At 38.8% G+C, this 121,896-nt stretch overlaps 1 protein-coding gene across 4 annotated transcripts; it reads right to left on the reverse strand.

The window, feature by feature from the left end:
- Positions 1-41,471: 41,471 nt before the first annotated feature.
- Positions 41,472-121,568, reverse strand: UBE3D (ubiquitin protein ligase E3D). 4 transcript variants are annotated; one of them, XM_066315080.1, is made up of 10 exons: positions 121,482-121,568; positions 120,945-121,147; positions 118,822-118,912; positions 113,670-113,901; positions 109,430-109,499; positions 106,582-106,651; positions 105,638-105,746; positions 100,410-100,579; positions 75,133-75,271; positions 41,472-42,417 (listed from the first exon to the last, which is right to left on the reverse strand). In XM_066315080.1, the coding sequence occupies exons 1-10, from the start codon at positions 121,541-121,543 to the stop codon at positions 42,397-42,399; spliced, it is 1,167 nt and encodes a 388-aa protein (XP_066171177.1). In that variant the 5' UTR covers positions 121,544-121,568; the 3' UTR covers positions 41,472-42,396. The 4 variants fall into 4 exon arrangements, with proteins under 4 accessions (XP_066171177.1, XP_066171176.1, XP_066171175.1 ...); XM_066315079.1 differs by lacking the exon at positions 41,472-42,417 and adding an exon at positions 69,399-69,502; XM_066315078.1 differs by lacking the exon at positions 41,472-42,417 and adding an exon at positions 70,894-71,150.
- Between the last annotated feature and the right edge of the window lie 328 nt (positions 121,569-121,896).

A 121,896-nucleotide genomic window follows, 5' to 3' on the forward strand; every position in this document is an offset into this window, starting at 1 on the left:
CAGAGACTGTGTCACTCATCATACAAACTACTGAGTCTGGAAGAAGCCATGAAATGGGTGTAACAGGGACTGCCTCTGCCACAGAATGACAATGATGCACTAAATGGTTTAGCTAAAGTAGTAGAAATCCAGATCTCCTTACCCACCAGCCTGAAACAATAAGAAATCCTCCAGTAAGTCAGACACATGGAGAGAAAGGTGTTAGCTCTAAAACAAAGGTGTTTTCATTGGTGTGAGTAGAGAAGGAGGAATAGGGAAATGGAGACAGGGCAACTACAGTTTTCTGCTAACTCACATAAACCTTGTCTAAAAATTCAGCTGGTTTCGATACTTTTTTTCCTAACATCTCATTTAGATATTAGGGGCAGAAAGAAATCTTGACAGCAACACTGAAACTACTTGCTTTGATTTCTCAGAAAAGGATTTGTAACACTGAATTTTAGAGGCAATTCCAAAAGAAAAAAAAAAAAAAAACCAAAGAGGAGATACATTAATACAATGCATTTTAAAAGCCTCATGTCATGTTGCATTTACTCTTGAAACATGACAGATGAATTTCTGACAGCAGAAGATGATATGTACGCATTCATGTATTTCCTAAGGAGAATAAGTACAAAAAAAATCCCTCAAAGGGAGAAAAGCATTCTAAAACACTTCAGCATCAAGAGAGAGGAGGTATTCTGGGAGATAATTTTGTGATAGCACACCAAAAAATGCCATTGATGAGACTAAGTGACTTCTCTCAATCATGAAAAACAAATTCTGGTTTAATGAAAAACAGGGCACAGAGGAATCATGTTAGAGATTTGTCTGTTTGTTTTTTGGTTTGTTTGTTAAGCAATCACTTTTAAATTAGCTTTGAAAATTCTGATCCTCTAATACTTATTGAGATTGTCTGCTTTCTCTGCTTATTGTTATATGTGTGATAACCACAAAGGCTGAGGGGCCTGGGGCTTGGCACACTAAGCTTAGACTGGAGATACAAGATTCCTGCCCGTGTCTGATCTCTCCAGGACCCACTGCCTTGGCCCAGCAGCTGGCTGTGCACAAAGCACATGCTGCTAACAAGCCACCAGACAAGGGCACGGGAAGAGGGACATCTCGTTTGGGGGACATCACAGTCAGACCACAAAAAGCCCTGACCAGCACAGCAGACAACTCCTTAAACGGTGGGCAAGAGGCAGAAGTCATGCAGGAGGGCGCTGCTCCTCATCAGAGATTTGAGAGGTCATGAGAGCCTGCATCTGCCAAAAGGGCTTGGTAGAGCATCACAGGTGCTGGTGGCTGTTGTGGATCCTCACACCTTGTTGGAAAGCCCTGTCAACCCCCAGGACCCCAGCTGGATGGCACGGCGGGAGCAGAACTAATTACTGTTCAGGGAGAAACATGATGGAAATATCTGCACAACACAGTGCTTAGCTTCCTTTTCTTAACAGAGGGGCTATTGAAAAAGATGCTTTTTACCTCACTGAGAGTTCCAACTCAAGATCTGAGTTTCAGCTCAGTTTTCCATTCAGCTGAGGCTATTAAAGTCATCTTGACATTTGAGAAGTTAAAATGATTTACAGAATATATAAGCTTGAGCTCAGTAGATAAAGGAAGCTGTTTTTTCATTGTGAGCCTTATGGATTTGATACTAAAAAAAGGCATCATGTCCTACTCAAATACTCCCTGTTACAATGCCAGATGGGAATCTGGCATTAGGAGCTGGAGCTGGCAATATGCAGGAGTCTTGATTTGTGATGTGAAAGGCTAAATAATGCTCAGAAATAACTGTCAATCATTGATAGAGATGGAACCATTTTGGTAAAATGAAGTCTAAGTAACCCATCTGAATAATTTATTGCTGCAGCATAATCTGCAGATTTCAGCTGTGATTACAACAGAAGATTCTATTAAAGACTAAAAAGTACACAGAATAAAGCTCAGAATAAATGAGAATTGTAAAGCCATTGTCAGCAAGAGGAGAGTAAAGGTCTCAGCTCCACGTGCTGAAGACGTCATTTTGGGAGTTTCTGAGTGTTTGGTGCCTGAGTTCAGATGACAATTAAATATCTAAGGAACGTTCTTTGTTTTTTTTCCAGAAAGATGTTGAAGTTCATCTTCAAGTTAATGCAAATTCTGGGCATCAACATTTCTGATAATTCAAGAACTTATGAATAGGGCTTTCAATTTGGATTCAAAAAAATTCAGCTCTTGGACACTGCCACAAGAAAAATGGGCATTTCTGAGGAATTTTCTGTCTCTGCAGATTATTAGGTTTTTGATAGAGAAACTAACTTGGTAAGCCCTATTATTCAATTCTGCCTCTAAACTCTATTATTAGTATTAAATTCTTAGATAGACAAATAAATAAAATACTGAAAACACTTTGTAAATAGACCTTAAATCAGATAGTTGGACTTAACCCCTTTTCCTATGAAAAGAGACTGCTGTATTTTCACCTGAGTAACCACTCTATGGGACGAGCCCTAACTTACCCTGAAATGCTTTTTATGACTTGGACAGCTGTATATGACACATTGTTTTTATTCTTAGGGTTTTGAAGGCACGAGTGCTTTCAAGTCCACCCCCAAAACAGCTTTGGAGACTGCAGCTGTCTCCTTCCTCTCACACAACGGGGTCTCAGTCACTGACAACAGCTTCTGGGCAGTTTATGATGAGCAGAAATAAAGAAATCAGAGCTTGCTGCACAGGCTCTGAGAAGCACAGGAATGAAGGAAAAAAAAATGAAAAATGCAGTGGTCCAGATTAAAACTTGATGGATAGAAAGGCAGCAGTAATGTTTGCACAGATGTCTCCCAGTGGAACCTGTCTTCAGTCTCCCTGTTAAGGCTGTGATGAATGACATGGAGGGAACAAAGACTGTGCTTTCAATTCAGCAAGGAAAGGATGCAAACTTACTTTAAAATTAAAGCAAAACCTACAAATGTGCTTTTCTCAGCAAAAAGTGATATCTAGATTAAACCTCCCACTGAGACAAGTCTAAGCAGAGGGAAGAGAGCTGTAAAAAAGGATTTCTTGCAATTATATTTGTGTCTTCTGGCCATTGCTGGATCCCCAAAGACTTCTAAGAAAGGGAAGAGAAAGAAACAGACCCTGATACAGATGAAGGCAACTGAAAGGTGTTGCAGGCAGATTTGGACACCTAAGTTCAGTATGCCTCACTGGGTTTCTTCACCAGCCCTATTCCCTAAATATATGAAGATACAGGCAAAATGAAAACAGCAACAACAAAAATTTAAGAAAGTAACTCTATGCTGTAAAAACATATGCGTACAAATAGTGCATACAGGTAAACAGCTGAATTTCAGTGATCCTGTACATTTTTGAGAGTGGTCTTCTTTCTACCTTGTGTACTTTCAGGCTTTTTAAAAAGGTCATCCCTAATGCTGGTTGTCCCATTCCCACCCCCCTCCACTCCAGGGGAACATACTGAAGCTCTCTATGCTGGCATCTATGGCAGAAGCAGCAGTTTTGTGATTTCCAGTTTTTAAGGACAATAATGTATTGCTGGGTTAGACCAACAGAAAATCCCACCCAATACTCATCTCAGTGGTGACAGTGAAAGAGGTTATTTATGAGAGCACATGCTCAAAAGTAACACTTTTTCATTCTTTACTTTTACTAGATTAACTGCATATTCCTGCCAGTTTCTGTTTATGTACTGGTTGGACATAGATGTGTTTAATCCCTTTTTCAAGCTGCTGACATGTCCTCATTCATGCCCAGTGGTGCCAAGGTCCAGAAACTCATCACCTCTTTTCGCAGCAGCCTTTCCTGCATCTGTTTTAAACCATTCTGCTTGTTTCAATCAGTGCCCCTTTTTGGGATATTCGATGACACAGGCAGCACACCTGGGATCTCCACAGTTTTGAAAAACCCCACTGGAATTCCCCTTCATGCTTTTTCCCCTACCAAGGAGGTGACTTCTCAGGAGGTATTGTTGATTTAGAAATATTGTTTTCATTAATCAGTTGTAATTTGTCAAAACTGGCAATGATTGTATAGTAACGAGAGTCCTTGGAAAGTGCAGTAGTCAGCAGTGTGAAATGGCATTTACCAGCAGTAATTACTGGATTTCTATCCCTCTGCTTAGGTAAAGAAAATAGCTGTGACAACAGTTGGCAAACCAAATCTTCATGATAAATTCCATCCTACCAGCCACCCTGTGCTTATTTTGGTTAGCTCCCTTGCCCTTCACTGCACAGCACATGTAAAACCCGCTCTAGTGTGTGGCAGTTTGTAATTTATCTATCAAAGGTATTTATAGAGCACTGATCCCTGGAGAATTCATACTCTAAACCCACTGATGTGTTAGAAGAAAGGGAATAGAGCTTATTACAAGGGACTTCTTAAGCATTTTTCTTGGCAAGAGGCTTGATGAAGCTGTTTGTATAGACCTTCCTTTGAAAAGCCAAAGGTTTTATGAAAATATAATTAAAGGAAATTTTGCTGAATGCAAGAAAGGTGAAGAAAATGAGATAGCCCAAGCTGTACAAAAACATCTCTTTGAAGAATACATGTAAATAAAGTTCAGGAATCAAGAATTTTTTTCATATAGTGAGAAAATTATTTCAGTTCATTTATTTCAGGTAGTTCCATTCCTGCCCAAAGCACCAAGATTCTGAGCACCCAACTGAAATGAAAGGTAATCCTGGTCAATCAGAATCATGTTGTCATCAGCAACACTGGTTGTATGGTGAGGTCTCCTTCCTGGTGAGACAACCATGGCACAGGGAAAGTTGTGGGGATTGAGGTCTAGTGAGGGACATGAGCTTTTAGGATTTTCCCCTTTGATAGTGCGTTGTGCCTGTCATCCCAAGATTCATTTCCTCTGAAAGAGCTGAGAAAGAAACACACCTACTGAACCACATAGGCTGGAAAACCTCTGGTTCTAGGCTTCTCATCTCCAACCACAAGAAAAATTGAAAAGCTTATATCTCCGTGTCTCACAGTGTGATTTATGCCCTGCTCAACACCACCCTGGGTCCAAACTGACACTGGCAAAATCGGCTCGATGGGAGTCAGAGTCTAACCCAGACATGAGGTTTATGCTGCAGATCAGCTCCATAAACACTTGGAAATATTGTGTGCAAGAAAGATGAATGAAGGCTGTTAGCTGGACCACGGGGGCTGGGTCTACACATGGCAGGTTTGAGCACTATCTCAGCACAGGGTGAAGAGCTGCAGCCTGCCAGCCCCACATTACTCCTCCTAGCACATCCAGCCCACCCAAATGTCACAGACGTTGCCAACAGCCCCCTTCCCTCTTCCCTCTGTCTGCAGAGGGCATCGTCAAGGAGTCTTCCTGGCAGCATTTTTAAAGCAGATGAGATCAAGCATGTATTTAAGAATAAATATATTTAAAACAACCAAGCCCTAAAACCCCATCTGTTGCTGCAGAACATAAATTCAAATACTATTCATACTCACTTTAACTCAGTGTTGATGAGAAAGAGAAAAAAAGAAGAAGCTATTTGCTGATTTCCTTGACAATATTCATATGACATGCTCCTCTTTGGGACTAAAAACTGGCTATTTTTCATGGCTGTTCAGCACAGAGTGGTTCATCTTAAGGCAGGTTCTCCTACAGCCACTGGGCTGGAAAAAGTGAAGGGTTTGAAAACTGCAGGTTGAGAGATATTAGGGAATGAGACCTAAACACTCTGCCACTAACAATGGGTGAAGAGGAGACAAAAAGTTGGAGTGGGATAGAAAAAAGTGAACTTCCCACAGAGGGAAACTGGAGAGCCTTTAGTGAAAATAACATCCTTTAAATAATGAGACCCTTTTCCAATGTCCAGGAGTGGGACAGTGGATTCATATAATCCTTCCTCAGCCTTGCTGGAAGAGGCAAGCAGAGTTTTACCTCCCACAGGAGAGAAGTGGACAGTGGGCATGGCCAGCACAGGCACTACACAAGAAGAGGAAGAAAAAGTACACCAACTTTCCCTTGGAGGGAGAGTTGTTCCCTGGGAGGCATGCAGCTGGCAGTTTGGCAATCCAAATTACTTTGTTGCAGCAAAGGCTTTTCATCTGTCATGACCACAGGAGCCCATGTTTTTTTCCTTTGTAAGACAGGAGCTGGCCATCCAGGTAACCTCACCGTGGTAAGAGAGGGTCTTCTCACAGCAAACCAGACTGGCTTCTCCATCCTTCACAGCCACACAAGGAGGGAGGGCTTTGGGGGCAGGTCTCAGGTCAGATGGGCAGAAATCAAAGCTACTGGCTTTGCTTTTGCCTGCCCTATTCTTGGCTTCCCCCCTCCTGGTGAGGCTGGAGGCAGCAGTAGCACTCTGATGCTGAGGACTCTCTTATCAATTTGATGTGGTGCCAAGGCTTTCCAGCAGAGCACAGTGAAAGGACGGAACAGCAATTTAACAGCCTGTATCTCAGCTAGGTATAAATGAATTTTCATGGGCAGGAGTGGAGAGGAAAAAGCATTATCTACCCCAAGCACTTGTCTTCAGCTGAAAATCTCAAAAGCCTGACACAAGCAATGCTGTTAGACTTTCTTATAAAAGAGCTCCAAGAATTCTTATAATAGCACATCATACCCTAAATATAGGGTTGGTACTGACTTTCCTAAAAAGAGAAAACTATAACATAAGTGGTATTTGTTCAAAAAAATATTCTAAACTGCATGTTCTAAAGTTTTCTCATCCAGGATATTTCTGTTCTGTTAATAGAAAGCAAAATATGAACGGACAGTATGCTGGGCATTACTTTTGATCAAACCAATGGCTTCCTTTTCTTTCTTACATATGTTTTATCGGGGGGGTGGGAGGGGGGGAAGCCAAAAAGGACAGCAGTAATCCTAAGACTAAAAATATAAGTTATGAAAACAAGTTAGAAAACTATGTTTATAAGTAGAGATTTAATAGAAGTGACCAAAATCACAAATGACTGAGATAAGAGAAGCTTCTTTTTTAGCTTCAGTGCAGAAGGCTGAATAAGAAAAACACAATTGGAAGTTAAAGAAAAATAAATTCAAAGTAACCTTTAAACACATCACTTTACATCTGTCATAGCTGTAAGCAGGTTAGATGACCTGCTACTTCAAGCTGTGAGGTGATGACCTGGGGGTTGCTCAGGAAGAGGACTGGACTAGAAAGTGTTGTAAAATAAGGAAACTGCACCAAGTGAAATAGCTGCTACTTCCTGGTTCCCATGTGTTTTGCTTTTATAAATGCTTCTGCTTTAAATATCATCTCCCCATGCTGGTAAATCCAGCATTCTGTCCCAAGATTTTTGAAGCTTGTAAAAATATTAAGTATTTATTAGACAAAGAAAGTGATTAATTTCTGTAAGAGCTGGAGATTTAAGTAACTTGATCTTTATGATGCAACAGATAACCATCATCCTGATGTTTTAGATACATGAGAAAACAAACACTGCTGATCTCTGTACCCATAACAAATGTAATCATGCTAAGGATAGAAACCATAACCCAACATAGGTGTGAGAAATAGACCTGTCATGTATATTCTATTACACTTGTGCTAAAAGGGAGGTTTTCTTCAACACGAAAACACTGAAATGAGCTCTTCTCTACCATCATCAGAACATGACAGCCTGGAAAGATCGTTGTGAATCAGTATCTCTGGCGCCCTGGTAACCACCCACAACCTTCATGAAGCAGGATTGTCTCTGCTTAGGTTTCCCAAAGAGTGGTTCTGCATGGCAGCTGTGAGGCACCAAAGGCAAGGCTGTTTTTATTTAGCACTTCCACTTGCTTGCCTGCCATATTAATTTAAGCATGGATTCAGAAAGCTGCTCTGGCTCATGAATTCAACAAGGCATGCAGCAAGGCACATTTGAAATCCTTCTGAAACAGAGTCTGAGTCACTGCTCCAGGGCCAATAAAATCAATGTCTTCCTTGCATTTTGGATCAAAGCAAAAGCTGGTGTGCTCCACCTGCTGCATCCAGGCGTCCTGATGCTCCCCATGCAGATTAGGCAAGTCACTTCCCCTTTTGAGCCGTGTCTTGATGGTACAGAAGCTAAAGCATCCTTTAGCTGTGAGGGCTCATGTGCACTAATGGATTAAAGCATGGCAAGGGTTTGATTGCAGGCACCAGCATGAACCATTCTGCTAAAGAGAAAGTGAACAAATACTGGTAATTGAAATTTGGCTGTTATAATGCAATTCCTCAAGTAGAATAATTTTAAATGTGGGAAGTTAATCAGATTTGCTAGTTGGGATTTTTTTCCCTTTTTTTTTGGTTTTTGTTTTTGTTTTTGTTTTTTGTGGTTTTTTGTTGGTTTTTTGTTTGTTTGTTTGTTTGTTTTTGTTTCGTTTTTTGTTGTTGGTTTTTGGTTTTTTTTTTTTCTTTTTTCTAGATATATCTTTTTAGGGTTTTTTGTGGGTCTTTTTGTTTGTTTTGGATTTTCTGTTTGGTTTTGGGTTTTTTGAGGGGATTTGTATATGTTCTATAATAGACATGATTCAATTGAACCCAGTTTCCTCTATCACACATAATTGCAATAATAGATACATATGAGTAGGAGTTTAGATCATAACTACAGAGGTGACAGTGGCAAACAGGACTCAAATAGAAACTCATGTTGTGGACATTAGCAAACATAACCTAAGTTTTTATTTTCAGTTGGTTTCTTTCCCAACAACCTTTAAAATTTGGAATGCATTTAGTCAAAGTCATCACACTGACTGAGAAGAAGCAAGGTTTTTAAAGCTAGATTTAATTAGCTATCTCCTAAACACAAGACAGAATTTTACTTAAGAGTTGGGGTAATTTTACATTCTTTTCTAACTGCACATCCCAGAAAGATAGTTTTTTTCTAAAAACTTCTGTCCTCTGTTTGCAACCTTGATTTAGTTATGCAGATAATAAATAGTTTCAAAGTAATTATTCTGCACTCTCTTTGATCCACTATTAGAGATGTCATTATTTACATGACTTTGATCACACATGTGAGAGTAAATTTAGGACAAACAACATTTAAAACAAAAAGATATGTTCAAAGATAGCCCACTGCATTTTCTTGAAAGAGTGAAGATATCATCTATTAGATTTTCTGGTCTATGAAAAGTTCTCCAGACCCATTTACTGAAGGTAACTCAGATGGTTTCAGCAGTTAGTATCAAGGAGAGGGTAAGGTATCTGGATCAAGGTGCTGGCTCAGCACTTGTTCAAATTCTTTGAATGACTCCTCAGAGATGTCTGCATCTCTTCCCATGCTGAAATGCTGATGAATTTGCACTGCTGGTGTCTGCTCTTATCATTCTCTGGCAGCAATGTGTAAAGGAGAAAAACTGCTGGCCCATGGATATGGCCTTACACATAGGAAGGATGGCAGGGCAGTGTCACCCTCTTTATATTGCACTCCTCACAAACTTATTCCACTAATTCTGTGTTTAAAGGGAATTTGGCTGGTAGAGGTGTGCAAGACTGAGCACTGCTCTTTTATGTGGCTCACTTGACATGTGTCTCCATCTCAAGATTTATGAAAGTCCCCCTTGTCCAAGAGCTGTCACTCTCCTATTTTAAATAGGAAAATATTAGTTTAAAGAGTGACATATGAGTAGTCCATGATTTTTTTCATTGTTTCAAGTGTTTTTCCATAATTTCTTAAGAAATAATTACTGGTCCATAATTTCCAAGGCCATTACTATGGGGATCTTCTGTTTGGGCCCTGGTTTTCTATGAATAAATGCTTGGCATTTGCCAGTCCTCTAAGGGGTAATTTTAAACTCTGTACCAAGTTGATAGAAAAACTCTTAGAGCACAGTTTAGAAAATGGTCAGAAAGTGTATGTCATGTTAAATGGTTTGACAAGTATCTTCTCTTGTACCTTTAACCTTCAACAGTGAGTCAGTTCCCTTTCCTTAAGGAAAAAGGCTGGGCAAGCCTTTTTTGGCATTTTCTGGTGAAAATGCAGGTGAGGAAATGGCTGGCTGCTGTGCTGTGTTCACATTACCTTTGACTATCCCACTTGTTCCGAGACTCTCCAGCTAATATCATATTTGATTCAGCTTCCAGTTTGCAGAAAAACCTTGTCCACTGAGGTAAAGAGGAGAGACTGTAGCAAACTCAACACAGCTCTTAAAACCTGCATTTTGCAGAACTGGAATGGATCCCTTTGGATCTGCTCTTTGTCCCCTTTCTGAAGAACAAGAGCACAGATTTGTTTCAAAAACAAGTCTTAGGAAAGGGAAGGGAAATTGTTCTCTTTTATTATTATGTGATTTTGTTAAAACTTCTCACCCGAAGAGAGAGGGAGAAGGGCTGTGTGTCTCCAGACTCATCTGTGCCCTCAATACAATTCAACATTTGAACTAAAACGGTGAAAAGAGCATTGGGTCATACTGTACCATTTCTATTTTATTCATGTTTTCAATTACAAGTTTAAATGAGAAACATCAAATATAAATCTTGACAGATGCTTACTAATGTTTTCTTTATTCATCTGTATGAAAATGTAACAAACACTTCAGTCTGACAGCTTATTTCTTTTTTATTCCTGAAAAATTAAGAACTCTTCCTGTTTGTTCACAGCAATAAAGAAATTATGTATATATACATAATTAGCTGAATTTAAATATAGAAACATATGGATACATGGAGGAAAAATATTCCCAAATGTGCCTATTTCTGTATTTCAGTGGGTGTTTAGGTTATTTTGATAGAAATTGCATTAGAATGAGAGCACATATATAGAATTTTGTTAATTCTAATGCAGTTACTTGACTTGTATAATGGTGCATAATTATGTAATTTGGGTAAATATACTTAGTACTTGCAATATGGAACTTTCTGGGAAAATGCTATTCAGAAATGCCAGCAAATTGTGGTGGCATGTAGGGGGTAGTTGACATAAGGCAATCACAAAAGTTCCTCCCTGTCCCATTTCTCACAGGAATTCCCACTTGCTCACTGCACTGCACAGTCACCCTTGCCTTGCTGCCTTGCTTACATTCATGTTAACATTTCTTACATATCCAGTGGCATTTTCATATGTGTTTCACTTCTGATTATTTTCCTCTGTTGGGAATTAAGATACTGCTGGAACTTCTGATCACATCTAACTATGCACCACTTCTTATCTAACAATGCACAGTGAGCCTTTCATTTTCCAAGGGTTTCCATTCATTTTCTGGGTGGCCATTCAGCTTGAGAAAAGAGACCAAAACCAGCAGTGACTTCTGACCTTGCCTCAATCCAATGAAGCACCAAACCTGCCCTTTCACTGCAAAGGCACCACACTGGGTGCAGGCCATGGGCTGCCCTGTGCCATGCACAGACATTTCCAGGCAAAGGGAGGAGCAGCAGAGGGGAGCAAACCTCCATTCCTTGCTCCCCTGCACTTCTTGGGGGGTAAAAGATCAGGAGTGAAGTAGTGAAGCTGAGCATGAAAAACAGGGAAGGAAAGGTGCTGGTTTAATGTTTTTAGTTTTGTGTGTCCTGATTCTAATCTATCTAATTGGCAGTAAATTAAAAGTAATTTTCCCCTAGTCAAGCCCTATTTTCTTCCCCCATCCCACTGGAGGAGGTGAAGTGAGCAGCTGGTTGGGAGTTTGGCTGAGCCTTGGCAGAATTTAGGCATTAATGATTAGAAACCTTCCTCATTTTCACATCTGAAATACTGCCAGTTCCTGGGAGGCCTCCAGAAGTGTGCCACATTATTCTTACTTAACTTGCTTTCTCAGTATACTGAACTGGCCTGTATTTCCAACTAATGCATAGTTTAACAGACCTTCTCTGGGTATCTCCAAAGAGAGGAGGAAGGTAGGCACTCACACACACAGAAACAGGAGAAATCTACACTGAGGCATAACTAACCATGGAACAGCTGCTAATGGGACCATTTGCTGGAAGATGTAAGACTACCTTTCATGAGTAAGAAATGTTTCTGATGCACTTCCAGGGACTGCTGCTGTTCTTGGGGGGAAGATGGTCTGGGTTCCCAGATCTCCAGTTTGTGGTTCCAGGCTCCTTTAGCTCTAAAAAAGATACAAGTTTTAGTTTGATACAGTGCTCTGCAATTAATTACAGATCTCACTAAGGGAAGAAAGACTTCGCTACTTCATATCATTTTGAAGGGGATATGCAGTGTGACAGGCAGTGACCTCTTAAAGTGAACACAATCACCCTTGCTCTGAAACTCTTGAACATTGCAGGCATATAGGGAGAGAGAGCTACAATCTGTATTTTCTTACCTGTTTCTGCTGGGGACAGTTCTGCACCCACAGATATTCACAATGTATTATATGAATTTGCTTAGTATTCTCCCAACTCAGATGCCCCAGTGTCCTTTTAAGGTCTGCAGATATTCTTGGAAAGGATGTCATTACCCAATCTGACAAGTTCATGCAGCAAGCACACACAGAGTATACTTTAATACAAACATTGTTAATTGAACTTTGTCAAATACCAGTCATCATTAGAAAGAAACTGCCATTTTAAATCAGCTTCATATTTTAGTTGTATGTTTCTAATACATCTTTAATAACAGTGATTACAAGCCTTTATAAATTATCAGCTAAGTCTTTGCCTTCATCTCCCTCTGCTTTAATTTATTGTTCCTAAAAAGAGGATAATTATCATTTGCAGCCAGCTGCTCCTTAAACACACTCAAGAAACGGGATTTGTTTCTGAAGCTCTTTCCCAGTTGTTTCTCCCTTTATATTTTTTTACACAAACACATTTCATGTGCTTTCTCCTTCTGACCAGCAGACAGACCAGTCTTACAAACTCTCTAACTGGCTATCACAAGTTTCTGAGTTTAGAAGGACTTTCAGTGGATGCCAGCAACATGCTCATGAGGACCCAGGTGGCCACCCATGCCCTGGCCTCTGTCTGTACAACTGAGTCAAGGTCTGCCAAGGACAGCAGGTGCAGTGTCCCTGCCCCAGAATGTGTGAGAGAGCCTTGTGTTCATCCAGTCAAGCAGAAGAGTCCCTGCAACTGCAAGAAGGAAACTGTGAGCAAGAATTAAATGAAATGGCAACATGTCAGAGAGAGTAAGAAGGAGATGTTTCCTTGTCTTTCATTTTGGGGGACTTTTTTGTCAGTCTTCAGGTCTGTTCTGTTGAAATACAACAGCCAGTAATGACATGCACACTCTGTGTGTGTGTGTGTGTGTGTGTATGTGTTCATCAGTTCTGTATTTAATCAAAAAGGAGGGACTTGGGCCGAGGGTCCCAAAAGATGCAAAGCTTAACTGAAGGTTAAGCTCCTCTCCACAAGTTTAGGTGACATGGGAGTATCATGTTCTCACACAGGCCAAGAGCTGAAACAAGCAGGCTGACTGTGGTGGCCCACAAATGACAGGCTCATTTGCATGAGCCTTAAGTGGGCCATGGACCAACACCTGATGGGACAACACATCTGGAATAATCACAGAGGGATAGCAGAATATCAGCACGTCCAGAGGGAGTGGTGGCCAGTGCTGGCCCATGGCTATAATGGCCCTCAGGGCTGGTGACAAGGGCTCCACTGTCACATAGAGGTCTGACATCTGAGCTGGCACCATCATGAGCTGGAGGCAAGCCAGTGCCCACAGTGCACTAGGAACAGCTGGAAGGAGCATCACTAAGTCATGGAATAGATGAGGGGGGTAGGTCTCAGCTCATGGGGGTGCCTGAGGATGTGAAAAGCTGCTTTTCTCAGACCTTGTCTCTTGCTTGCTCTGCTAAATTAGGCTCAGCTTTGCAGCATCACGTCATCTGGTGTTCCTTTTCCTCCCATTATCATTAGGTAAATCACGTCATAATGAATTGCAAACTTGGAATATTCATTAGAAAAAGACCCAGGAATATTTTATCTTTGTCCTACTAACAACCCTAACAGAAAAAGCTACTGGAAAATTCCTATTAAATTTTGAACTTATATCAGCACAAAGGAACCAAGAGAAGGCTGAAATAGCTGTAGATAAAATCCTCCTTAGAAAAGCATGGTACAAGGAACTGAGCCATCAGTCCCCTTCAGGGTAACAGGCAACACTTCTCATGAAGTTTTGTTGACACAAACAGGACTGCTGTGAGTGAACCAAGGAGGCTAGTAATGAATCAAGCTTAATGTAACATTCTAAATTTCAGTGCTCTGTAAGAATTAGAGGAAGGTAACAGCAGGACTGTAACACAGATTTGGCAGAGGACAGATAAAATAGCACCGTAAAATACTGCACTTTCAACAATGGATTAAAATCCATGGTTGCTTTTGAGCAGAACATTGTTGCTGCCTTTGGCTTGCAGCTGACATTGGGCAGCAAACTCACAGATGCTTGATTGAATTTATCCCTTTGTTAAATTCATAGGAAATCGTGCAGACAACCTAGATGGCCTTTGTTAGCAGTCTTAATGATTCATCCGTGTATCAAGGAAGGTACAAGGCATCATTTTCTCACAAACATGCAAGATAATCACACAGAAGAAAGCTGTGTTGACTCTTTCCCTTTGGTTTTTGATGCTCCCCCACCCTTTTTCAAGTGGATATCTGAAACAATATGAGTCAAGCTAGCGCTAAGGGAAATATTTAACTATTTCAAGATGTTTTTTTATCTCAGCCTCATACCTCTGAGATCAGTAGTGCTTATCAATGTGCTATCAAGTTACTCAGCAGTACAAAGAAGATCCAGAGCAGACATAAGCAGATGGTCATATTTCTGTTGAATAACCTCCACAAACAGCAAGGGATTTATTCTAATTTTATGGAATCAGCAGCAGTGGCTGCAGAGGACAGCTGAAACCTGATCTTGTGTAAAGATTCTCAGTACAAAGTTAGCCCATCCAACTTTTCTGGAACAAATCTGAACCCACAGGGTGACTTCATATCGTGTCCACCCACTGTATCATTTTGAGTCCAGTATTAGGAGCTCAGAGCCAGACATACTGCGCCATGACCCAAATTCCAAGGAGAATCAGAGAGGTTAATTCACTTCTGAATTCATCTGAAGTCATTACAGAGAGTGTTTTCTGTTGACTCCAGGAGAGTTATAATAACATCAACCAAGGTTTGGTCAAAAGTTAAAGAAGTTTCTGATATTTTAAAACTAAAAAAACCCAAGATTTCTGATGTGCACTAGGCAGTATGAGTACTGCTGCAGCAGCAACAGCAAGGACTTAATAGCCTGGACAGAAATGTGAGCCATAATGTCCTCAGCATCCTCACACTGTGACAGCAGGCTGGAAGCACTGAACTACACAGCTCAGGGTGGCATCTTGCAAGTCTCCACTATGGTGTCCTTGCACGCTCACTTGTGCATGCTGCTACATGTGTCACTGCGCTCATGCAGGACTGGTGGCAAAAAAAGAACACGCTGGAGTCACTCAAGCGTAGAACATGACTTTTAATATTTAATTACAATGTTGTAGGTGAACACCATTCTTGCTTTCAGTGGCCTTTCATATGCCGCTGCCTTTAGATTGGTAGTGCAAACCTTTTCATCACTGAACGATGCAAGTTTGCTCGAGGGATATATTCCCTTAAACTTGTACACATTTGGGGAGAAATTCAGTTAGCACAGTGCCTCAGAATCTCATGTTTCTCTATAATCCAAATTTGTTCATTTTATGAGGAAAAGCACAGACATAACTGTTGCATAACGCCTATGCCAGTGAGATTTTCATCACCCCTGCAGATGATCCAAGCTGCACAGCAAGCATTTTGCAGTGCTCTTTAACAGCAAACATAAGTCAGTTCTTTAGGTTTTGCCTTACTTTTCTCATTACCTTCTTGCAGGAGGCTTTTTTCCTGGCTCCAGGGAGAGCAGAGATCAATAACACAAATCTAATATTAGAAACGTCTGCAGAAGAGCAGGATCCACGGGCGTGCTCCTCGCATGCCATGTCCTCCCTGCAGCAGCACTGGGACATGACCCTGGACCACCCCCAGCCACACACCAGGGAATATGAACACCCCAGCACCCACTCCCTGCTTGCAATAACTGTATCCCTTGCAAGTAATTTGAAGAAGGAAGGGCGTATAATGTTTACGTGATTAGTTTCAGCCGCTGGTATCTTAAGGGTAGATTAAAATTATTCTCAGAGTTGAGATTAATATTGTTGCAAGGCCTAAGGAGCTACAGGAGTTTGAAAATAAGCTGGATATTACTTTTCCTTTAGTACTGGGCTCCTCTGGAAGACACTCAGCAAGTCTGACAATAGGAGACTTCAGTTTGCTACACAGCCCTGAAACTGTATGATTCTCAGAGAGTGTATTTTGAGCGGCATCATTACCAGCACTCTCATCCTACAGTACATGGCCAGGTAGGCTTAGAATTTCATGGGTTTAATATCCATCCACACAGATCTTCTAGAGGAGACTTATGCTCCTGCCTACAGGCATCTCACTGCTGCCAAGATCTAGAGAACTGCATATTCAAGTAAAACTATTTGTTAATGAAATGCAAAAATAGCTAAAAATTTGCTTCTTTTAATTCTCATTTCCCAGCGGGAAAGACAGCATAGAGTTCTGTAATAACTATCTAATGCCATGAAAAACTCAGTATCCAGATGTAGCAAGGTTATTTTTTTAGTCTATCCAGTTTTCTATAAGACATTATCTTCCATCAACACCCTTCCTAAATTTTTAGCAACATAATATTCTCTTTGTAGCTTATTCAGCTCTCTTTCCAATGCTTAAATATGATTTTAAAAAAACTCCTTCAGAAATCACACAACAACATTTCAAGTCAGGTAATCAGAGTTTGACTTAAGGCAAAATGGGTAATGAAATTATATCCAGTATTGTACAGTAACCAAAAATAAACTGAGAAGAGAGTCCTCTTGTAGGCTGTGGCTCAGCACCAAATATTGCTGCTCCCAGAGGAGGGTGGGGGGGATGGAAAACAAAATCTTGCCCTTCTCATACACCAATTTCATCCCAGAATGCTGAGGTTTTTCCATAGGGACCACCTCAATGCCTCCTACAGTAGGCTTCTGGGGAGCGGTGAGGGAGAGGATTTGACCTCAAGTGCCACTTTCAAGTTAAAATGGACACATAACTTACAGATATAATTAGACCTGAAGTTGCTTCTAGAAATAAAGCCTCCAATTAGTGAAAACTTATGGACTGGAAAGAAATTTTCTAAAAAAACGGAAGCCAGGACTGTCAGGGAGTCTAAAAGGAAGCTGTGTAATGACAGTAGCCAGTTCAGCAGAGAAAGAGAGACCAGCTCCTCCCTTCCCATGCTCTTTTTAATTTGAAGTCATGAATGACAGACAAGTTCAAAGGACTAAGGTGCAATTGGAACAATCTCAAGGAAGACTGTATAGGAAATAAACCTACCATCCCATTATCAGCACCCAGCATGAGACTGGAGCAGTAAAGATTAAAGAAAACAAATAATATGCTTCAACCTTACATAAGGAAGGAGTAAAGAGCTCTATGAGACTAAAACCTGCATCTTCCTTATATCCATCCACATGCACAAGGAATGAATATATTAATCTCAATTTACTGTATTTTTCCATCAGATACAGAGAGAGTAGGGCGAATATTACCTTCTTTTCATAAATCTGGTATCACCCAGTAGCATAGGAAGAGCCTTGAAATACAGTGAAGTTCATTCAATTTCCATATCTCTATTATAGTGGCAATAAAATTACAGAAAGTAGAGGCAGAAGTACCTGTATGCAAATACATGCCTTGTAAAATTGGAAGTTTTTAAAATGTATTTCTAAAATGCAGAGCAATAAACCCATACTCACATTATCATCACCGCTCAGGCATTTAAAGATTTGCTAGACACATTCACCGTGCCTGCATCCCGCTCCTTTTTTCCCCAGTACAATCTCATTAAAAGAACAGCAGGATAACCCTTCTGAAGTGTTCATCTAACAACACAGGCAAATAGGTTACTTTGGATTCTCAGGTTGTTTTTCTTAGCGTAAGTATTGTCCATCTTTACTTTCTCATCTGTATTTTTAAGAGCGTGGATAAGAAGACAACATATACAATGGATCTCTTTCCGTTTGTAAAACTAAAATTATCATCTCAGGAAGTCACAGTATAAAACGTATGTCAGTACTGGAGCACAGTCAAGATGGAGGCTGAGGGACTCTTCCAGTCCAGACAACACCTTTGGAACGGGCTGAAGAGTAAACCATGGCCTTGCCCAAAAAATTGTCAGACTTGCCAAGAAGGAGAAAAGGCTGAGGAGCAAATGCTGAGGAGGAAGCTGGAAGCGGATGATGGCACTGTTAATAGCCCTTACCTGTGTTCCTGCTTTACAAAGGCTGTGCCTCTGCCAGGCTGAAGGAACTGGTGGGTGCTGGCCCATTCTTGAGGTGGGTTCTTGGATCTGGATGATTGATTTATTGACCCATATGTCAATAAATGAAGATGATTGTTAACTGATGATTTGTTACTGTGTTGATGGGCGTCTGAGAGAATCAGGTGAGGGATGAGAGGCAGACTAAGCTTTGTGCCTTGGGATGGTTGACAGGTAGCTGTAGGGAGAGAGTATTCCCTAAGCCTGCCAGCAGAGCCAGGCAGCATCTGGAGGCCAGAGCACATTTCTCAGGTGGTGGTCTGCCTACTAGGTTGATCATTTTTGGCCAGTGCACGTGGGGACAGACACCTCTGCCAGACAGATGGGCTTGGATGGACATAAACATGACCTCAGCTGCAGAAGGGGGGCCATTTAAATTTCCTTCATGTTGTTGTTACACCTTAGCAAATGGATTCTCCCTCTGTCAACTTCTGACTAGGGAGCCATGCCTGGAACACTCAGAGGCTCTGTGAGCACCACATTCCTGACATACAGCATATTCCAATGGATTCAGAAAGCCTTCCAAGGGGACAGACAGTGCTTTTGTTTTACAAACAGGATGCAGAGGCATGGGCAAATGGTAGTCACATAGAAGTCCCCAGTTCTCCTGATTTCTAATGTGCAACTTTTTCCAACTCACTATCTTCAGGAAGTTGTTGCTTTTAGTCTGCACTCTGCTAGAGCCACCAAGCCTTAAGGTCTTGGATCCCCAGCAAAAAAAAGTAATCTGCAGCCCAGAGATGCCCCAGAGCTTTAAGCTATTCAAGCCGAGCTCCTGATTCACCTGCTGGGCAACATGCCAGTAATTGGTCTGCAGCACTTCATCTTGGTGCAAGATGATATCCCTGTCAGCTTGGGATATTACTGAATTCTTAATGATATTAAAGAATTTATGTGACCAGAGCTATAATTTTTTTAATTTTTCTTTAAATTTCAGAAAAATCACTTCTGCTACAGAGAACTTCATCATAACTGCCACAGGAAGGGAAATGAAAAGGAGGATTAGCCAGCAGATAGTGTCTGTAGGTCATATCTGTGGACGAGGAAGAGAGCAGGGTCATTTTAATTCTAGAAGCAATTTGGTTGCTGAAGCTTGTCTTCATTTACATTTAAGTGGTTATTGCATCCTGCTTATGTACTTATGTGCATTGTGTAAGTTCATAGACAACTTTTACGCTTTTTTTAATCAACCCTTCTAGAACCCTTTCTCTCTGTTCTCTGTCCTATAACTTAAGCTTCAGCACTGCACACTAGTTCAGGAGACCTATTTTCTGCTGACTAGATTTTTTTCCAAGTCTTTCTGCCACATCTTTTTTCAGCTTTTCAAGAAAATGGTCAGCTTCCTTTTTAAAGGAATCTGAAATCTTTCATGGGCATCCAAAAAAGAAGGAGATTCTCTCTTCTAATTTTCCATGGGCATCCAAAAAAGGAGAGTTTTTCTCTTCTTTGCAGTACAAAAGCATTAAAGGTTGGTTGTTTGTTTTTTTGTTGTTGTTGTTGGTTTTTTTGGGTTTTTTTGGTTTTGGGGTTTTTTTCCGTTTTTCTACAGGGTGAAGGTCTCAAAACAAATATAAAGTTATTTTCCTTAACGGTCTTACAAGCTTAACATCAATACTTTCCGTGTAACAGCTCTCACCAGAACAGATTTATATAATCCCTGCACCTCAAAAAGATACCTTGCAATTACACCAAACCTTTTTGTGAGAAACTTGGTAAGTTTTAGTGCATTGCTGAGAAGTTAACATCTGTGATTTCCTACTGAGTTCTGAGATTTAAATCAATTAGCAGTAATTGGGACTGTTTACAGAGGCTTTCCAAGTGGAACAAGCATATGTTGGAATTTGAAACTAAATATTTAAGTCCTTGCACCAAGTGATTATCCTACAAATTTAGAAAATATTTTGACTTAATGTGTTCGTTTTTTTAGTAACTTGTTGTTCTTAACAGAAATTATTTTTAGTCTTTTAAACAAAACTAAAATCATAAGGTTTGGAGGAAAAAAGTTATTTCCATTTTATTTTTATGTTCTCCACTTCTCAACATGTAAATGATTGTGCTGCACTACAATCACATGAACCTGAAAGAACATTAATTAATTTATTAATTGTAACAAAACAACTAAACATGCATGGAGTAGTCTTGAGAATTGTCACCTGCATATTAGTGTAATACACCTACCACATCAAATTACATTCAGAAGTGCCGTGTGCAGTTTGCTTAAGTTATAAAAGGGATCGCTGACAGCAGTAGTTAATTGTGCAGAATTGTACCATGCAGTTTTAAACAAACCTGCTGATTTTTCAGTATGGTGAGGGTACTAATTCAAGACGTTAACTGGGAATTTGCTTTACCATTTCCCCAGAAGTGAATTCCTCAATTTCTCCCAAGCTACTGCACCACGATGAGAGAAGGGACAATACGCTCCCAGGCTTTTCATGGTTTGGGAGCTTTCCAAATCTTCAAACGACAGAGGAATGGATGGAGTAGTGTCTGCAAGTTCTCAGTGTCCTTAAGTGGATTTAATAGTGCTAAAAGCTATTTGAGGAAGAGACCTAAAGTAGGTGCCAACCTATTGCAGATGCCTCAGCCCCTTCCCCCTTATGGGACAAGGAGATCTGAGAAACTGTGACACAGAGAAGCTGAGATGCACTAGTGATGCTGAGGAACAGTTTCACCTCTACACTGAAGGGAATGCAAGACTGCGACTGTTGATGTAAAAATGACTATTGCATATTCCTTCTGAAGTAGAAAGGATTAGCACAACTGCTTATTTCCATACTGTTATGTCAGGGAAATCTATAACAAACACGAGCACTATTGGAGAAAGCAAATTCAATGGAGAAATGCTTTTAAAAAGTTGAAAAGCGATGGGAGACACAATTATATTTTATTCAGGTCAATAGGCACTTTCACTGAAGAGGACAATTATTGAATAGCAAACAAGAAGATGCAAAGCCATAATTACTTGGTAATGAACCAAGCCTGGAGGTGGCTTAGCAACTATAACCTGGGAACAACCTCATCAGCCATCTGCCAGTAACTTTTTTAAGCTAACTAAATGTTTAAATGAAGAAAAGTGAGAGCAGTGGGGGGAGGGGGAGGGGTGGAGTTGGGGGTGAGGGTGGAAGTGCACACCACACAACTTCTTTGTGGATATACACCTGAATTTTCAAAGAGTGCTTTATGTCCCCACTGCTCCCTCTGCTATCTTTCCCAGGGGCCAGGGGCGTGGGGGCTGAGAAAGTCACTGACCCCCATAATGCCTTTGCAAAAGATACAGGGGTGACCACTGACAGGCTATAGCAGGGCCACCATCCAGGCCTTTCTTTGCTGTTGCCACCCAAGACATTTTCACAGCTTCTTCTCACATTCATGTTTACTCCTCTTCCAAAGGCAGCAGCCTGCTAGTTGCTTTTCCCCCAAATCTGCAGCCAGGTGCCCTTCCTCAGCTCGATGTTATGAATCCTGTTTCTCCCATCCTCTTCAGCTCTCTGTGTCCTTTGGCCATCCCACCAGCACCTGTGCCTCGCCACCCAGGACTTTGCACTTTCCTGTGCTGAACCTCAAAATGTTTCCATCAGCCCATTTCTGCAGCCTGTCCAGGTCCTTCCAAATGGTGGCACCAACATCTGGCATATCATCCACTCTACCCAATTTTGTGTCGTCTTCATCCCCCTGACCCACCTCACCTGCAGGGGAAGCCAAAGCTGGGGTCCAGCCTGGAGTCCCACTCCCAGCTCTGCCCTGGGGAGCAGCCAGGTTCCAGCATCCCCATTGTCTCTACTGCTCAGGCTCTCTTCAAGCAGCACCCCCAATGCAGAGATCCATGAAGGAGACTGTGTTCCAGAAGGCCACGTTCCTGGCCCTCCAGGGACCTGAGAGCCACTATTTATTTTGCCTTGTGTAACCTGAGTCATTTTAATCCTGCCTGCACAGCATATGGATGAAGGCTGTTTGTGCAATTACCTTTCTATAACCTAATTCTGCACAACGTGGTTCTAATCTACATCTGTGTCTCCTCTCCATCGCTCTGACATTGCAAAAAGGGACAGACACTTAAATACACTTCAAAAACCTTTGATCCAGAAAATATAGTAAAGCAAGTGAAAATGACTCTTGCAGCCTTCCAGAAGTCTGTATTTATTTTAATTGTAGTTGTTACTTGTTCTTTCTTCTCACACATTATTTTTGTGACTTATTTTCATCCTAGCCAATCTCATATCATCACTCTCTACAAGCTTTCTGCATATAAGGAAGGTGATGCAAATTTAGAAATGCATCCTTCCAAAATTTGTTACAGTCAAATTATTTCACTATGTTTTCCATTCCAAGCCCAAAATACCTCCAATTTGAGGAGCTAGGTCTGTGATGATTATGGTGATGATGGACCAGAAAAACTGATGTATTTTTTTTGTCCTGACATCTCATTCCATTCCGATTTAAGAAAGACATTCAGATTGCCTTGAAATATATACTTTGATATTCTACTTCACTTTACATTAATACTGAAATGCTTTAGAGTAATTTCTAAGTCTTTATTTTCTATTGAACAACATGGGTCTCATATTAAACAGTTTCAAGTGTATTTGAGAGACGAAAGGTGACAGAACTGGTAATTACCTCATTTCTCATTAAAGATGACTTAGTACCCCAGGGACCTATATTAGAATAAATATTCTATCTCCTGTTTATTAACCTTTGTTCTTGAAAATGGTGAATGAGTGCTGATAAAACTGTTGTTATTATGACTGCCTCAGGAGCTGCCACCCAGTCTCTAATATGATTTGGAGTCACCTTACCAAGAACAAAAAGAACTTGAGTATATTATGCTCCAGACTATCTTTATTTCTGACAAGTCCTTTGAACCTAAATATACAAACAGTATCACATGATGTTTCACTATCTGAGTGGAATCTACTGACTCTTGCATGGTTTTATATATGCTAAGATAGCATATATAAAATACAGCACATAGAACTTATATAGCACATATATATATATACATATATATGGCATATATAAGATTTATCATATAAAAGATATATATATATATGCAGTAGGGAATCAAATGTGGAAATACATGGAATCCCTAAGTTACCTTGGATAATATTCATTTCAGAGGGTAAACTCTCTTTTGCTAAGAAACACAAACTTTCCTATGCTGTATGAGAATTGTCATCTGTCTTTTTTTCTAACAAAAGCCTGAACATGTTGCTTCAAAAGGAAGTTCCTAAAATCCTTAATTTGGCTGTTATAGTGCAACTTATTTATTCATATACAAGACCTGTGTCCTGAAACAGAGTTGGTACTGGTTCAGTAACTGATTATTTAAAATCTGGCAGTTTTCCTTTAATGCCAGCACTAATGAAGTAGTATTGTTTCAACTGTACAACCTTTAAAGAAACAGAATAAACAATGAGGAAATAAAATAAGCATTGATTTAATAACAAATCAGGACTGTGCCTTGATGGAGAACAGTCAGTTGTGGAGTATCAGAGTGTAGCCATGTAATTTTGGTCAAGTTTGGAAGGACTCAATTGAGTAAGTATAAGAAACAAGGTAGCTGAAATCAAGAAGACTAAGCTTTTAATGACTCAATTACCATTTTCAAAGTAAAATAACCCAGTAGGATTTATTACCCTTGTGCATATTAATATTTTCAGGCTCAGTGACTAGACTAGCTAGTCCTTCATAGCTCTACCATATCCTACATTACATAAAACTTTAAATTTTTTTTTCCAACCAAAAAAAAGTAACAAATTTGGTGTCCTGTAAGGATTTCAAAACCATCAAAAAATATTTAGGGCTGAATTTAGACATCCTGCTATGGATGCCTGTCATGGACACCGAAATTATTTTAGTCATTGCCTGTCTAATATGCCATGACCATGGACACCAGACAGTGGATGTTCTGAATCACTCAAATTTCTAAAAAGTGCATGGAGGTGGGGATAGAATATGGTTCTCTAATGCTCAGCCTCTACCAAAACTAATGGATCTGGACAACAGCAAGTTTTCACTGGCATTAAAAAATCTCTGGAGAAAAAAAATCTGGCATTTATATAGCCTCTTTATTTTTTGCTATTAAGATTCCCAAGAATGATGACAACCATTTTTGATAAAAACTGGAAGATATACTTAAAAGTCAGCTACACTGATTGCTTTTATACCTTTTAACTTCCCTGTCTGATGGTCACAGTGACAAGTTTGACACTTTATTTAGTGGGGATTGGTATTAATATCGTCTTGGCTAGACATTTGACACCCACTTCACCTTTTTATTTTCCTATGCATCTCCTCCAAGGGCTGATACATTTCCAATAACATTTATTGCTAGTAGAAGCCACTGGAGCACAAAATAACAGATGAGAATATGAACACTTCTAGCTATCTGTTACCAAGCTTAGTACTCATGAGTGATGTGGGAAGCCACGCCACGGGCAGGCAACCAGGACATTTGCTGAAGTCCCTCAAAATTATACATGTTATTGAGTTTGGTAGGGAGTGCCCAGCGGCCCTGAATTACTTACTACTAACTGAAGATTACACAGTGTGGATCAAAACACAGTCAATCCTACATTTCTCTACTTGAGAGCCCTGGCCAGTTATTTAAGACTGCGGAATTTCAGTTTTACTGTATATGACAGGTATGCAACTGAAATGTGCCCAGTATGATTTCAAGTGAAAAAAACCAAACAAACCCAGTAGGAAATACATGGCAAGAGAAGAAAGTCCATTTCCCACCTTTTATAGATGAGCATTTCAGCTTTGGGCTAGAGAGTCTTTATGAAATTCAGGGTACATTTTACAGTTCTGTGAGATGTTGAGTGAGCAGCTTTGACAGGTGAGATCATAAGTGGTGCAACTGGATCAGTCCAATTGATACTCAAGGCACAATGTCCTGCTTTTTAGCACCTTTGTCTTCCTTTTTTCTCCTCTCCCAGGAGAAACTAAAGCAACAAAACTGAGGTGAATGTCTCCTGCTTTGTGAATTGCAGCAGTGTGCTGTGTGGTCAGAAAGACATCCCAGCCGGCATGGAGCAGAGGGCAGAACTACACAGCTGGCACTGAGTTTTTAGATGACACCACTAGGCAGACTCTTGTCTTAAATATCCCCTCCTGGTGATAGGATATTCTTGACAACTGATGGTCAGATCTCCTCAGGCAAAAGTAGGATCTAAATCCGTGCTTCTTGCAGCCCAGGTAACCGCCCTGCCCTTGGTCAGCAATTAAAACTGGGCCTTCCAGTTCTTCACTTCTGTTAAATAAGCCTAATGTTCACTACCACTTTCTTTAAAAAAAAAAAAAAAAAAAAAAAAAAGGCATCACAGGACTTAACTCTGGGAAAGGATTCCGAGTTGCTAAGACACAGGAGCCTGTCTCCTAAGCACCTCCTGCTCACCAGATTAGGTGGCTGCTTGCATTTTTCCCATCCCTGTGACCCCCAGGGATGCAGCCCAGTGGGGCTATGCACAATGTGGGCTTGAGAATTCCACAGGGCAGCTCCACCAGTCCCACATGCCGCAGCATTTCACTTTCATTTGTCAAGCTTGCTTTCAAGTGTGCTCTCAGCCTTAAAATGGTTGCTAGGGAGTACTGGTTTTTGCTTGGGAAAACAAAAAGAGGAATGTGGAAAAAAACTGGGTAAATACCTAGGTGCATGCGTTATTACATCTACGCCTTTGTTGCCTTGCTTTGGGGATGGCAACAATAATTCCCTTAGCTGCTTTACGATTTAGAAGTCAGAGTAAAATGCTTGCAAACATGTATAATTGCTGGTAAACATTTTGTACCCCCAGCAAACCAGGAGCTGTTGATGAAGAAGAAAGAAATGGAGAAAGATAAGCTCATTCTTATAATGGGTGTTCACTCTTTCAAAGAGGACCAAAACCAGCATGACTCAAGTGCACAGGTGACAAATTCACTGGGATTCAGGTATGCTCACCAGCGTCCTGCTAAGAGCCCTCATTATGAGAAGAGCTGACTTCACCTCCTCACCTCTAGGTGACCACATCTCCAGTTGCCTATTCAGGCTGTGGAAGCCTTCAGCAAGGAACATCTTGTTTTTAACCAAGTACTTTAACTCCATCTGAGTTAAAGCAAAATCCAAGTGGGAACATTTATCTATAGTATCCAAAATGGACACAGCAGTAGCAAGGGTTTTAAGGCATAATAAAAAGGCCTAATAAAATCAGCCTACTTACAAGAAAAAATATAAAAGATCCTTTTCACTCCATCTCCTTATTTGCTGCAGGTAGTCTTCAGACATGTCAGGGACACTGTTTGCCTGCATGCCATGTGTCACAGGCTGCACTTGTAAGAGAAAAACCTTTCCTCCACACCACCATCTGTAACTAATCTTCTTTCCATGGGCTCAGAGAAGATTTATTTTTTTCTTTAGAAACTTTCTGTCTTTCCATCTGAAACTTGCCTCCTTTTAACTTACTCAGCAGATGATCTTGACACTTTTCCAGTTAAATTAAGAAATCTCACTTCTCTGGAGATGCAAGTGTCACTTTGTCAGAGCAGCTGTCATCCCCTGTACTTTACTAGCCAACAAGCACCTTCTTGACGGAGTGCCACTTTACCTGCTGAACTTTTCCTACCCTGCTATGGTGACTCAATTGCTTTTCATACAGAAGTGTCTCCAGGCACTGAAGTTTGAATTTAAAATGAGCTAAAACATTCATAAATACCCTTGGCACAAACATCCAATGCAACAAGTGAACACAGTCATTACCATCTCTTGAATGAGATGGTAATGCTGGGCTTAAGGCAAATGAAGGAGACAGAGAGGAAAGCCTTTCTTCCAAACATGCCATGAAAATATCTCAATGCATTGACAACAGAACAGCCTTTGGCGCCTGTAACAGATATTTTCTGGCAAATGTCATATTTTCAATCCACATTAACTCTCTGTGGAACAAGAGGCAAGTACAAATTGCAATTGAAGGGAAAAGTCCAAGCTTTTTTGTATGTACACTTGAATAAGGGTCAATTTTATTTCAAGAGTCAGTCTCAGGATGACCTGCTTCCTTTAAGGCATTCTATATGTTTCTGGATGGGATGACAAGGAATGACAGAGGAGCTGACAGCTCTATTAGCTGCAGAAATAGCACAGGCAAAAGCTGTTGTATCACCTCTGAATAATGAGCTGGGTTTCAGAATGCAGCCCAAATTCTTGCAGGACAAACCATGATGTGACAAGTTAGTGGTAGATGACACAACACAACCAGAGGACTTCTTTTATATACAGGGCCTTTACTAACACACCTACTACAGATAGTGCAAAAAAGGCAGGACAAGTCCTGCATAAGAGCTGCAGGGTCAGGATAAAGCAGATTTCAGTGATCTGCAAAAGGCTTCCTGGGCAAACCTTTAAGCAAGATGCTGTGGGTGTAGTCCTCTCAGTGTTTTTCCAGGCAGCACTCCAGACTAATCTACAGGTCAAGCTGTTTATTTCTCATCCTTCCCTCTTGCAGCACAGCTATTGTGTCTGGAGTTAGTGGCCCTAAAGGTGCAGTGAGAAATTTTGTCCCAGGTTCTTTGCCAGAATCCATTCTTTGTCTTATTACAATCAAGGAAGTCAAGACAGGAGTTTTAGGGAGGAGCCAGGCTGTGTTCCTACATCCTGCCTTGGATGGGGGCATTAGAGTGTGATGATCAAACACAGTTATACCAGAGTCCAAGCCAAGGCTGGTGTTTGCCCACAGCCAAGAAGCCTTCTGTTTGGGAATTACTGGTATTCAGTGTATTCAAACCAATGGGGTTTTACTCCCATTAAAACATGCTCTTCACTTATAGCAAGCAATCTAGGCATGGGCTGCTGCTAGGCTTGGCTAAAACATTGGAAGTTGCTCTTTTTTGTTTCTTCTTGCTCAGTTAGCTATTGTAGAAATGTGCTTCTTCCAATTTATTCCAGAGAAATGCTTAACTGAAGAAATTCCTTCCCTCATCTTCCATTCCTTGCCTGGGAAAAAAAGAAAATTGTAAATAAAGATTGAAGATAAAGGGGAAAAAATTAAAAGTAACAAAACACCAATTTTTTTTATTTCCATCCTGAGGCGGTACTGAAAACATGTTTTACTGGGGGGGGGGGGGGGAAATAGAAAAAAAGTAAAAATTGCCAAGATAATTAACATATTTCAATAGATACTTAGGCTACTGGTTTTGTGGAAAACTGGGAGGTTTTGGGGGAAAGGTTTTAAACCTCTTTTTATTATGTATTTAATAGATGGCAGAAGTCAAGAAGGGATCAGAAAAAGGCTCCCTGTTATGTGCGAGCACAGAGGCAGACACACAATAGACATGGGGACAATATTGTCTGCCATATTCCTAACTCAGACCCTTGTCAGTGCCGCAAGAGAGTGAAAATCCTCGTAGGATTCTTTACATTCTTTCATGTAACATCTCTCAGCAGCTGTTCTCTCCCTGCATTAACACAATTCTCAACACATTAAATAATAATAAAACAAGTTATTTCCATTGTTTAGCTTATAACTTAAGTCCAAAAGATGCAGAAGGGTCTTCATCTGTGAAATGGTGAAAATAAATTTAATGAGGAAGCAGGAGGTGCAACTGGTTACCTTTTAACTATTCCCTTATTGGATGTACTAAATATACTTCTCAAACTTACTTTCAGATGGATAGTACTGGAATTGCTGTATCTCTGCAGAGAAAGAAGCACAAAAAAAAAAAAATACATGTCTGCCTGAGAAGAGCAGATATGGAAAGTATTCCATGGGACTAGAGAGTGACAAGAAATTCAGAAGCTGCAAGGCATTAATGAGGTGCATTGATTTAATTAGCCAGTGTAACATCATTCATCATGGCAACCACAAGAGACATGCCCGTAACAGCGACTGCCTGAAGGTCACACTCACACATAACATTTCTCCTGTGCCACACAAATATCCAGCTGTAAAGACCTGTTCTACCCAGGCTTCGAAAGAAGTCCCTGAAAGATAGTTTTGAAAAGCTTCCACACGAAGAACAGAGTGATATATGCTGTAATCAGGTCCATTCAACGCCTTAATAATGTGAAGTTTTTGAATTCCCAATGTTTATTGGACTTAAACGTGGGAAGTAAACAGTAAGGACTAATTTTAAGAGTGCTATCTGTAATAGAGCCAGAATCATCAATTTTTAGGACATTTCATGATTTTATACCAGCACATCTTTGACTGTCAGCCTTTTCTGCCTGCTGTGTCTTCTTGCCTGTTCATTATTCAGGAAAGAACTTAAATAATGATGAGGCTTGAAAGAACTCTCAGTAGCAAAAAGGTTCATAACGGCCCATTTATGGTCTCAGCTACATAGGTGTGAGACTCAAGTACACTGATGAAGTGAAGAGATCCTGGGGACACATGCTGGCATAAATGGGTGTTGCATATAAGTAAAGCCTTATAAAATAAGGGCCTTGCTGCCCTTGTAAAATCATGGCTCAGGGCTGCTACTTCAGCTAAGTAGGACTGTGGGAAAGTGGCTCAGCTGAATTAGAGGTAGAAAAACAAGTTAAATAATAATTATATGTTGACATCATGGTGTATGGTGGTTGGTTGGATGATGTTTGTTATGATTTAAAACTATGTAACAGATAAAGGCCTAACTGCTTTTAAGGGCCTGGTTTTTGCAATAAAGGCCTCTCCTTTGCATCTGCCTGGGGACCTTGTGTCGTTTTGCTTCATACAAATGGGGTCTTAATTTGGCCTTAAATTAGAAACCATTTGTCAGCTGGCAGCTCAGATATCCAACACCATTCAGTGCTGCCTCTCTGACACTCGATAGTTTTCCAATTGGAATTTCCTTACATTAGTAAGGAAATTACTAATATTTTAAATTAAGATTTTCATGTAATTTTCTTCTTCATTTTCTGACTTACAAAGCATTTTACAAATACTTACAAAGTGGTTTCCAAGTGTTTATATTTGTTTCAGTTTTTAAGCAGCACATGGGTCCATTAACCCTTCCTAAGTGTGTGTTTCTTAAATTGAAACTCCTATTTTTAAAAAGGCATAATAGGATCCATGTTGATTAATTTCCTCATCTACTTTCCTACCAACCAGAAAGGCATCCCAGGAGCATATACCTTCCATACCTTCTATGTGCTGGCCTGGAAGCTCAGCTTCACCCCTGACTGCATGAACCCTTGACCAGAGGAATTTCAGGTGGAGCACCACAACTCAAAACTTTGCAAAGCAAAAGCCCTCCTTCATTTCATGGGGTGGGAAAGTGTTCAACACTGATACCTACACAGCTGACAGTCTGTGGGGTTGGATTTGGCTGTAGGAACTTCTGTTTGTGCATCTTTTGGATGCCTGAGTTGAACAAGGATGTTGGAAATTAGAACCTGCTCACAACTTTCTTAGTGAGACTATTTCTGCTGTATTTAAACTGCTTTTGCATTGGTTGCAGAGGAGAGCCAGACTGAGGGATTTTTTTCTGTTGCAGAGAGAAAGGGGTGTTAGGTTGTTCTGACTCTGTCATGTGCTGTATAGGAGAAGGGAATACAGGTGACCTCACCTCTGATACATAGCAGCTTTGTTAATTAACCAATACAGCCTCACACTTGATAAGTAACAGCTATATCCAATAAGGATGAGTGAGATAAGAGAGGGGGTGAGCTGGTAAGGGGAGGATCATCATGGAGGAGGAACCTTGAGGCACATGAAGGAGAGAATTGTGAAGCAGGATCCTGGGGAGGGAGAATCATTGCTGTGAGGTCAGTCTGGGTCTGCAGTTAGAGCCTGTTGTTGGAACCTGCAGTCACAGTCTAGCCAGGTAAAATCCTGCTTCAGAGTCTACAAACCAATACCTGCATTCATAGTTTAGCAGGCAATAACCAGCAGTCAGAAGCTGCAAGGGAAACCTACAGGAGCTTGCTGCAGCCAGAGCCAGTGAATAGTTGGAGTCAGGATGGCTGAGCTGTAAAGAGGAATAAACTAGGACCCTTCTTGTGCTGTGTTAAACAAGAAGTCTGTGCCTCAGGTCATTTATACTCTCTAATAAGAGGGCTACTGCAACCATGTGCGGAACATCTCCTGACTTCTAGTTCTTCTCCCTTCATCTCCTTCCATCCCTTGCTTGTTAACTTTTAAAGTTTCCTTCTGGGTAATTTAAAACAGATTATTTTTAAATTTAGCACAGTACTAAAGGACCATTTCTAGCACAAAATGGCCAAAGTAATTGCCCAGAGAAGCTGGTGTCACTTTCAGAGGTTAGAGGGCTGTGTTTCTGCTGACAAAAGAGATGCAGGTCGCAGACATCAGAGTATTTGCATGGCACATGAACAACGTGAAAGGAAAAAGCCTGGATAGGAGGGGTTTAGAGAGAATGAAGGCAGTCATCAGGGCTCACTGGAAGAGTTCAGCTTTTAGCTTTCTACCCTATTTCATGTTGTGTTTGCTGTTGGACCCTGCCTTATTCTTCAGGTGCTATTCTCTCATGAGGTACCAAGCAACAAGGCAACATCAGCAAATAAGTGAAATTCTGTCTGATACCATCAATATGAGGGACAGGACATTTCTCTGCCTGCACCTCTGTTAAACCTTCCCATATTACATGCCCTTCCTAATGACCTGTAGGATGTTCAGCTCAGCTAATATGATGAAACTCAGATTATACAAAAATAGCACATACTTGAGAAGTCACCTCTTTATGCTTGTCGATGGCAACAAGGGTAGACAGCATCCCTCCTAGGTCTTAGCAGCTGCCTGTAAAAGAAGGGGCACCCCTGACAATTTATCTGAACATCTGAAGTGCAGCTTTTCCACTTTGGACAAAGGGTCTCCTAGAATACAACAAATTGCAAATACAGAACTGTCCCCACTTTTTCCAGGCAAATGTTAGATCTGGGTGTCAGACTGGAGTTACATCTAATCCATGCTCCTTTATATGAGGCAGGAAATTCCAAATCTGTGATCAAAGCAACACATACTGTGTAACTCTTTTGATTTTTGTTTTTCAAACAGATGGATTTATTGCAAAACAAGCAGCATATGTTTTAAGAAGACTGGATATTACATTAATAAAAACTCTGTGAGAGTGTAACTGTAATTGTGCTGTTGCAGTTTAACAAAAAGCAGAATTCCCTAGACTTGCATGAACTGTTGGCTCATTGGCTAACATAAACCTGCAGTCTGTTTGCAAGTCCAGCCACTCTGCTGATCTCAGTGAAAGACCAACTGCACCTACAGTAAACACCCTGGAATCTTGAAAAACATGGGAAGATATCAGCTGCTGTTAAACAGCACTAAAATAAAACAGTAGTGAAACTAATAAATACATACAAACAGATTTAAGGTGTCCTCTTTAGAAACACTATCCTGTGAGTTAAAGGTGTGAAAATTTAGTTTTTAAGAGCTCTGGCATACAAGGAACCAATACAAGTACTTACCTATCTCCCCTGTGTAAGTGCTTCACTTCTTGTTTCTGGCTACATAAATCAAAGGCATGGTAAATGCATTACAAGTTAAGAGAAGGAAATAATATGATCTCCTTGCAGACACTGGGAGCAACAGCTTTGCACTTATGTGCCAAAATGCCACACAACTATTAGTCTGGAACAAGATATGTCTTCTTTTAGAAGCAATCTGTAGCAAATCCATATTTCATCTACTAAATCCTTGACTGCTTAGCCTAAAACTCACAGTGTTTTAACATGTTTCTCCTCGTAATATCTCTTTCAAGACTAGACTGTGCTCTTCTCTTATTTTGTAGGCACAGATGAAAGACAGAGCTATAGACAGGTACAGATGCACAAAGAAGAACAAAGTGTCCAAATCCCATAGTGCCAGCCACAAAGCCCTAGGATATCCAGTTACACTGGTCAAAAGCCATAGTGCTAAGAGAGGGAAAAAATCTCTATTCTGATACCATTTGGCAGTGAAGAAGGGTAGACAGAGTCCATATAGATTCTCCTGATACTGAAAAACTACCTCAGAATACTGGATATACCTGAAGGTGGGAGACAAATGGATAACACAACATTGACCATGTTGTCCACATTTTGTGCTCACAAATCAGTTTTCTTTTGACAAGACTCATTTTTCATAGCAGTATCTTTGTCTCCAAACCTTTGCCAAACAGTTATAACTTCATCAGTGCATTTGGGGATACATTTAACAAAATTGCCTTTTGCAGAAGTGAGATGGTACCAAAGAAATGCAATTCTGAAAAACAAAAACACAGAGGAAAGGAAAAAAGCTATCTTGAAAAACTAGTGAATATGGCTCTCAATTTCCTAATAAAATGCCCCAGTGCATTATTGCTTGCCTATTATTCTCTTTATGAATTACAAGAAAATAAAATTACCATAATTTTGCAATGTGTGCAACATAATTTCATTACAAGGAAAAGAAGCTAAAATTGTGCTTTATTATAAAGAAATTATGTCAGTAATAAGACCACTCTAATGTGACCTTTGATCTTGAATTCTTCATGAAGTCAGATGGACAAGGTACAGTTAGTGACATAGCAAGCCTGGTCTCTGAAGTTGTTTCAGAGGCTGTGCCTAAACACACGACAATCTCAGAATTCCTTAATGCTTTCCTCTAAGTAAGTGAAAACATTTTCATATACATCATCAAACAGTTAGACCCATGCTGAGATTATGTGACTAAAACTTCAAGGCAGAAAATATCAAATGTAAATGTGCATGTGTACTTTTGTCCATTACTATATCATCTTTGATTAAAGGATCATAATGAATTAATAACTATTAATAGCTTGGCTTACCTTCTGCAGCTGTACATACTGCATTGCTGCATACTTGTTGTGCATGTGTTAGGGTAATAGAGAATGTGATATAATATAGAAATCATAGTACTAACCTACAAGAACTCTGCTCATTCATCTATCCTTCCCCTCAAAAAGCCAATTCATTAGCTCTAGCAGGTTTCTGTTTGAACAAGGCTAAGTTGACATGGATTGCTACTCGAAATAAGCTTAAGCAAGATAAAACATTTCTAGCTGGGGATGGTAGGCAGAGGAATGCAGAATATCCTGAAGATAGAGCAACCAGCCTTTGGCTGAAGAGTGTAGCCTGCATTTGAGAGACACTATAAGTGACAGGGCAAAAACTGTGTGGTGTTTATTAACCATTTTTAAACACAGCTTGTAGATTTAAAAGTTCCTTCCAACTAGACTTCAATGAAACTTGTAAGTGACCAAACACCTGCTGTCTGTGCTGCTGTCTCATGGAGCTTTGAATCAAATCCATGATCTCAAAGTCCTCTCTTCAAGACACCTGAAAACCGGGACTCAGAATAGCTATTGCACTTCCCACAACAGAAAAACTTTCCACAGTGGCCTCTTTGCTTATGGAGGGATATCACACAGGAACTCTGGACCATGGCAAATCCAAACACCTTCCACTCCTAGGCACACTTCTGTCACTCACCTCTTCTAACAGAGTCACCAAGAAGGTCATATGCTTAAATCAAGCAAGCAATCATTCCATGCTCACCCCCACAAGATCACAAAATCAGGCACTTTTCACCTCCTTTCTGCAGAGAGTAAGGGTGGGTCACACTTGCTAGGTGCTACCAGAGTTACAGAAGGCACAAAGCTGCTCCGACACGGCAGCGCTGACAAACTCCCACCACACAGAGTGACGGATTGGGAGAGTTGGCAGTTAAAAAAAGCTTACACAGGATATAGTGCATTATTATTAGCCTGCGATGTAAATAACCTTACATATGGAAAAACCAGAGCACAGATCTGTCTATGGTCTGTCAAATATCTCTTTGAAAGTTTATACACTCAGGCAGGAAAAGTCTGAATTGCCCTATGCCCTGTCTATAGGCATGCTATGGACACAGCTACCAAAGTTGTAACATCAAGCATCCAAGCTCAGGCCAGCAATATTTTCCATTAACAACATTGGAATATGACCCTTATCTTACTCCCACTCCCATAACTTGGTCTCAGTATATCATCAGATTGTGTTTTGTACTCACAGCAGAAGGATGGAGTGTAACACAGAGTTTTTTAAAGAGCATTTGCTCATTAGAATCTCAATCATTTTCTGTACCAAAACTTAAAACTAACAAACCCCTCTGGAACAAAACAACATAGAACAAAACAATCCCAAATTGACCAGCAACCCAGTGATAAATAAGAATGAGATAATCTGCAATTTTTCCCTAATAGTTCAAGTGTATAATACTCCAACACCTCTCTACCACAGTGGGACAGACTCCATTCACTTAGAGCATTTGTCTTTCATGCATGGCCAAGAACAAATACTGCCCAGTGAGTGTCAATAACAGCTGAAGGGCTGATTCTGCTTAGCAGATCAGTCCTGGCACAGGGCTCAGGAGGACAGCATCAAGATCCTGATTCCTGCTGAGGTCTGAAATGAACTTCCAAGGTTGAAATCTTCAGCAGAAACCCAAAAGAGAAGTAAATGGCTTGAGGCGATTGTAGTTCTGCCCATAAGCTGATCTTATTAAACATTTTCACTAGTGACCATAACACAGTGACATGGTTCACCAGAAATGTTATAAGAACACTTGCTGATGTGACAGTCAGAAGCATCATAAATAAAGATGAGGATCATGAAAACTAAGGAAAGGACCAACACACAAAGCATGAGGTCATGCACTTATTAAATAATCGGATTCTTCTGCCAGAGAATAATGGCATTCTTTGGGTCTCCACAGTAGGAAATGGAAGGGAAGAGCTGGAGTGAGCCAGCCTCCAGCAGACTTGAGAAAAAAGAGAAGCACTCACAAATACATGAAGTGAGGCATTCCCAAAAGAAACAAGAAAGTATTAATGTCTCTTTGCTAAGATGCACACCTCATGCACAATTTGCTCACTCCCACACAACAGAGATTAATTCAAGTGGGCACAGACACAGAATTTGGTAGAATGCCAAGTTTATCTTTGGGAATGAAACCATTAATAAAATTAACATTGAGGAGATAGAATTGTTCCCTAAATACAGAATAAGGTTTAAGAACCCAGGAAGGAAACTGCCTATATTAAAGAATGCTGTTGGCACAACAACAAACAGGTGCAGTACACCTGGGAATACACTTACTTCAGAAATCAGAAGATTAGTATTGGAAGAATGAGACTCTGGGTCAGGTTTTCAGTAAGGATAGTAGGTCAGAAAAAACCAAAATCAAACTAACTGATCAATTTTGATATGAAAGTAGTCATATCAAAGAGAACCATATAGAAGAATGCCATCTATAAGAGTAGATTAGATTTAAGGTTTGGAAAAGTCTCTCAGGTTCCGAATTCCAGGTCTTCCAAAAATGCTTTAAAATTACATTCTATGCCCAAAATAAAAATTGTTAATTCTAATAATGTAACATCTGCCTAGTAGAGTAGAAGACAAAAATCCACTTTAAAATGTGAAATGATACATTAAAAAACAAATAGCCCATGTGAGGTCTTCTTCACTTCTGGCAACTGTAACAACAAATTGCAATTAGTTTCTACCTAATATATTTTGTGTAAATGGTCACTCTTGCTAAGCAAGTGCCAAAATCTGAAAGCAGAGGAAGATACAGATTGTAATGCATTCACTAATAAATCCACAGGTAACTAGAAATATTTGCAAAATAAATCAGCGTTACTACATGACAAGATGTTCTTTTGCATTCATGTGATCATCGAAAAAAAATAACAGCCTAGGAAATATGTTTTCATTTGCAAATTATGATGCCAATTCCAAAACCCCCAGGTTACTGAGATGTTTCTTTATATGCCTGTTGCAATCTAAAAAGCACTTTTAAGGACAGAATAAATGTCTCTTTTGGGCAGGCTGTTAATATATTTTGCTTCTCAGCATCTCAGAGCCCTCTGCCGCGTGATGTTCTCTGTGGGGCTCGCTCATGCCTTGTTTACCTGCACAGAACTGCCTGAGTACCAGAGCTGTGTTTGCTGGATCGCAACAGACACTGCTCTTTGTTCTCCTGAGATAAGAGGTTGAAACAGTCAAGCTGTTTTCGTGCATCTCAACCACAAAATATGATCTTAATAATTACTGTGAATCAACTCAAACAGCAACTCATATCTTCTTCCCAACAGCCGTAAATCTAAAAGGCGCTCTTAATTTAGTGCATTTTCATCTTGCTTCACATGTTTGAGAATATTTATTCCAACAAATTCACAAAACCTCCTTTCAACAACAAAGCACAAGCTGTAAATTGTCCCATACCTCAGCTTTCTTTCAAAGCTCAGACAAAGGACTGTTCTTGCCCTTTTCATATTATGTCCACATAAATCAAAGCCCAGTAAAGGACAAGTCAAGTAATCTAAGCAAACAGCCTACACTAACTACACAACTGGATTATTGCATGTCATGCTTCCCATTAGTCACAGATAGAAACTGGAAACTTCTGACAAGGTTGACAAAGAAGTTGAGAGTAGAGCCATTGCATCATGGATATGCTCAATAAGCCTGTTAACCTAGGACTCTGTCATGCAGAGCTGATAGAGCACTGACTGAATTTCTTTCTTCCCTCTTCTTGTTTTACAGCCAATGTCCTCTCTGGCAGGAACAACACTTGTGAGCTGTGCAGAGCCCTCTCATTATGATGGTTTAGTGATGGAACTGACTCCGTGTCTGTCCAGATGTTTTCTCATGCCTTTCTCAGACACAATCAGCCCTGTTTCCATCTATGTGCCAACTCAATTTTATATTCGGAAACGGGACTGACGGGGGAAGACAAGAGACTTCATCTCCCTCCTGTTACACTGAACATTGTTGGCTGATATAAATTGGCAATGACTCCATTGAAATCAGGACAGCTACATCAGCTTTATCGCGTTTGATGGTCTGCCCTTCATCTGTGTAACTCAGCTGATGGCCACACAGGGACTTTTTTCCCAGCTGCACTGTTGAGAAAATGACTTTGTTGCTGATGGGAAAGTTGAGTCTTTGATACAGTCAGAGATTTAGAAGTGAGGACACACATGTAGTAAAAGACAAGATGCCCAGTCCATTGGGGTTGTAATAACATGGTGTCAGCAATGAAAGTGGGAAATCTGTTTCACAAGCCCCTGGCTGGTGGTACTGCCACAAGCACATAGTAGAACCCATCGGCTGCTGTGCCATCCTGCCTGCACTACAAAAGACCCAGTTATCACAAAAGAAGGCAAATAATTAAATGCTTTGCAATCTTGAAGAAGTGATTAAAAGCACATAATATAGAGTTAGAGACGTTTCATATTTTGAAATAAACAGTTTACTATTTACACTGACAAATTGATACATACTTATATCATCATTGAATATAAGAAGGTAGAATAGGCATCTATCACTAAGAACAAAGAACTGACCTGCACAATCCATGTGTAAGACAACTTGATGGGAATAAAGCCTGTGGCAGTGAGACAATAGCATTACTGCCCTGTTAAGAGAACAGCCAGACACATTGAACCATAGAACCATGGTACCTGGACGCAGCAATTGCTATCCACAGTAAGAAAAATGTCATGCCATTCAACACTTAGGGTCACACTCAGGTATTAGAAGATACAGATGTTGCCACTGAGCCATTTTCATGTGGACCTGCAAAGTTCCTGATAGTCTGTGAATGTTGCCAAATGCTCCCTGGCATTTGCTATGGGGCAATCCAGCCCGCTCTGTAGGAATAAACTGAAGCTGTTTCAAAAGACAAGACTTTCTCAACGTCTATAATTTGTTCATCTGCAGATTTTGCAGTGCTTCTATGACAGTGATTCAATGGTAGCAAAAAAATCCATGGAGGTAAACCAAAAGGAATGAGGTTGATGAGCTAAAGCAGTACCTCAAACAAGTTACCTGTCATTTATAATGGAGCACAGTCAGCTAGGAGAGGAATGATAGGACACAAAGTGTAAAATTGAAACCACAAAGTGATGCGCTGGAGGAACGAAGATGAAGGCAGCAAAACAAAAAGAAAATTACTGGAAAACATTTGTATTTAAATCTGGAATGCTTGAGAGAAGAATCATCTATCGGAAATTTTAATTAAAGCTGTTCCTTATATAAAAAGTTTCTCTACACAGAAAAGTAAAACGGAGGTAAACCAGAACTTGCCCTCCAACTCACAGGGTAAGGTTAGTACAGCTCTCCGATTAACCCATTTGTTATTATTCGGTCTATCCTAATCTACTCTAGCAGGGATTTTAAAAAAGCTAGAAAGCCACAATAATTTTGGAATTAAAAGAACCCCACTGGGACTCAATCTGGTATGCCAATTTACTATTCCAGTTAAATGGTCACTCTTCCTATTCTTTGTAAGAATAGGAAGCCCTACACAAATGTAACTGCCCTGAGACCCATTAATGACAGCTATAATACTGTTGTCTGTTGTTGCTAATGGCAAATACAGTATGGTCTGACAGACAGGCATGTTTTCTGCTACAGCAATAGCAAGCTTTATAATCCAACAACACACTAGAACTAAAGCTAACATTTTTAATATCTTCTTGGTGCCATGCAGTATTTGGTAAAGGCATTAGGAAAGGATGCACGTCAGTTAACGCAGGTTGGGATCATGAATAAATTATTATTACTTCAGGACTAACATCGTGCTTGGCACCACAGAAAGCAAAAATTAAAACAGCTTCTGCAGTGAGAAATGCAGACTGAAAGAGATAAAAATGTTGGGGAGAGAGGACAAATGATAAGAAGGACCAAATGTTTTGTAAGGGCACAGCTTCTAGGCCAGCCCCTATCTTGGTGCTTGCTTTTCCATCTTCATGGAGCTATTTTCTGCACACTTCAAAATGAAAAAAGCTTTCTGTTATGGTTGTATCCAAACATGGTATTTAAGCTAGACTATGTAAAATGTACTACTAACTCTGGATGCAAAGCAAATAACACAGTAACTAATTGTACTTTGCAATTACACTACTTCTCAAAATGCTGATGTTAATAAGCAAACAACAAAATAAAATGTCATGCTATTCAATAGAGAGAGAAATGGAGGCAAGAGCAGTGGTAGGCAAGGGTCAAGGAAAAAGTTGTGAGGGGAACTCAACAGTCTTTCTGAACCTAAGTCCATTTTTTGTAAGAGCCCATGGTTCACTGCAAAGATAACAAAGGCCAAGTTTTGCTTTTATAAAGCAGAGAGATTTCAAGAAAGTGTCAAATGAAGCTGTCAAACCTCAAATCCACTACTGGTTCAATAGGAAAGGTGACTTAAGAAATATGAGGGGAGAAAAAAGACCCAGTAAAGTTGTCTTCAGAAGCAGGAGTTCTGAATAACATATTGCCTGGTACCTGGGAGAGCATATAATCATTTATTTTCTGAACATGACCAAATCAATCTATTTTCAAATGGAAAGACATCTGAGACAATTATGTATTATCATATGTGGTCTGATATTTTTCCCGTAATTTCAGTAGCTAAATGTCAGTAGAGGTCTCAGAACTAGAATCAAATAAAGGGAAAAATTACACTAAATGTGTCAAATTGCCCTGCTGCTGGTACAGACACAGACAGGCAACTATGGCCCTTGAGAACATGGGGAAGGAAAATGTTCGCAAATGGGAGGACAGCTAAAACAGAGAGATTTATTCTTTTTCTTTCAGGAATTTCACAGCTTTACTTCCAATTGTAAAGAGTCAATCCTGGCCAGCAGGTAAGCACACATCTGGCTACTCACTCATGCCCTCATTCCTTTACCAGCATTATGAAGCAGAGAAGAGGAAGAAAAAAGTGAAAAACCTGTGACTTGAAAGACAGTTTAATAAATGAAGAGGGAAAAAAAAAATCAAATAGAAATGAAACCAAGCAATGCAAAGGCAGCAACTCATCACCTCCCACAAGCAGACCAATGCTTAGGTATTCTCTGAGCAACCACAAACCTGGAAGACACCTCTCTCCTCCTTTTTTCCTCTACCACCACTTTCATTACTGTGTTTGATGCTGCATGGTACAGAATATCCCCTTGGCTAATTCAGATCAGCTGTCCCTGCTGTGTCCACCCCATCAATTTCTTGCCTCTCTTTATTGGGGAAAGTGGGTACAGAGTGGGAAATAAGAGAAAGCGCAGTTATAGTCAAAACACTGATATTGGAACCACAAACCACAGCACCATAGGGGCTGTTAGGAAGAAGGTTGTTCCATACATGCAAAGTAAAAGCAGGTGTCATTTAAAGAGGCTGAAAAAGATTTTAAAACAGGAATATTTTGGTGCAGTATGAATGATTTCCTTCTGCAAATTGCTCAGCCATACTCTGGGAAGCTGAAACTGCCACAGAAATTAGGGAGAACAAATGGTAAACTAATTTAGAAAAAATATTTTATTCATAAAATGATTCAACATTGGTGCATAGACAAAATATCTTGGAGCTAGATAATTTAGTCCCTGAATACAAAAGTAAGAATAATTTTGTTCTTCCTTCAATACTGAAAAATAAAATAATAACAGAAAAATTATATCCAGAGTGGGTGCTGTGAGGCCTCAGCTCCCTGTCTTTGGATGTGTAAAAGCAAGGTGTCCAACACTTTGTAGAATCACTTCCTTCATTAGGAACATTTAATGAGTAAAGGACACGTTAACTTTACTTGAAATAATAATGATAATTATTCCAAATTACCATAAAACCTTGGTTCTCCAAAACATTATCAATTTTTTAAAAATCTACATATGGTGTAGGAATGCAGAAACTGTATTCCTTCACTATCAAGCAGAGAGGTAAATCTTAAAGCAGAAACAATACACATGATAAACACATAAGTATTACAAAAAATAGATTTTATGTTTTAAAGTTGGACCTCTAACTTCACCAAAACAAAGAAGGTAAAGAACTCACATTAGTATGCATGACATTTTAAAATATTTTCTACCAGTTGTGACCTTTCCTAAGGATGCATACATTGCTATCAAACACAGGTAAAGGTAGCACAAGACACACAGGGAACTTCCTTTTGGCAGTGAAGACATCATAATAGTCATCCCAGCTGGATGTCACAGGAGTGACAGGCAAGTCATTCTTGGAATGACATCTAAGAATGCACTGGATACAAAAGTCAACTCTGAAGCACATTCAGATATGAAGAATACACCCACCCACCCCACCCCATTTCCTTTTGTATTGCCAGGGGATTTTCCTCTAGAAGTCCTATCACTGGAAGTTATCTGTACACACTTCTGCGTATAAATAAATCTAACAATAGTTTTCAACACAGGTATCTTCGTTCTTCACATCTTCAAAAAGGCAACCTATAAAGGAAGCAAAAAAATACTGTAATTAGTTTCAACACTGCAGGTTATGCCACAGCAGGTAAAACAAAGACACTTCTTTGTATCAGCAGAAATTATATATTATAATAATCTTTTTATGCAATACGACACTAATGCAATGAGAAAAAAGAGGCTGCATTTGTTACTTTTCCAGCTCTTCTCTACCTAACATGTCTCCTAAAAATTCCCAAACTTACTTTTTTTTGCTCAAGCACTATCTGTGTTGCAGAAATAAATTTTTCCCCAGGATAACAAAGAATGTTTATCTCATCTAACTTAAAAGGCTATTTGATAATATTTTGAAACTGGCTTAGATTAAATCTTTGATACATTCCCTGTTTTGTCTGAATATTAGTTTTTTTGAACAGTGCTGTCACTGTAAGTCAAATCCTGATTCCAAAGTCATGATAAAAAGTCCAAAGTCATAAAAAAAATGCCTTACATTTTGAAATAACCAGGAACCAAAATCTTACCCGAGGGGAGAAGACAAATACTTGTATATGATCAGAAGATAGCAAATGATGTACCTCTTGTCTTTAGTGCACTAAGTGAACTGTCTAACAGCTATTTAGAGGGAACATGATCTATCAAATACAAGAGACCTATAGGACTTCTGCCATCCCAAACTCATTTGTTCTTGGTCACATGCATGAAGCAGTTTCTGCTCTATGGCTTTGGTTTTGTTTAGCCTTCTTCAGGATCTGCAGGATACTAATGCAGAAAGTTATGTTAGCTAACTGGAAACGACATGTCCAGATTTTTATCTGCCAAGGAGATTGCTTCACATATTTTTTGCTGATCACAAAGACAGAAAAACAGATGTACAGATGCCTTCACAAAAACACAAGAAGAAAGAAAAATGACTATCAGGTTACACAACTTTCTTCTGAAAAGATACAACCTGTTTCTCCTGTGCAATGAAAAACACACAAGAAAAGAACTTCTGAGACAGAAGTTCCCCTTCGTTCTCTGCAGGAGCTTTCAACAGTCACTTAAGTGAAGATTAAAACTAACATCAATTACAACTTTGGATTTTCAGAGCTGACCCTCAATCACCACTCTACTCGATGCTGTGACTAAAAAACTCATGAAGTATGATCAACCAGAAGGAATTGAATGCAAGCATAAAATATCACTGAGTATTCAGAACAGAGAATAGAACAGAGTTAGAACACTCCTTTTGGATCCTGTGCCTAAAGCATGTCTAAGAGTTATGTCTGCTATAAAGGATGCAAAAAAAGAAGCATTTTTTAACATATCTAAGATGGTTCTCAGGGAAACAGTCACACAAAGAATTAGTGTCTAAATAACACATCTACAAGGCATAAATGGGACATGACAACAAGTCTTGGTTAAGAATAGAAAAAAACCTCACTTCCTGAACACTCTTTTGCTACTCCAAGACTAACAGCAATAGAAAACTGCAGTTACTGCATGGAAGGGTTTGTACAGACAATAAAACTGAGATCCCTGAAAGTTTCCACATTTCCAAATCATTCTTTTCTTCTTCTGAACTGGAACTAAAATTCAGGAACAAAAATTATAATGTCTTACATTAAACATAGGGAAGAAATTCTTTATTGTAAGGGTGGTGAGGCACTGGCACAGGTTGCCCAGAGAAGATGTGGATGCCCCATCCCTGGAAGTGTTCAAGGCCAGGTTGGATGGAGCACTGAGCAACCTGGTCTAGTGCTTGTAGCAGGAAGTTGGAACGAGATGATCTCTAAGGTCCCTTCCCACCCAAACCATTCTATGATTTAATGAACAGCCATTTTCAGAAATGTCTATAGGCAAACCTTGCCAGCAAGCAGCTGGCTGGCCAGGGTGGAAGTTGGCCTGCTTTCTCATCTCAATGAAAATCTCATCACACTGACATATTCCCATAGAGTGTTTTTTTTTTAGCTCCATCAGCATTTTCCATCAGTAAGCTGCTACATCAAAATAATATCTGCCAGCTCAACCAAGGGGTGTTGTAAAAGCCAGAGACTACTCATCATGTAGGGAAATTTATCCACTATGCCAAAGATTCCCACCCTCAGACAAAAATTGAAAGCAAAATCAATATGCTTGTCACTTTTCTCATTATTTACTTGCTCAAATGAATAGAGACATATACATAATTATGAGCAAACATAAAATTTTACCTCTGTGGAAGAGTCATAAGTTATACAGGCTAGAGATGAAACCCTAGCATCAGTCAAATCAACAACAAAACCTACATTGACTTTAACAATGTGGGAGATTTGCCATTGCATTGCAAGGAAAAAAACAGAAAAATCAAGAAGCACAATAACCATCTCAACATACAAGAGTCAAAATTTTAAGCAGGTTTTTCTACCTGAGATTGCAGGCTCCCTTGTTACACAGTTTTGAAGTGCCATAAGAGTGGATATATTTGTTTGATTACTTGTTATAATGCATTAAATACACTTTTCTGCTCCTTTGAGAGAGTTATTTGCAACATAATGCTTCCCTAGACCGCTAAGCTCTCCTATTGCCCAATAAACTGAAAAGCAACAAAAGTAATAATTTATTGCTGTCTGTGTTTATATTTACTACCAATTTGAATGAAAAGAGCACATTAGATCATCCCTACAGCTGACATACCAGCAAAAAAATGCAAATCAAGCTGTTTATAAAACACCTGCAACCCATGAAAATACTTCAGTACAAAATCAACTGAAACTAAACCACTTATGAAGTTTCACCCTATCCATCCAAAGTTCAAAATGAAGCATATAAAATAGTCCTTTATTATACTGTTACTGTAGATGCAGTTGGATATCTAAACAACAGTAAATGATATGTTCTACATAATAAATTAATTACTATACGTTGGGAAAATGGAACTATATGGTTCTCCTCCTGTTTTCCATTTATTAGGATACTTTCTCTACAAGACAGACAAGTACTAGCTTCTTCCAGCTTCAGTAGCAATGCTTTCAGCAGAGTCTGCACATCCAGTATTTCACTGCTATGAGTGCATTTTGAAAGAAAAATAATGTGTTAAAAAGTTATCTCATCTACAAAGGTTTATTACTAAATTCAGAATAAAAGTCAGTTCTCTAATCAGTTTTTTTATTGACCTTACCTCAGCACATTGTCCCCTTCTTAAAGCACTCAGGATAGCCAGTATTAATCCACCCTTAAGAACAATTTATGTACTCTACCATCTATACTATTATGACAGGAGACATTGTTTTTTTTCCTTTCCTCTCAATTATTTCTGAAGATTTAATCTTATTCTGTCACAGAGTATCAAGTGCATCTCAGCCCTCTATCCCATTAGTTTCCACAGAGCCAGAAGCTGCCAAGACCTCTGGATAATGAACAAACATAAACTCCACATTTTCAAGCATTTTAAGAGAGATCAATACAGAGGGAGCACCAGAGCACCACAGACATATGTACAATAGATATATTTTACAAAATCACTCTTTCAGTAAACAGTAAAGCAGCATCAACTTCGTTAAAATCTCTTGGAGTCAGGACAAGTTAAGAAATAGTGATGTTCCATTTTAGAAGATGTGCTCTCTTTGCTTTCTCAGGAAAATCATAGAATGGTTTGGAGTGGACGAGATTGAACTAGATCAAGATTATCTAGTTCAAATGCCACTTGCTATGAGCGACCTGGTCAAGTGAAATATGTCCAAACACTGAGGAGTAAAAGGTGAAAGAAAGCAGTTGTAACTTCTGAAAATATTTTTAAAACTATGGAGACCTAATGAATTTAGAGATAAAAGAAGGTTCAGATGGCTGCGGCTGGTGAAAAGAAATCCCTTCTACCAAATGCTAATGCTAGGTGAGCTGGCAGGGTGGATGACTGCTGTAAGAGAAGTAGGACCATGATAGAAGCAGCTAAACAACATATTTTAATGAAATGCAGTCTGAAAATCAACTAAGCAAGGAAAAAGCAGTTCAATCTTTGAATCAGCTGCAAGAACCAGAACAGGAGCTAGATCCTTACTTCCACAAAACAGAGAATAATATGTCAAAAGTTGCATTCCGGTGTTGTAACAGAAGCTTTGAAACTGTTATGTTGTTCTCTTTTAAGAAGTCTGAGTGAATGGTACGTCTCTCAAAGCTGACAATGATGGATTTTCAATACCTATGTCTCTCCTAAGAGCTAAACAAAAGTATGTAGAAGATACAGAATTTCTCTTCAGTTTTAGAGAGTGAATTGTACTTCTGTTTACTCCTGCATAATTATAAAAGAAAATAGCAGGTTGAAAGCAGTTATGTATGCCTCAGCTTCAGCAGAAGAAACTAAATCTCTGAAAGCTTCCTGAAATATGAGTGCTATGGTTTTTTTCCACTGCACAACAAAGAATAAAACACCACCCAGCTCAAATCTGAAGCTTAAACTTATAAAAGACATTTTACTGTTGTCTTCTTTGAACATTAGACCAATTTTTGAACACTTCCATGCACAGTTCATAATGCCACATTGTGTTTTAGAAGAAAACAACTTACATGGCTATCTTAAATCATATCTACTGCAACAGACAGTCTGTACATAGACAGATACCCACACTTTAATCCTGCATATGTGCTAGTGTGAAATCAGGCGTGATGAAACGACTGCAGAGGAAACGTTGATTACACACCAGCAAGGCTACAGCCTACAATCAACATCAAATGCTGTATTTATTTCCACTCAAGGCTGACAGGTAATCAAGCAATGCCATGCCATCCATGTGCACAGGAAGAGAATAACCTTCCCAAAAAGACAAGGACAGCTGTGGGCAGACCTCTGCTCCTAGATCCAGCTATGTGGATGATACTAATATCACAGGCTCATAACTCTGCTCCAAGTTACCATTCTTCTCTTCCCACAAAAGAGTTTCTCCTGGTGTCTGGTGAAATCAGGCTGATACACCAAACTCTGCCCTCTCCCTCAGGTCTGCACTAAATGGATGGGTTTATCCTAGAAGCAAGAAAGGGAGGGCTTGCACAGACAATTCTGCTGGCAGATCACAGAGGAGAGAAAAATCTCTGGTGGAAATGAGAGTGAAAAGCTGAGAATAGTATCTTTTTTCTACATGTACAGCTGGATTTGAAAGATAACATATACTCAAAGCCTCAGACCAGTCTAATTCACATCCAGATTTGTATTGTTACAAATGTTATGGCTAGTGCTAAGTGTTATGGCTTAAGCATTAATAACTACAGCTAGTACAACTGCTTATGTGGTTGCAATTATATTCCAGTGAAGATGCCCTGTGCATAGAATACACTTCTACCTTGGAAAAAGAATCAGAGAAAGTGATATAAACATGTTTGTGTGAACATAACTGAACCTACATATCCCTTATCCCCATATTTAATAATGAACTAATACCACTACAGGGACAATGTGCATAAACAGATAGAGAAGGCCATTACCCTGCCTGACACATTTCTCACTCCTGTAAAATAAAGACAGATCAAGAAGTGGGAGGATTAAAGCATCTGCACCATGTCTAGGTCCCAGCTCTATAAATATTTGATTTCTGATAAAACTCTGCAAGAAGTTTGGTGTTGCCAGAGGTGGTGAAAAGGGACAGAGCAGACAAAGGAATAAGGCCTTTCCCAGAGGGAAAAGAGTGCTCCTTCCATTCCTGCACCACCAACAAAAGCAATGACAACTTGTAACTGTTACCATTACTCTATGGATTAGCAACTACTAGCAATGGCTGATTATAAATAGCCACATTAAATCTTAGGAGTTCACCTGCCTACCCACACCATACAGTTTATATATTTGTTCTCACCTAACAATCTGGGATCAAGTCTGCTGATGCACAAATACCCTGTTCCAGAAATACATTTTGGCACCAGTGTGAATGAATGGACACAAAGCAGATGGCATTAGATGAGCAGAGACGTTAGAGAACATTAACTGCTATATTTACACTTGCTCCCACTGAATCCAGAGACCCATAAAAAAGCAGCTGTCTTTTCAAGACTTGAATGTTACCAAGCTGTTGCATATTACCCCTAGATCTCTGGAGCGGCTTTTGGGGAGAGCAAAAGCATTTTTAGAGGAAATTGGAGAGTAAAGCAGCATGTTCACCACTAGAAGAATAAGGAGAACCAGAGACAGAATCATTATGGTTGGAAAAAACCTTCAAGATGATCAAACCCATCAAGCATTGAGATGAGCCTACCTTGACAGTACAGTATTTACTTGCCCCATAGCCTGCAAACTCACTGGCCACACCCCAGCAGCAAAGGTGTCCTCCGTTACACCGATGGTTAGGTCTTTTTCTTCAGTGCTCCAGGCTTTTGTGATAATAGCTGACCCTTGGGTCACTCGGTGCCTGTTTCTCCCATGGCATAGAGGTCATGCAAGTAGACTTGGCTGCTCTCATATCCCCTCAACAGCCCATCAGTGGTAGCCACTTAACACAGCATGTCAACAATAATTGTTTCATGTTCTCTCACACAGGGAAAGTTTTGCAACATGTTTTAAATGCCATACAATGCGAAGTCTGGTTTTGAGCATGCACCAGAACATGAAAAAGTGTTTTATCTAATTACCCTTCCTTTGCATTTTTGATCTAAGGAAACCAAGGAAACATCAGCCTGTGCTCATAGCACCATAACTTCATACCACTAGGTTGGTATGTCTTAAATATTTTACTATAGAAACAAAATTTTTTGAACAAAAATGTCTCTAGATGAATATGAATCCCTTGAAAAGGTCACTAAGATAATACTACAATACTACAGATTGATGGAACAGATGCAAGCCTTGACTTGTACAAGCCAAGTTTAAAATATTTAATGAAATAACAAAGCCAATGTCAAGGGTCAATCTAAAAGTGTTCATGACTATCACTATATGCTCAAGTTCCAAAGGAGACAGATACTAAAATACATCCAGAATACTGTCTCAGCTAAACAGCAGCACTGTGTGCACAGGACTATGCCATGAAGGCAATAATGAAGCCAGCAGAAGCACAGATTGTGGAACCATGCTATCCCAACAAACTAAAACCCTGCAAACCGGGTTGAAGAACAAAGGTGTGTCGTATAGCTTTTCAGTCTGACCCACTAACCCCATACAGATCTCACATTTGGAGGAGGGGACATTCTGTGAAGGACTTACTCAGTCCACAGGATATTGTCAAGGTCATTTTTAGTAGATATAACTGCACATTTGTATCTGACATAACTGACATTTCACATCTCAATGAGTATGTGCTTCAAACAGCTTTAAGATCTTACAGGAACCATAATTTTGGTCAGTGCTGTGCTATCACAGAAGCAGAGGAACAGAGGTGGCACAGAAAGCTAGGAAGAACCTGGCTTCAGGCAGGTTCAGTATCATCTGAAGAGTGAATTCCCCAGAACTTCTAGGAGAAGGCTGGGAAAAGGTAAGTCATCCTCTGTACAATGTGAGAGGCACTGTACATCTGTGGGCTTTCCAGCCTTCAATGCAGAAAGAAACTGATAAGATCACCATTCTGATAAATCACTTCTTCAGTCCAAGCTGAAGAAAATGTGAAATACAACCAAAACAACCGAGCAGAAAGAGAATTAGATTCCTTTTATTCAATTTCTAGTGGAATAAATTTCAACCAAAGCAAGGGTTTCCTTCTTTAAATATGATTTCTCAATCTGATAATGTACCTCCAGGATTTAAGAAATAAACCCATCTAGAAATCGCCATGCATTCTTTCAACCTAATCCTTCCCAAAGTATTAATTTCTTAATGAAGCTATATTTGAAATGTGACAGAGAGAAATGAGAAAAAGTAAGAGATTCCCCCAAAGTACCAGGCTGTGCATGTGTACTGCAAGCCTTCACTTTGCTATTGTTAACAGTTGCATGTTGAAACTTTAGAGAGAAAACCACTGGCAGCTGCAAAAACAGTAGAAAATAAATCTCTGCATGTTTTTAGTTGATATGAAGACAAGCAATTCTTTAAAATTTTAGATCAAGTAGTTCTTTGTGTGAAAAAAGGAGAAGTTTTTTTCGGGTTTGTTTTCTTTCAGGATGAGACGGCTATTAATCTTTTGGTTTCTTTACATCGAGAAGCCCCAAAACTTCATGGCTTCATTTTGTTTTCTGTCAACTCTTCCTCATTAGCCTGTACTGTTTTTATTTCCATGGCAGACATTACTTCTTGTGGTACCCATCATTAAGACAGGCACAGAAATAGCAGTATTATTTACCTTTGCTAGTCTTACATACACCTCCTTGAATGTAAACCATAACAGGGGATGTAACTGGGTACTAATGCTGCATCGCAATTACTGGTACAAAGTGAACTGAGTTAAAAAACCCACGGAATTTAGGATTTTCTTAGTCAACACCAGATGAAGTTTAGTTTTTACTATAGTAATCACCGTACTCCAAACTTAAAACTAATCATGCAGTTAGAGCAGCACAAATGTTTCTCCATCACGTGGTTTTAAACTGCTGCAGAAAAACATTTGTTTAAGCACACATATGCATGGACAGTTGTGAAACAAAGGTTAACCTAAAACAAGACACTGCAAACTGCTGTGTCAATTAACTGCATGCCAGCTGTATCCTAAAGCTAGAGACATGAAGAAATTAGGCAGCCCAAAGTGAAACATATGATGCAGCTTCTAAAAACTTCCTAGCCTTGCTGAAAGGTGTGCCGTGAGGCTGAATTGGAGGAGGGTCCAAGCCTTGCACTCCAGTGCACCATTCCACACTCACAGTCTGCTGTCACTGCAGGACTTGCTCCTGCACGATTCCCTGAAAGCCATGTCACTCTAAGCCTTTGCTCTGTTTTCGCAGTTCTCATGCCACTGGATTTCTCTGCACTCTTGGGCATCTTTTTCAACTGATCAGAATCAATAATATACTGTATTATATACAGCTGTATCTTCCCCAGAAAAGGAAGGAACTGACACACTGGTGCTGCTGCGGCATTCAGCAGCTGCACCTGTTACAGTATTTCAGCACTGAAGATGAGAATGAAAAAAGCCCTGAACAAGACACTATGAATAGTCTGCTGTTTTATAAAAGAAATGTCTAAACAGAGAAATACATGGATTTATTTTGTTGACCATGAAGCAAGTGACTTGTACCTAATTCCAGAGAGAATAAACAGGGTCAGATAAATGGCCACATAACCTCTCTCAGTGAATCTCCCCTCTCAAAATTAATCTGATAAAGTGTGGTGCGTGTCAGGTGTGTTTCACAGCACACTACGCACTTAGGTTGTTGACTAGATCCTGGCTTACCCAGATGTGTGACATTCTGGTCATTTGCATGGCCGTTGCTCTCAATTAGATGCTCTTAGGTGGTATTCTTGGCAACAAAATTTATGAAGCATCCTATCTCACCAAAATACCCTCTTACTCTATTTCAATCATTATGTCTTAAAAAGAGGTAAGTGCTTACATATGTGAAAGAGAAGAATTGGTTTTAGGTCTTTACTACACAGTAACACAGCTGGATTCTAAGCTGGCAAATTATGTTGTTTCCTCTCTTTTTAGCCATGAAGTACTGTAGCACACTCTAAAACAGAAAGGTGACTTTCAAATGTTGCATCATCCAAAACATAAAAAATAATAATATATTCTTTTATTATCAGCTTAGTTTTCCAGCTCAAATGATCAATTCACCATAAACTAACATTTTCTCTGTTATTTCCCATTATTGAATCATTTCCCACAGTAACTCAAATTGTCTTTCTTGTATTTTTAACCACTACCCCTAACATTTTTTTCTGACTCCAATCAATCCATCTCCCTTAAACCCACACAATACACCTTTCATCAGGATTTACCTCTAGCCTGTACTGTGTCAGATATACTGCAGCAGGAGATAAAGACTTGCCCACAGCTTTTCCAGGAAGAGCAAGATTACTACAAAAATAGTTATTTGTTTCCCAGCTGCAGCAGCAGGTAAAATCTAGAAGCCAGAATCCCCTTCAGAGCCTAGCTGGAGATGCCTTTCCTTGCTTATGTTTCTTGTCTTCTTTCTCCCCTCAACTCCCTCGCCCTTTATAGGAGTAAAACAGCAGGCTAAGATTATTTCAGGTTTAGAAGAAACATAGTGGAAAGCTAAAGAGAAAGAGGAACTAAACAGGAAACCTAATAAGAAAGAAGGAGAAAGCAGTATATCTTGCTACAAACTGAAGTGTAGTCAAGCATTTGCACTAAAAAAAAAACAAAAAAAAACAAAAAAACATGTAATTGGGGTGCATTAACAAGGCTATCACACAGGCATCAACCAAAGAAATTATTTGGGTTTCCCTCATACTCTCCTTAATTCCTAGTGTAATAGAAATTTAGTTATCTCCAGGATTCACCACTGGCAAGACACCAGAGACATTAGATATTAATGCTTTAGGTCAATGCATCTTTGAATTTTAATTAATGAAAATCAGTCTTTCTCTCTTTGTCCAAATTTGGGGCCCTGCTCAGAGTCTGTTTGAGGCCAATAATAAGACAACCTTCTCATCTCTTACACAGAAATGCCTCAGAAAACCCATTAGACAGGTAAGACTGACATGGGAAATTACAGAGCAGCACCAGAGGTCACATGCTCTGCCTTCAAGCGGATTGTTAGGAAAAGATTTATTAAAAACTACAGTGGTAAGTTGCTTTACAAACAAAGAGGCCACAAGGAAACAAGCCAACCACTTTGGTTAATACTCTTGCTGATGGCTTGGAGGGTATAATTGCAGTTTAATTTTGCTTTTTGTTACATTTTTTTATCTAAAAAGAAAATCGACCACGTCCTGAAAGCCAAGAAACAGTCTACCCTCTTAATATTGTGCAGTGTTTATAGTTAGTTATGTCATAGAAACCAGTACACAGATGTAAACTGGGTTTCCAAAGAGTCTCCCTTAGCAAACACTACAAGAGCACAGCACACTGTGATGTCATGCTGAAACTTCTGGGATATCTTGTCCCATACTCAGTGTTGCCACAGTGTCAGACGTGGCCATCTCCTGTGTGCACATCCATTTCTCAACATACCAAACCCAAACACTACTGATATATGATTTGAAATACCAGTAAGACATGGAGAGGGGGCAGAGGGAGCATGACATAGAATGGATGCATCAGAGAACAGAAATAATGTTTTATTGAGAGGTATTTGGTTATATGCTCACATTTACACACAAACTTTATTTTTACATGCAATCCAGTCAAATCTACCATAACTCTAAATCAAACAGTAGTGGAGATTAAAGGAGAATGTGGCACTGTTATGTAACACTTTGAAACTAGATAGGTTTCCTGGAAAAACCTATGTCTTCATTAGGTTGCCTTTTGAAAACTTTATGGAAAAAAAGCAAGTTTGAAAAATTAGCTGCTTAAATTCTCTCTTTGCTTCCTGGCAGTTAAAACTGGAATGAGAATAAATACCTCCCTGCATGAGGTATGAGGATTAATTTGTTTGTGTATATAAATGGGTATTTAAGTATCAACTACTATTTTATTTTTAACACCTTATTGGGACTACTACCCAATACTCTGCATTACTACCAGAGTTCAGCTTTTGGCAAGAGATTAAAACTGAGTTAAAACAGGAACAGGTGTTTAGAAGTTGATATGGCTGCAATAAAAGCACAAACCAAGAAGATGAAGGGGAAAAAAAGTTATATAAGACATTCATTTGTATCCTGTGAAAATAGAGAGACACACAGAAGAAAACATAAAACCACAATAACTCAGGGATATTTAGGAAAATGTTCTTTCCTACTATGATTCATTCCCAGGGGGACGGAGTCTGAGCAGGGCTGTCCTTTGGTCCCAGGTCATGCCGTTCCTGTACAATCTCATGATGCCTATTAAATGGCCGAGCATTCGGTAAACACTGCTTAATACTGGTTGGGTAATAAAACATTTTCAAAGCCTCTAAAGGATCTAGGATTTTAAGGCCACTCCCAGTGAGATTTGAGCTCCTAAATTATATCAGGTATTTTTGCAGTGTGGATTTCTGGTCTCTAAGATCCCTGTAGCCATTACTAGGTCAAACTGATATTTATTTCCAGGGGATTGAGCACGTTTTTTTGCCAGCTGCAACAAGAACAAACGCTGAAGCCATCCATTTTAAGGCTTAAACTCATGAAAAGAGATGTTTTCTTGGTGAAAAGGACAGTTTCTGACCTTGAAGCTTCATAAGAAAATACAGTATTTACCATTTTTAGAATATTTTTCTGAAGCTAAAAGCTTTCAATTAGGTTTTTGTTTTTAAAGCAGACTGTGCTCAAACATCAGTCCTGCAAGCTAAACCTCTTTCCATCAAGATTTACTATTATCTCATACAAAAGTAAAAGTAAATAAAGTGATGATTTTTAAAGGCAAAGATCTGTGAGGCAGTAGGTCTTGAAAGATATATGAGGTTTATTATTACCTTTTTTATTGCCACATTCTTGTAAGAGTAGGACGTGATGTAGAAAATAAATAAAATTTAACTATGGAGATACTGGGAACACTCTCCATGGGCAGCATGAACCCTCAGCTCTGGGAACTCTCAGCGAGATTGAACCTCAAAAATCAAAAGTTTGACTGAGAACATCACATGAAATTAAAATGATTGTCTAGACTATATTGAAGTCCCTTATGTCTTTCATTATGAAAAAGCGTGCCTGTAGAACAACTGAGAGAAGGAATGTAATAATGTAATTTCTGCATGCTAGATGTTTATTTTCCTGGTATTATATGATTCTTGCATTTTAAGAAGGCTTAATGCAATTAACTTTGACTTCAGGACATTCAAATTGCATTCTTTCTAGTCAGTACTTCTTGTCAGTAGTCACCCATGAGAGAGAAGTCTATTAAATTAGCAAGAGAGAAAGAAAGATTTTAAAACAAGTGATGACAGAGAATTCTCTTTGAATACAATACTGAAAAAAACCTGGACCTGAGACAAATTCCCTCTTCCTTTTGATTCTAATGATTTCCTCAACAAAACCATGGTTATTTGGAATTTGAACTATGCCCTGGATCTTTGATTCTATACACACATTGGAACACCTCTATTGTCCAAGGGAGGCAATTATTAATGTGGTAAAGTGTTTATGGGAGTCAAATCTAGACTCATAAATAGCTTATGGATTCCTGCCTCTAACAGGCAGCAGACAATTTTAAATACTTACTCTCTATCAAGACAAATTTGGAAAATTTTGATGAATGCATCAATTAATAGCAATTGAAAGTTTATTGAAAGTTAATTGAAAGTTAATTCCAAAAGGAAGGGCTGTACAAGAAACCAGGGGGGTCTTAAGACTGAGCTTGACCCATTGATGATCCACAATGTTTATCTTCAATAACAAGATGAAATTTAATGAAATACAAGAATTCCATGTGATCCCAGCTATAAAACAGACCGATTATTGCAAGTCTGTGAAGTAAAAACTGACCACAAAAGCTAGGACAAACATCTGATAGCATCGAATCCAGAACAAACCCCTTTCTGAACCAGTCTCTTCATCAGATTCCTGTCTCAGCATGTCAGAAGTGGGAAATGTAAGGTAACACTCTCAAGCAGAGGTCAGAATAATCCCTTTCACTGGCATCAGGACAGCAACTTCCACTGCAGGGGCTGGACTGACTTTTTGCCATAATGACCTTTTGCATACTGCAGCATCACCTGAAGATTCTGAATCTCAAAACTCTGATACTGTTCTTCTCAATCAACTATGACTATTCAAAACCAGGAATAAACCCCAAACACAGGCATTTAATAACTCAAAGCCAAACACTCATTCCAATAACAGCCTTTTTTCCTCACCAAATGAAATACCAAAAATTTCCAAATTTTTCCAGATACCAAAGCAGCCTTCACTAATTTAACTCCTCAGAGAAGTATGCATTTCTTTGGTGGAAGATTAAGCAATAACCAGTCTTGCAAACTTCCCACTGTGTTGGCAGACCTGATAACTCACTGGATAATGCCAAAGAGACAGAAGGAAGAGACAAGGTGACATGAACAAGAGGCTGGGGGAGATGGAAAGGCTACCTTAGATTAGATAGGTTGCTGCTGAATAGAAAAGTACCATCTTGAATATCACAGGAATGGGAGCTAATGTACAGACCATTAAAATGGTCAAGATAAAGGTACAGGCAATGTCATGTGAATGAACACTGAATGAACATGGTAATAAAATGTCCGAAATACACTCTGAAAGTAGTGTGTTCTGTAGGCAGCTTTTCACCATATCCGGCTTTATACAGAGAAGTCACATAAGGAATACATAAGGCAGCTGTCAATATTACATCATTTTCTCTTATTTCTTGAAGTTATTTTCATGTCTGATTTATCATGGAAAATATAGGTAAATGATTCCATTTGTCTTCTCTGACCTCTAGGTGACCCTGCCTAGAAGCCCCAGACCTTTGCTTTCTCCAAAGATCTCTTTTACTTCTTCTAAATTGTGAGGAAGAGTTCACATTCTTAAAGATGTGAAATCTAACAAAAATTAAGCAAACAGAAAACCTCAGGCATTTACACACACTTAAACACAACCACCATACCAATCTCCCAAGAAAACCTTCAGAGAACTGGATTTTCAAAGTGGAGTGCAGGTATTGAACAGTGCACCCTCTCTTCCATCACTCTTATTTACCCATTTCATTTCTAGTAAGAACATATCAGCTCTGAAACTGAGGAATAGGTATCAATCTATTACCACAGCATATGCTTGCACTGTGACAGAACCGAAGGGTTCAACAAGACAGAAATTCGTCTGAGAATTAACTATCACCATTCATAACCATTTTATGGAGCTCATAAACAGACTGTTTCCTCCCATACTCACTTTCTGCAGCCTCTCTTTTCTGTCCACCTTTGCCATGCTTTGATTTAAATTTGAAACAATCTCCTTGGACTATACTTTTAATTTTTCAGTCAAGTGCTATGCACAGCTTTTATCGGTAATAGTAACAGATTGCCCAAGGACACACACAATGAGTCATGGAAAGAGTAAGGATTTCCTGGCTCTTAATCCAATGCTCAGACAAGGCCTCTCATGTTTCCAATTCTCAGGAGGTGGCAGGTGGGGGGAGAAGAGAAGACAAAAGAAAAAAGGATGGGAGAGAGATTTAGGTAAGCAAAATAGGCAACCAGAAAAAAAATCTGCACAAGCTCTTCCTCTTCTCACTTTCAGATAACTGATATAACAGTAATCACAGGATCTGCTGAAGAGCTTATATCTGCTTTTAAAAAAATGCAATGGATAGAACAGAGGAAATATATCCATCAGGAAAATCACACAAAAAAAAAAATCTGCAAGCAGAAAAAAAAGACAGGTTTTCTCAACAAGCCTGGAAACAGAAGAGAAAAGCACTTACTTGCTTTCAAGGCAAAGGAATTTGGAAGCTTACTCCCAAACAGGAGTGTAGGTAGCAGCATTAGCATATGCCCACCGCAGAACCGTGAAAAAATCTGGGGGATGTGAACATGGAAGCAGGTGACATGAACCAATTCTCACCTGAACACACTCCAGTAACACTGTATGCTACACTGGTCTACTTAACTTAGGAAACTGATCCCCCCAAGACCAACTATAATTAGCAAGAGATGAGGAAGATTAAGAGACAAATACAGACCATGCAGAGGTGATGTATCAGCATCCCCAAAATAACTAATATACATTCTAATAATGCCACCTACTCCAAAAAACTATGCAACTATTTACAAGACCCATTATGTCACAAAAGAACAGGAAAATAATATTTCATCCCCATAAAAGTAGGCCACCCATCACATTCTGAAAAAGGATCCAAGCAAAAAAAAAAAAAATAAACAGATTAAGATACAAGTTGTACTCATTTATCACTGCAAAGCACAGCTCACACATGGGCTTTGACAGCACCCTGGATAACTGGCTGAAACGAGACCCATTTTAAAATGAAATAGATGTTGAAACACTGGTGTCAGACAAAGACATTAACTGCACACATGTATGGGATACTTAGGGACTGCTTGTCTCTCTGGGCTGGGACAATGAGATTATTTAGAGACTACTGTCAAACCAGTATTTGCACTTCTGATCTAACCATCACTGAAGAGATCTAGTATAACATCTAACAGGTTGTCCTGGGGTGACTTTATGATGCTTGTATTCCCAGTCATCTGTTCTGTGTGTGTGCTGATGTTGAGTTCTGTGCCTTAACAACTGGTTCTGAGAGCGAAGCAGAAAAGGAAGAGGTGTGCAGTTTGTTTTTTTCAATCCTCTGCATTTTTTCTTGGGACAGTGTGTTCATCGGAGGCACAGACAGCAGCCAGACAGAGATCTTTTTTTTTTGCTTTCAGTTAATTTAGCTAGCTGAGGCAGAGAAGCCTCCTGGACTGTTTGTTTTTGGGTTGGTTGGTTTTTTTTTTTCCTTTTTCTTAGGACTGTTTAAACCTCCTCCAGACTGAAGAAACCAGAGGAGCACCGAGAGCTGGCACCTGTGGCCCAGCGGGGCCTGGACCTCCTGAGGCATTGATAAGGGACTGAATGAGCTGAGCTACACCCACAGCAAAGACTTTCTCGATTTACCATCTCACTCCAGAACAAAAGGTTTTACTGTTTCATATTATTCATTCTTTAAGTTTGTGAAGCACTTTGTTTGTCGAATAAATAGTTTTTTCCACTTTTCTCCAAGGAAGTTCTTTTCCCAGACCAGCTGGGGGAAAGGGGCCATTTGAGTCTGCTTCTCGGAGGGACCCTGTTTGGGAGTTTTCTCCTAAATTTTCCCTAAACCAAGACACAAGTGCAGTCAACCCTACACCTCAGAAATGGAATGGCTTCTTTGAGTTCTCTCAGTCGCAGTAAAACAACTGACTGCAACAACAGCCATCACCATGGACAGCAAACTACTCCAGTAGAGGGTGAGAACCGAGTGAGCCAGGAGGCAGCTCCTTCCAGATTCTCAGAGACACACAAGCAGTGAGTAGCACAGCATTAGCCTGCAAATCGCCCGAGGCCCTGCTGACAAAAGACACTGAAAGGCTGAAATACTCAATGCCCTTTTTGCCTCAGTCTTCACTGATAATCAGCCTGCAAGAATCCCAGGCCCCTGAGACCAGCAGGGAAGTCTGTAAGAAGACTCACCCTTCATGAAGGATGACCAAGTAACAGAACACTTGTAGTGGACATACATCTGCATCAGGAAAAGTGTTGCTAGCAAGCTGAGGGAGGTCATCCTTCACCCAAAATCAGCACTGCTAATGTCACATCTAGACTGCTGGGTACAGGTCTGGGCTCCCCGGTACAAGATATGGACAAGATATGAAGTGAGGAAAGGGCTAAAAACAGGCTAAGAAGGGACCATAAAGATGACTAGAGATTAGAGCTTCTTTCATATGAGGAGGGGCTGAGAGCTGGGACTGTTCAGCCTGGACAAGAGAAGGGCCAGTGGGATCATATCAATGTGCAAAAATACCTGATGGGAGGGAGTGAAGATGAGAGAGCCCAGTAGTCACTGCTAACAGGACAAGAGACAATAGGCACAAACTAAAAAGCATGAAATTCCTTCTGAACACTTTTTGACTGTAAGAGGGTAGAATACTGGCACAGGCTGCCCAGAGAGGTTGTGGAGTCTTCATCCTTGCAGGTATTTAAAACCCAAATGGGCATGATCTGGGTAACCTGCTCTAGTTGACTGTGCTTTAGCACGGGGTCAGACCAGATGATATCAAAAGGTCATGTCCTCATCATCAAAACCTCAATGTCTCTGTGACTCTGTAAATGTACTTCTGTTGCATGCATTTTTTAAGTGAACCAGCTAATTAACAAAGATTAGTAAATGAGGCATCCTTGAACATAAATGGCTCTAATGTTTTGTAAAACCTACAAACCGGACTTTGTCTACTCTGCTCTTTTGGGGGGGTTTAGACAGTGCAAATTTACTGCCCAAGTTTCTTTTTATAAATCAACATCCTTCACTCACTTGAAAGATATTTTATTCAAATACTTAACATAAAATACTTCTGAATTAAATCTTATCTAGCAGTTTTGGTTGACTCCTCTTCTCCTCTCCTCCTTTGCAATCTCTTTTCTTTATATTACAATATAATATGAATCCATCCTTCAGCTCATGGCTCCACATATTATTCTCTTTAAGCTTCTTTCCTCCCTTTGCTTTTTCTCTGTCTGTTTCCCAGCCATTGAATACTTTCCAGTTTCAGATGAAAATAACAATTAGGTTTTATTATTATGAGACCTTTTCTTGTATTGATAAAAATCTTATTATGCAAAACAAAGCTAGAACAATTTCTTTAACAATAAGATTTTCTTGTTCATTTTTAACTTCTTTTTAGAAAACATTAATGACCTTCAAGAAGAATCAATTTTCCAGATTATTTTTTCCAATTCTTTTTCTTATTTTTTTCGTCCAATTTTACCATCAAGGACAAATACGTATGAACAAAGTACACACTGGAGTCATATCTCCCTGGAGCCATCATTTTGGATTACTGAACCAAAATTATTACAGCACATTGGTCTGCTCGAAGACTTCCAAAATACTGTTTAGAACATCTTCCTCAGGGCAAGGCCACTAAAAAAATACACTGTTAAACCATAATTGCCTGCATTATAAAAAGATTTTAGCATTTACTAAAGTTCAGTGAATGAAAAATAGCATAAATTAGTAGATGTAGAAAGATGATGATCAAGAACAAGTTAGAAATGTTCCAAAGCTGAGGATCACTGCATGACCTTAAGGTCTGAATGAAATAACCTGAAGTTCTTCAAAATTTTACCAGCTTTATAAGATAAACACTAAGAACTACCAAAGATCAAAACAAGGCACTTACCATTTCTGCACGAAAACCTTTAATAAAACTGTACTGAGTTAGTGAAAAAAATAAAAATGAAAAATAGTTTGCCTCAAACTTTTAAAATTATCATTCTCCTGGACTTCTCATATTAAACCCTCTGCTGCTTGACACACACAATATGAACAGATATTTTTTATTCACTTTGAACATCTGCCACATCATTTCACTCACTTTTTATCCCGAATTTAAGCATTTTATACAAAATTCTATTGTACTGCACATACAACTAAAACCAACTCTCAAAAGGGATTTCGATCTCTCAAAACTCTAAATCTTTTTACTAAGCCAAATTAAATGAGCATGGTTGCTTGTATGTGCAAGGGTTACTTTTATCATGTGACTGATCCTCCCTACCTTTACTTATTTAAAATAATTAATTGTCCCTTAGCTTGCTTTTTAAAATAGTGTTTGTTATCTTTAAATCTCAGGGATCTTTCCAAAAAGCTATTTTTTTTGCATTACACATTTTTTTATGCGCAGTCACAGATACATGTCCACTGTGCATTACACAAAGTCCAACTAAAGGAGAAAAATGTTTTGCACTTTTCCCTATCTTCTGTCTCTGGCTCTCTTCCCAACTATAAAACACAAATAAAGCCTGTTTAAAAGACAGAAAGACTGAAAAACAGAAGGAAAGAAAATCACAGACCTTGAACACCAGGAGTAAAATTAAATTAGTTAACTGCTAGAAGCATGAAGCATTAATGAAATAGAAATAGGGAATTTTCCCCTTATGAGGAACATTTATTCAGTGTTAATTAAATTCTTTTATTCAAAATCTATACTTACCCAAGTGTAAAAATATTACATCATATCAATAATGCAGAGTGTAAGCAAGTACTACATTATAAGCATCTTTTTCCCATCTAGTGGAGGGAGGCCTTTAAATCATTTATACTGATTGAAGTCTTCAAATAAAGGACAAAAAAGCCAACAGAGAATCCTCTGCATGAACCAGCAGCCACAGCTAATAATTCACTTGTCTAACAAATAGCTATCGGAGATTAGCTTCAAGCATTTGCTTGCAAAGTTCACATGCAATAGTGTTAATGAGGAACTTTCAGAGTCTGCAATAATTATTTCTCTACAATATATCCAGCTGGCTGCTTTATTCATTTGTAGGCCAGTTCTGCACCACTGAAGTCAAAGAGAGTTTTGATATTAACTTCAAAAGGTTCAGGTCCTTGCCTACAATGTTGAGCTATCACCACAAATGCTTTGGGTGCATTTCTCTAATACCACACAAACTAATTAAAGCAAAGCTGGAGCTGCCACCACTAAGGGACCACCACAAGAATTTTTAAGCTTACAAGATAAGTAAAAGGCTCCTAAGTCTTCAGGTAGACACCCTAAATGATTGCTTAACTGTAAAAACCACTCAGTATTTTTTCATTTGAATGAGAATGCTACATAATCCAAAGTCATGGAAATTTTTGGAATGGTGAAAAAGATTGGAAAATTAAAAAATTAGAATGAAAATGGTGAAAAAATCAGAATGGTGAAAACGGGACTGACAAGTCACTTCTGCATAAACAGACTAGCACATGAGATTACGATAATATCTTTATATGAAATTCCTTTTTTGTGACTTGCATCTTCTTCAAGATAATTACCTTGTTGTAAAAATATATTATGGGGTTGTTTTGAGAATCATTTTGGAAGATTTAATCAGGCATTCAGCTGCTTTGTAAATTATCTGAATGTAGATTGGGAAAGGAGTATAATGCAGCAGCAACACTGCATTTAGTAAGTATTAGTACTTTAACCAGTATCAGTATTGTTGTAAAAGAGTCCCACTTGGCTTCTTCATTGTTTTGTATTAGGAATGCATGCTCTGCCTTTGCAGGAAAGGCTTACATAAAGTGAGTAGCTATGAAGTGCCACCAGGGTTTTCTCCAGCTTCCAAGCTACACTTAAAAAATTCAGAAACACTGTCTCACTTCTGACAGCTCATTTTAACTAAATTACAGGAACACAATCATTTCCACGTGGAATCGGAGCTCTGCTTCATCTAAATCTAGTGTTGTGGATACAACCTTCTTGAATGCTAGAGCCCTCAGACGATGATCTAATTACCAGCCAAATGGGAGAAGGGTCTCTCCCCAAACCCCTCACACAGGAGTGGCTTAAAAAATGTAGAATAAGACTCAGCAAGCCTTTCAAAATCAATCTTAGCATTGAGCCATATAGCTCAGACACCTAAAAGCTTACAGAACAAAATTAGTAAGTTTTACAGATATCATTTAGTCACATTATACATCCTACCTTAAAATAGAAAAACCAGTCGATGGAATATGTCCTCAACACAATCATGCAGAATAGACGCTTCTGATTAATTTAACTAGTCACTAGTGACTGCTCCACAAAAATACAGCTGAAAATGCATTTCCTTTCTGTGCAAGCAGAGAAGGCAAACTGAAATATATGAAGGTTTCTGTGTGTTCAGCAGACTTTTTTTTTTTTTTTTAATTTAAGAAGTAAAGTTGATTCTACTTTACTACAAAGAAGGATATAAAGCCCTGTTGTTCCCCTCCCATACCTGAAAAGAAGCAAATACAATTAGCTAACTGTAGGCATTAAAAGTTAGTTTCTAAACAGGGAAAAAGTGCAAGAATTGCAGAGCTGTCTGCTCATAAATGGCATGGAAACAAAGTAAAATTGTATCTTAAAAAAATGAGAAATTAACACAGGAACTCATCAGTGTGTAAAATTGTAAAAGTGGTTAACAAACTGGGAAACAAGACAGTTCTAGAATTTGACTTCTGAAAATCTGGCAAATGATGAATGAAATAGACTTTGTATGAAAACATGAAATAAAAAGTCAGCAGCAGGCTCTGGTGAGTTAAGAAAGTAATATGTTAGCTAGTCACCCCCCAGTACACAATAATAGCTTTTTTTATAATTTGGTGGGATATACGAAAACAGAAAATCTGCAAAAGACTGGAGCATCAACAGCAAGAGCGCCTTTTATTTCAAGCTGAATTATGGAGGTATATAGTTACTGATAAGAAGCAGAACAAGGGTCAGCAGTACCAGTCACAGAAAGTGAGAATATCTGAACAGTACAATGTTCAGTCATTTTCAGGATAATATTTAGAAATGCCAGGCATTGTGGAAGAAGTTGGAAGTGGATTGAGTAGCCAAAACAGTCAATAAGATTAAAATAACATCTTCACTTGTACAAGTTTTGAGGCAAGATTCTTTTCCATGTCAAGGTGCTTAATACTTTTTTTCCTTCTATTTTCCATATAAAACTCAAGTTCACTAAAATCAACAGCAGTAATATGATCTGATCTGGTTTCATCAATCCACAATGGCACAGCTCACAAAAATAACGGAGACTGAGAACTGGTGTTTTAAAATAGTCTCTTTCTCTATATACCATGCTTTTATAGTTTACATAAGCTATATAAGAATAATTTTTTCTCTTTTTTTTCCATAAGGCAGAATCACTTTATATTCTACTTGTCAAGCTTCTGGGAGACAGATGAAGAAACTTGAACCAAAATGCGTGGCAAAAGTCCAAACAACAATCACATTCTGCCCACCCAACATGCCCTGTGATCTCACTCAGCTATGGCATCTTCAGATTTCTGCAAGTTTTTCTACATATTGCTAAATGCTTGCCACATTTCACCTCAAGGCATAACAGCCTTCTATTGGATGATAAACAGTCTCCTTATTTCAGTAGGTTGTATTAATGCTTGTACACTCTTTTGCCTTTCTCTTTCTTCCCAAAGGAATATTCCAAATCTTATTTTAGGAGCTCTATAAAATGTGTCCGCTGAGATACCTCCACACACTCCCATGTGTAAACCAGCTTTGTTTAATTCAGAAGTAGTGAAGCTATTAAAAAGAAATATTCACACAACTGATCTTTTTTACAGATCAAAGGAGCAAACAACTCAGAGACAAAGGAAATAATCTCATCCTTTTTTTTGGCCAGTCACAATTGTGTTGGTGTATGCCAATGGGAACATCACCAGCCTAGTAAAAGGGTAGTTGGTTCATCTTATCTCTTACACTTCCCTTGAGGTCCTTCTCTGCCCCTGGACAGACAGTGATCTGACCTGTTCCCCCACATGATGTTTCTGCCCATTCTAGCTCAAATCCAGAGTTTTCTTCTTTAAGAAGCAGAAGCTTTCAAGCAGTACCATTTGTCATCAGTCACCACCCCTGGAACAGACCTATGATTTAAGCACAAAGATTTAGAGCACACTACTCTCTTTACTGACATTGCAACAGAATGATGGACTTCTCCTTCTGAGGGAAGGCAAATTGTATGTTTCTCACTGGAGGCATTACTGACTTCTTCACCAAAAGATCCATCCCAGACTCATTTTCAACTGACAATAAAAAGAAGAGAACTTAACAGCCTCTTCCTTTTTGTCCACCATGTACTTTATCATAGTCAAGTCATTGATTCAATTATTAAGCTCTGGGTTTACAGCCTTCTGTATATTTGTCCATTTGTCTCCTTGAAGACATTATTACGGTTTCCAACTCTTCAACGTGTAACACTCCTGAGCTACTCTAAGTGCCTTGGCAAGCTGACCTGTCTGTTAATAAAATGCTAGAATTTACTGACAACTTCCCTCAGGATTCCTCAAAATCTTGTAATCTGTGATAACAGATTATATATATCTATGAAGCATATATAGCCTGTAGCTGAAATCTAAGAGAGTTTTATCCATCTGTTTTTAAAACACTTTTAAACCTACTAAGAATCATCCTTATTAATACATCTTTTTTTTTCTACAGAGCTTTCTACACACATTCACAAAACACACAGCATAACAACATGAACTTCTAAGGCAAATCTCCATTATAAAATCATTGTTATCCAATGAATCAGTATTATTTTTAAAACAAAAGAGCTCTTTCTAGCTGATAATGTAATTTTGGTGCATTTTTAGCTACAATATTGACACTTGTACCTCACATAAATCAAGGTATTAATTGCAATCTGGGTAGAGCTAATATTATCTTAAAGATGCCAAGATTTTGGAGGGAAGCAGCCTTATACAAACCACGTTGTGCACAGGTGTCTTTTGAGCAGAGCTTGTTTCTCAGTTGTGGTAATGCACCCCACACCCCCAGCAGGTGCTTCCAAATAGGGAAAAAGTTTCAGTTTACCTCTGATATTTTAGGAAGTTTACCTAGAAACTTCGGTACCTTTCTCACTGGGATTGGCTCAATGCCAGCAGAGGGGAATGGACTGGGCTCTGAGAATGTAACTCAAAGTCTGTTCATCTCATTGGGCCAAGGGCAAAAAGCCCACCTAAGCTGTTAAGTGCTAAAGAGAGAGAACAAAGAAACTCCAGGCTTTTTCCAGGTGTTGTAGCAAGATGTCTGAGGTTTCTCAGGCATCTGTGCCCAGCTTACTATTTGTTTTCTGTAATTTTTGGTTATTTTGTTATTTTGTATTTATTAAACCTTCTGATTTAAAAAACACCTTCAAGGAGCAGTCTGGCTCAAATTAATTATAGCCACTTTTCTGCAGAGTGTGGATCAAACCCAGACTTAGTCACAAACAGCCTCAATTAATAAGCAGGAATGGATGTTCTAGCAGTATATTAGATCTCTCATAAGACTCCTTTATGTATATATTCAGGTACATAAAACACAAGTATTTGTCTTTTCCACAGTGTGGTGCCTATTGATAAAGACAAACTCTCAGTTTCTGTTTAACAGTAAAAGACCTACGCAACTACTCGATCATTAGGATTCAACAACTACACTTTTAGATTTCAGAATCACTTGGGAAAATCAGAAAGCTCACAACAGAAGAAAACTGGAAAGAAAAAAAAAAAAAGAGTGGCACAAATCGTGCATTTTCATTCCTAATTAGTTCTGTCTTCACCCCTTTCAAGCAGTTTATTCACAAGTTATACCAGACCATCTAATCCGGATCCCTGCAATTGATTGTACACACATCCAAATGGTAAATGACTATTCATTGTGCATGGCAAGGTTTTGGTAGCAGAAGGCTGCAGGGCTGGCTTCTGTGAGAAACTGCCAGAACTTCCCCCATGTCTGATACAGCCAGTGCCAGCTGCCTCCAGATGGACCACAGCTGGTCAAGGCCAAACTCATGAGTGGTGGTTGTGCCTCTGGGATAACAGACTTAAGGGGGAAGAAAACCTGTTCAACAATCTGGGAGAGAGGAGTGAGCATTTGTGGGAGGAACAGCTCTATAGATATTCAGGTCCGTGAAGAAGGAGGAGAGGAGGTGTTCCAGGTACTGGAGCAGAGATTCCCCTGCAGCCCGTGGAGGAACCTGTACAGGTGGATGGATGCTTGAAGGATGCTGTGACCCTGTGGGCAGCCTGCACTGGAGCAGGCTCCTGGATGGACTCATGGATAGAGGAGCCCACACTGGAGCAGGTTTGTTGCCAGGGCTTCTCACCCCATGGAGCAGCCTGTTCCTGAAGGACTGCACCCCATGGAAGAGACCTACACTGGAGCAATTAATGAAGAACTGCAGCCTGTGGGAAGGGCCCATGTTGGAGAAGGTCATGAAGAATTGTCTCCCATTGGACGGAACCCACACTGGATCAGAGGAAATGTGTGAGAGTCCTTTGCCTGAGAAGGAAGGAGCAGCAGAGACACTGTGTGGTGAACTGACCACAGTCCCCGTTCTCCCTATCCTTGAACCGCTAGGAGGAGCTGTCAAAGAACTGAGAATATAGTTCAAGCTGAAAAGGGAGGACTTTGGGGTAAATATTTTCAGGATTTGGTTTTACTTCTCATTATCCTACTCTGATTTGATTGTTAGCAAATTCAATTAATTTCCCCAAGCCAAATCTGTTTTGCCTATGACAGTAGCTCATGAGTCATTTACTCCTGCCCTTTCATTGACCCATGAGCTGTTCATTGTACTTTCCCTCCCCCGTCTAGCTGAAGAGAAAAGTGATAAAGTAGTTTTTGTGGGCAACCAAGGTCAAACCCCCACGATGACATATCTGAACATCTTTTCTAAGAAAACTGCTTTGAATTGTATTACCAGATGCTTATGTAACAGGTGGCTTTTGCCATATTCTAGGCAAAAGAAATTGCACAAAAATAAGTTGTTCTTCCAGAAGATCTTCCCTCTCAAGCAGCAGGAGACCATACTTCCAGAGTAGGCACTTGCCTGCATACTACATGTTCACTGCTTCTTACTTGGAGCTCATGGGGTTTTTTTAATCTACTTCTGTTTATGATAAGTGCAGGTTCACTTTCTCTGATTTCCTCTTTACTTGAGAACTGCCTTGGGAAGAAAAGAACCATTTACCCTTTTCCAAGAAACTGATGACAAATTTTGAATCTCAGTTTAGGGCCACTGCTGTCAAGGTTCTGATTTTCCACCATTGAGCAATGAAACGATCACAAAATTTTGTGCTTCCACAATTAAGCTCGGCTTGCACTTTTCCCATTCATAGCTTCAGTTTAGGTTTGCACGTGATTGATTTCATTCTGTTTCAGGCCAACATAAATGGGCAGCTCCTTCCCATTAGAGGAAATGTTGCCATGCCATATATTAGATAAGGGAAATAATACCTTCCCATCAGCATGTCCAAAGCAGCCACAGATATCACAAAACCATAGCCTAGAAATGTGAGCCTGTGCTGCAGATATAGGGTCACAAAAGGACATACGGACATTGTTCAATAAGCTCCTGCATATACAGAGCTGAACAGTTCTCAGCCAAGAGACATTATGCTTTAATAAAGTGTATGCAGAATCATTATGAAACATTTTTGGTACAGATTTAACAAGGATGTAAAAATACTAATTATAGTTCAATTAAAAAAATTGTTCCCTCTGAGACTGAGGTTAACAACAAAGGAAAGGGATAGTCTCAGTGTCCAAGACATACACAATTGAATGCTCCAGAGATACTTTTAAAAGATAGATTACAGTGAACACCAAGATAACCTGAGAGACATAATATAAATTAACTGAATATGGAACAATTAATCTGCAGCAAAATAATAATTTCTTAATTGAACACAGAAATCTCTATAAGTCTGCAAAGAAATATTCAGGTTTCTCATCAAAACACTAACTCTCTTAATATCATTTGCTCTTGGCACCATTTGTTCATAATTTTATATTTTAATTTGTTCATAAAGTTTTACAATTATTTCCTAATTTTTCTGGAGTGTTTCAATAGATTTATTATGGCTCTTATTCAATGCAAAAAACATTTAAAAACTCCCAAATACACAAATTATAAGTACTTTTATTTAAAAGCCACTGAAATATTTGTATGTATATTTTACAAAACTACGTCTGGTTTTGTACATAAGGTTCGGGTACTTCTTTCCTGTTTAAAATAAATAGTTTGAAATTAAACTTTAAAACTTACACATAATAATCACAAATAAAACAGAAAAACAAAAATCCATTCTGTGTCACCCTGGAAGCCTATCTAAATTAGTTGAAACTACAAAAAGCACATAGCATGCACTTTCACACAAACTGCAAAATCAAAACATCTTTATTTTGGGTAAAATCTGAGTAGCCAAAAGATGCTGGCACTAAATACTCTGGGTTTGCTCACTGTAGTTTACACTATATAGAATCAATTTGCTAAGGAAAACAAGAATGACTGTATTTAAACAGAGATTGTAATGTATTTGCAGTGGCTGTTTCATAATATTGTCAATGTTCATGCAAAAGTCTTAGAGACATAGGCAGTTGCAAGCTTGAGAGAAACATTTTTTAAAATTTGTACCATAACCAGGAACTCATCCTTTGTCTGTGAAATACTACAGAATATACATATTCTGACCTATAATTATTTTGTGAGAGATCTTCACTAGGCAAGTAATAGCCTGTGATTTTAAAAAATGTTTTAAAGGATAATAAGCCATTTTACAACATAAATTCACTTATTGATTTTTCCTTTCTGGGATAGTTTAATAAAAAGCAGTATTTTGAAAGCCATTCTTTCACTCTATATTTTCTTTTCTTTTCTTGTATCTTTGTCCTGTCTTTGCTGCTGTTTGACAGTGCTCCAAAAGAGTGAAATACAGCTTAAAAGAATACGTGCATCTTCTCTAGCTCCAAATGCCCAGAACAGATGGAAAAACTGAACAGATTTTTTTGTATATTTTACTCAGCTGTTAGCTTCAAAAAGGATTGTCAGAAGACACAGGTAAATCTTATTTTCTGCTAACTTCTTGCAATAAATTATTTTGAAATTGCTTTTCATACATATAGAGACACATAAAAATAAATATCAATATTAAAAAACACCAAATATCAAGGGACACTTTAGTTTGGACCAAGCATAGACCTAAGAGACAGCAGTAATTTTATATTTTGTTTTCCATTACCCTTTTGATACTTGTCTACTAGAGCTACTAAACTATAATGAATACTGCATTTATTCATTCGTATATTTTCTGAGAAATTCATATTCTGTATTTCTAAACCCGTTGCCTTTAGCAAGTTACCTGCACTGTATTAAGAGACTAAATGACAGAGAACTTGACAGGCTGTTCTATGACAAACCTTGGGTTTTCCTTCTTTTTTGAAAACAAAATAGCTGCAAATGATTTTTTTACCTTCATAGACACCACTAGGGATTCTGACTGCAATGGTAGAATGAACATTTTTAAATTTTTTTCTTAAACAGTGGCTTCACTTCTCTTAACCAAAGCAGACGGTGTGCTGACAGCTACAAGGGGCACTATTACGAGCTATTTGAAACAAAATTTTGAAACAGCTCAGCAGTTCTTAATCACAATCCTCCTTCAATTTCATGCAACTGTTAAAGTAAAAATAAAACCATAATCAGTTTTACTCAGAAAACTGTTGTTTATAGTCTGTGGCCTCATGAATAGTGCCTTGATAGGGGAAGTAAAATGCCTGGTTTCCCATAAAAACAGCAGTGAGAGAAAATGTGCTCAACAGCCCCATACATCATCATAAGAGTTCAATATCCAGGACATCTTCTGTTCCCTGTGCTTGAATCCAGAGAAAGACGAGATAAGGTTAGAAAAACACAGCAGAGATTACTTGTCACTTTAAAGCATCTCCCTGTGTTAACTGTTTTGTGCTGTAGGCTCTGAAATACCAACACAGCTTCTGAGACTGTGCTGAGAAGTAGCAACTGAGCAGTTCTGTGATAAAGTACATGGGAAGTGGGTGCTAGCTACAAGTGTTTGCAAGTATTAAGAATAATACACAAAGTATAGCCCAACCATTCCTAAAGCAAAGAGCTGACAGCTCAGGTGGGTGGACAGCCATATAGATTGAGTGTGTAATAAGGTAACACAGCTTTCCGTGCAGTGTAATGGAGCTGAAGAGAAGGCAGCAAAAAGATGCTCAGAGCAAAAGTAAACGAAAAAAATTAATCTTTTCTAGTAGTAAACTCCTCTCTCCCTTCTTACTGCTTTTCTCACTGCTCCAGGGTAAGTATCAAGTGCCTCAGTCAATCCTATTACCTCGGTCTGAGACATCCTTAGTATGGGTGAGGAATTACAAGCCTGGGAAAGTACAAGTCAGGGCTGAAAAACCTTGGTCTCCAGTAAACCTGGGAGCTTCCATCAACCAGCAAGAAACAGTCTATCCACTTTGGTCCTTGAGAGTTTACAGGCTAAAGCTTCCCAAGATTTAACTCTCTACAGTCCACAAAAAAAAAAAAAGTCACTGCAATTGTTCAGGTGAAATGAGAGGTGAGCCAAAGACAACCTAGTATCTAGGCTCAACAGCCTGGGAAACTTATAAGCTGTCTGTAGTGAGCATCTTAAACTCAGCAGAGCTATGTAGCACAGTCTGCTGCTGTTCTTCTCTTCCAGGCCCCTCTAGCAACATAAATCACACTGAAAGATCTTTACGGGGTCAAAACAGAATTGAAAAGTGATTTCAAATATTGTTACTAAGCAGTAGCACACCAATGGAAAATAAAATGTAATTTATGTCTCAGCACTGATACAGAGTCTGCTAAGCTAGTCCCAGAGAGTACCTCTAAAGCATAAGGCAGAACAGAGTTTATTACAGATTATTAGCAACTAAGCAGATTTCCTTTGTATACTTTTTACAGCCTAAACATCACCCAATGCAGATGCATACCAACTAACATTTTGGCTTGTCAACACTGCAGTACTGTAATATAATTGAAAGAGAGGGTAAATCCATTCTCAAAAAACATGGGTGTCAGTGAGATCATTTTTGGCTACCTAATAAAAAAATTGAATTTTTAAAAGCCATCCTGACAGGGTATTAGGAGTTAAACTGTAACTTTTAGATCATTACACTAGAGCTGCCTGTTAGATACATTTCCAAATACTGTATGAAAACATAAAGAAAAGCACCAGTAGAAAGCAGTGGTCCATTTAACTCCTCACCACACATCCAACAGTGGAAACACACAGATATGAAAGGAGAAAACTCTGGCACTTTCTGGGGTCATTTTTTTGCTTCTAATTCCTCCAGCATTCAGTTGCAAGAGCCTGGCAACCCTGTTGAACAAGACTGCCACTGTTCCACTGTGTAGATAACAGGGAACTCTGCAATTATTTCCAGTTCAAATACAAGTTTGATTGTAATATAGAATTAAAATGTTTTAATTTTTTCTAGATAACTGCCAGATTAAGGTCTACCACAAAATAAAGCATAACTAGTTCTGTCATTTTGCCATTACTCCATTAAGATGCATGAAATATCAGTTTTCAATTAATGTCCTTTTATTACTCACTTTTTGGCTCACAATCTTCACTATTTTGGATGCAGCATGATCTTATGCCCAGGCAACAGCACAATTTAGTGTCACTATTCAGGCTCTCTTCAGATCTTGCCAACTTTTCCCAAGAAAAATACAGAAAAACTAGGATCTGTAATTCTAGTAGTCACTTAACATGAAGAAGCAAGCCAGTAAAGAAAAACAAACTATAAGGCTGGCAGACATTATAAAGCATCAGGGAAAAGCTTGGGCAAACTTTGTTTCTGCATCATGGATTCACTCACTGAGATCCAAACAAGGTTTATAAGGATAAAAAATAAATAAAACAATATTTTACTGGACAGTGTTTGCCCTCTAGGACAAACACTTGGTGATATTGACTGTCTGCCAAGGAGAGTGACAGTTGGAGTCACAGAATTTTATCAAAAAAGCCATTTTCCTTTCCTCCCACTTGGCAAAATAGAACATTATCTTAGCAGAGCAGGTTTCTGAAGCTGGGCTTTTCAAAAACTGCAGAGTGTGTTGCTGTGAAAGACAGGACATTGTCACACTGCCAACTTTGGCACGCAGGCAGGAAAACCACGATCTGTGCAGGCCAGTACTCAGTAAATGAGCTTAGCTCATTACTGTTTGCTTTCATCTGTTCCACAGAGGTTGAAAGGCCATGGTCAGAGGGTCTCCAGGGGATGCATGGAGATGTCCCACCCCATGGCTGACATAATCCTATGCTTCCAGGACCTGCACCATGTGCCTCTAGAGCAATGCTTTCTTTACAGAGACAGCTTCACAAAGCTACAATTAGCCAGGAGCAATCAAGAACAATCATGCAAAGTCAGCCAAGGCAAAAAGGAAAAGTCTGATGTTTTGTGTACTCTGAGGTAAAAACACCGCTTGACAGACATCTGTCATTTCCTACCTCTATCCCATACACAAATCGAAGGGAATCCTGAATACACAATGTGGGACTGAGCATGCACAGAAACAATACAGGACATACAGCCTTGGCATACAGGAAGAGACTCCTATTTAACCTGTCATGGGTAAAGCAGGGAAGACTTTAACACAGATTACTGGTAACGCAAGAGACAAAGAAAACATCCTCTTGGATTAGACAACCAAAAGTTTCCCTCTTAATAGGAAACACAGACCACTCAACAGCATGGATCACTACTGCCACCCAATCCTTGAAATTCATAATTATTGCAATCTATCAGGATCCAGGAGATTCTTCAATTTTACGGCCTCTGAATATACAACCCAGTAACAATTCTGACCTTGGGTATTAAAACAACATTGAAATGATCAGTGGCTGCTGCTGTATCCAAGTGATCACCACATACAGATTCCATTTCCAAGCATACAAGATGCAAAGCAAGAAACAGTGCAGTTACCTATTTCCTAAAACAGGAGTTTTCAGCAGCTGTGCATCAGTGTAAGTCTATTAAAGCCAATTACTTGATTTTGCTTAACAACCTTTTTTTTTTTTTTTTTTTTCCCCCTTCAAAATCTACAGAAAGCCTATTTTTCAGTAAACATAACTCAGGAACACTAATTAGATGTGCCTCAAGTACAAACAGGAAATATGGACAAATAGAAGCTACCTGATTTCATGTTAGAAACTGTTAAGGACACTCAATCCCATTAAGATGATGATTCTTTTATAGCTGCCAGAACAAACACAGACTCAGTACACTTCCTGCTCAACAGCTGGTTACTTTAGATTTGCATCAATACTCAACTGACAGACTATGTAACTACAGGGGAAGACAGAAGCATCAAAAAAAGCCTGAGTTGTTTTGTCACGACACCATGAATTCAGCTGTCTCTATTGCATTTTTAAAAATCATACTCTCCAACCACATTACAAAAGAAATAAAGATCACAATTTAACATGCCTGTAACAATGTTTCCTTTAGAAAATTTCTATGAGTGCTGAGAACTTCCAAAGTAACATACAGAAGAATGTTTTTACAACTGGAAATTTTTATTTTTTTGCTGAGGATTTTTTTTAAGTCTATAAGATTTTTTATAATGATTCTAGCTACTGCAGCTTAAGTTTGATGAAATTTCTTTAAATTTCATCACTTTAAACTGTAATGAACTGTAAAAATCCAGTGGCATTTTCCACCTTGGTCTACATCTTAATAATAATGGAGAGTCACATAATTGCAGAACACAAACCCTCTGAAAGGGTCTATAGCCCCCAGAGATCTCTCTTATTCCAAAAGTAACACCTTTACATTGAAACAGAAGCTGCTCCTTACCTGAAAAGAGTTCATGCATCGAAGTGAAGGCGGCAGAGATGTGGTACTCAAACCCAGTATCAACAATAGTTCCAAACATGTTTCTGATGGAAACTTTAAAGGATGAACTCCCATATCATTTTCCCATGCATCAGCAAGCCTATAGAGTAAAAAAAAAAAAAAAAAAAAACTTTTTCATTTTCTTAAAATATATTTAAAGCATAAGTTTCAATTAAGAACTAAAACATATCATATCACTGTGATAAAAAATTCCCTTCATGTTTTCCCAGTAGAAGCCACAGATCAGTGTGTTTTACCAGAAAAACATAGGGTATTTAGATAAAGTGCCTTAATCGTACCCCCAATACCTTTCAAAAAGACACATAATGTGAAAGGAAAACAGCATATTTTAGAAAAAAATCACTCATGTTTCTAATTTAAAGTTTTGTTACTTCTGAACAAAGTTCATCTCTCACTGGTAATTTCCCATCATGTCATGATTTTACGCATAGAGTATTCTTTGCAGTACATAATGCCTACACTTTTTTGTTTGTTTGTTTCTAGAAAGATTCCAATTCCATTCAATTCTGAAAAGACAGGAAATCAGGCATGATTCTCAAAACTGATGTTCATGATGCTCACTGGGAGTTTATTAACAGTCTATACCAAGCAAAACTCAATCCCAGTTCACTTTATACAGATTTTTTCTTTGAATGTATTAAAAGAGTTAAGATTTCTAGAGTAACTCATAAGAACAACATTCCAGAAGCATATTCCTATAAACTGTTCCCACTATCACATGCTGAAGAACAAGATTAGTTCAACAAGATCTACTCAAAACACAAGATCATTCGGCTTGCTATAGTTCAGGCTTATTTCTTCTATAATACACAAACTGACAGACTGATCAGTGATCCAGTTACTTTAATAACTTTGTCTAGGAAATATCCAATACTTCTGGGTAAGATGAATGCCATTTATTCTCAGCATACCTGAGTGCATCACTTTGGAAGACAATGCTTGCTACATGCCCTATCCAAGACTTCAAAATTTCAATAAACACTCTTAATATCAGCCTTCACCTTTGAATCCCTCCAGCTCTTCTGAATGAAGCACTGCCTGTGAACATACCAGCTTATTTTAAAGTACTTTCTAGAAATACCTGCATTTCTTTTAGACACTTGGGACCCTAGCATTCAGCCAGGTGAAAACTGAACAAATACTCTCTTCACAGTATCTGTGTCATCCTGGATGGTTCTCATTCTCTCAGCTCTCCCAAACCCAATGATTCTCTGTGAAGTCTTGCTTTATATAGGCTTGCATATATACTTTTTGTACACAGCCCCTTCTTAGTTCTTCTAGATGTCCTACTTAGCAGAATTTACACATCTTTCTTCAAGGAGTGGGTGTACTTCCACTTTCTTACTTCCATTTGTCTGAAATTGGCCACTTGAATTTCAACTCTTTGCTTTTGTCTTTTCTAATATTTTTTTTCTCCTTGCTAATTTTTCTATGCATATATAAGAATCCATCTCTGCTTTAATACACAAAAGCAAGACCTATAATGCACAGAATATCAGAGGGGCTTTCATCTCCCTAAAAAAAGAAGTGTTTTCTCTCTGGCGATTTTTTGGTCTTTGTTTTGGATTTTTTTGGTTTTTTTTTTTGGGTTTTTTGGGGTTTGATGTTGTTGTTGTTGTTTATTGTCCCCACAATAAAAGACAAAGAAAATCTTACCACGTCTAGATTTCCAAATACATAATTTTTTTTCTCAAACCTCACCAGAATGAGTTATCTTGACATAAGAAGGTCTAAGCTTTAGATGGTAAGGGGGAAGACACACCTTGGCTCTTCTAATGGCAGTGTATCACATAAGGTTTCTAACATGTCTGAGACCATATTAAAAACCTCCTACAGCCTTTATAATACATAGTATCTCACTGGACACTTACACTGTGCCACATGAATCTAGAAAAGCTGTTAAAGAGTACGACAAAAAACCCCAACTGGCCACTGGGACAGGAAGGTGAGATGTTTAGAAGAGACTCTGGAATATTTTCCTTATTGGAAGGTACAAACATCCAGTTAAGTCACAAGTACTCTGTGTTGAACGGAAACAGGACTCTTTTATGAGACTACAGACTACACAAGTGGCCAAGCCCAGAAAAGGCAGTCCTGACTTGTTCAAAGTTAGGCTCTGAGCAACATGGTCTAGTGGAAGATGTCTCTCCCCACAGCAGAGGGATTGGAACTAGATGGTCCTTAAGGTCCCCTCCAACCCAAACCATTCTATGATTCTATAAATGTTCTAAGAGGAACACTTAAAGCTAGATCACTAAGTAATCAGTAACCAAGGAGTCTTGTTGATCCAGAATGGAGTTTTACATTTCCATATCACTTGGTAACTTCATTTCCCCATGTAATTAGATACTTACTTTATATGTTCCTTACTCATTCTTTTCTGTACATTTTCTACAGTCTGGTGACGCAGGAAAATTTAGGTGAAGCTAGTAAAATAGGCCTCTCTTTTTCAGAAATCAGCAAGTCTAAACAAAGCACTGTGCAGGCACCTTCAGACTCATCTAGAGAGTTTGGAGACTGGAGGTGGTATGCTAAGCTTCTGGGTCTTGGGAAGGTGTTTCCACAGATCAACACCCTTTCTTCAAAGAAACTTTTCAGAACTCCAAGCAATATTCAAAACATCACAACTCACATCAGTACCCTGATTCTATTCTTGTGTTTTGATAGAAGGATTTTTGGGAGATTCCTCCTCATTTTAAAGTCCAACTACTACAGCCCTGACACTGAACTGGAGATTTTTCTTTTGTGGCTGTTGGTTTATCTGAGGGAAAGAAGTTTTGCATAAAGACATTTGGTGAATTATATTGCAATTCTTGTTTATTAATTGCTTAGTTATTAGTACTTCTTGAAATTATTCCAGTGTATTCCATTATCACACACAAAACACGTATATCCCAGCATTTACTGCTCCAGGAACACATATTAGGAATTACTCCTTGTGATTTGCCCTTTCACAGAATTTCACACAAATGGTTGTGGGAAGTCACTGCTTTATTAGATCATTTCTCTTTGTTCTTCTTTATCCCTGCTGCTTTTAGAAGCATTTTTCCATAATTTTTATTGCAGAGGAAAGAGAAAAGCATCTCTGCATAAACCAAAAACAAAACAAACCACAAAGAATCCACTGTTTTTCACCTTAGTTTCATGGTCTTTCTATATAAGGGGAGTTGTCTCACTTCCAGTACAGTACTTTTTGCTTTCTGTTTACTGGAAGAGGTAGATTGGCTTATAATGCTCCTCAGGAGAGTGAGCATCCACAGAGGACAACTCAGCTGACCAGCTCCCAGCACAGTTCCCAGACACAGCACCCACTTGCCAAACTGGCTGAAAGGAATAAAGGGGAGATAAGACATAAGCCTGAGGAAAGTGAGGTTGACAACAATGCTGTTCTTCCTTCAGCAAATATTCAACTTTTGTACACCACAAAGAATTCTTGAGATTCTGGACTTCACAGTCTGACACAAAAAAATATACTGATCCTTAGTATCAAACAACTAAACAAATTCCCTAAGTCATTGTGGGGTGTAAGACTGCATATACTTTGGACCAATTTTGTGACAAGTAAAATCTCACTACTACCTACCAGCCTTGCCAGTATTTGAGGGAAATATGAGTCAGCTTTAGAAACCAGGCTTTAAAAGAGTAAGACGTAATAAAACATACTCAGGAAAATGGCTCAAAATCACACCATGCTCTGAGGCAAGAAAATGACATGCCAGAGTGATTTTTTTCACATGATGTTAAATCCACCTCTGTAAACCACCATCGTAATCCAGTTTTGTCTGTCAGTGATCTCACCAACAGGAAAACACAAATAATTCTAAGCATTTTGTCTGTCAGTCCATTCTTTCCATTCTCTCTCTCTTTTCTTTATTCCACTCTTCCCCAGAACTTGTATTAATCCTTTTAGCTTATTTCAAACAAATTTTCTTAAGAAAGATCTCAAATAAATTAGGTTTGGGGAAGTTTTGTGTTTTCCTAGTTTTCAGGGAAGTACTGAGAAGAAATGCACATTAGTTACTCCACAGAGAAAAGCTGCTAATGGAACACAGCAACATATATACCAGCTAATCAAGTGGTGTTTACCTGGGAGAATATGAGCATGAATTTAATAATATGGTATTTCTATGCAGTAAAATCAACTATTATAAGCCAAGTAAATATGTTCTTCAGAGCCCGCCATACTCCCTAATGAGTCAAACAAACTGAGATACTCAGTGCTTTTAGTTAAGTGCACTCTTTGTTGTGGGTTCAGGACAACTGGAAATAAAAAACCTTAAATTTTGAGGCAGGAAGAAGGATTGGTGATAATGGAATTGATCCCCAGTAAGAAAAACAGTCAGAGGTTTTCCCAGTGTTAAGCAAACTTGAGATGCAGCCTCTGCAGATCAGAGTGAAACCTCAAACTGAGAACTCCTTCTGTTGAATCTAAGAGATATCTATTAGTCTCACCCATGTAAACACAATGAACATACATAAGATTGAGAGATACAATTAGAACCCTCACATAACTTTCATTCAGAGAAGGACAGAACCACATATGATGACTGCTAATAAAACTTTAATATATTTCTGGCACACAATCCAGAACTGAACTGAAGTAGTACAGAAAGTGAAGAAGTAAAACTTTAAATGAGGGGGTGATACTCAGCTATATGCTGATGCAAAACAACTATTGCTATGTGCTAAACTGTCAGAACAGAGTATTCCAAACAAGTAAGAAATAACGATGACAAACTGAGACTACCTTCTCGCTTGTCCTTTTCAATGCTTTCTCTAAGGAACTGGCCATTTGAAGGAGAAATTGAAAACATGATATGATTGTCACATTCCCATAACCAGTTACAGAAATACAGCTAGGAAAGTAAAATTTGTCGTATGTATAAAATGTTCTACTCAGATGAGATTAAAGATAAGACAGTAACTTTTCTAGCAGAAATAACTGATCACAATGTCTTTGGATAATGTTTTACATTTGAATCACCATGCATCAGGAAATAGTATTTGCCCATTGTCCACTATGGAATTGATCCCAATGAACTGTCCATATAAGTTAGAATAACATTTCAAAACTGTGTTCTTAAAAGCACGTTTTAAAACACCTAAATAATGAAATACATTTATTTCATAATTTCTTGATATAAGAACTAGTAAACTAACACAGTCATCCATCAGGTCATTGAACCCACCCACAACATCATAAGTCTTCAGGGAAAACTGAACATGGCACATCAGTGAAGCAAAAGAAAACTTTGTATTTCAAACCCAACAAAAACTCATGAAGATTTTCACAAGATTTTGAAATAGCGGACCAGACTTCTGACTAGATTGCATTTATTTCAAAAGAAGCCTCTTCCATCAGTGCTAAAGACATTTATCAGTAATTACCCTTCATCATGCATGAGATTCAGTTTTAAATGCAACTGAGCTGTCTCAGCAACAGACGAAGTATAAGCGTGCTTTTGAAGAAGAACAGATAAGCCCTTTCTTCCTTTCCAGCACATCCTCATCATCACTTCTGATTTAGCAGGGTATTTCTATAAATACACTAACTGAGGATAGGCTACACAGTTCAAAACTGGAAAACGCGAAAGCTCTTAGTGCTCTGCTCAGTGTTGCTGAGACAATGTACTAACTAGATTTTATCAGTTACGATCTAGGTAAATGCGCTCTGCATTTAGGGCTCCAAATGCTGTGAAACTCTTGAAGGGGATATTAACTGTAGCTTCAGTGCTTTGATGAATCAAGCCTGTGCCAAAGAATCCAATATAAAAGCTGACAGAAGCTCAGCCCTGCATCTGAGAGTTCACTGAATGTTGTTAAAGCTGCCCTTTCCACAAGCTACAGCTCTGAGAAATGACAGATGACTTTACTGAACCAAAGGACAAACCTGCTAAATTAAATAACTGTTTGTAAAAATTATTTAATCTAAAAACAATTCTTAATTATGGTTGATGATGTGTCTATATACCTGATGTACCAGGAGGCTAAGTTATTTATAATTTTAATTATCCTTTCAGTGATCTAAAAATTACATAAAAATCAGTGCCTGCTCATTAACTACTAAACTCTTACCAAAATTTAGATAATATGGACGACTAAGAAGTGTGGTACTTTCACAGTCTACAGTACATTCCTTGCTTTTAGAAAAAAAACTTGCTTTTAGAAAAAAACTTGCTTTTAGAATCACTGCTTCCATCCTGAAACAAACATCTGTAGTCATGTTCTACCATTCATTATTCATCCTCAGCAGCTGGGAGCGACAAGTGAGGGTTTTGAGCAAATTTTCCCTGGGATCTTTCCTAGTTGCAGGGCATCCCAAATCAATAGGTATTAAATCTATCAATAAGAATATAAATCTGTAAATAAGAAACAAAAAATGTACGAACAGAAATTAAATCCACTGGTGCCCCTGCAAGGAAACAAGAAGAGAAGAGCAAGAGAAGAGCAAGACATTTAGGGAAGTAAGAAGGCAGAGAGTATGCCTCTGTATTTTTTGCAATGGACTACAGTGGTCAACAACGAAGCTCCACCTTGAAGTTTTCTTTTTCGGTGTATCACTACAGAGGCAAAATTTCATTTAACTGAATTTCTGTGTTTTCATGGGGTCTTAAATACTATCACTTGCAAAGCATTCTGTATAAAATTACTGATATATAATCCTTACACTAAAGTGAAGCACATATATAGCATATAATACATATACTTTAATGTAGTATATATAATTATATTGATGTTATATATAGCAATCATATTAACATATGATACATATTTGTATAAATTACATTAATAGTTGCATAAAGAAAGATATGCTCATTATTAACAGTTTTCTAGCTTTTTTTCTGAATAATGAATACTTTGATTGGAAAAAATACACAGTTCTGGAGTCTAATCAAAAAGAAGTTAGCTAGAAATCCACTGCAAAAACAATTCACCATGTTTAAAATACCCTATCCTGCAAAATGTAAGTCCTTCTTGAACTTTCAATGTGTCACCATTTGAAAAGGGCAAGTTATTTAATACTAATAAGAAAGTCTTATAATGAAAATTCAAATTTAACCTCACCAGAGTACCAGTTCCATAATATTTTCAGACAGGCTGACATAAGAGGTATCAACTGGTCTTGTAATATTTCAAAGTTCCTTTTAATTAAAATTATGCTATTTGCTTTGATGAATGCTTTTATGATTTAAAATCCATACTCCACATGCAGTTTTCTCATTTCTAGCTCCAATACATAGCATAGATTAAATAACTCATGATAAAAGGCACATTAAAAACCAGTGGAATAATTTTTTTTTTTTGCATTAAACAAATACATATGAATCTCAACGACATTAATTTTATTAATGCATTTGACATTATTTTAAAACTTCTTGACATGCTTTGATCATTGTAAGCTATTTATGGGAAGTCAGAAATAAAGCTGCCTATTTCAAACTGTAAAACAAAACCCAAATTATTTTGCTTTTGCTTCACACCAATCAACATTTTTTGTAGACTCAACCGCCCTATATTTACTTAAATGTAACTACATTGGTTTGGGGATATTTATAAGAAATGCTATTTGCAGAACAAAGCCTCTGAATAGTCCACAGAATTCAATTCTTTTTCTCTTAAAGGGAAAAGAGTAAAATCAGAAAACCAAATAAGTGTGTTAGCATACTGTTCCAAGACAGACAAAGTTGTTTACAAGATTATTCCTCTGAAAAGTATCTCAACATACTGCAACTTTTTGCATAACAATAAATCTTGACATTTTAATCCTGTCCAGGAGTAACTTTGCCTTGGAGTATGTAATTTCAAATTAAATGCCCAACATAGTTCTCCAGACTAAAGATTTTTGGGTGTTCACCAACTGCTTTTCTACATTGCCTTCCCTCCTCCATCTGGCTGCTATGCAATTTCAAAAGCATTAATTTTAAGCTACAAACTCTTATCACCCATAAAATATTTTCATTCCATTGCAAAACAGCACCAACTGTACAGTCTCTGTTGAAGACAAAACAGAATTTCAGCTGCAGGAATCACTGAAATAAAGCTTAAACATCACAGAAGGATTAGCAGGTGTTCATCTATTCTGGAACCTGTAATTTGAAGATTCATAGGATCTAAAATGAATGTATGAAAACCTAAATCAAGCAACAATGTCTAAAGCTTATGTTCAATGGATCACCTAGGTACGTGGGACCACAAACACTTGCAAATGTACTAAATTTAAAATCCCCAGCAATACTCAAACTATATAGAAATAGTCTGTGAGTACAATTAAGACATTACCATCTTTGTTTAATTTCAGCACCAGATAAACAGACATAGGCTCATTAAAGAATGAAGAGTAAAAGTGATTTTAATTTCATGGAAACTGGCCTTGGATATAAAACCCCAAACCTGCCAGGTATGTCCCAGAATATGCTCTACCAGCAAAACCACAGTCCATAAAGCTATAGCAGCAGTAGATCTATCCACAGAGTCAACCCACAGCAACAAATGTCTATGGATAGAAGAATTCTTTCTTCATTCATCTACAAATCAACAGCTTTCTGCAAAAACTAAACCTGTAAAAGCAGAAAACTGCTCCAAATTTTCATCATTTAAAGTGAAGTTTCTTTGGAGCATCTGACTGAAGGATACAAGCTCATGGAGAAAACAGTTCCTGCTGGGCTTGTGATATCAAACATATCTAGACATAACAGGAAGAAAACACGGTAGACAGTGAATTCTGTCACAATATATATTTTTTCAACTACTTTTTAAAAATTCCTATCTAATTTTTGCCTATCTGGGTGCAAGAGTAGAATGCACGTTAATTTAGTTCTCCTACAAAACCAAGAAAAGCACAGGAGTTTAGCTTTTGCTGAGCATTGCCTACAGTCTGCTCTGACTGCTCTTCAACGTACACACTAGGCAGAAATGCTGGTGCAGCTCCAAAGTACAATGCAATTGCTGACTTCTCAGCAGCAAAGCAATGTGGTCCCACTAAAATGAGAGGCAAATTACTCTCATAAAACCTGCATGGCCAATGCTTTAGAATAAGCTTCTTCACCTTCATGGTTGTGTTAAGGCCTTAAGCTTCATTTTTTTTTTTTTTTCATGTCTTACTGCATCCCAGGTGGAAAAAATTAAAGTAACTTTTCTGAAAACAATAAAGATCAGATTCCTGCAGCCAGATCACTGCTGATAAATCACCATAGTGGAGGATGGCAGTAGCAACAGTCGTACTATGACTCTACAATGCAATTTTCTTGAATATGCCTATACAACTCAGAAGGAAGGGATAGCTTTGAATGCTTCTTAAAATACTTTTCTTCACCTTAAGCACCTCTTGATTCCTTCACAGATGCATCTTACTCTAAATTAGAACAGATGGCTCATAACTTCCCTGATGTGTGACAATAACTGTAGACCATTGTGCTTGGGATGGATGTAGAGGACACAGCAGTGTGCTAACCTATGCTAACAACCTGACTGGTGCCATCTTACTTGCAGGGAATATCAAATGTGAACAGTAAAACCATCAAACTAAAAAGCCTCTATTCCCAGCATGTACAAAGTACTTGAGTTCTCAGGTTATATCACTTTTTTTCTTTTTTTTTTTTTTAACCTTTCAACACTTTGGTTGTGTGTATAAGGGTAAACAAAGGCCACTTGCCCTGGCAAATGCATGTACACCTCTTCTAATAACACTCATTTCCTGAAGGGTGCAAGTGCGTAGCAGAGCTGTAGAAAAACAAAGTACTGTGTAAAAGCTCCTTCAGGGCACTGCTGACATCAATATATTACTCTAGTAAAAGCAAAGTAATTCCAGACAGCTCACCCTTAAAAGATTCATTCAATTTTAGGAAAGCCTGCTCATGGGACTCTTGCAACTGTCCTTATCAACCTATAGTTTTTCTCATCAAGGGCATTGACAATGCATTCCCCTAGATGAACACTTGTTTTACCGATATTGTGGGAAAAGTATAATCCAGAAGGTTTATCTCCAAAATTGTCCAAATAAAGCAGATGTGCTTGAAAGTCAGGGCAGAAGGAAGGTGGAGGTAACCAGCAGGACAGACAGAAAATATGAAATCACAGAATCATTTAGATTGCAAAAGATCTCTAAGATCACACAGTACCGCTGTTAACCTAACACTACCAAGTCCAAGTACTGTCACAAACACTTCATTTTCCCAGAGAGAAAAGAAACATTTTTGCCTTGGTGTTTTTTTTCCATAAACCAACCTCAAGAACTCACAGAATCCTATCAAGGGACTCTAGTGATGGGTCATAAATGTAGAGCACCTTCTCCTCACTGTCTGCACAATAGCCAGCATTCCCTGTGTGCAGCTGAGGTTCCCACCTGAAGGCTGAGACAACAGGCTGTCTCAGCCCCTCCAGGTATCATGACACTAAGTAGAAGGACCAGAGAAAACTCAAAATATCTTTGCTGTGTCCTGGGCTACATTCCCACAAAACTCTCACACAGGAATGATTTTACAGACTCTTTCCTCCCTCTTTCCTCTCTCAAGGTTGGAAACTCCAGTCATAAAACAGGAGACTCAGGAGGAAGACATAAATGTCTTTTCCAGAAATATTGGCTTGTCTAAACTTTTGAATGCCCCGATGTTTTCAATAACACTACTCTCCTGAAAGTGCCTTTACATCTCTCTATGGAACTATAATCTTTATTTAAAAATCATCAAAATGAGGTGTTACATTAGTGAACATAAAAAATGGGGTGTCAGCTATCCTATCACAAATACAAGGGCCCTTCACTTCACAGAAAATTTCCCTGTGTACAAATGCTATGTCCAGTATCTGAGAATTATTTTTCACCATGTAAAATGTGAAAGGTTGATAAAGAGGCAATCAAAAAATCCAAAACCATCATTCTAAACAGTGGCAAGGCACACCAAATACAAGAATTAAATTTTTGAACTAGTTCAGTACAAAAGGTTCCAAAAAAACTCATGATCAATATGCCCAGACCCATTGAGGGTCAGATGCTTAAGACCTATGCAATTTGAAATGCCCTTTAATTCACTTCAGTTCACTCAATAACTTCTCAAGTGAGCAAATTATTCTAAGAGCAAGAGGATAAAAAAAATGAAGCTGGAGACTGTAAAGATAATTTAGCTTTCAAAGAGAAGTAGAAATTCTCATAATGAAAACAAGGGCAGTGAACCAAGCTGCAGTACCTTAGCAAGGAATTTTATCAGTATATCTATTATAAAATAAATTTATATACAATGTTCAAGATTTTAAAAAACATATACTTACTATTCCTGATCTCTTATAACAACTCTAAGCCTCACAAATACAATGTCAAGAATTATTTTGAGTTATTTAAGCTTCTAGTTTCATCTGTGATTGACTTTTCATTTGTTTGAAGTCCTCCTTCATCCACTGTGACATTACTGAAGTCAGTACAAAAATACCTGGTTTGCTTGCCCAAAACAGCTACCAGATTATTTCCAAATTGGTGACTGACTGAAATACCTACAAAGCAGCAGCAGCTATGTCACATGTGCTCAACTGCAATTCTCATTCTTATCAAAATCTCAACTCTCACAGATGCTGCAGAAACAGCAAAAGAAGACCTCACAGTAGCAAAACAATTCAAGAGACGGACAATAATGGTTTGGTGCTTCATCAGATTTCAAGATTTACTAACTCTGCATCCTTAAAAGCAGAACTTTGTATCCTGACTGAATCATTCTACATTTAAGCAAGGTGAATACAAGGGCATTCCAAGACAATTTCCCCATCACTTATTGAAACAAAATATCATTATCTGGGGCACAGGAGAGATTACATATTCCTGTTGGATCTACACAGTGTAAAAATACATGCAGATGCTGCTTAAAGACCATCCCCAGCCACATTCAGGCTTTATTTTTTTCTTCAAGGTTGTCTGGGACTGTGCAGCTCTGTTACCTACAGAATGCCCTGTATGGACTGTCAGCGAATCTAAATACTTTCACAGCAAACTCTGAAAATTAGAATAGCAGAAATTTACCCAAAGGAAGGCTGAATGGAATAGTGTACATACTTATCAATCTATAACCTTTACAAAAGGAGAATGCCTAGTTTCTTGAGAGAGACAAAGAATGCACTTAAGTTTCTGGATAGACAGATTGCTCAGGTTTACAAAAGGAGTGAAAATGTCTAGAGCAACTCTGGTGCTTTGAAAGTATGGAACTTAAAACTTTCTGCCAGCTGCACTGTGGCCTCCTATAAAATATCATTCCTAAAATTATGAGGTTCCATTTTTATAATTTAATTAAATGCCCTAATATTACATCAGATTTTTCATTTCCAAGCCTGTGGAAACAATTTAATTTCCTAATTACTAAAAAAAAAAAATAGAGTTGAACATAAAATATCTCATTAAATACATTCCACTTAATTTTCCTTCTAGAGTTTCCCAGGAAAATGAAGTAGAGGGATGCTAAACTGAGGCCCCAACAGTGGCATACCTGAGTAAAAATTAGAGAAAGACTAGAGACTTGGGTGCTGAAGAGTGAGACTAAGAAAGCAGATTAACGTACAGGAGAAATAATCCTCCTGCTAGGGAATGACATCTATCTTCCATCTTTTACTTTTTCTTCAGTATTGCAAGTAGTTTTCTTCTAACAATGCTAAGGATTTCCCCTGCTGGTTCCTAATACAGTGAAATGGTCTTAAAATTCAAGAGCTGCTGGCACTCCAATTTGCATTTTGTATTTGTTAATAGTAACTGTGGCTTTGCAGTAAAGGAATTCAGAGGGAAGATCCCTCATACCTTTCTCTATGATTTCAATTCTATGTTTATCAAATTCTCTTCATTTTTAAAGTGGTGTCTGAAGAGCAGCTTTGCTTTGCATGACTAAACATAGGAAAGCTTTTGTCTTCAATAAGGGTTTAGATATATAATCCCAAATCTCAGTGGGCCTTATTAAAGCAACATCATAAATTTTTTTACACTTTCTTTTGCGTTTGGAAAAAAAAAATTGCTCTACATATCAGTCTGAGTTTATACTGACTAATGCGGCCTTAGGGAAGGGACTGTTGAAATTCACACATCTAGTCATTAGAAATGGATTGATAGATGCAACTATGATAAATCAGCATGGGTTTATTAAGTAAGGCAGTTACAGGTGAAAAAAAGAAGACATTCAGAACCAATGTTTAAATGCTGTAAAGCTGGTGTAACTTGCTATTTCTGTGCACTGTGAGGTACTTGCACCACTCAGTTTTGGTGCTCAGTGACCTGATGGATGAGCAGGGGTGAGATAGCTGATGAAGTTATTGGTCTCAGCAGTTGACCCTGCCTGGACACCTGAACAGCTCACCATCACTCATTTCCTAAACTGCCATGGTTCAATGTGCAGTGTTTTTAAGCAATCCAAAATTGGCAACAATTTACTTTCCACCATATGCTCTAAACTTCAGGAGCTGAGGACTTGACTGTCAAGTGGCTCAGATGTCTGTGCTGCAAAAGCAAGGCAAACAGTTGGTGCAGTAACCTCACCTAAGACCATGACTAAAAAGATGAGTTGGCTTCTGCAAGACTGAGTTTCCCACCTAGGCCATGCAGGGAGAGTGGCAAGGAGGCAGCAGCAAACCCAGTTAGCAATGTGGTATCCCCTTGCTTTGTTACCAATGGTCATACCACGGTACCCAAGTAAGGCTCTAACCACAAACCACAGGAATGAAGAACTAAGTAGAAAATATAGCCCTAACAGGAGCTCACTGCCACCGTCACATCAGTCAGCAGCCTCAACACTGTCACTGGTACCAGAGGGACAATGTCTTTGATACCCTGCCCTAATAGCACTGAAACAGGTGTGCATGCAGTGTAAAACAGCCACAAATAGTAACACTGGTTTTGTCAGAACAACAAACCAGGCAAGTGACGGAGAAATTATTTAACTAAAAAAAAAAATCAAATTAAATCAAAGTTGAATGAACCAATGGTCTGTATGATGAGAGGCACTACTGTTACCCTGTACATAAAGCTTTAAGTTCCCTAGCCACAGTATAAAGCACTTGCCTGGGTGTTCTTACAGACGTTATTCCTACCAGCTGTGCCACATGAAGATTTATACATGCTCCATAAACTTTAATTTCCTTTTTAAGTCCTGTTATACCAAGCAGGGGGCTATTTCTAAAGTTGAAATGGATTTTCAGAACAATATAAAGACAAAAATGTTTTCTGGCCTCTGATTTTTAAACCTTTGGGTAAAATTAAATCTCTTCCACAGCACTGTTGATATTCCATATAGAAATATTCACAAATACCAGGCACTCCAGAACATTATGTCTGAATCCAAAGGGAGAAGTTATCCTGCTGTACAAAAAAATGCTGTAATCACTGTTCACAAAAATCTCTCAGCTTGATGCTTTGAAGTTGTTTTTTTTTCCTGATGTACTGACTTCAGAAGAGAAGGAAATTCAGTATTTCAAGATGCAATTACCCATAGCAAAGCAAGGAACACCACAAATAATAGAAGTTTGATCCTGAATTGATCCTGAATTTGCCGACAGCAAAATTTATTCTTTCTATTTATTCAATCTAAACCATTGCCAAACAAAAACTTAATGACTAAAGTTAGAATTTCATATATGTCATATTTTCCCTTTCACACTGAAACCACATATTTAATAGAAGAGTTTATTTTTATCATCATTTTCCCTCTCCAGAAAAAAATTATACCTCTCGCAAAAATTGTACAGAAGCTCACTCTATGCAGGTAGCACAAAATTGAAGTATCAGATGTGGCTAGAAGTCAAATTTAACAAGCAATTAAATCCTAAATAAATATAACCAGCAGTCAAGAGCACAGCTTCCTCTCCTAAAAAAAATCCTTCAAGTTAAGTCAAAATCCTAAACCAGTATAGATTTTTTACATATTTTACTACATCCCACAGCTCACTTTGGAAACTCACAGCCAGACCGACTGCATATTTGGAAAGACTTAACTTTCCACAAGCCCCTTTTCCATGTCCTCTGCCAGTATGTGTCCTCACATGTCTGTCAGTTTTCCACAGCACAGGGAAATACTCTTCCATAAATAACCCCTCCACCCTTCCCAAAACTGTCCCTAGTTTTAACACCTCCTCTCCTCAGAGCTATTTCCCAAGTTTTCCCTTTCAACTATTCTGAAGCTTTCCCCCTTCTGCTACAGCAGAGATTTATTTAACAGTGCCTGTTTAATCCTGGCTGATGCTGATGGAGCCCTGGCAGCTCTTAGACAGAGCTGTCCAGAGTCCTGCTGTCCAGCTGCAGACACAAGGCACAGCAGGAGGAATCACACAAGGCCACACACCACCCTTGTGAGAGCACTGTGGGGGCTGCACCACACACATACACATTGACACGGTGAGATTAGTGAATGCAGATTGGTTTGCCTCTTTAGTTTTATGAGCTTTCTTAAAATTTTATGGGTCAAGAAAAAGGGAAAGCTAAGTCTCAGCTTAGAAGCACAAGATAGAGGATAAGGGAGGCATGCAGCCTGGCAGCCGAGGTCTGGACATGAGCAAGAGCAGAAGAAAAAAAGGAACAGAAAGGCGATTTAGATGGAATACTTAAATCTACATTTAAACCAAGTCAATGCTGATGCAGGAATTGATGTTACAGATAGACTAAAACAGATTTTTGATAAAAGGCACTGAAGTAGGCATGGAAAAACTGTGTAATAGACACCAGCTCAATGAGAAGTCTTTGAGTAGATGATCTTGTTTAAACAGGAGATGCAACAGCTGAAAATGAGACTGCTATAAACCTTTTGTATATAAAGTTAATTAGCATGGACTTCAGATATAGGACAACACACCATAGGTAAAGAAATAAACCCACACTTGATAATTAACAGATGGTTGAAAATTACAGTCCAATCAAGACTGTGACGCCAGTGTGGCTCTCTATGCAAAGATGTTCTGAGACTGAAAGGATTGCTGGCCCAAAACATTTCAGGCTTACATGTGTGGGAAGGGGCAGGTCAGGTCTTGACCTTTCAGGAGGTGACGCCCTGCCCTACACATTGCCAGGCCTCTATCCCAGCCCTGCAGAGGCTGCCAATCCTGGGACACCAGAGCCAATACTCCACACTTGCCTCTGGAGCCACATTCTAGCCCCAGGGTGGCCAAATGACCAGAAGTCCCACCTGGGGGAGACAGGAAAGCCAAAGGGTATCTGAGCCAGGACATGCAGTGAGCACATCTTGACCCTACCTCTTCTTGGAATTTCTATCAGCTGAAACCTGCTGGAACCAGGAGTGGTAGCCATACTTGTCCTTTTCTGTCTGTCTTTCTCTTTCTTCTGCTAATTCCTTCTCATAATTTTGAGTAACATAAAATTGGATGGGATTGGAGTTTGCTAAGTTAATGCTTTGGGAAGTTACTTCTATGTTAATTGAATGTTGCTCTATATTTTTGTCGAAGTTCTCCAATTTTCCAAAGTTGCCAGTAAAATTTTTTTACAGTCTTGACCTCTTCAGAATATCTTGTCAGTATTCTTCCTGTGCATCAGAGTACATAAAAAACTGTAAGCCCTTTTAAGAGTCTTGTCAAGCAAGTTTTTGGGGCCTTACAGGTGTCACTCCAAATTGCTTCCAGAGAGCAGAAGAGATATGTTGAAGGTGATTTTGAAAGTCTTCTGGCAGGTGAGTGACAGAGGTAGAAAACTAAACTAGATATTTTAAGTTAAAATACTCACCTCCCTGCAATAACAGTTACTGGGCTGTTACTCTCATGGCCACACATGGGAAAACAGGCATGGTCAATCCAACATCTCTTTTTTGAGTAGATCTAATAGTCCAGTCTTTTGGAAATTACTTGGCTGAAGCTCTAAACTTCTGCACAACTTTATTCCCTGGAACAACCCTTCCTAGCTTTCCAGTCAGATCTCCTCCACATCTTCCTCAAACATTCATGCCCACATATGGTGAGATGGATTCACAACTGAATGAAGGACAGATCCCAGAGGGTCGGCACTAGTGGCACAGGGTCTAGTTGGAGGCCTGTCACTAGTGATGTTCTCCAAGGTTCAGTAGTAGGCCCAGAATTGTTTAACTTATTCCTCCATGACTTGGATGAGAGGAGGCCTCCTCAGCAAGTTTACTGACAACAAAGCTGGAGGAGTGGCTGCTACTCCAGAGGGCTCCGCAGCCCCTCAGAAGGACCTCAACAGAGTGGAGAGAGAGGCAGAGCAGAATATTCTGAAATTCAACAAAGGCAAGTGCAGGGTCCTGCACCTGGAGAAGACTAACCCCTGGCTCCACTACAGGCTAGGGACCAACTCACTGTGAGATGGACCTGGGGGTCCTAGCGGAGAACAAGCTGTCTATGAGTCAGTTGTCCTTTGTGGCCAAGAAGGACAGTGGTATCCTGGGGTACATTACGAAGAGCATAGCCAACAGGTCAAGGGAGGTGATCCTGCCCCTCTACTCAGCTTTGGTGAGGCCACATCTGGAGTCCAATTCTGGGCTTCCCAGTACAAGAGACATGGAGCTCCTGGAGCAGGTCCAGTGGAAAATAAAGTTGGTGAGGTGACTGAAGCATCTCTCTTACAAGGAAAGGCGGAGGGAACTGAGCCTGTACAGTCTGGAGAAGGGACAACTGAGAGGAGACCTCATCAATGTCTGTCAGTATCTAAAGAGAGGGTGTCAGAGGTTGGAGCCAGGCCCTTCTCAGTGGTGCCAAGCAATAGGGCAAGAAGCAATGGGCAGAAACTGATGCACAAGTTCCACCTAAGTATGAGGAAGAACTTTTTTTACTGTGCAAGTGACTGTGTATTGGAACACATAGCCCAGAGCAGTTGTGGAGTCTCCCTCACTGAAGATATTCAAGAACCATCTGGATTCAATTCTGTGCCATATGGTCTAGGATGACCCTGCATGAGCAGGGAGGTTGGACCAGATGGCCCCACAGTGGTGCCTTCCAACATTACTCACTCTGTGATTCAGTGAAAGGTATCACTTATTATGTTTATTAATTATACAAATAATTTAATTTATAGCTTAAGGCCAGTATTCAGAGGAGCCAGCATAAGAATTGCTTGTTCTGTTTTGATTCTACAGCACTCAAAACAGGCAACCAGCAGCAATATCTCATTGTTGCTCCACACACAAAAATGGAGGTATCCTGACCAATTTTATAAATAAGCCTTTCTTCTTTGGTCTCATATACTCCCAATTTGCTTTAGCATTACCAATTTAAAAATATCTCAAGTAAAATTGGCAGCTTAAATCACTGAGTATTGTTAGTTTACACAGCATGTAATGGAGAAATACATCAGAAACAACAAATGCTAATTAATTTAAAACAGGCCAAGATCCTAAAATCCAATAAATAAATCAAATTTTGAGGTTTAAGTAGTTCATGTCAGCCTTCTGTCCAGTAAGTTTTTTATAAGATTTGCTTTTTCACTTTTGGGTCATTATTTGATTCCTGCCTGCTCAAATAGACCCCGTCATTTTAAAGGCATTACAGGAGTTGAGTACTTACAGCTCCCAAGCGAACCCAACAGTCTTTAGAAGTCTGTGAGAAACAAACTGCAAGCATCCAAGTGGAAATCTGCTATGTTTGATGTATGATTATAGAATAACCCTCAATGGATCAGCACTATCGTATTTAGGCTGGCTTTAAATAAAGCAGTGTTACAAGGAAAGCAAAATGAGAGATATAAATATACGTAGTAAGACTTGAGTAAATGTGACATTGATTTCCTTCCAGCAAGTAAGTCTAGCCCCTAACTGTAATCAGCAAGAACACTGCATGCTGCAGTTTAGGATCTCCATGTCCATTTAGCTGGTGAGAATTCTGAATTGTGGTTTGCTAATCCCCACCCAAAATATAGCAGGACATCATTTCATGGGAGGTTAAAAGAGTACTACACATCAGTAGTGAACTTCTGCAACTTGTCCCTTGATTGTGGAGACAGAGAGCTCTAGAAGGACAAAAAGTATTTATTCAAACAGATAATCAAAAGATGAAAGAACAGACAGTAAAGGGCAGGGCTGTATCTTCTGATATCCTTTAAACAACTACAGAGCTGAGCACTACAAGAAAGTGCTCACATGCTACTCTGAAGAGCATTTCTGGATGTTGGAGGGATGATACAGAACTACATGCTGAAGTGCTCTGACCCAGAATGGCATTTATGTCATTCCTATCATCCTGCCAGTGTTATTAACTACCCAGTAATGCAGCTGTTTCTGACAACACATTTTAAAGTAGTTTCAGATAGTCTTGCTGCTTTTAATTTTTTTGCCACCCAACTTGACATTTCTCTTATTGCCAATCCTAAGATTCCTCAAAGAGCTGAACTACAGCAAGATGAGCCAAAGACATATGAAAACTACCAAAATTGTGCTTACCTGAATTGCAGTGTTTCACAAATAAATATGAAGAATATGGAAAAAAAGTATAAGCCTGAAATTTATTTTTTGTTTTACCATATTACAGAATCGCTAATCCTGAATCAAAAGCATATTTGTGATCAGAGATTTTAAGGCATATTTATCTATTTTTTTCTTAAAAAAATTAGACCATAAGTAGTTAAGCAATAGCCCTTACAGTCAATTTCCTATTTTTACATTGCCAATTATTCTGTAGATAGCATTTAACACTTTTAATGCAGAGAACAAAAGCTGCAAGACAAGTACTAATACTTTCATCTTTCACAATACACAAGAAGAAGAGCAGGCTATCAGTCAGATTATCAACAAAAGGATAAATGATTTGGGACAGCAAGTCCCATTTTAAAAAACAGTCACAATCCTTCCACCTCTGACTTCAACATGAAATTTCAAAAGATGACCAAAAAAAGCAACCTAAGCAAAAAACTCAGCTAGAATGATAAAATGAGCAAAATTTTTGAACAAAAATGTAAGAATTTATTCAGTAGACAAAAAGTTTATTCCAAGTTTTTTCTACTTCAATTAGTACTTCTAAGACCATTTTAAATAGCAAAGATTAGATACCAAAAATACAACTGCTCTGAAGAGCAGAAAGATATATCAGATCTGTGTTTAGGTGCTAAGAACTAAGTTCCTAAGTAACTGCCATAAAAGGCTGCTTGCTGTACATGGCAGGTGTAGTTTCAAGAAACAAGAAAGTCAGGATATATCTCCTGAAAGTTATACTTAAAAGTTGCATATACTTTTTTCCAAGAGGTGGGAAAGGATGTTAACAGTACTGAAGAGCAGTCTGCTGCCTAAGTATCAGATTTTCATGAGGCTTATAGCTTGCACATATCTATCAAAATCTGAGAAGTATTCTTTTCCTTCCTGTCCCAAAACCCTGATTGGCATCAGGCTGTATCTTTTAAAATTTTTTGCCTTACTGTTCAGGTATCTCTTCTAAGGCTACTCATCCCACCCATGGTGTCAGTTCTCATAACTTGATACCATGAAATAATTCAAGGGAACAGAAAAAAAACCTTGAAACAAACCAGATTCTTCATGTTCCATTACAATCACATCCACTCTTTTAATTATTCCAGACAGGGAAATCAGCTTACAGAGAGCACAAACCAGAGAGACACTGGTCACTCCTCAGTCAATCAATTATTGATCTGTGCGATCCCATGTGTTTCCTACAGGCAAGAGTCACTGAAAAACTACAAAATCTCAGATGATCAAAAAATCAGTGAACTAGGACACAGTTTGATGTTTTTATGAGAAGTGAATTACTCTAGAGTCATATACAGAATGAAAGCCATTCTTGGGAGAAATAAACAACATTCTGGAATACATCAATAACAGCTTCATAAACAGCTAACTAGATATGGACTGTAATAAAAGCGCTAGGACTCAAACCCTCCAGGTTTTCAGCCACAAACTCAATTTTCCAGTTAATTCCTGTCCCTCTAAAGCTAATAAAATGAACAATTTCTGGAAGTAATTTTTCAAGTCCCAAATTATAAGCAGCAAATTTTTACATGGGAAAAGGTTTCTGCAAAAGCTGTAAACTATTCAGAGGGACTCTAGATGCATATGAGATACAAAAAGCTATCAATGACCTTTTGACAAAGCTTTGCCTAGCACTCTACTCTAAAGGGAAAAGTGCAATTTTCCTCCCCCTGTACCTTCACATATATTTTCTGAGATCAAGTTATGGTCAAATTGCCATGTAACCGCATTTTCAATTTTCTTCATACATTTTTACAACACTCTCACTTCAGCAGTATTTACTATTATCACTCCCAGCAGCTAAGGCTGTTTGCATAAGGTGTTATTTGCCAAGAACCTGCTACTTGAAAGGAAGACCTCTTCTGTCTGCACAGCAGATTTGTAGGTGGAGAAAAGTAGCTTGTGGAGAGCAAAGTGGAGGGAATCAACATAATCACAAGCCCATGATCCATAAAGGACGTAGCAGAAAATGCATGATGTATCCTTCTCTAATGGAACTCAAACACATTTATAAGATACTTTTTTCATGCAGTTTCAACAAATTTGCTGTAGAAAAACTGTCATTAAGCTCCCTCAAGGGCTAAAAGCCTAACTGCAGACAGACTTACCCAGAAATTCTGTTATCACACATAACACACCCTGCCCTGTTTCAGTGCTGAAGGAGTAAGATAGAAATCACTACAACACTTAAAGGCTACCCTCAGGAAGATCAGTGATATACAGCTCTAAGGAGAAATTACAAGAACTACAATAAATAGCATGTCTGGATATACTTAACCCTATTTAAAGTTCACAATGCCTTTAAAGTTACTTAACGTCATCAAGCAAAGCAGCCTAATATACAGAAAATACCCACAGCACAACTGTTAAGAATTCCTTGCCAAAATAAAGGTATATGGAAAGAGTCTCCACATGAAATCTTCACAGTTGGTTCCTATCCCATATGTCAGTTGCCCTCCCAGAGACAGGAAGAAGAGAGATGCTTCTTCCTTCCACAGACAACACCGAGCTGGGAAAGGCCATCAGCAGGACACATATTGAGAACAAAAACAGCCACAAACAAGAAAGAAAAAAATTATGAACAAAATTAGAATGTAATTTGGTAAAGGACACCTACACAAAAACAAAGAGGAACGCTGCTTATTAGACTGCAATCTACCTGGAAAGGAGCTGATGATCAACACAGATCAACAAATCTGACATGAAATCAGCGTATTGTTGAGGCCACAAAATGGGTAGTTACATTCACAGCAGTGCTCAGCCTAACTCAGACCACAGCTTTGTCAGAAAAGACTTCAGGATCTGCCACTCCTAAACAGTGATCACTCCAAATGGGTAATTACCACTCAGCAGCCAGTAAAGGACCATGGACATTTATCCTACTTGAATGTTTGTTTCCTTTGCATTATTAACATTTAGAGCAATACTGAATGTAAGGTACAGTGATAGATATGCCAGCGATTTTACTGGAGGAAAGAGAGTTCTGTTGCTCAATGAAGCAGTGCTGTTCACAGGACATAATTTCTAGTTTAAGGGAAAACCAGTTCTGTATCCAAGGAAGAGAAATAAGCATTAAGTTAATTACAAAGAATTGTAAAACTGAGCTCGGTAAAAAGGAGGGATAAAATGAGTTCTCAAGTGAGACAATAAATTCCTTCTGACACCTCAAAAGCTTGAAATGAAGATCACATTCAAAAGCTACTACATTCCCCTCAAGAAAAATATCCAAGTGTATCCCCAGGAAAGGGTGCCTGAATCTGAATTATTAGGCAATATCAGTCAGACTCTCTTTAGCAACAACAGCATTTGCCAAGGAAGAATTTCATAAAGCCCAAGACCTCAACTGCTACAATGGAACCATGTATTCATCTCACAGTAAGTATAAGTACAGATTTTGTTTCATTTCTTCACCCATGTTTTACAAATATGTGATTACATTATTATTTAGATGTTAAAAACAATACTTTTACTTCTAGTTAACTTTAATCTGCTTTAGCCTACAGCCCAGCTAACCAGCACAGACTCTGCAGCATCCACAAGAAAGGCACTTCCCCTTCCATCACACAGACCAGATTCTGGCCCTACCAGAAGTGGACAGAGGGACTCGGAGCACTGTGCGCAAGTGCACCCAGGGACTCAGAGCAACTGAAGAGACCCTCTGACATAAAACAGGATGCCAGAGTGCACATTTATCCCTTGCAGCTACTGGGGTCTGCTGGGGTTTGGGTCACATGCAGATTTCCTGTTGATCCATTTCTATTCTGGAGGTGTCCTTTGGTTATTCCCCTCTTATGGGAAGCAGGCCATGGGCTCTGAAACCGTTTCATTATTCCAAAGGTAGGTGTATGTGCAGAAGCAAGCAAGGTAAGTGCTACGAATTTGATCAGAATGTGGGCATCTGAAAGTTTTGGAACTTGCACTAATTAAGAAATCAGACATTTTGTTCAGAATTCTTAAAATAATATTTGAGTTCTAAATGCAAACATATGAAATCAAATAAATCATACTGGGTCTTATATTTTTGCTTATGCTGTGTTTACATTCCTGTTCAATACAGAAAGACTTCAGTCTGATTTTATAGATTCAGGTGGTACTTGAGGCCAGCTGATAAATGAATTAGTGGAAACAGACTGAACTGCCAATGTCCTTTTTACTGCTCTTTCCTAGAAATATAAAAATGGAAAAAACAACACTAAACCCACAGTTTGGTTTCTGAAGCTTAAAAAGAATCCTCTACACTTTCACTTCCATTATTTCACTTGTCCAGGAACTGAATAGAGAAATTACCAATTACTACCAGAGAAGAATTAAAACCTCAGTTGTCCCTTATGCTCACTAAAAAATCCCAAAGATAAATACAAAGTAGCAGAGCAGAAAAAAAAGTTGAAAAAAAGTGATTTCTCACAAGTCTATCTGTAGAAATCGAACTGAATATAATCCCCCTGAGAACTCCATTCAAGAAAAGCATTTGTGAATACTAGCAAAATGACTAAGTAGATGACTTTTATCTCAATAACATGTCAGAGTAGATGAATGTGTGTTAAGACAATTTTAAGTTTTCTCAGTGATAAAGAAATGAAACTTGAAAAGCAAAACTGTAAGTTACACTTCTGTAAGACATAAGAGTAGTAAGTGAAATATCCCTCATTTTAGACAGATTCTCACAAAATATCTTCCATTCTCAGAATAAGCCGTTCAAATGATAATACTTTTGCATGCATTTTGGAACCCTAAATAATGTTTAGATCATAAGTGTTTCCAAACCCATCTTCTGAAGTTATTACATCAATAAAAATAGCATTTTCCCTTACATGACTAACATTAACCATGTCGAATGACCTTTTCTCTAAATATTAGTATTTCGCATTCTCTCCATTCATCAGAGTTTATTTCCTCTATTCAATATTGCATCTGCTTGAAATATAAAAAGAATACACTTGGCAACATCCAGGATAAACACACTACAATGAATCACACACTCCTGTAAGGTGTATGTTTCTCTTACAAAAATATTAAATTCATATACACATTTGATTGTCTGTGAAAACATTTCTGTTGTACTTTTATGAGGTCTTGGGCTATACATTATTTGTGTACTGACTGAATCTGGAGCGAATGTCTTCACCCATACTGATTTAAATCTTTCACCTAGTTTCCAAAGTTTAAAGAAAAAACAACAACAACAAATCACACTATAAGTGTGGCTTACACAGAATCGATGCTTTCTTTTCTATCACTGCACAAAGAAAGCAGTAAATTATGCTTAAATCATACTTCATCACTTGCAAACATTGGACCTACTGCTTAATCAACATGCTCTTATCTTGGCTCTCCAATGGATAAAGGTTTTAACATATTAGGCAGCGTATGTTTTTCATAATGTCAAATCCAAAGCTTGCTGAAATCAAATGCTTCCTTCATGAGGGCTCCAGTACACTCAGACGTATCAAAGAAAAACTTTTTTATGACACTGTACTTAACTACCTTCTTCACCTCTTCTCTTTTCCCTTCTCTCAGGGCCCTGCTTCTTTTTAAAATATCATCACTGGGCTGAAAGCAAATTAAATTTAAACACTAATACCTAAGTCATGTGCCCTTAGAAACAACAAACTCTTTGGGCTATATTTTGATATTACAATGCAATCTAACAACCAGATTCTCTCTGGCTGTAACAGAACCCAAATATCATTCCTCTGGCACTTTGCTTAAAGAAATATTTTAAGAAATATGCAAAGAGGATTATATCTCAGATCAACAAACTGTCCAAAGAACATGAAAGAAATACTGATGCAAAGCAAATGAATACCAGAATCTGGGTTCAAAAAAGACTTTACTTACTCCTTATTTCTGCATTGAATGCATGGCTGGTAAAGGACTTTGACAGCATTCCAGGTTCCCACTGGTCCAGAGCTAGGTGCGACGATATCTCCAAACAGTGTAAAATCATTATGGGAGGAGGAACTTCCTAAAGACTCTACCAGCAACGTGTCAGAATTTAAAAGCCATATCTATAAATGAAAAATAATTTAGTTTACTGTAGTTTACATACACTTCATTTTGCTAATTTACCCTGACCCTAAATCAGCTGATACTAAAGCCACATTCTTACAAAGTTTCTAACAAAGTATTAACAGACATAAATTGATATTTTATTAGTCAGCACAGTCAGCACAGGTTCTAGTGGAGAAAAAAAGGGGTAATACAATACTGATTTATCAGTCATTCTTAAGATGATTATTCTGAAGCTGCTTCTTTTTGTGACAGTAGCACATTCCCTTTAGTAGGAACAAAAGAAATAGTCCAAAGTAAATATTATTTCTCCAATTTCATAATTTTTTAGGCATTAGTCAAGCATATGGTGTTGAGGGCTAAAGACAGGGAACTGAAAGACAGCCTACTGAAATGCAGAAAATTGAGGCTTTTTAGAAAAAGCATGGTAGTTATGACTCTATGGAGCTAATAATTCATGCAAGGAAAAAGACAACAATTAACATGGTCTAAAAGTTATGCTGAAATCTACAAACAGCTGCAGCAGACCCTCACTTAGAAAATAAATACCAAATTTCATAATGGGTCTGCATTCTTCAGCAGCACCATTTGCTCACAGCAATTTGACAAACATTTATTGGGGAGAGTTTTAAAAAATCTAAACTTTTTTCATCCCATTATGGATCTTATTTAATCTCCGTGTGATTTGGTATCAGTGTTCTGACTTGGATCCAGGGCTTTCCTGCTAAACACCATACAAGTAAGTCAGGATTTTCCTTAATTCACAGCCTGCAGTAGTGAAGTGATGATCCAACTTAACAATGGAAATCAATTTTTACAAATCTGGCTCCTCTATGAAATGTTTATATATGAAATATTTATCATAGGAAATGGGATTTATACAGTGTTGCTCACTAGAGAGCAATCTTCTGCTTCTCATGATCTAATCAGCTTCAAGTAAAACCAGTTACATGATGTTAGGTAGCAGACACATGATATCCCCTGTGGAGGGAGACAGCAGTCATTAACAGGACACATAGTATATGTTGTAATTGAATGTGACAGTAACAATTTATCAGAGCCCAAGGCTCAGAACATTACAGCAGAAGCTTCATAAAGAAGGAATGAGATATATTGATAAAGATATCTTGGGAGGGGATAGGAGGAGGAGAATCACTTTAACATATGCACATGAATGATGACAAGCAACTGCACTTGGCTCTGCAAGTGGTTGTTCATCAGTTTTGCTCTGGTAATTCACTGTACACATTTATAGCCTAAACTGCAAAATATACCTCATTAGCTAGGACCATTACACAAGGTGCTTAAAGCCAAGTGCTGAAGAGCTGTTGGAAGAAAATGGTGCAGAAACACAGGCCAGTGCCAAGACAAACTGAATAGAGTTTCTTTCTTTTGAAATTTCTAACAATTCTGGGTGAAAGGAGCTTCCAGGGGCGCTTTTCAGAAGAGGAATAGCCTTCAAACTAGACATAGGAACAATGTAGCAATATCTGTCTGCTCAGAGAAGCCCTCTGCAATCTGCTGTGGAGAGAAGCAACCAAAGCATTTCATTTGTAACTTAGTCCATTTGAAAAGCACTTTTATATACACCAAGTGCTACATGTGGCATCTTGCAATCATGTTCTAGAACATGTATGAATGACTTTGTCTCAAGAGCAATCCAACAGATTTGTATTAATAATTTAGCACACAATACAGAGAAAGCGAATGAATCTCGGGGGGTAGACAGATGCCCAGCCATGACCAAAATCTACTTCTGAACTACAGTTACTTCTTCAGGAAGTATTTTCATTCTTTTCTTCACATATGAATTATTTTTTTGATCTTGTTTTTGATAAGTGAACAACTGCTCAGCCAGACTTTGTGTGTTGACTAAGAATTTTATACATGTATTTCTGGCTAACAGGTTCATTTTTTGAGCTTTCAACTATGTTACTCAAAATGTGCAATCTTTCCTTTCTTTCTACATCTTTGTACAGCAGAGCTTGCACTATCAAATTCCTTCCACATTACCTCCAGTAAGAAAAGATCCTTTACAGAAAAATACATACATAAAGGGTAGAATTCATTCACAATGCTATTGATGACCTTTTCTGAAACGACGGAATCAGCAAAAAAAAGTATTTGGGGGGTTGTTAGTCTTCTTTTCATGGTTTTCCTTTGGTTTCAAAAAATTTTGTCAAGAGACTTAAAATATGTTTTTTGGAGAAAAGCTGCAACAAATCTACGCCAGTTATACTTCAAGGGACTTGAACCAAACAGCTGAAATACCACAATTTAGATTCTGTGATCAGTTTCCCTATATCTCAGCCAGAGTCTCCAGCATCAATTGGTGGACAATTAGGCATCAATTTGAATTTAACACGAGTTAAAAAAACCTCAAATGTTTTAATTTTCCTTCCTTTCCTTTCCTTCTTTCTTAGTTATTGCAGACATTACCATTACTTTCACAATTACACAGGTCACTAATTGCAAACATCTGTCATTACAGATATTTTGTTCTCACATTAAGAATGTTCAGGTGAAGATGTGGTTTCCATGTATTTCACGAAGAATAAAGCTCTCTAAAAGAGCTGGGTAGCTGTCTCAGCAAGGTTCTCATTATCTCACTACTTGACCACTGCAAGGTCCACCCCATCTCCAATCTTAACAAATGAAAATCGATTCTGCTCATGCCCTTCATGACAGGGACAATAATCAGACTGACAGCTCTCTCCCATTTTGTTACATATTAATTTTCTTGGGATATTGTCCCAATCCTTCTCTGCTCGCTCCTGAAATACAAGCTGCCTTACTTTCAAAACACTTTACAGTCTAATGCCACTCCATCATTCCTTCCTTCAATACTGACAGACTGGAGACAGTGTTCAAAGAGCCCAAACCACTGTGCATTTTTTGATTTTCACAGTTGTAATCTTTTTTGGGTCTTGATCCCATCCATGAGATGAATTCCCTGTATCCATCCAGAACACTACTTATTTACTGCTTTCAAAGCTCCACTTTATTTACAATACAGAAAAAAGCAGGTATCTACTGAGATGCTGCTATGCTGACCTATAATGTACTGTTTGGTTTGTGTTCTCCCATCTCACTATCTGTTTGCTGTCCTCCTTTAATTATGAGCTTTTAAGTCATACAACTACAAGGCAGGGAACCCTTCAACAGCGGAGCAAAGTGAGGAGGCAAGTGATTCATGAATGTGAAGAGGGCACAGATGCAGTTACAACAAATAAGGGTATCCTTATATACCACTTTTTTTACCCTGAAACAAAGAAACTTTTTTTTATTGATATCCTTTAAAATTTTTAAAAAGCAACATAAGAAGCATGTAGCTTAAACAACAGAATACGTGTAACTTAAAAAATGGAAACTCATATTATGATATGTGCAAATAACATAATTGGTAATGTTAAGTGACACATACAGAGGAAATGAGGAAAATAAGTATATATATTACTTGTTATTTAAAAAAAATATAAAACATACTTGTGAGATACCTTAACCTTAGTTATCACATACACAGTCTAAGCTGTGTGTATTCACATAGGTAAACACAAACACTGTGAACTAGAATCTTTGGCTCATTATCAAAACAAACAAGTGGGACAGCTGATTCATGATGCATCAGGGATGAGACTACTTGTGTAACTTGGCTGTGTGCTCACAGACTCAAGCACCCACATTTTACTGTTTAGCTTTTGACAAGCATTGATAAAACAGAGCTTAAGTTACACCTGTGTCCACAAGGCCTCTGACCTCTAAGACTTAACCCATGACTACAGAACAGGCATTGATGCGTATACAGTAGCCAGAACCCCAGTTGGGACAGGAGTAAGGACTGTCTGAGGTTAAATACTAAAAACACCTGCAAAAAACTAACAATTAACCAATATAAAGGAAGAGATGCTAACCCGAAGCCAGTCCCTATCTAATTCAGCCAGCTCCTCTAATCAATATATTGGCAAAAATGCAGCTCAGAGCTAAGAGTAATGGCAATCTACTAAATAAAGCATTTTTTCTGTTAAAAATTAACCAGTTTGCTGTATCTAAGCTACTAGACATAAGCACCAGAATTTTACATAACTTGGGAACAGATATGCTACAAGGGAAAAATCACAATGATTTTTAATGACCCCTCAATTAGACAAGATATAATCATGGGTCTGCTCAAGAAACTTTCATTTTATTATCACTGAAGACATATTTCTCAGTGGTTGTACAAATGTTGTCTTGGCACTAAAATTTATTTAAAACAACAGATACAACTTTCCCCAGCATCTGGATGTTCCAAAATCATAAAACTTGGACAGTGCATATATAAAACAGTTTATGTAATTACATTGCCTCAAGAACGTGCATTTCTAAGTTTATACAGGGCAAGAATCTCTTATCACGTATTTCTTTGTGTCTATGAATTATTTCTGTAAACTATAAAATACAAATTCTATACCCATATTAAGCTCAGGAATAAAAGGAAACATCCTTGCTTATAATAAGTGTACAGTATTAAGGTAACCCCTATCCATCTTAAAAGTTTGAGGAATCTAGCTGTCACCATCTAAATATCAAGCTTAACCAAGTTTAACAGCATTAGAACATTAAGTTTAATAGGCAATTTTATTTTTGTTTGCACTTCACTTCCCAATGCAATGTACTGACTACATTAATAGTCCCTGCTGACTTGAGACAATGCTTGTGAAAGATGCTACACAATTTGATTCACTTCTGGTGATTAAAGAAAAGAAGCGCTGGAGCAAGAAGGTGAAATAAATATTAAAAAATTAAAACTTAAGCTTTCCATATTTTCTGGATACAAAATAGTGTTATTATGGTGCATCTGTAGTACTCTCATTACTGTATCAATAAAATTTCTATGTACACATCTAATTAGATGAAAAAGTCAGGGATATTCTTACTTGAACAAATGTACCTCAGAACCACTTCAAGAATTTGTTAGTTTTTAAAACACACAATAATGAACAGCATAAATAATATATTTTAGGAACTGTGATACATGAGTTAACCTTCTTCAGCAAGACAAAGACTTAAAAACTTACCAGAATATAGGTTTTTCCATTATCTCCTTTTATGGTGAATCTAAATGTACTTTTAGCAGAGGATAATTCCAAAAGACACTGAGCAACCATGCTCTGTATAAACTGAGACCTGTTTAAGAATTAACCACATATCATATGTTTTTATAACTATACAGAGAGTCATTCATATCTATGTGCCACAGGTAAATGAGTAAGTCATACTTCAATTCCACTACATCCAACAATCACATTTTACTGAAAGATGGGGATTCTTTATTGTCCTCTCACTCAAAACCAGAGAACTTTTTATTTCCTGCAACAGGAATTTTTTAATAGGTGAGGATTCTAAATTGCTTCACATTCTTTATTTTGGCTAACACAAATTGTCAAATGCTGAATAGAAGCTTTTCCCCATTATATTTTACACATATGAGCACAAAGTTCAGAACTATGCACATATTTCAAATATAATTTCCAAAAAGAAAGTACTGTGATTAAACCTTTGTACATGACACCAGGTAGCTAGATCAAGTTCTGTTTCATCTTAGTTTTAAACTCAAACTGAGTTACTTGAAAATTCAGAAGTCTCACTTCCAGTTAAACATTTCAAGCTTTACTCAATGTAACTTTACATGACATAAACTTCTGTTTCCATAGTTAGTCAGCTGACACTGTGCAAACTTAGATAGTTCAAGATAAAAAAGTGGTTTATTTTGGTTTATCACCTGAATAGTGAAACATTGTGACAAATTATACACAATCTCCTGCATCACAAAGATGAGCAAACAAAACTGTACATGAGTGAATTCAGGCTACTTTGCCTTTACAATACCTAATCCTGTGATGATTACATAAAATTGCACTCTGTTATTATATGCAATTATTCAAGAAACTAAAACATTAGAGCATTTCTAGCATCCTTTCTAAAAGATATACTTGAGTAAATTATCTGATTATTTTGTTACCTTGGTGTTGGACTGAAACTTCCCTCAGCTGGTTGAATATTCACCTCAGTGACATAATATTTAATAGTATCTAAAATGACAAGAACATTTTAACTATAACAGAATAACTAACTTATTAGACTGTAAGTCACCATATCACTGTACTAATTAAACATTTGTTCAGTAGTCAATTAAGAGGCGCAGCAGACAATCATATTATGCTTGGGTTTGTAGGAGTAGAAGCAACCATAACAAAAAACCTACACTGCCTGAAAAAAACTGCTCCAAGCTAATTACGAGATAAGCAATTTCTCATTTATATTGATCTTTGTTTAATGCTGGGAACAATCATCTTGAAACCAAACAAGCAACAGCTCAAGCCAAACCTGAAAGATGAATTGAAAGAACTTTCCTAAAGCACTGAGATCAGCATAGCTTACATAAGTATTTTAGTACCCTCTGCTGCTTAGTAATGCTGCAGTGAATCACTAGAGACAGTTTTAATAACAGCTCACACAGGGGAATAATTTTCTCCTTTGCTCAAAGAACAGAATGGAACTTCTTTCCAAAAATCACACTCACTCAACGTTAACACTGCATACATTCTGAATTTCAATGTAACTGTTCACCAAAAGCTCCACTAAGACAGCTTTTAACACTAAATGAAAGTGTTTGAGGACATAATTTAATCTTCATCAATGAAGTCAGGTCAAAGATGATCATACTGAAGATCTGGGTCTATGCTGCAAATACAGCCTAACCAGAGGGCCAGCAAAACAGGTTAAGAGTAATAAAATCACTCTACTAAGCCTCAGCATGTGAGCAACTGGAAGATTCATTTGGTCCACAAGTTTCAAGGATGGAAGGGTTTTATCTGATCTCAGTCCACACATACCATTAAAACTGGATAAAAGCAAACATTTCAGGAAGACACTTAATCTGTTTTAAACCTCCCAAAGTCTTGGTAATCCCATCCCTTCTCCAGGTAAATACTGCACTTTCCAAATTATCTTCACTGTTAGGAAATTATATTTTATCTCTAAATTTAATTAAGTCTGCTCCATGCTATGTGAGTTCTTGGAGACAGGAGGAAAAGACAGTTCAATCTCTCTAGTCCCTCAGCCATTACCCTGAGCAAGGATTTGGTGCTACTGCTACAAGGGTATTGGGAACTCAGGAGATCTTTGCTTGCAGAGAGATAGAAGCTGTGATTTCCCAAGAAAAAATCATACAATTATATGTGGATAGAGTTGGGGGAAGGAATAGCCCATGGGGGAATCTCAAAGCTGGATCTGGTCTCCACAGCTACACTGCTCTAATCCTGCTTTATCTTCAAGACACTGATACCTGCTCATGAGGAAGCACCAAAGCAGACAGTCAAGTTTGCTCTCTAGTTCTCTTCACAGAGATGGTACTGCCTAGACTTGCACTATACATCTCTGTTGCAGAATTTCTTAGAGAGCGAGGACATGATTTATATTTGGATTGATTGAGGGTGAGCAATTCCAGACTGGGCCCTGCAGGCCTCTGTGGCGCAGTTAAAATTCACATTAGGCCTCTGTGGCGCTGTCAGAACTCACGTTAAGGTGTCCCAGGGAATAGTGGGTTTCTAAATGTAGTATTGTAGCACTGACAATTTAGCCACCTTAAGACTAAGATAAATAAGGCTTGTTTGCATTCTTTGTATGACCTGTAATGGTAAACTACACTGAGAATCTATACAATCTGCTGTCGGAAAACAACAAATGGGAGAACGTCATGGTAGTCAAATCAGTTGGGACGTGTCGTTGCTCTCTGTCTTATCTCCTATTATTTAGAGTCTCTAGCTACATGTCTCTTTTGTTTTCTGAACTCTTACAGAAATTTCCTGCATTACTGAAGAAACATGGTCAAAACAATGGATATCCTATCTAACCTCAGCCATGTGCAGAGTCCATAGCAAATCCCTGCACGTCTATAGTGCTTGCCTTTCCCTACTCCCACTGATCTATTACTCATGACCTTGTTATTCATGCTCTTTTCCCAGAACTCTTCTCCCAAAGTCACATCTTGCTTTTTGAGCTTTCAAACATTGTACCTTAAATTTAGGTTCATTAAAGCCTGTATTGGTCAGACCCCCATACAGGACAATCAGAACATTCTGTAACAGAAGACCTTCTGTCTTGTCTTTCCTTATGACATTTCTTGTATGGGCTTTGCACTTTCTGAGAAGTTTTTATATTCATCAGATCTCTGAACTGAGGCAGGCTCCCATTGACTAGCAGTAGAAGAGAGGGAGAATGAAAGAATGAACCCTGATGATAACAGTCTTATCATTGCTTCCCTTCCGTTAAGAGGTGAATTTTAAAAACAACCAGACACTCCTCTTTACACCACTTCAAGTAAACCCCGCTGATCCAATATAATTACAGCTTTTAAACCAACAATCCCAGCAGCTCATCATCGGATGAGGATGAGATATAACCCATTTCTTTGAAGAGGCTTCCTTCCCACAAAACCAGGCTGTTACCAATCTTCAGCCTGTAGCTGTGTTGATCAAGTTCTGAAGTTACCTTTCACTTATTCTGTAAAACCAACAGGAAAACAAGAAACGTGTAATGTCTCAAGTCTCTATTTTTACCTAGATTCCTAGTAAACTGGAATCATGCATTGAATCTTCCACAAAAACAAGGATAATGAAAATTCCTGCTGAAAGTCACTGTCAAGGTCTAACACTGGAAGCAACAACCTCATCTGCTCCAGAACAGAACGAGAACACACAGGAATCATCATTGCACCTTATTTATAAACTACATTCCTTCAGTGCTTTTAACCTCCAGTGTTCAATGGCTGATGCAGTCAAGTCTAGTTTTGTTTGGACATCTCATACCTGATGAAACTCTTTCTCCCAGCATTGTCTTGCAGCGCTTACAAATTACTTTGGTATTTTCTTTTGACTCCTGTAGGACAAAAAAATATCATTTAAACGTCACTCAGATATTCTGAAGAAAGAATCCATAGCTGTAACATAATTTACAGAGCAGATAGGAAACTTTTCACTTGTTTCTGTCCTCTTTATGTTTACATGCACACATATTTGCCTTCACTGCTTCAGCTTTCTACACTTGGACTTGCTTGCAAGTTTCATACTAATTTTAAAATCAGGCAATATATCGACACAGCACAATCCGTAATGGCTAACAGGAGAATCTTGTAATATTGAGTGACTGGATGATAAAATGATAAGCTAAATTCTATTGTGCTAAGGGCAAAATAATGCACCTGAAATGAAGTACTCCATAATATATACATAAAATAGTATGCTGCAATGTGACAACCATTACTCAGTAACAAGTTGCTAGACAGTAATTACTCAGTAACAAGTGGACAGTTTTATAGGAGTTGAATACCAGTTCAACGTGCAGCAGAGAGCAGAAAATGTCTGCAGATTATTTTGAGTTACTAGGAAACAGCTGAAGTGTACAACACAGCATGATATTCCAGAAAGGTGCGGTGTTCTGTTCGTGAACAATCCTTCTCCCTCTATTCAAATAAATATAGAAAAGGTATTGACAAAGAACAAGAATAACTGTCAGATGTGCAAAGCAGTTTCCATGTGTGGCATGGAAATACACATAAGAAGAGAACATATGGAAGACAGAAAACTGAGGGGTATCATTGAGATACCTAAAATCACAAATGTTCAGGAAAAGCTGAGCAGAAAAAAATCAAACATATCCCCTCATAGCTCATGCTATGAAATTCCAACCCTGTTTGTATCCAAAAAATAAGGAAGGCATTTGTCACACAATGCATAATATATTTGGTATGCACTATAGGAAAGCATTTTTCATAATAAAAGTACACACAAGTTCAAAAAGTCTTCATAAATTCAGAGGAAGCAATGTCATCAGAGGCTTATTAAAAACAAAAAATGTAGATAACAATATCTAGTTCACAAAGTCTCTGCACTCCAAAACATCACTGAATATTTGCCTTAGCTTTATGCATCGATTACTGCTCTTTGAAAAAGACTGCATTTCTAGATGAAATCTACCCTATTAGACTCCTACTAACTACAGTGTTAATATTTAAATTCAATACATCAAACAAGTAAGCACAATTCTTACTTTAATTCAAAATCTAAACTTCAGAACTGGTTCAGTGTGGGCTTATTAACCTGAGTGTAGCACATTAGAGCTCTGGTCTGAAAGCAGGACACATATATATAACCTTAATGATGGTCAAAAACAGAGAATCAAACTAAAAGCCTGAGAGCTGACTATGTTGCAAGCACAGTCCCCTTGTTATGGAGATCAGGAAAATCATCTGGTTCGTTTATATGCAGTTATTCCCTTTCCCAATTTCTACCTTGCTACTCCTCTCAAACAGATGCAGTGAAATTACTTGCTCAGTGTGAAAAGCAAGGATAAACAGAAAAAGTTTTACGTAAGCCAGTGTTTGAAACTGGTACAAATACTGCACAGTACAAGTACAGAATGCACAGTACTTCCTTGAAAGCTACAACTTGGGTATTTTTTTTTCTGGCTACAGTTACAGGTGCTGACTGAGAACTGTGCCTAAAAAACATCACTAACTCGTTGTATCATGCTTCAATGGAAAAAGGGATAGTTTTAGCTCAACTAATTAAATCAATTTATCTATTTGACAACTTGCAGCTGCTGGCAATCTGCAGATGCAGGTGGATCACAAGCCTAATAGTTTTTTTCTATTTCTAAGGATCCCTGATATGGTGTCAGGAAAAATATTTTCCCCAAGAGATACTATTAAGATGCTGCAAGACCATGTGACATTTAAGAACTGTGTTACACTGGAAGACTAATAGATGTGAAAAATATGTTTGCAATGGACGGATGCTGTCTTGGTCCCACTGGAGTCTGGAAAAGATTGTTTAAGCATCTCTGGTACATTCCTGCTACTATTTTGGTCATAGGCAAACACTTCCCAAAGAACTGCAATGCAATTAAAAAGGAACTTTCATACTGGGTCAGATTGCAACAATATTCACAAAAATGAGAACATTTATGACAACAGCAATCTGTCTTGCCTGTAACTTTCTATTATTCATATTATGGAAGAATTTTCTGCTTCAGTATAAGGGGGTTTTTTCCTTATTAGTCTAGCTTCTGCTGGATCTAACAGTTGTGCTCATTTGCTTGGCAACTGAGCGATGCTGGAAATAAGCAAACACAGAAATGAGAATTCATTGCAAGTAAGAAAGATGTAGAAAAAGGGATTGGACAAAAACAAGGAACAAATTCTCAACTTCAATGCAACTATAAGGAAGCAAACATGAAAATTCATCACACTAAACTACTACTTATGTGTAACATACTATTTCAATATGCCTCTGACATAAAACAGCCTCCTCCCTCATTCAAAAGTTCTGCTGTTATCCTGGTTCAATCCACATCTCAATTAAATCTTTGTTCCACATCCTTTTATTATGTTTCTGCCTCCACATCAATCCTTCACTCACAAACATTCTCTTTCATGAAGAAGTGTGCAATATGAACGCCATGTACCCTGCCTCTTCCTGTATTTATTCCTGATGTTCTAAAATCTCTTTTGAGACTACTGTAATGCTAGAATTCATTTTGGCAAACTCTGGCATCGTCCTCTTGGAAATTTGGTTTCATCTACTCCACCTCTTCCTTAAGGAAACTTAGAAGAAATAATTCCATTGTCACAGAGTTAAGCCAAATTAATCTGCTTCTGCCATGGTGATACCCTTACAGGGTATCAGTCCTTATTTTCCTCTCTGCATGTTCTGTTTTTCAAAGAACAATGGAACAAGAAACCCAAGGGATCACAGCTGCAAGCCTTGCACTTAGGGACCGCAGGACAGAACTGCTCCCCATGCAGAGGGGTCACATAGATCATTGCACCAGCAATGATCTTACTGGGAATCCTGGTGACTCTTACTGGGAATAATAAATATCACTATAACAGCAGGTGGAAATCAGGGTGTCTGGTTCTCAAGAGATTAAATGTTTCATGCTGGAAATCTCTACATAATAAGTCATCAATTGTTACAGACACAAATGGCCAAGGCAGCAGTGTAGACAGTTCGGTATTTGGAGAAATTTGGTATTTGGTATTGGGAGAAAACACGGCACGTGTAGGCCCAACCCTCACCAGTACAAATGCAGACAAGCAGTAGGTTAACAGAAAAGGCTTTATGGAAATGTAGGCTTTGGTGAACTGAGCTCCTGGATGCTCTCCTGGCAGAAGAAAAGAGTATTGCTTGAACTTTTATACAAGTGCTAGATGTCCAAAAGTGAAGCACTGAACTGTCTTCATGGGTGTTATCCCATCACTGAAAGATATACACCCCTAATTTTTAGGTGTTTTTTTTTTTTCTCCAGGCAACAATACATTTTGATGTTTCTAAGCAAAATTAGGGCCTTCTTTCTACAGACTTGGTTGATGAATCTATCTTACCCTGGAACACCTCAGAAACACCAATACGAAGAGCTTTCATATGGGATGCCAGGTTCCTTTCATTAGACAGAGCAGTCAAACAAACTAAATTTCCTTACTATGCTTTAAGAACCTAAGACAGCCAGATCTAAATCCAAAGCACACAGTCTGATATTTTCAAGTCTTTTTAAAATTAAAATTAAGAAAAGGAGAGAAAAAAATCATGCTTCTCTTTAATCATAGTTATGATTATGCTTCAAGTCACAGTGTAAGAAAAAATAATTGTTAGTTCAATTTCCACCTCATTCTTTTCTCCTCTACCCTTTAACAAACACCTAACCCACTACAGTTATTATGTTACTAAATTCTGATGTCCTTCACTCATGATAATTTTGGGGGAAAATATCGGGGTTTATAACTACATCAACAAGAAGTTTCTGTTTCTAGTACTAAGTTCTACTTGCATATTGAGGTCAATATAAAGACTGTGGTGAGCTTTAGAAAATGTAAAACATGTTGTGGAATATTTTCTGGCTTCTGTACAGATTAATGTCAAGAACTCCCTATGACCTTGAAAGCAGTTCTGTAATACATACAAATTAAATAAACTAGTAGCAAAAAAAGTATTTTGCAATGAAAAAGTCAAACTAACTTGACCTAAAAAATATTTGAAGAAAATACTTTACCAAGTTGGAGGCATTCTGCAAAGCATGGTGTCCAGCCTCTGAGCAGCACATGGGAGATTCAGGCACATGTGATTCATTTCCTGAATTCAACAGAAAATAAGTGTCTCCAACAAAACAGTCGCCATGCTGAGGGTGCAAAGTGCTTCTGGCAAAGGGGTCAGGGTGACAACACCACTCTTCAACTAAATCACTCCAGTTTTCACTCGGCAGAGGAAGAACTCTAAGAAATTCCCTTAGAGGTGAAAAGAGACAAATATTTCAGCACATTACAATTCATTTCTAAGACACCTAAAGAGAGTCTAGGCTTCCTATAAATAGTGGGGGAAGCATGGCATTTTCTCAAAAGGAAATGCTGTCTTTGGGTGAATTCTGAGAAAGCAATGGCTGAGTTTCCTGCCAAGTCTGTGATGAAACATTTCCCAAGGGTGAATCTCCAATGATTATAAGGCAGAATTTGACATAATCCTCTCTTGAAATTAATTACATGGCAAAAATAAAACAGTTCTACACAGTCATGAAAAATACAATGGGCATTTGCAATTACATTTACTATTATTTCTTGTAAAGTTCCCTTGCACCAAATGTTGACAACAAACCAACAGAAACAGACTCATGCCACAGCAAGATTCAGCATGTTCTTTGTTTCAGATACCAGACTTGAAAAGGCTAAATCCTGGAAAAAATAGCACAGTATATCTTCATTAAAAACCCAAACCAACAAAACCACAAACAAAGGATAATTCAATCTTAATTTAGATTCAGATACTCAGATCCAATTTTCAGAAGTCATATTCAAAAAAGACAAATCCCTTTCTCCTGGGTAGCTGTATGGACCAAAGATACTGCTTCTGGAAATACTACTTAGTTTTCATTATCAGTTGTATTGGGTTTGCATTTTCTGCTCTCTGCCTAGTTTCCTTGAATGCTTTCCTTTTGTTACTCTGTTTCTTCAGCTGTCACCTGAAACCTTCACCAGAGTTTCTTGAGTCTAGTCCTCACTTGAAACCTGCAAATACAGGTTTTACAGGTTGCTTATGGTGCTATTTTGCAAATAAAAAAGCTGCTAAGCCAAACATTAGGCATCCTCCTTTTCCTGCAGTTCCCAGACTTATATTTTCTGAAGATGTCGGTTCTTCCCACTGTAGCTTCTTGGTCCTTTTGAATTGTTCGGTGGGTGAAAGAAAAATATTTTATAAAAATCCTTTTTTTCTAGATAGACAATACATTTAAAACTCTGCTTGCTCCACCTGCAGATGAAAGTTGGAATAACTCATCCTCTGATGCAGCTTTACCAAAACTAAATAAGATCACCTCTTAGAACTACCCATGTCTGTCTTCATTTTTTGTAGTCTTATATATTGCTTGAGATACTACTCAATTCTGCCAAAGTGACAGTTTAGTTCTGATCTTAGTTCTGATGTTGGCCTAATAACTGATTCCTCAACAGCCTTTACAATTAGTTCCAGTGCCTGGACTCACACTGCAAAGAAAGTCTCCCTGTACTGCTTTTTACACAAAAGTAACAAAAAGCTGGTATTGCTCAGCAATGTTCTCACAGGGAAAACAAAAAGACGGAGATTACCTTAAGTTGCAGACTCATGCTGTCCTGTTTCATTATATTAAACTTTCTTTACTCTCACAGACTACAGCATAAAGATGTTCACTTCTTTTCCAAGAAAAGCAGTTTTTCCAATCAGTGGGAATTTCCTAAACAAACTCCTCCTAACTCAGAGCTATACAGAAAATATATCATTTCCACTCTATTTTAGGCTTTTGCCACTCATGGGTAGGAAGCCATATCCTGGGTCACCAGAACTGGAAAAATGTAACACTAATAAAAATAGAACCTTCCTAGAAAAACAAACAAACAAAAGCAACTTCAGGTTTGCTAGGTACTGACTAAATTTAGGCTACTAAATAACATGATAAAAACTAGAAAACAGCATGACTTACCTCCCCAGACTTGCTCCTAATAACAACTGAGTTTCTACTTGAAGATAGACACCTAGGCTGCCTTCACAGTCAGAGAGAAACAAACAATTCTTAGGCTGGGACCTTTAGGTGTAGCTTTCTGAAAGTGTCTAATCTAGCTAGGCTGAATCTCCTGCTGTAGATAGTTCTCAGATTCCAACCAGGAAAGTAGGTAATTAACTTACTTTTAAAAAGTGTGAAGTTAAGCACTAATCTATAAGAGCCCTACCATAAATATTAAACTCTTAAATCATCTTCCAGACTAGAGTAAGTATTTGACCACAGAGACCCCTGTAACACTGGATTAAGAAAAGTAACCCCAAATGTCATTATTAACTAATACCCAGTAATTCCATTCTGTCTATTGAAAATGATGAAAACTGGAAATAAAAGGGACTTTAGACTTTTAAACACATAACTGTTGAGTTCTATCAGAGAAAAAGAAAAACAACTGAATTTTTTTAACTGCAGTCTCCCTCATTTACCTATTAAAAAATCTTGGGACAGCCCAGCTTGACAGTTAACTGTCAGGCTTAACACTACTTATGTAGGTAAAGTGTAATTAGATTTCCCCTGCCCTGAGTTTTTCAGTGGAATATTTGTGCAGTACCAGTCATTATCATAGAATCATAGAACACCCTGAGTTGGAAAGAATCCACAAGGAGCACTGCATCCAACTTCAGGCCCTGCACAGGACAACCTGAAGGTTCATACCACATCCAGATGCCTCTTGAACTCTAGCAGGCTTGGTGCTGCGACCACTCCCCTGTATTGCATTTCATGGCAAGGTTTAGTAGTAGGGGGTCTCCATGGATAGATGATGTGAGCAGCTGTCATTAGCTTAGAGCCAATGCCAGCCAGCTCCAAGACAGACCCACCACTGTCCAAGGATAAGGCCATCAGCAGCGGTAGTGCCTCTCTGAAAATGTACTTAAAAAAGTAGGAAAAAACATCTTGCAGTCAGAAGAGTAAGAAAACTCGAGAGCAACTGCCCTGCAGACATCAAGGACAGTGAAGAAGAAGGGGAGAAGGTGCTCCAGGCACTGGGGCAGTTCTCCCTGCAGCCCATGGGGAAGACAATGGTGAAGCAGGCTGTCCTGCTGCAGCCCATGCAGGTCCATGGTGGGGATGGATGCCCTCCATGGAGGACCCCACAGCAGAGCAGATGGATGCCCAGAAGAGGCTGTGGCCTCATGGGAAGTCTGGCAGAATCTGTGGACCCATGGAGAGAGAAAGAGAAGCCCACACTGGAACAGGTTTGCTGGCAAGACTCCTGACCCCTTTTGTTACATTTTGTCTCTCCTGTCCAGAGGATGAGGGGAGGGATAGAGTGGCTTTGATGGGCACCTGGCATCCACACACCACAAGCCTTTACACATTTCTTCATGACAGAAATAAAGTCTTAAAGAATTATTTTTATATATGAGGTATGCCTAGCCCAACAGGAAGAGGAGAAAGAAAAAACAAAGTATCCCTAATTCTATGTAGCTCTTGCACAATGGAAGAAATAAAATCAAATAATTTCCTCTAATGTAGGTAATGTGAGGGCAATGAAAAAGAATGAAAGAGCATAACCCCAGCCTCCGAAGAGCTATCAAATTTATGGAAGGAAACAGACTGAGGCAGAGGATTTCAGAGTATGGAATCAATTTCTGTGCACCAAGGAAGGATTGCTTACATTTAAACCATTCCTAGTATATTTCTTAATCTAACCTTTGAAAAAGAAAGGCTTCCTATGCAATCTCTAACAGTAAAGAAAAGGCTTGGAGTGGTTTGTTGGTTTGTTTGGGTTTTGGTTTTGTTTTTTTTTTCATTTTAACCTAGATTCCTAGTGCTTCATCTGAAGATTACTGTCACCTTCTTTGCAGCAACTTCCTATATATTGGAAGGATTTTATGTCTTCTCCACAACCTTATTCAAGCAAAATCCTGTTTATTTCAATTTCTTCTTAAAGGTATGATTTCTAGATCTCAGGTTTTTCTTATTACAGACTCTTTCCTAGTAATTCAGATTTTAATATGCTCTCTTTCATACAGCTCTGCAATTTCCCTTCAATCCTTCCACCTCTGCTGTCACTGTCATACTTAACTCTTCCTGGAGAGAGGAACACATTAACTCTGTAGCTAGAAGTTCTGACTATGCTACTCTCTGCCTTTTGGAAATGCTGGAACAGAATGTGTGGCATACACTGGCAGCTTCACTCTTCTACTCTTGTCTTAGGGTTTTTTTTAGTGGCAGCATTCAAGGGGCTCAGAGGCTCTCTGCAAGGAGAAATGTCAAGTGACATGGACATGCATTCTTTCTCTTTTCTCAAAATTTCTGCTTGTGTCACATTACAGGATGCAGAACCAAAAGATTTAAATTACATGCATATGAATTTGATGTGCTGAAATTCAGGAAAATTCCCACTCAGAAATGTGAATATAAATACAGTGGAACTGTAAAGTTCCACTACTTTACAAATGTATCAAAATAAAAGTTATTGCTAGACTTTCTGATGAGACATTTCAGGGGGGAAGTTAAGAAATCCTCATTCAGTTACATTCAGCTAGCCATAAATACATACCTGTGACAACAAAATAACAGAAATTGAGAGAATGAAACATATCTGTATTATTGTTTTGAGTATTGGGAGTCACACAGATCATAAAAGGCTGTAAGTGCACCTCTAACAATGCTTATATATTCAGCTGAAGCTGTCAAATTTGTTCATCAGAAGAGCTAGATAACACAGCACCTTTTTATTAAAATTCTCATTCACTCTGCAGACTTTGTAAGAACAGAGATAAGGCCGAGTCACACAGCTAAGACACAATTCCTGCGTTTCCAAATTCAGCATCCCTGAAAAACGTGGAGGCAGCCCTTGCTTAAAGGATAAAAGCAAGCTGTGGTCAATATCCCCAATCTGACCAGCCACTCTATAATTACTGAAGGAAATTTGTAAGAGACTGAAAAGGATACCTGGAGTACAGAGGAAGAAAGAAGTCAAGGAGTAAATGAACAAGCAGTTAAAAACTGTTACAGGTAATTTTGCTTTTTGTCATCTGCAGTGCTTCAAATGTGTTCTTATCTATCAGTCTCAAAACAAATACTTTTTAGCTGTGTCTAAGTACAGAAAATAACATGAATACCAATCACTATGGCATTTATTGCTATAAATAGAAGACACTGCAGTACTCACCGGTCTTTTACTACGATGTCACCACAGGACTGACAGTAGAAGATGTAATTCTTGTTGCATTTCAAGCTTTCCCTCAAAGTAAAAACCACATCTATAGATGGAAAGAAATATATTAATCTTCAAAATTGCATAGAATTTTCAGTCATTTGTACAAAAAAAATCCTGCCAAATACCTCAAACCAAAAAGGATAAATCTAACAGACGAATCAAAATGCTGACATTTTAAACACAACTCAAATTTTTTACCTGTAGAAGAAAGTATTTAGGTTTAGGAAAAAACCTGCCATCTCCCCCTCCTGCCCCATATTACTGAGTAGGAACTGTACATGTGAATAATTATTTTCAAGGTGCAAATCCTCTTCAGAAGGGGAGTTGATACGCTGATATTATTGCAGAAATCATAAAAAATCAAAATTCAACACCACTCTTGTAATGATATTTCTGATAATCAGTGTATCTGCAATATCAGGGGACACACAAATATGTAACACAAATAGTTAAATGGGGAGCAGGGGCAGACACTAATTTTACATTTTCAGGCAGGTAAGAAACCAATCATTGTGGAACCACTCCAGGAAAAGATAGTGAGCAACGGCCTCTGCAGGCCAGAAAAGCAAAAATGGTCTCACAAAAGGCAGCTCAAACAACTACTCCAAAGTAAAAAAACGAAGTCATAGAAGTCTCCCCAAATTATATGATAACATTAAGTGGAAGAAAAGTGAAACTGTAAGCCTAATTCTACATATGAATATGCTTTGCATCACCCACTTTCTAATATTTAGAATCAAACTTTAGTCTCAGCACTGACATTGGATATTTGAAATTCAGGATTCAAGCACAAGAGAAAAGTACTTTTAAAGGTTCCAGAATTTCAACCATTTTGCATAATAATATAAAACATCAAAGGGTTACTAAGACTATCCAACATATACGTTGATTCACGTACGTGGTTCACATACTTATTTTTCACTAGCAAGACTTTCCAAGGCTGATTTTTAAAACTTCATCATTGGTCTTTTGAAACATGTCTCGTTAATAGGACACATTAAATACTTTTGGTATAATTGAGTTGTCAAAGCACATGCATAATTACAGATTAATGTACAGATGCAATCTCAGCATATCAACAGAGTATTCTGATGTGTTTCTGGTGCCGAAGTCATTACTGTGTATTACATATTTCATCGTTCTTCTCTACTTTGAAAGCTCAGAATGACAATTTTGCGTTACTTAATATATCTTTCTGTGTTACATTGTATGAAATTAATCTAAACATATTGAGCTTGGATCCCAGGATGAAAGAAAGCAACAGCTGTACTACCATGCTTTCTATTTATTGCAAACATATCCCAGAGCTGAATTAGCATCATGGAAATAAAGAAGGTAACTTTGCAGATGTGACCTGTGACATTAACTTCTGAAACCCCAACTGTGAGAATAATGAGCCCCAACACAAACCCATAATCCTTTATAATTAAGCGTTCAGGGATGGACAAGCGGAGTCTAATTGCCTGGATGAAGCAGCTTACTGCATTCCTGATAGGACAGGGAGTAATGGGTACAAATTGAAAGAATGGAAATTCAGGTTAGATATTAGGATATTAGGCAGAAATTCTTTACTGCGAGAGCGGTGAGACACTGGCACAGGCTGCCCAGGGAGGCTGAGGATGCCCCAGCCCTGGCAGTGTTCAAAGCCTGGTTGGGGAAGTCCTTGAGCAACCTGATACAGCGGGACGTATCCCCGCCTGCAGCAGTGCGGACTTGCGACTAGATGATCTTTAAAGTCCCTTCCAACCCCCGAGCACTTCACGATTCTATGCCTTTCAGCTACCAAACGCGGAATAGGAGAGAAAGAAAGTAATTTTGAAGTACTATAGGGAAGCACATAGGAGCGGGGGGGAACTGTGAGCAGATCCCAAACACATCGCGTTTCCCCTTCACTACGCCATTTTTGCACTTTCATTTTCTAAAACTGACAACTCCAGAAGGTGTTTGCTCCACAGAATCTCCACCTCACACTTCAACCTGCTCGGTCCCAGGCCACCCCGCCCCGTTCCGCATTGACAACCCCGGCCCCGGCCCCGGCCCCGGCCCCGCCCGGCCCCGGCCCGTCCCGCCCTCACCGGCGGCGGGCGGCGGGCGGCGCAGGCGCACGCGCAGGTGCAGCCCGTCCCCGCGCAGGCGCCGGAGCCCGCGGCACGAGGCCGGCGCCAGCCTGACCCCTGCCGGCAGCGCCGCCGCATCGCAGCTCCCGCCGCTCCTCACTTCCAGGGAATCCGCGCACACCGAAACCTCCACCGGCGCGCTGGGGAGTTCCGCCGCCGCGCTGCGGAGGAAAAGCAACGGGTATGCCTCGGGAAGGAGCTGTCGGGGCGCGCTGCAGCTTCACACAGGCCGGCCCGCAGCTCCCCCGCAGCCCCAGTCGCGCCCCGGGATCCACGCGGTGAACGAGGAGCAGCCGAGAGAAACAATCCACCGTTCTCAGGAAGAATTTATTTGCACAGTAGCCCGGGCTGGGCCGAGCCGAGCAGGCAGGGGGAGACGCCCGCACACAACCCGGTCCCCCCGCTGAAGGCTACGGACGCCGAAAGCCAGACCCGCCGCGCCCCCCGGCTGCCCCGCACGGCCCGAGCGGCGCGGGCGGCAGCGCCCCGCACTACCGCATGACCAGCAGCGCGCTCTGCGTCCCCCGCCTGATCTCCATCAGGAACGCTCCCGCCATGCCGGCGCCCAGCACCGCCGGGCACGGCGCACGAAGCGGCCGCTCTCCCGCCGGCGCAGGCGCGGCGCCGCCCGCAGGCCCGCCACAGCGCCGCCTGGCTGGAATGGTAGTCACAGGATCACAGAAAGGCTGGGAGAGACTTCTAAAATACCCAGACCAGCCGTCCACCCGGGGCTGCCGCTGTAACCCCTAAACCGCATCACTCAGCGCTACATTAAGACGTCCCTTGAACACCTCCAGAGGTGGCGACTCCACCACCTCCCTGGCAAATCTGTTCCAGCCCTTGACCACCCTAACGATGAAAAATATTTTTCCAATGTCTAATCTGAACGTCTCCTGTCTCAGTTTAGGGC

The sequence above is a fragment of the Sylvia atricapilla genome, chromosome 3, assembly GCF_009819655.1.
Source record: "Sylvia atricapilla isolate bSylAtr1 chromosome 3, bSylAtr1.pri, whole genome shotgun sequence".
In the NCBI taxonomy this organism is placed as follows: Eukaryota; Metazoa; Chordata; class Aves; order Passeriformes; family Sylviidae; genus Sylvia; species Sylvia atricapilla.

Coding starts and splice junctions, on each gene's coding strand:
- UBE3D (XM_066315078.1), bottom strand. CDS start 121,543: ATGGCGGGAGCGTTCCTGATGGAGATCAGGCGGGGGACGCAGAGCGCG. Junction 121,148..121,481: donor AGCGCGCTGCTGGTCATGCG/GTAGTGCGGGGC, acceptor TTTCCTCCGCAG/CGCGGCGGCGGAACTCCCCA. Junction 113,902..118,821: donor GACATCGTAGTAAAAGACCG/GTGAGTACTGCA, acceptor TTCACCTCTAAG/GGAATTTCTTAGAGTTCTTC.